The sequence below is a fragment of the Osmerus eperlanus genome, chromosome 8 (genome assembly GCF_963692335.1).
Source record: "Osmerus eperlanus chromosome 8, fOsmEpe2.1, whole genome shotgun sequence".
Classification (NCBI taxonomy): Eukaryota; Metazoa; Chordata; class Actinopteri; order Osmeriformes; family Osmeridae; genus Osmerus; species Osmerus eperlanus.
The window spans coordinates 5,579,603-5,720,418 of NC_085025.1; the positions used below are offsets into that span (position 1 = coordinate 5,579,603).

General features: G+C 43.7%; 11 protein-coding genes and 1 non-coding gene across 24 annotated transcripts in view; 7 read left to right on the plus strand and 5 right to left on the minus strand.

The window, feature by feature from the left end:
- The window catches only part of fam49a (family with sequence similarity 49 member A), a 17,700-nt gene extending 11,394 nt beyond the window's left edge, over positions 1-6,306 (minus strand). For 3 of the 6 annotated variants that reach the window (XM_062466886.1, XM_062466882.1, XM_062466884.1), the window contains exon 1: positions 6,153-6,306. The gene's annotated coding sequence lies outside the window, so the exon portion shown is untranslated. Of the gene's footprint in view, positions 1-6,135 lie in introns of all 6 variants that reach the window. The other 3 variants (XM_062466883.1, XM_062466885.1, XM_062466887.1) reach the window with 3 other exon arrangements.
- A 30,998-nt stretch (positions 6,307-37,304) lies between these two features.
- On the minus strand, positions 37,305-38,899 carry LOC134024922 (RAD51-associated protein 2-like). Of its 2 annotated transcripts, none has more exons than XM_062467666.1 (3): positions 38,498-38,899; positions 38,067-38,147; positions 37,305-37,682 (listed from the first exon to the last, which is right to left on the minus strand). In XM_062467666.1, the coding sequence occupies exons 1-3, from the start codon at positions 38,841-38,843 to the stop codon at positions 37,573-37,575; spliced, it is 537 nt and encodes a 178-aa protein (XP_062323650.1). In that variant the 5' UTR covers positions 38,844-38,899; the 3' UTR covers positions 37,305-37,572. The 2 variants fall into 2 exon arrangements, with proteins under 2 accessions (XP_062323650.1, XP_062323649.1); XM_062467665.1 differs by having other exon boundaries at positions 37,305-37,685.
- A 3,667-nt stretch (positions 38,900-42,566) lies between these two features.
- Positions 42,567-61,809, plus strand: vsnl1a (visinin-like 1a). Its single transcript, XM_062466901.1, has 5 exons — positions 42,567-42,806; positions 46,620-46,786; positions 58,543-58,758; positions 59,094-61,102; positions 61,358-61,809. Exons 2-4 carry the CDS (start codon positions 46,625-46,627, stop codon positions 59,289-59,291), a joined length of 576 nt encoding a protein of 191 aa, XP_062322885.1. The 5' UTR covers positions 42,567-42,806; positions 46,620-46,624; the 3' UTR covers positions 59,292-61,102; positions 61,358-61,809.
- Positions 61,810-62,353: 544 nt separating this feature from the next.
- On the minus strand, positions 62,354-64,122 carry sf3b6 (splicing factor 3b, subunit 6). Its single transcript, XM_062466903.1, has 4 exons — positions 63,985-64,122; positions 63,492-63,610; positions 63,159-63,297; positions 62,354-62,801 (listed from the first exon to the last, which is right to left on the minus strand). Exons 1-4 carry the CDS (start codon positions 64,012-64,014, stop codon positions 62,712-62,714), a joined length of 378 nt encoding a protein of 125 aa, XP_062322887.1. The 5' UTR covers positions 64,015-64,122; the 3' UTR covers positions 62,354-62,711.
- A 637-nt stretch (positions 64,123-64,759) lies between these two features.
- tdrd6 (tudor domain containing 6) lies at positions 64,760-75,688 on the plus strand. Of its 5 annotated transcripts, none has more exons than XM_062466890.1 (15): positions 64,760-65,135; positions 66,618-72,531; positions 72,613-72,758; positions 72,840-72,917; positions 73,000-73,063; positions 73,164-73,240; positions 73,364-73,438; positions 73,539-73,590; positions 73,716-73,783; positions 73,866-73,914; positions 74,196-74,356; positions 74,592-74,637; positions 74,834-74,889; positions 74,965-75,013; positions 75,186-75,688. In XM_062466890.1, the coding sequence occupies exons 2-15, from the start codon at positions 66,693-66,695 to the stop codon at positions 75,299-75,301; spliced, it is 6,876 nt and encodes a 2,291-aa protein (XP_062322874.1). In that variant the 5' UTR covers positions 64,760-65,135; positions 66,618-66,692; the 3' UTR covers positions 75,302-75,688. The 5 variants fall into 5 exon arrangements, with proteins under 5 accessions (XP_062322874.1, XP_062322877.1, XP_062322878.1 ...); XM_062466893.1 differs by having other exon boundaries at positions 74,232-74,356; XM_062466894.1 differs by having other exon boundaries at positions 74,250-74,356.
- On the minus strand, positions 75,415-81,925 carry pla2g7 (phospholipase A2, group VII (platelet-activating factor acetylhydrolase, plasma)). Of its 2 annotated transcripts, none has more exons than XM_062466898.1 (11): positions 81,519-81,925; positions 81,080-81,204; positions 80,712-80,862; positions 80,490-80,583; positions 80,218-80,286; positions 79,488-79,656; positions 78,998-79,111; positions 78,703-78,797; positions 78,408-78,578; positions 77,708-77,856; positions 75,415-76,950 (listed from the first exon to the last, which is right to left on the minus strand). In XM_062466898.1, the coding sequence occupies exons 1-11, from the start codon at positions 81,580-81,582 to the stop codon at positions 76,850-76,852; spliced, it is 1,302 nt and encodes a 433-aa protein (XP_062322882.1). In that variant the 5' UTR covers positions 81,583-81,925; the 3' UTR covers positions 75,415-76,849. The 2 variants fall into 2 exon arrangements, with proteins under 2 accessions (XP_062322882.1, XP_062322884.1); XM_062466900.1 differs by having other exon boundaries at positions 81,504-81,920.
- A 166-nt stretch (positions 81,926-82,091) lies between these two features.
- On the plus strand, positions 82,092-87,674 carry ints9 (integrator complex subunit 9). The gene is made up of 17 exons (XM_062466897.1): positions 82,092-82,235; positions 82,423-82,550; positions 82,679-82,739; positions 82,825-82,887; positions 83,240-83,379; positions 83,489-83,575; positions 83,665-83,785; positions 84,008-84,142; positions 84,309-84,420; positions 84,814-84,994; positions 85,251-85,311; positions 85,426-85,597; positions 85,839-85,963; positions 86,114-86,281; positions 86,548-86,646; positions 86,930-87,067; positions 87,227-87,674. Exons 1-17 carry the CDS (start codon positions 82,227-82,229, stop codon positions 87,401-87,403), a joined length of 1,977 nt encoding a protein of 658 aa, XP_062322881.1. The 5' UTR covers positions 82,092-82,226; the 3' UTR covers positions 87,404-87,674.
- Positions 87,675-88,143: 469 nt separating this feature from the next.
- glrx5 (glutaredoxin 5 homolog (S. cerevisiae)) lies at positions 88,144-90,010 on the minus strand. The gene is made up of 2 exons (XM_062466902.1): positions 89,580-90,010; positions 88,144-89,013 (listed from the first exon to the last, which is right to left on the minus strand). Exons 1-2 carry the CDS (start codon positions 89,872-89,874, stop codon positions 88,841-88,843), a joined length of 468 nt encoding a protein of 155 aa, XP_062322886.1. The 5' UTR covers positions 89,875-90,010; the 3' UTR covers positions 88,144-88,840.
- A 491-nt stretch (positions 90,011-90,501) lies between these two features.
- On the plus strand, positions 90,502-90,789 carry LOC134025792 (small Cajal body-specific RNA 13). Its single transcript, XR_009931299.1, has one exon. It is a non-coding gene; the product is annotated as a small Cajal body-specific RNA 13 (non-coding RNA).
- A 402-nt stretch (positions 90,790-91,191) lies between these two features.
- clmnb (calmin b) lies at positions 91,192-95,946 on the plus strand. Of its 2 annotated transcripts, XM_062466895.1 has the most exons (10): positions 91,497-91,624; positions 92,068-92,129; positions 92,271-92,360; positions 92,536-92,619; positions 92,744-92,836; positions 93,058-93,278; positions 93,351-93,544; positions 93,726-93,808; positions 94,071-95,314; positions 95,498-95,946. In XM_062466895.1, exons 1-10 carry the CDS (start codon positions 91,540-91,542, stop codon positions 95,610-95,612), a joined length of 2,271 nt encoding a protein of 756 aa, XP_062322879.1. In that variant the 5' UTR covers positions 91,497-91,539; the 3' UTR covers positions 95,613-95,946. The 2 variants fall into 2 exon arrangements, with proteins under 2 accessions (XP_062322880.1, XP_062322879.1); XM_062466896.1 differs by lacking the exon at positions 92,068-92,129 and having other exon boundaries at positions 91,192-91,624.
- Positions 95,947-104,092: 8,146 nt separating this feature from the next.
- Positions 104,093-107,274, plus strand: LOC134024594 (alpha-1-antitrypsin homolog). The gene is made up of 5 exons (XM_062467137.1): positions 104,093-104,239; positions 104,788-105,463; positions 105,671-105,941; positions 106,576-106,723; positions 106,936-107,274. Exons 2-5 carry the CDS (start codon positions 104,797-104,799, stop codon positions 107,125-107,127), a joined length of 1,278 nt encoding a protein of 425 aa, XP_062323121.1. The 5' UTR covers positions 104,093-104,239; positions 104,788-104,796; the 3' UTR covers positions 107,128-107,274.
- Positions 107,275-114,539: 7,265 nt separating this feature from the next.
- LOC134024596 (alpha-1-antitrypsin homolog) lies at positions 114,540-117,583 on the plus strand. Its single transcript, XM_062467138.1, has 5 exons — positions 114,540-114,696; positions 115,236-115,911; positions 116,119-116,389; positions 117,024-117,168; positions 117,381-117,583. The coding sequence occupies exons 2-5, from the start codon at positions 115,245-115,247 to the stop codon at positions 117,570-117,572; spliced, it is 1,275 nt and encodes a 424-aa protein (XP_062323122.1). The 5' UTR covers positions 114,540-114,696; positions 115,236-115,244; the 3' UTR covers positions 117,573-117,583.
- Positions 117,584-140,816: the final 23,233 nt, after the last annotated feature.

Consider the following 140,816-nt stretch of genomic DNA (forward strand, 5'->3'; position numbering starts at 1 on the left):
GAGGAGGGAAAAAGGATAAACAAACCCTTGCCAGAGAGAGGAAAGAGAAACATACATTTCCTGCTCATCTTTCTCCAACATTGCTTCTATATCTACCACAAACGTAGACCAACTGTCAGTTGATCTGCTCCTTTCCAACTATCAGCCAAGCACATCGCAACAACAACCAGCCTCCTGGTTAGAAAGAGAAATTAGAGAAAGAAATTCACAATCAATCAAGCGCCACATTACTCGTCTCGTATTGGTAATCTTCGGTGTTGCTGACTTGGTGAGGTCACGTAATGTAATTTTTCCGGCAGCTTTCCGGTATTCATTTCTGGGACAGGCATAGCTCAGTGGTAGAGTGTATGACTGAAGATCAAAAAGTTACAGGTTCAAATCCCTGTCTGTCTGTCGCTTTGGATAAAAGCCTCTGCTAAACAAATGACATTATAATTACCCTAAACGGCAATCATCTCCAATATTTCGACTGTAAAAATCCAGTTAGTCTTTTTGTGTACTGTACACTGAGCTAACTGACACCTAGACAAGTGTACGAGCTTGGCCGCAGTGTGGTCAATCTGGAACATCCCCTCTGAATCTCCCTCGACTGGACTCGTCATGCCACACTGCAGTTAGGAAATAACGTACATTCCCAAACGGCCGTGGACCTGGAACCACAACCCAACCAGAGGAACCAGCACTTCCCTGAGCTGACTGACTTGCTTCATCCCATCTGTGTGCTGATAACAGGGATGGTAGATGGAAGTGTAACAGGAAAAACAGACACACCCAGAGAATGAAGAAACCACCTGAACACTACTGAGGGAGCCTCACACTGGGCCCAGCCTCCAGGCTACATCTGTGCCTGCTGTAGGTACGCTAGACAAGAGCATGCTTATAACACAGAGACATCAAACTTAATTAAGACCTGCTAGGCTGAACTTGATAATGACACAAACCGTCACAGGCTTGAATTGGGGGCATAGTCTGACAATCCTGTTTCCGAAATATAAAAGCAAGCTTCAGTTTCGAAACATTCTACACAGGCTCAGATATCAATATTTTAAGGCCTCCACTGTTGACTGAGGAAAAACAGGCCTGAAATTGGGTTAGAAGAACTGTGACTCCCTCGGGCTGGGAGAAAATGTGACGAGAGAGAGGGGAGGGGGTAAATAAAAAATAATGAAAGAAAGAGAGAGAAGGGATAAAAAGAAAGGGGGGGGGGTGGAGAAAGAAATAGAAAGAGAGACAGACCGAGAGGGCAGGACGTGTTTTGCCCTTATATGGGCACGGGCCAGGGGGGTGAGGGGCTGGGTGGAGGGGACCTGACTGACTGCCCACCACCACAATGGCAGCCTTCTACTGCCTCTGCTGTATCACGCACACACACTCTGCCCTCAGCCCGTCACTAGACCCTGCACACAGCTGCTTACATGGTCGAACCTCACTTCCCCTCAGCCAGCCAGGCATGCTGCTACGCTTAGCTAACACACACACACACACACACACTGGGTGGTTGTCCCCACATCTGGGGTGTCCATGGGAGCAGAGGAAGGGTCAGATGAAGACATGGGGGGGGGGGGGGGGGGAAGAGTGTAAAAGAGGAGGGAGAGAGGGGTCAAGTGAATACGAGTGAGACAAGGAAAAGGGTGTCAGGCTGATCAAGGGGAACATTTTTCATTTAGACGCAGTACTGACTCCGTTTACAAAACCCTGTCTCACAGCCAATGAGGGCTGGAGGATGAGAGGAGGAGCAGAGGACAAGGGGTGTGAACAGAGGGCATAAAGAACACTTAGCTGGAGCTGGGAGGCAGGCCCGCTGCATGTGTGTGTGTGAGCGCATGTGTGTGTGAGAGAGAAAGAAAGGCCTGGTATTCAGAGAGCAGGAGAGCCCCAGTCCTCGCCTGGTTACTACCAGTTATGAACGCATGGCGTGGGACTCCAGGCGGAGAATTCCTCCTGCGTCTCTCCTTCTCCCTGCTCAATAGCACGTCTGTTCTGGGAGCTCTGCATGTCAAAAGCACAGGCGATACAAAGGGGGCCATGTCTGTAAGTCTGTGTGAGAAGGAGACACAGACATGCACAGATCCACCAAACCAGGCTGAGAGATTCGTTTCAGATCTCCAGATCGGGCCGGTCTGGCCCTATCCGTCATTGCCTCGGTCCACGTTCTTGTTGACCTCCTGACCCCTTACTGAGCTGTTCTAGTGTTGGGTAATAATGTCTCATAAAAACACATACATTTAGCAGACACTTTGATCCAAAGCAATGTACAGTACAGGGGGGATTTGAACTTGCGACATTGTGATCTGAAGTCTGGTGCTCTAGCCGCTGAGCTATACCCTCCTGTTAGGTGTGTCTCCAGACCCTGATCAACCTGCTGGTCACCGTGGTGACAGGGATGACGGAAGGATCACTGGAGCAAATTAAAAATCAACACACGTACAGGAACTAAGAAACAGGAAGTGGGGTTTTCCCCCCTTCATTATTCAACAAGTTTTTTTGTCTGTATTATACTACAAAACTGCCTTGGTTGTGATAATAGTCACTGGTCTAAATTAAGACGGTAGTAGTTTTTTTGGCGGGGGACGGTTCCCAGGGCAGTTGATTTTGGGTCAGTGTGGTGGATTGATGTTGCACACTAGATCTCTTTCAACACCCACTGGACCATGCAGTAGTGTGTAGCATGGTGCTTCTTCGTGATTCCACACGCCCATCACAAAAGGATAAATTATCTCTTTTTTTTGGTCAGATTTTCCCAGTGCCTAAGCATACTGTAACCATGGACAAAAACATAAATCAGCCAGGCTACGCTCTTCAAACAGCTGCTGAAAACAATGGGCATGCTGCTGAGGTGGGAACAGTCAGCCAGCCACCCAGTCAGCCAGCCAGTCAGTCAGTCACCCAGTCAGTCAGTCATCCAGCCAACATTGCAGTTAAGATCACACCAGCTGGAGAACAAGAAAAACAGGCATAGCTCCATGGCTCTATAGCTCAGCTGTATCAAATGTACTTTTCCTAACGCTGCAGGTTAGCTATGCGGATATCTCCAAGCTTCCTACCTGTGCATGCCAGACAGTAGGACTGGCTGGCTGACCTTTCAGCAGAAACAACAGAGCTCACACCTGAACTCTACAGTCGCAGAAGAAGCGGAACAGAAAGACAAGGGATCCAAGGTTTACGACAAACTATCTGGTTGGAATATGCTTCACCAAAACATTTGCTGACAGTGCTTGTTTGGGGTGCTCATGGTGGAAGAGAGACACCAACCAGGCACAGAATGTTCACAGATTACAGTGGTGATCAGAATGCCTACATCACACCTCTAGTCTGGTTATCTATTTATGCTCTAATCTCTTCTCTGTATTAGGCTATAGCCTATAAATGGAGCAAAGTTACATTTTATTTGCTCAGGATATAGACCTTGCTACCTCATCTCCCCTCTACTGAATGACAGTGTAATCTAGGTGTGTCTTTTCCCTTCACACGCCAGCCCTGTGTTGTGCACTGATATTGACAGGAAATGAGTGTAAAAGTGAAACATGAACAGGAAGTGGGCAGAGAAAGAAAGAATGTTAAAAAAAAAGGCTGAAAGACTTACATTCTCATGCTGTGTGAGAAGCTGCTGCAAAAATCAGTGGACTTGTTCTATTTCCACATCCTGCACTAGTGTCCTCATTCTATACTAGTGTCCCTCATTAAGTGTACACTTATTTGTCTCTTTTGCCATCACAATAATAGGAGGACAGAAATGTTGTTTGAGTGGTCTCCTACATCTAACACTTTTCTTTTTTATATGCATGACTGGCAGTGAACCATTTCACAAAGACAACGCTGGGTGAAACCAGAACTCCTGTCAGCTGATTTGCATAGAATTTCACTACAAACCGGCTCAGTTCCAATGAACAACCCATTTCCTGAAAACAATGGATTGAAAAAAGAAAATCCTGGAAGGATAGCGACAATACTGGTGAAAACTGTGGCCACAGTGAGCATGATCAAACATCGGAGGAGGTCAAATCAACCGGCAACATTTAGCCTCCTCTCACCTTCACCATTAACAAGATGAAGTTGACCAAGATACGAGCAAGCTAGGAAGGCAGAATGCAAAACAACACAACAAAGCCAAGCTTTAGCTAGCTCAATCTGGTGCTAACCAAGAAGACTGGCCACGAGCCACAGTGAACACTGTCCAAATGGCCGTTTCAACGGCTCGTTCCGTCATGCACCATGGACCATGGTCAACAGACTGGCAAACAGTCTCTCTGATAAGCTGAAAGGAAACTTGTACCCAAACACATGTCCCTAACCGTCAGTGAAAGTGGACTGTGGGGCTGGAACATCAACACCTCTGTCTACTAGCTTTAAACCCAGAAAACCTGTGGAGGGCTGTTGACAATGAAGAGGGTTTAAGCTCCTTACTCCTGTGAGTCGACTTCAGTCAGAATCAGGGTGGACATCTGGGGGAACCATATACCATAGTCTTAAAACAACACGCAACGTTGTTAAACATCAGGCGCTATATTCTCAATTTTCACAAACTCTTTCTGCCTTAAGACACAATACTAGAGAAATGCGGCAACAAGATCCAATGCATTCCTACCAAACGCATGCATGCACACACACACTGTTGAGGAGTGCAGCTGTCACTGTACGTCTGAAACAACAGGCACCATTTCACAAAGGAGGATCAGGAGCAACGGTAAATCAGTGCAGACACTGTAGCTGTCCTGACAGATACAGCCGGCTCCATAAGTCTGACAACACTTACGTCAAGATACTTCTATTTAGCATTTGTTCCGAATGTAACACAAGGAAAATCATTAGAAAGGACAATACGAGTTTAACAATTTGAAAGAAGAGTTGAATCTTTGAAAGATGTTTGTCAAAACCTGGTGAGCCATGTTATGCCAGCATGTCAGTGTTCCAAAGAGCTTCTTGTGATATCACAGAATGTTTGGCTTTCTCATTCTTCAATTCCCCCATTCAATGTGGTCTCAGTCTTTTAAACCCAACAGTATCTCAAGATGCCCAACATTCTGTGATCTGCTCTGTAAGTTTGAATCAAATAGTTATATATCTAGTTCTAAGGTTCTTAATATTGTTTGTCTCTGTCAGCAGTTGTGCTGGATATAATCAGCAGAGGTAGTATTGGCTTCCCCAAAGGGGAGAGAAATTATACCATTAACTTAAGTAGGTACATGAGGAATGAGGAACAACTGCTGCGGTCTAACGTTTCTCAGAAGTTAAACTAGCTTGATTGTGTTGTCGGTTTGACAAGTTGGGAAACCCTTCAAAAAGCACTGATTGCCTGCATGCGAAATAGATGTCCAAATCAGCTGAGGAGGGCTGAGTGGGTGACACTTCTTTCTGCCATGGGTTGACAATCCAATACAGACAGTCATGGGCTTTCTAGAGCACCTTAAGAGACCAACTGAAAGTGCAGGAGGCAATCGTTTTACTTACGCTAAATGCTACAGGTAGCTGTGGTCAGCGGGCGACTTTTTAGGCTTTCTTACTTCGACTACTCTCTCATACAGTATATAGACAGCCATCTAGCTAACATGTGATATTAGCTAACGTTCGACTACTGTATAGCCAGCACTCACTGTCCAACCCTAATTAGCTAGCATTATAGCTAGTGCTAGGTCAGCTAACGCCAGGAAAATCCAGTGATTTTTTTTATCGGAATTTAGGGAAATCCAATGGAAACGTTAAATTACATCTCAAAGAACGAAAACAGAATTTGAATGTTGTTAGTCTAGCTAAACCAAAGAACCCATTGATAATACAGCGACCTGAATCGGATTGCAGCTAGCTACCTTGCTAGTTAACACGAGTGACCAGTTCTTTATAGTATACCAATTGCCTGTTGCAACACAGTCCCGCGGTGACACATGTTTCCCTTGTCCTAAACTATTATGTCTCCGCCCGACATTAATCCAGTACGCACAAGAGTCACCCAAAACGAACAGACCTTCTAGTTAGGCAAGATAGCTAGCTAGCTAACATTAGAGCGCACACTTCCTGCGGCGAGTCCTAAATACCCATGTGAACTCGCCTGGCACCGACAAATTGAGTTAGTAACGTCACCATTGCTAACATTGAACACTAATTTCACACAGTTATATACAGAAAGAGCACAAAGTTCACCGATTATTTGCGCCTACCGGTATGTTGCTCCAAATCGTAGTTTTAAATGGGAGATCCGATGGTTCAACACTCCGATAGCGCCACTTTCCACAACCACTACAGTCAGCGGTCGCTACAACAACAACGCTTTTTCAGTTTAACCTACCCCTCCCTCCAGCACCATAAAAAGCACAGAAAAAAATCTCGCCTCAAACCCCGCCCTTATACAATTTTAATTGTAATTGGTTAACACTGACCATGACTGTAAATTTCAAACAATCTGATATTTTCTTTATTCTCGTAATGTCTGTATTCTTCATGTGAAAAAAATAAATAGGCCTAAAAAAAACTTTCAATAGGCCTAGCTACATGTAAAATGACACTGGTTACATTGAATTTAGTTTTTTAAAGTTTGTTACACGGTTTGGCATCATAGTGGCTTAACTCTCACTTTTATACCCTGAGGCTATTTGGAATCCACTGCATGGTGATGAACTTATTCTGGACACGTGCTGGTTTTTCACCGAGACAGTAACGTTGATTAATGCAACTACAGGCATGTTGGAACACACCGTTGGTGACATTTAGAAACTGCAGGCTGAGCTGCAATCCACAAGGCCTCAACTCAGAAATTGACTTTTTGTCCAGCTTGAAAGGAATGCTAAGCCAAGTCTCTAAAACGGTGTTGGTCTGTTTTATACATAGCTATGCGCTGGCTGCAAACTACACTGAGGTACAAAGATGCATTTATAAATGTGTCTATTATCTACGATACACTGGCACATGCTGTATGGTGAATCCAAAGTGACACCCAGTGTTGATGAAGGGTATAGCCTTCTTGTGTTACTGTTCATGCTAATAAAAAATACGGAGGGATGAATCTGGTTTTTAGAGGTGGTCCAAAACAAAATGTGAGTACTTGTCGTAATTTTTTGTATTATCTGCTAAGTGTGTCTGTATTGTTTATTATGATACATCGTGTCATGAATACATGACACGATGTACCACCAGGTGGCAGAAAACGACTAAAAACCTATTCTCCAATACTTTTATGAGATGTATGCATGTTGGGGATGTGGCTGAGGCATGTGTGCTTGTGCTCATACACTCACACACACACACACACACACACACACACACACACACACACACACACACACACACACACACACACACACACACACACACACACACACACACACACACACACACACACACACACGTTGGGCCTAAAAACCAGAGACGTTTATCTATGTAACTAAGACTAAGTCAGAAAGCAGGTAGGTTTTATTTACCTAGTGACCAATCAGAAACCAGGAGCGTTTTGTTTACATAATGACCAATCAGAAACCAGGGATGGTTTATCTACCTAATGACTAATCAGAACCCAGGGAAGTTTCATCTCCGTAATGACCAAAAAGCAGTGTACTGGACATTGACTTTTCTGGGTCATGGAAAAGCTTGCAAAGTAATCATTCTTATAATTCCAGAAGGCAAGACCCTGCGGCAAACCTTAGAAAATGCCACATCAGTGGACCTTGTATCTCAGTCTTGTGAGTGCAGCAGTCCACTGCTTTCTAGGTCCATAGGCTTTAGTGATTTATTCATATCATTACAATGGTAGCACTTGTAATGTTGAATATAATGTTCAATTCCCCTTTGTAGGCTGTTCATCTTAAGTTGTTTAGAAAATGACATTTCAATTTTATGGGTCAGTATCTAAAGGTAGTGATGCAAACTTAATTTCGGTCAAACAGTTCCTATAAAAAATTGCGACTTTTTCACAGTCGCTTCCAGCAACTAGATTTTGTTTGCAACATAAATGATGTATTATGGTCTAAATATCAGCCATGCCATTTCATGAAAAACCTTAGCGGTATTCACAGCACAGGTGTCCTGGTTCCTAGAACAACTTGGGAAACTATTGCAGTACCGCTGGGAGCAACATGACAGTTTGAGCAACGACCAAATTGTCAATGCCCCGAAAAGCTGCCTGCTAGCTGTTTTCACTTCTTCTGTGATCTACACCATTATCCGTTTTTCCATATTTCACCCAAACTGACAACCTTGCTATGTCACCGAATCTATATGATAGGTTACAATAACCCATAGCCCTACTGTGTGTCTACAATCGTTTGAAAATAGCATCTGTTAAATTATTGTGTTCGATAGCTGAGACCACTAGCTTCCGTTTGTATACCCTTAAACCCATAGGCCTACATTCTTGTCAGATTAATTAGTGCATGTTTCTACTTTGTTCTGCAGACGCAGCCCTAGCTACGCTGTTGCTTGACAGCAGACAGTCCTCTCAGATCTGCCTGGCCAATCAAAAGGTTATGTCCTCATTAGGGTCTTTCTGCCCATTTGATTGTATTCATATTAATATATCACCAGTTTCCCTTTGCAGCAAAAAAAAACACAAGCCAGGCAGCCTCTGACCAAAGCTCTGTAGGTTGTTTATTTTTCTATTTTGTTATAGCCTACTCTCTCCGTCTTTCTCTTCATTTTTATTTTGATTTAGCAAACCCCCTCTTTCTCTTCCTTCACAGAGTTCACTGTCTCTCTACTAACACAGAGATAGGCAATCATATATAATTGTGTGACGGAGAGGTGTGAGGGTGAAATTGCTTACTGCTGTAGAGCCTCAGACAACAGTCATAGAAATGGCCTTGGCTCCACTGAACAGGCCTGGGCTGGGCTGGCGGTGTTAACTGTGGGTGATTCAAGGGTTATTGATGGAAACGCAATCTCCTTTTGTGCCCTAATCAATGGCCAGCTTCACAGTGGAATTATTGGCTCATGTTGGAGATGAGAATAGCTGGAGCCAGAAGGACTAAGGCTAGTTCTCAATCTCTGGGTGAAAATAAAACACAATGTTCAAAACCCTTTTTTGCTTTCTGCAATCCAGTAAGATAATTGTGATAGACTGCAGCCTATAGTTCTGCACTTTCACCATTCACAGAGGACGGTAGATTTAACTTCTGTATGTGTTTGTCAATCTCATTAAAAGTGATTGGCTGAGTAGCTCATGGTGAGTTTTAGGAATGCACAAATCATAACCATAACCAGGGGTGCAACTAGGGTTTCTGGGCCCAATGGTTAATTGCCCAGTGTAGTATAGACAACTCTTCATGCAGCCCTCTGCTGTTACACAGTGCTGTGGCTGATGGCTTTTTTAGCACTGTGTGCATTTGCTTGTACCTGAAGCAATACTGTTAGTGTCTGATTCACCTACGTTACAAGTCTATCCCCGTTCCACGTAATACAATCGTCCCAGTACCAGGTAATATACTGGTCCTAGTCCTACCACCTCCCCTGGATATTTCGCTCATGTTTTCACAGGAAAAGTAAAGTCAGACATCAGCTACTGTAGGAGAGGGATGAATGCCGTGGTTACAGATGTTTATTGCAGTTATCTAGAATTTAAAAAACGGTTACAGTGTGTTCTTGGCAGACAGGCCTGTCCTGTTTGTCAATTGTCTAGGTAGTATTCCACCCGAGATAGACTTGTGATCATGGACCTGGTCTATTTATAGGCTCTGCTCTATGGCTTGCTATCAGACTGAGAAATGAGGGAAGGGGTGGGGAGAGCTGGGGGGAGTCTGACTCAGAATGTTGAGTTAAACTACTTCCTGTCCCTGAGGCTCCTCAAAGCACTGGTCCCTTTTATTATTATTTCTTGTGTGTGGGGGGTTGATTCCACTAGAGATACCTTAGTTAGGGGCTTGGCTTTAACAGTCTGTGTTTGTTCTTGAGCATTAAACTGCAAAAACAAGTAGAACATGGAAAATGCACAATGATTTTCCTAGTGTGTAAATGTAAAATGCAGATCACGTCTTGTAGGGAAAACTAAACACTTGCCAGACCTGAAATCGGTATAGATGCTGTCTGAACATGTTTATTATTCTTTGTGATAGCAAATCGTCAGCTAATAATGTTTATCTACAGTTTGACAACAATGTTTGTTTTAACTAAGTTTTTTCATTCCTATGCTCATGGCACAACTCCATTCTCATCAAAACAAGATGCTCATTATCTCTTTAACAGCTTGAAACACTGACACGCAGATTCTTCCCACCGGTAAATAATAAATGTCTTTATTCGCGATTAAATATACATGAAAGATTTGAGTCTTGTCTCGAGAGGAGCAGTTTGCATTATGTAACCTGTATTCTTGAGAACCGAAACATCTCTAATCACGCAGTATTCCTCTGAGTTTCAGTTGCATAATCGTCACGAAGACCAGGCACACACTCTGGTGATTAAAAATAAACAGTTCTCATGCCACAGAGATACACATCGTTATTCCTTTTCACCACAGCTGTTAACTGGACGGTTACATAAAGCCCAGACATGATAATTGCCATTTTATTTCTTCCAGTGTTCTGAGAGGATAAGGCAGTGTTGATTAGCTGTTTGGCACTGGGTCATTTACATTTTACATATGCTCATTTAGCAGATGCTTTTTTCCAGTGACATACAAATAGTGCTTATAGAAGGTACCACATTGTGCAACAACAATAATATCTCACAGTGCAGCAGTAACATCTCATCTACAGGATTACATTTAGCAGACGCTCTTATCCAGAACAACTTACAGTAAGTACAGGGACATTCCCCCGAGGCAAGTAGGGTGAAGTGCCTTGCCCAAGGACACAACATCATTTTGCACGGCCGGGGAATCGAACCAGCAACCTTCTGATTACTAGCCTGATTCTCTAACCACTCAGCCACCTGACTTCACTACTGGATTACAGGGTGAAGCAATACAATCCAGTTTGTGTTCAGAGATAGGGTTAGTCAGAGAGAGAATGGAAGAGGGAGAGGAAAACGTTGTTTTGTCTAATGACCTGCCATTGTGTAAAATACTTGGATAACTTATTATATTGGAATATTCTGGAGAGACTGTGGGGATATAATCAAACATCCGGCGCCTGTCACAATGCATTGCATGTTATAGTAAAATCCAAGGTTTTCTATCATTCAAAGGGATATGTTTTCTACAGCAATATTTATGTTGCCGGTCCCTTCCTAACTATTTAAATTATTTACTCTGTTGAAGCTGAAATGTTATTTGTAATTTTCATTGGCAGAAAGGTGCTTCTCATCTCAGTACATAGATAATTGAAATCATACTCCCTCATTGGAACCCAACCTATGATAAATGATTTATGTCTTGTCACCAGCTGACTGAAGGAAATGTTCTGTAACTCTGTGCTTCCCTGGCTCATTTCCCCTCCCTGTCACTGTGGTGGTGACGTATCTGAGAGGATAGCCCCGGATTTATTTGCCTCATTTCAAGGACGGGGAGCACGATTGGCTGAGAGACATCATGGGGGCTTGGCCTGGCAACAGCTTTTTGCATGAAGATAATGCAGAACAGAATAGCAATTTAGACATGTCCCCTGTCCTCCTCCATCTGTGTCTCTGTTCCAACCCCAAGTGCTTCTACTGGTCTTTGCTCAGCTACAGAATCAGCTCCAGTTCTAGCAATAACCCCAGCCCCAACCCCAGCCCACACCCCAGCCCACACCCCAGCCCCAGCCCCAGCCCACACCCCAGTTCTAGCCCCAGCCCCAGCCCACACCCCAGCCCCAGCCCACACCCCAGCCCCAGCCCCAGCCCACACCCCAGTTCTAGCCCCAGCCCCAGCCCACACCCCAGCCCCAGCCCACACCCCAGCCCCAGCCCACACCCCAGCCCCAGCCCCAGCCCCAGCCCAGCCCACACCCCAGCCCACACCCCAGCCCCAGCCCACACCCCAGCTCTAGCTCCAACCACAGCCCTAGCCCCAGCCCCAGCACCAACCCCATCTATATCCCCAGGCTCACTCCCTGCTTCTGCACCAGTCTCCCCATCTCTAATCAATGACTTTTCCATTTCTGGAAGGCAGTCAATAACCTTATCAAGAGAAGCAGGAGAGCCACTGCCACCTGAATGCGACGAGTCAGCTTCAATCTTCCAACAACAGTGTCTCTAACCCCCCACCCCCTCCCTCCTTCCCTACCTCCATTCCCCATCCTGTCTACAGGGGCAGCCTGTAAAGGAGAATCCCTTTGTATGAGAAATGTGGTGGTTTCTGCAATGACAGTTCTGCTGGGCTGGACTGATAGACTGCATTGATAGAAACAGGGGATAGCCCTCTCTCTCTCTCTCTCTCTCTCTCTCTCTCTCTCTCTCTCTCTCTCTCTCTGTCTGATTGGTATTCTGGAGCAGGCTCTCTGTTCTGCAGTGTGGGTTTGTGAATGCTGCTGCATGTCAGGGAGATGGGAATTGCACTGCAGTGGCAGGCGATGTGAAGGATAGGGGTCTGGAGGGGGAGGGAGGAGTGACAGGTCTGGAGTGAGAGAAAAGGAGGAAGGGAGGGGGGGAGGGAGGGGGGGAAGATAGTAGAGGGTTAGGGAAGCTCGGTAGGCAGATGGGACATAGACATCCAGACATGCACTCTTCACAGACTCTCTCTCTTCCTTTCTTTCTTTCTCTCTCTCTCTCTCTCTCTCTCTCTCTCTCTCTCTCTCTCTCTCTCTCTCTCTCTCTCTCTCTCTCTCTCTCTCTCTCTCTCTCTCTCTCTCTCTCTCTCTCTTTCTTTCTTTTTCTCTCTCTCTCTCTCTCTCTCTCTCTCTCTCTCTCTCTCTCTCTCTCTCTCTCTCTCACTCTCTCTCACACACACACACACACACACATACAGGCACTGCACCAGGAAACCCTCTATGGAATCACTTGCGTCATAGTTTTGTGTCAGGGCCTGGGGTTCATGTTAGAAAACACAATGAGAGATGAGATGTTTTCATGCAACCTATTTTTTCCCTAATGCTTTTCAATCCATAAGAAACCAGGCTTGGTTTCACCTACACATCCCTGCAAAACAGTTTGCATTATTGATTAGTATATTTTCATTAGATGATATGCCACAATATCTGTATACCTGACACAATGAGATGGAATGTCACTACTAATAGGACAGATTGTGCATGAACAAACGTGTGTCGTTTCACTATGCTGTTCCTATGCGCACCGCTGGTAGGTACTGATGACATCATATCTGGCACGTTATGGAGGAGAAACTGGAAACAGACACTTGAAGTGAAGAGAGAGCTTCACTTCTAAAACAAACATGTCCAGTTGATGACTGTGAAAGTAAAGAAACCTGTCTCTAACAATGTTAAGTTAACTAGCAATTATTATTTATAAGGAGCTACACATTGTGCCTGAGGGTTCAAAGGCCACAGGTGAGCCTTAGGGTCAGAATAGATTATATTTACTTTCCATTATGAAGTACTGGACATATTCAAGTGTGTAACCAGTATGTTAATTGTGTGTGTGTGAATATGTATGTGTGTGTATATATGTGTGTGTGTTGTTTGGTTTGTTGGTTAGCTTGCCTGTTCCTGTGCATAGTTTCACCATGCTGTAGAACCTGAGGAGTCAGAGCAAACAAAGCATTTCTCCACCTTCCAGCAGCAGACTTCAATGGATTTTCTCTGAGAGCTGGGCTTGAACCCAATTACACTTGAAGCAATAAATCCTTACCACTACAATTACCCTGCCAGGCATACTGGGTTCCCCCCTCTCTCTTTCTCTCTCTCTCCCTCTCTCTGTTGTAGCACTCTCTATTTTTCTCTCCCCATGACCTTCATCTCTCTTGTCCATCCCCTGCTTCCCTGTATTTCCTCTTCTCCCCTATCTGTTCTCCTCCTCTCAGTATCACTCTGTCAACCCCCATCACTCGGTCTCAGCATGTGTCATTCTCCCCTCTCCCTCTCTCTCTCTTTGTCTCTGTCTCTCTACCTCTTTCCTCCCCTCTCCCTCTCTCTCTCTTTATGTCTCTGTCTCTCTACCTCTTTCCTTCCCTCTCCCTCTCTCTCTCTTTATGTCTCTTTCTCTCTACCTCTTTCCTTCCCTCTCCCTCCCTATCTCTCTCTCCCTCTTTTACTCTTCCCCCTCAGGCACCGTGTTTTCTCATTTCAGTGACGCTTCTGTGCTGTGGGTCTTTCCCTGCCCTGTGTGTGTTTTGAACCACCTGTGGTCAGAATGGTCCGATGCACATTCAGGCACATCAAATATTAACACGGAGCCTTCAATGTGTCTGTCTGCCCTGAGGGTAGCCTGACTCTGAACTCACACCTCATGTCACTCAGAGACATGCACTCTCACACACACACATGTATACATACACGCACACACACACACACATGTATACACACACACACAGACACATAAGACACACGCACACACACTGGGTACAGTGATATAGTTAAAACAAAGTGGATATTCCCGGTTCAGTGAACGGTTGAATGAAGCATTCTGTATCCAGATATTTTGAATAAGGCTGATGCATGACTCATCCCCTCTCTTACAGTAATGACTCACCCTGGTCCCAGGGCTGACAGGAGGAGATTCATGCTAACTTATTGCTACATAATCAGGTCAGGATCTTAGCTCCCAGCAGTGTAGGTATGCCATAGAACAGATCACTCGGGGGTACAACAACAACAAGCTTTGACTATTTTATCAGTATTTTTTCAAGATATATTTTCATGACATTTCTGCTTTCTTGAGAGATAGTGACAAAGTTGAGTGATAGGGTGAGGGGGGAAGACATGCAGGAAATGGCTCGGGTCGGAATCAAACCCTGACCCCTGTGATAAGGGATTAGTCCACATGATACACTCTTACCCAGGGGCCACCAGGGCCACAAGGCCCCCTGCTTTATTGTGTTCTGTCTCTACAGTCTTACTGTAACATGATGACTCGTGGCGCATTCAGTACAGTCAAACATCTGTGACCATGTGATCAGTCAAACAAGAAGCACTAGTAACATAATAACATAGTTTATTATGTTAATCCTGACAAACATTAATCACAGGATCCCAGCATTAGAGGAAGCCGTGTCAGACATTAGAGGAATTGCACAGCGAGCCCCTCTCTCTCACTGCCATGAAACACTTAAGATGCACCACTCAATATTTAATAAGGCCTCTTTTGAACACCTATTTTTATCAGATGGGCTTAATAATTCAGAGAGTACTTCTCCTGTTCTTCTGTGCACTGTGTGAGAGAAAGAAGGGGGAGAGAGAGGGAGGGAGAGCAAGAAAGCAAAAGAGGAGATAGGAAGAAGGAAAAAAAGAGAGAGAAGAAAGACAGAGAGAGGGAGTGAGAGAGTTTTAGTCTCAATGCATTGAAAATATTTTGCTTGTTGCCAAAATACGAAATGTTTTTTGCTTTGCATTTTGATTGTTGCCAAAATAAAAAATATTTTTCGAAAATATTTTGCTTGTTGCACAAATATGAAATATATAGCGTAGATATTTGTCGAACTTTCTTTCAGAAAAAACTTTTGGAAAAAAAGTTGAAAGGCTTAAAAAATATTTTCAGTTATCAAAAGTTTGCCGTGAGATTACCATACCTGTTCATGATGAAGATTTAGGGAAAAAAAAAGTTTCATGAATTTTGTCAAAAGTGAACATGATCATAAACAAGTAAAACTTTTAAAAAGTAGAAAAAATTATAAAAAAAATAAATTTTAAAAAGTCTCCCAAGAACATTAATGATCACTTTTGGCAAAATGCATTTTTGGATATATTTTTTTTCAAATCTTCATCGCACTAAAGTGACATCAAGTGTGTACTCACACGTCCTCTGGACCACCTTCAGTGAATTTCCTTTTCTGAACCACGTTGTTCATCTTCCTGTAACACCGGGCGGCCCTCAATCATTCTCTCGAAGGTCAGTGTTTGAATAACAACCCCACAATCAACAGACAAAGGCAAGAAACACTTGAATCAAACATTCCCAGTCAAGGAGGTTCCTCTCTCTGCCAACTAGACCAGAACGTTGAGAGAAGGGTACCTGAGCTGCAGACTGTTGTCTAACAAAAGGTTTAAATTAAGCTGTTTGTGACAGGCCTGAGATTCTACAAGAAGCGAAGGAAAGTTTGCTGTCTCAGAAGGCTGGCCCGATGAATGATAGAAAGTACTTTAAGGACGTACGTTATTCACTTCCACTGTGGTGTTCTGCCATTTCAGCTGTGTGTTTTGTTTCTGGGGGAAGTTACTGTAATGTCAAGGAGCTTGGGGACATGGTGCTGTTATAACTAAGTACCTGTCAGCTCATTGTAATGAGGGGAGGCCCTGATGATCGTCTGTGTGTGCTTATATACGTGTGAGTGTTTGTGTATGTATGTGTGTATGTGTGTGTATACTGTATGTGCATGTGTTTATGTATGTGTGTACATGTGTGTGCTTATGACAGAGACAGATGGTAGAGGCACCCTCCTTTTCCGTACACGCTGGCAGGCTCTGTTCCTCTCCACGTGTGTGTGTTGTTGTGTTGCGCTCCTCCCTGCGTGTGTGTGTGGTGTGTGTGTGGTGTTCTTGTGTCGCTCTCTGCGTCTGCCTGGCTTGACGCTTGCCACCTGATGGTTGCAGGTGGAGTGCTAGAACAGCTGAGCGGCCGGGACACGGACGAAGGCAGCCCGGCGCCCAGGAGAAAGCCTCGGACTCGGCCCTGACCCTCCTGGCTTCACCACGGAGCTCTGAATAGTAATTCTTAGTCAGGACAAACAAGCTTCCTTCTCTAACAAGGTCATAGACTTTGTGATGTGACTAGTCAGTACTAAACACAGTCCGCTCCTCAACTCTGACCACTGAAATACTACGTCGCTTACAAAAAAAACCACTACGTTGCTTTGGATAAAAACGTCTGCTGAATGAATACAATTTACAATTTAATGTGGATAAAAACGTCTGCTGAATGAATAACATTTACAATTTAATCTAAAAATGTAGACGTGTTCTGGAAAGATTCAGGTAATTACCTGCAGCATACCAGTAGACAAATGATTACTAGCTTCACTCTGCATTTCAGTTTCATTGTTGGCAGCAAGCTACAGCCCCCAGAAGCAACCCTGCTGCCTCCCAATGCAGGGAGTGGAAAAGCGGTTACATAACTCAGATGGCGGGGAAGCACTAAAAACAACCGTACTCTCTGGAGCATGTCACCACCACGGCGCTGCAGTCAGGCCCTCACAGACGACGTTCACTGAGCTCAGGCTTGCTGTCGCTGGCATCGGCCTCTTCTGAAGATCCCCCTCCTGACGTGATCACAGCCGAGGAGCCCCCCAGGTGACGGACGGGGGCACTTTGTGTTTGAGTGTGTGTGTTCTGGCACGTGTCTGTGTGCGTTCTTGTATGTGCTTGGCCAGGCGTGTCATTCCCCCTCCATTATGAATGTGTTCTGGATCTTCCCGCTTTTCTGATACAGGAGGGACTGTAGGACCCTGGAGCTGGCCTCCTGGCAGAGGGACCCTCTTCCCTGACTCGCTGCAGAGCAGGGCTTACGTAAGAGACTCTGATCCCACAGCCTTCAGCAGGACCAACTCGGAGTATGGGGACCCATGTTATAGAAAGGGCTTCACACAGTCAAACTTTCTTGCTTTGTCTGTCTCTCCCTCTCTCTCTGTCTCCTTTTCTTTCTTTCTCTTTCTCTATTTCTCTTTTTCTGTCTCTTTCTCTCTCTCACTCCCTCTCTCTCAGTATGTGTTACAAGTGCTGACTAGGATGTATACACTAGCTAGCAAATGTAACTGTTTGCTTGTTGACAGGGGAGGGAACGAGCAAATGGTCCAGCTCTCTGAGGCGGGAGGGAGATGGAAGTTCTTATTTCTGCTTGGGGAAAACATTAGCCAGTCCCACAGGGACCCTTGTCATCACACATCATCAGTGTTTACCGATGTTATACCCTCTCAACTCCGGGGGTTTGAACTTCAGATCAATCTTTCTGGATTATCGACAGTATCATGACAGTATCATGTTGCAGCAGATTATGAGTTGTTTCAATAGCAGTCGAGACAGTAAGGCCAGACAGTCAAGAATATCTATAGTTTAAAAATAACCGTCTACTTTGAGTGATGCTTTTTCTACTAAGTTTCTTCAGTACATTTTCTCTGTCTGTTGCCTTTCAAAACAATTAATCCAAATGGAATAATGTTTTTGTGTCACACACCATTGTGGGGGTCTTACAACCTTTCCAATCATGTGAAGTCTGTGTTTGAAGTTCTGCGTTCAATAAAAAACAATAAATATACATCAGTCACACACCCATCGCTCCCACAACAATGAAACACAAATCTCTACTCTGCCTTGTCAATAGGTCGTATTGCTAAGCAACTGATGTATGGGCTGCCGCAGTCACATGAATATGGATCTATTTCCCTCAGACTGAATTCTGAGGCTGTAATTTATTCTCGTTTTGATTAATCGACCCCCGACACAACCCTTTTAGGGTAATGTACACGTCTGGTGAGGGCTTTCATCTACATGTCAGTTGGTCTGAGGGTCCTGGCAGTAACAAAGCAGTTGCTCAGCTATAACGGGGGATGTTACCGGAACGGTCTATATTGTCTTCTCGTTCTCTCACCATTCACAACCATTTTAAGTGCAATTTAATAACATTTTGTTGCTTTGTAAAAATAAAACGCATGCACAAGCAGACCCACACACACCCACATCCATCCACCTTTATCTTGAAAGACAACCTGTTCCTGTGGATTTATAGCTCTGCTGATTGCATGGCAGTTGGCTTGTAACTGGACCCACTGACAGACCGACACACACACACACACACACACACTTCTGCACTCTCAGCCCCAGAGCTTGTGAGGGGTAGAGAGAGTCTGGGGTGCCCAGGGAGTCAGAAAGAGCCTGCAGTCTTGCCAACTTCTGACTCAGGTCCAGGGAGTGAGCCTTGGCTGGCCGCCCAGGCAGGCTGTCACATGAAAGATAGTTTACCGAGTCCAAAATCTTCTTCACACCAGCCCTCCTCCAAATCAGCTTGGCCTCAGAGGAGAGCCGAGGGAGACATGTAGAGGAGAGGAGGGGGAGAGGAGAGGAGGAGATGGAGAGGAGTGGGAGAGATGGAGAGGAGAGGGAAAAATGAAGAGGAGAAATATAGAGAAGAGAGAAAAAGATGGAGTCGGAAGAGGAGAGGTGTGAATGTAGATCTTGGCCTCATGTTAAGGTCATGCCCCCGAGTATAGACACAGCTTTGCTACTAACCCAGGTATTGATTACAACATCCAATCTCATTACACAGACAGACATCTGTCCCCTGTAATGATTTGTTTGTACATTACCGTTGTTAACGTTGAGTGTGTGCATGAAGGAGACAGACAGAGAGGGGAGGCAGGTGAGGTGTGGGGAGGTAGGAGTGGGTAGAGGTGTGTGGGAGATTATGGAACTGTTGGTTGTGCTTGGGTGCCTTGGTTGTTACATGTGGCTCCAAAGATGCAGGGAACATAATTGATCCCCTGAACACACAGACATAAACACACTGCATACCTGACAGACATTGCAACATACAGACATAGTATATGACTCTCAGTTCTGAAAGGAATTTCAACAAGTGGTGAAACCAGGTGAAAGAAAATATGAAAATACAGTATACAACATAACAAGTAACAATGTAAAACAACAGTAACAACGTGTTACAGTGTGACTTTCAGTCATTTTCTACAATAACACACTGGGAATCCAGCTACATAAGCATGTGCAGCTCTGTGGTGACATCATCAGTCTTGGTGTGTTCAGCTGCTTCATGAGGGAGCAGACAGGATCAGACACACTGCAGCAGACACGCTGTTCTCAGCTGGCTGGCTAGCTGGCAGACTGCATAGCTGGCTAACTGGGCATGCTGGTTAGCTGCCTGGCTGGCTGTTTGGTTAAGTGACTAGTTGGCATGGCTGTCTGGCATAGCTGGGCTTGTTTGCTGGCTGGCTAACTCCATTGCTGGCTGACTGGGCTTGTTGGCTTGTTGTCTGGCTTGCTGTCTCTCTGTTTGGCATGGCTGGCTGGTTTGCCGACTGGGTAGCTGGCATGTCTGGCTGGCCTGACTGGCTGGATGGAGGGATGGAGGAATGGAGTGATGGAGGGATGGAGAGAGGGAGGGATGGAGAGAGGAGAGATGGAGAGAGGGATGGAAGGATGGAGGGATGGAGGGATGGAGAGAGGGAGGGATGGAGAGAGGAGGGATGGAGAGAGGAGGGATGGAGAGAGGAGGGATGGAGAGAGGGATGGAAGGATGGAGGGATGGAGGGAGGATGACTCTAGAGGCCTCTGCTGCATGTGTCCTCGTCACGTTAACTGCAGCTGTAATGAGATCTGGCACACAGGTGGATTGGCACTCTGCACTGCGGCTGTCAGAAGCACTCAGCCTGACGCCTCCTCACACAGGGCGCCACCACAGACACGACAAAACTGTGGTCAGGGGAGGGCTTGACCGGGCGTGTGTGTGTGTACGTGGGTACTGCACATTTGGGTGTGCGCACATGTGTGTTTGTGTGTCTGTTGCAAGAGGTGATTTGATTTGCCGGGAGAAATGACGAGTGGAACAGTGAGATGTTTATGTGTGCATTGTGTGTCTCTCTGAGCAGCACACAAAGTAGACTACAGACAGACTCAAAGAGAATCTTGTGTGCTGGATCAATGGGGAATACAAGCCTCTTCTCAGAACCCAATCAATCTGCTTCCACATTCCTCAAAATACCATCCTGGGACAGAACGGCTCTCTAGCAGGCACCATGGCTAGCTGCATGCAGCGTCCCAACACTCCCATAACCCCTAAACCCTGTCTGCTACAATGTTTTAATGCAATCTTCTTTAATGATATCATTTCTGATTCTTCTATATCAACCTGCCTGCCCGTCTGTCTCTCTGTTGGTGTGTGGTGGGTGAGTGGTGCAGCTCAGATGAGCTCATCCCCTCTGGCCTTTGGGGGCTCATCATACATCGCGCCGTCATTAATCATCTCACTGCACAGCCTCGCTTGTGTAATTGTGACACAGTGCATGATCTGTGTGTGTGTGTGTGTGAATGTGTGTGTGTGTTTGAGGTAGAACGAGAGAGCGAGACAGAGAGAGGGAAAAGACAGACCGGGAAAGAGAGAGAGAGACAAATGAACTGTAGTTTTTGTGTCAAGCGTATGTGTATGTATGTACGTGGGTGTGTGTGTATGAGAAACAATGTATTTCACTGTCACCAGCCTTCCTGCTTCCTATATTTCACCCTGGTGTAGAGCTCTACTGTCTGCAGAACTCCTCCACTCCTGTCCTTCACTCCTCTCCTTCCCTCCTCCTCTCCTTCACTCCTATCCTTCCCCCCTCCTTTCCTCTACTCCTCTCCTCTCCTTCCCTCCTCCTCTCCTCCACTCCTCTCCTTCCCTCTTCTTTTCCTCCCCTCCTTCCCTCCTCCTCTCCTCTCCTCCACTCCTCTCCTTCCCTCATCCTTTCCTCCACTCCTCTCCTATCCTTCCCTCCTCCTCTCCTCTCCTTCCCTCCTCCTCTCCTTCCCTCCTCCTCTCCTCTCCTTCCCTCCTCCTCTGCTGCAACCTCGTTTCAGAACACCCGGGAGCAGCTGTGCCTCTGCATCTCCTCACCCACCAGAGGCACTTTCCAAATGTCACCGGCTTGTTCTCTCAGCGTCTCAGGAACCGATCGAGACCCGGCTGACTGTGACAGAGAGCGACGTTAAACACACACTCGTGATGAGCAGGAGGAGGAGAGACTGAGGGAGAACACTGACTCCAGCTCCTCTTCTTTCTCTCATTTTAAACAGAGAAAGAACTTCAACCGTTTCTGAGTTCCTGTGAATATGTATTTATTTTGACACTAACAGACTCTGTCAGCATTGCTACACCTACCTTGGTAGAAGTGGGCCCTGCCCTCTTTAAAGTAGTTATTTAAGGAATAGTGTATAATATGATAAACATTATTTGTAATTCCCAGTGCTGTTATACTAAATCAGCACTCATGGCATGCCTCTTGTCAAATCAAATTACTTGGGTGGAACTGACTGTGCATAATTGTGTACATTACTGCTGTAAGAAGTGTGAACTTGGTCGAAACTCCAAAATACTTCCAATACTTCAAAATGGCAAAATATTCTCCAGGCAGCACTTTCTAATGCACTCTAAACAAAAACCCCTTGAAAGGGAAAATAAATTAATAAATAAACACTGACCTTTCCATTCAGTCTCAACACTTTGGGAGAGATGGCTGCTTCTTTGCCTGAAATAAAAAGCACTTTCGTGACATTTGTGTTTTTTTTTCATTTCTTCATGTAATTCTGTACAATCCATTTTCCATTCCAATAATAAGATGTGTTTTACTAATGCACTCTTTTAGGGAGGTAGCATCTGTGTCCTCTTGTTGTTCCTGGTAGGAGGTGAGTATTCTTTGCTTACAGGCCGAGCGAGAGTGTGTATGCGTGGGCAGTGTATGGGCAATGTGGGCAGTATGTGTGTGTGTGTATGTGTGTGTGTGTGTGTGTATGTGTGTGTGCGCAGCAGTGTGGGGTGAGAGGATGCTGATGTGAATGTAAATGACCTTCTAAAACAATAGCTCATGGAAAACCTTGAAGTATTCATCAACATACATTCAATTCAAACAGCAACAAAACAAACTGAAGGTTGGGTTGCTGTCCTAATCCCAGATTTGAAAACGAACATGATTGCACTTGCTGCTCCTGCTACTGAGAGACACTGTGTAGGATACAACAAGCAGTGTCTTGTCATTACTACTCCAAATTATTTCCACCCGAGTAAATAGCACCTTCTAATTCTCTGATTGGACATCCAAGATAAGGAAGATGAGGTTCTAAGCCTCTATGCCTCATAGCTGTGTATTCATGAGCAGTGTGATTTATTTGCTTGCTGAGTGAGTGATTTATATGACAGTCAAATCCCATCAGGGGGCCATGGTTTATGATAAGGATGGGGCAAAGTACAAATTGACAAGCAGGTTCCTTTATCAGTGCTACTGTGTGCAGAGAGCATCATGAAGAGGGATGTGCAGGCAATTATCTTGTGTGTGTGTGTTGGAAGTGCAGCAATAATTTCCAACTTAATCACAATATATTCTCTTCTACGGCTTCCCATAAAAGAAAAGACAACTTTGTAGTCAATGTTTTATATTTCCCTATCCTCATTTAATGACACGATTTAAGTGCTTAATAACCATCTACAAATTAACTCCCAATTCAGTCAATTAATTTAAAACATTTAATGTGGCTGGCTGTTGCTTTGTCTCTCTACTGCACTGGTACTGTGTTATAGGAACAATTAGCTAGTGTGTGTGTGTGTGTGTGTGTGTGTGCGCGTGTGTCATGATCCGTTAGTACACAATCCCACTTCTGAAAACCCAGGAGTCCTTTTACATGCGGAGGCCGAACAGTTTAAATTGAAGCATGAAGTGCTGTCAACACACAGACCTTTTTCTCTTCAGCATGACTAATTCAATTCAAACATTCTATCTATGTTGTTTAGAATGATACAGCTGAGAGAGAGAGAGAGAGAGAGAGAGAGAGAGAGAGAGAGAGAGAGAGAGAGAGGGAGAGTTGTCACTTTATTGTATCGTGTTTTCTGGAGCAGTAATGATGTAACGAGTTTAGCTTGGCCTTCCAGGGGTTCAGTATTTGTTGTGGGTTTAGCTCTCGATGGCCCGGAACTACCCAGAGAGGTATGTGAAAGTCATGAGCTCTCATTTTAACGCTCTGCCTCCTGTCAGTTCCTTATCAGGTAAGAGAGGAACACAGCCCAGGGATGAGCCAGGGGTCTGTGTATGTGTGTGAGTGCATCTATGTGTGTGTCTGTGTGTGTGTTGACTAAATGTAAATGTAATGTGTGTCTGTGTGTGTGTTACTGTTATCTGCCTGGAAACATAACTGGAAAACCAATTCCTGGTTCAGCCTCCTGCCTCACCACCTCTGCTGAAGCTCCTCTCTTAGAATCAGAATGAGGGGGGATGGGAGGGTGAGGGAGGGAGGTTGGGAGAAAGGAGGGGACAGGAGGAGGGGAGGGTAGGTGAGAGGTGGAAGGAGGTTGGGGGAGGCGAGGAGGGGACGAGGGAGTCAAAGGGTGAGGGAGGATTAGGGACAGGAGGGTGGGGGAGAGGATGCGGGAAAGGGGGGTCCATTTGAGGGTGACTGACTTTGGGAGAGAGGAGGAAGGGAGGGTGAGGAGGGTGGGGGTGTAGGATTGTAGGTGGACAGTTCTAACAGTATTTCAGTGGTTAGAGTGAAGAAACCATCTGTATTTGACCAGGCACAGACAGTGCTGAACAGCAACATCTCAACTAGAAGTCAGTTGAAAGACAGAGAACAACCGGTGTGGTCGAAAGAAAGAGAACATACATTTAAAGAACAGACGCTGCCTTTTCTATGTTAGGCTATTATTTACATTTAGTCATTTAGCAGACGCTCTTATCCAGAGCGACTTACAGTAAGTACAGGGACATTCCCCCTGAGGCAAGTAGGGTGAAGTGCCTTGCCCAAGGACACAACGTCATTTGACACAGCCAGGAATCGAACTGGCAACCTTCAGATTACTAGCCCGATTCCCTAACCGCTCAGCCACCTGACTCCCTATGTGGAAGCTAAAGAAGATTATCATCTGACTGGCATACACAGAGGAGAGGGAAGAGCCAAGCAATGGTTCCTTTTGTTGAGCTGGATTAATTATCTACTGGAAAAACTGATAAAAGGAAGACAAAGACTGAGTTACCCCCTGCTTGGTCACAGACTCAGCAAGCACATGGTTTTGAAATGCCACAGTCATAATACTGGATGGTAGGAATACTGACGAGGGCTTGGAGAGAGTGCGAGAGAGAGAGAGACAGCTCCTTACTTGATCAGGGAACAATCCTCGAAACAACATTCATCAGCAGCTAATGAACATCAAACGGTAGCTAATGTGAGCTGCGGTTATTAGCCTTTCACACAATGTTCGGTGCTGTTTTCATATAAAGCACTTATTCAGGCGTCATTAGTAAATCTAAAAGCTTGTTCCAGTAGGATGCTAGTGGTTATGTTATAGGAAATGTAAAATGCTGGTTCATTTGTTCACACATAATGAGTAAATCTGTCTGAGTTACAGTAGTAAATTCAACGCTTGGCTGGGAAGGCCAGATACAATGGGTGAGCAATAACGGTCCTCTTGACAATTCACATCTGCATGTACGTTTCTAAAGTCACTGCCTTCATCTGGTGGGAGCTTGAGGAGAAAGAGCACACTGAATATGCTTAAAATGTATATTAGAGGGGTATAGATATTAGAGGGTATGTTAGATATTCTTTAATGCTCCATTTCCGTGCTGGGATTAATTAACCAGTATAGGATAACGATTTTAATTAGTCCTTTCAGTTATGTGAGAAATATAACAGTTGTACACTGATAAGATGAGTGAGTTTCGGTACTCTTCTTCCTCCCATCTAACTCCTTCACCAAATCTGGTTGTTCTGAGTTTGGGTGGAGGTATTTACCATGACTTATGGAGCTGATAAACCACACGATTTCCAAGAACCGCTGACCCCCAAAAGAACATGGCATCGGTCCAGCAAGTCTTCAGCTCCAGTGTTCTGCCAAGAGAAACCCACACGCTCTCCACTTGCCAACCAGCAGGCAGCACTGACTGAGGATGGAGGTGGACAGGAGGAGTGGTTTTTGTTTTGAAAAGTGATCCGGCAAAGAACTATTCCTTTCTTGCTTTGACAGAGGCCTTGTTTATTTCAGAGTTCCCTCTGAGAGCAGAACTCCCCTGTAGTTGGTGTTGATACGTGCTGTGAGAGTAGCAGCAGTGTTCTGGGTCATTAGATGCTCTGGCAGAAGCACTGTACTGTGACAAGCATTCCTGATAGTGTTCCCTTATCTGATTCTCTGACCCTATTTTTGTCGTTGTGACATTTGATTAATCCAAAGGTTCCTTATCCAAAGCAAAATGTAAATGCGTGTAGTAGGTACAGTAGACAACCATGATGCTACACAGCAGATGCTGAATTGTGGTTCAGCTCCTATGTCTATATTGAATAACTAGACTCTTCCCACTGGACTCTTCCCAGGAAGCACCCTTCATCTGTCAGAGATAAGTGATGGCCTTTCTCATAAATTGAATTATATCATACAGTAAGAGCATTGACCTCTTACTTTATACGAAAGCCAGCAGTACTGTGATACTGGCACCGTCTCTGGGCTTTGGAAGGACACCTTGTGGAACCGGCCCCTGAGATTTGCTTTGATAACTGTCTTAATAAAACCAGTTTTATCTGTCCAACAGCTTGCCTTCATTTTACACGTGCTACTGTGGTCTTTATGCGTTTCATAAAACTATCATGAGGAAGGATAAAATAAGACAAGTTATCTCGCCCTCCGCAGAATCCAAGGCACATTTATGTCCCAACCCCCAATTATCTCTCACCGTCAGTGGAACAAAAAAGATGCCTGAGGATGGTACGAGCCTGACAAAGTCTACCTCCCTGAACCCATGGCAGATGTTGACAACCCTACTTAGTGCGATCTGTGACGCTCTTGTCACAGTGTGCATCATGAGAGAGAGAGAGAGAGAGAGAGAGAGAGAGAGAGAGAGAGAGAGAGAGAGAGGACAAGAACAACAGGGTGATGCCAGGTGAAAACCGTTCTCTCTATTCAGCGGAACACACACACACGAGCACACAGACACAAGCAGACACGCACACAGACACATGCACACGCACACACACAAAGACATGCATACACACAAGCACGCATACACAAGCACACGATCACACAAACGCAAGCAGATACACAGACACACACAAGGACAAGAAACATCGCGGGTGGAACACATCTGTGCTGCAAATTAAAACCTCCTCACTCCAACGCTCTCAGACCTCCAGCTGTGTCACAGAACATGGATTACATACAAGCCCACCCATGGGAGATACAGTACAAACTTACAATGTCATATTTTCCTTTCCTTTTCAACCTCCTCCTTCCAAGATCGAAAGGTAGATGTTGACAGCAGGGACTGCAGGTACATATAGATGCAATAGGACTGATGTCATCTGGACTGTCTGGGAGAGACATTGTGACAGCCCACTGAGGAACGCGTTTCTGCACTCCCTTGAACATCCATATTAAAATAGCAGCATGCTCATTTAGAAATGACAGGCTGGCAACACGGTAAAAACCTTTATGCTTTGTATTTCCAGAACTGAAATGAATATGTTATCAAAAGATGCTTTTCTGTATTCTGCACTTGATGTGCTTTGGGAGGACAGGAGAGAACTACTGCGGTGTATCATCGTTTTTTAGTCTTATTTAATGGTAGGAGGGTTGAACAGAGACAGGAAACCAGGCAGCGAGAGGGAGGAAGATATGCAGGAAATGGCCTGAGAGGAATTCAGAACCAAACCCAGGCCCCCTGCGTTATGCAGAACCTGGTCAGATACTGGGGCGCCTCCATAATGTATCATCCTGAGTCCTGTCTGCACTGCAGGCCTTAAACACAAAGATCACACAGCGCACAATTTATGGTAAATCTGGTGCACCGACGACAGGAATAAATCATCGTCCAGCCGCAAACCAGCTCCATTAATTTTAGATCACGCTCACGGAGAATCTGAGCAACTCCACAAATATATGCACCATTGTTTGATCGATGCAGCAGCACATCCACATCTGGGAACAGGGCCCTGCTGCTGACCACCAACCTCGCAGACAGACACCTGCTCAGATGAACTTCCACCCTCAACAAACTACAGCAGAGCATAAGCAAGGATTGTGTGCGTGAACAAGTGTCTTAATGTGAACAATTCGGATAAAGGCGTCTTCTAAATTAATTGAAATGTATGCGTGTGTTTCAAGGTAAAAGTAAAGGAACTTGTCTGATTGTTTCTTGCCCTCTCATTCCCCTTCCCTTCATGCCACTCTGAGACAATCGCTGTGCTCTCCCGTAATTCCCTCTCCTCTCTCCGTCTAATAGTCCCACACTTACCAGAATAGACAGCTAGAAGTGAGTCGTTAGCCAACGCTGGGATCGCAGCTCAGGCAGGCTCAGGGGACACTGTTGTTATCTAAGAACCAATCACATGGACCAATGGTGAGAGAAAAAGAGAGACCTTGGAGGGAGACTCCTTGGTGTTTCCAGTGCCATCATCCCAGGCTAAGCCCCTGTCAAGAGTGCGTCTCTAGAGATCTGAAGAAACTTTAGTGAAGCTGCAGATTCAGCAGCCCGAGATGCTAATGTGGTGATCCCAGAGCAGCTTGCTTTGGGCCAATCCAACTGCACCCCAGAGGGAGGAAGAAAGAAAGAAAAAAACATAACGGTGAGCCAGAGCTGTGTTGAGTACTGTAAAATGTACAACTAGGATCAGTCATTCATCCTGCTTTGGTTTGTTTTCAAACAGGATCAGGAACCAAAGGTGGCATGTCGGATCTGATCATCCCCTGGTGGGATTAAAGATTCAATGGCTTTCGTTGGATAAATGATTCACAGAGGAAAGCAAGGAGGGGGCATCCTTGGGACGTACACTGTTCGTGGCTGACTTTGACCTCTTCTGCGGAGGTGCAGTTCTGTCAGACTGGTGGCTAAGGGTTGGAGTCATAGAAGCTTAGAAGTATTAGCCTGGTTGAAGTAGCAACAGACTTCTGGGTCAGACGTACATACTTCTTCAAATACACTGAGGTGTTGAGGCATGCTTGATTTATCTCGCTGGGAGCCACAAAGCCTGTGGCCAACAAAATAGCCTCTAAAGGTCTAGCCCTGCAATCTAAATCACCTACACTTCAAGTGTTTGGGAAGGATGCTACAGATGTGTATCACCTAGGGAATGAACCGGATAGGCTCTCCTTCTGCCCTTTCAGGATGATGTCATCTACAACAAACAAGCTACTTGATGAGTAGCATTACCTCAGACGTTTAGACATGAGATCATCTTCGCTCCCCTGCGAACAGAGTGGCCTATTCCCTCATCTTCTTGCCCTAGAAACATTTAAATAATTCACTCACAGAGAAAATAAGCAGTAACTGGGTAATTTTGGCATAAAGGTCTCTACTGAATCAATCTCCTTTTCCCCTGTTTTTTTTTCAGTTATTTACTCTCATCTACTTTCCGTTTTTTGTTGTCCTCAAAGGTTGCTGTTTGATCTCATAACACCGTACACAGAAAATCGATACCCTCTTTCCATTTCTCTCTCTCAATATTCAAAGGATTGTTTCCTGAAGTTGAGCAAGTGTATTGCTCAAGTATTTCAATTCAGAGAAATCTCTGAGAGCAAAGTGAAGCAATATGGTTTTTTTCACATCAGGAAACTTTGACTCTGTTGGAAACCTTGATTTGATATACAGTTGGCAGTTCCTTGTGAGATAAATTGGGTTACAATTCGACTTTCCTTTTCTCTCTACAAGACTTCCTTCTTTCTAGAATTGGATGGACTCTAACAATCACATGGAACAACCTTCCATTAGTGTGATGATATAGCTGATGAAGATATCTCAAATATAGCTGGACAATAGCCTATCCACTACCACCCTAAAGAGTATGAATGAGACAGTTGGAGAGGTCTGAACCCTCAGCAGTCTGCCCACTGTCAGGTATAGGGTTGTCAACTTTCTCAACCCCAAATGAGGGACACTTTCTTCCAGGTGCGCACACGCACATGCGCGCGCACCAACAGCTGAAAAACAATAACGGAAATCGCAAGCTTTCATTAGCCATACCATAAACCTACTAATTTCAGTGTAATTTTGGCAAACCACTAATAGCTACTCGCTTGGATGTATTGTTCAAAGTAATAGTCAAGGCAATTATTACAAGTTTCTCCTTTTGACACACAATAACGCTCACCTCACCAGTGGCCAGTTCACACACACTGTCACCAACAAGCAACAACCGTGTCCCATAGCAACGTTTGCGTGAGTTTTGGCGCGTTTACAGTAGCCTATTATTGTCCGGTGAGGCTGTGATTGGAATACGGGACTGGAGCTGTCCCTGACGGAACAAATCAAAATTACCCATAATTCGAGATGTCCCGGACAATTCGGGACGGTTGGCAACCCTAGTCAGGTACATGATGTTTGAAGAACAGTAGATCATCACATCTACACACACATATAGTGCTGTAAGACAACTGTATCAAAGTTGTGAGCAGGAAAAACATTGTTAACACATCAGTGAGGTTAGCTTTGCTGTATTCATATCAACTTCCTGAATTTATAGGCTACATACCACATAAAACCCTTTTTGGAATGGTCATCTCCTCTAAACTTGGCTGCCTGTTGTTATGGGAGTGAAAGGATCCTCTGAGGTGTCTGGAGAAAATTACCTCCAAACCTACGATGTAGGCTTATTGTTCAACAGGACAACAAGTGGGCTGTGATGTTGAACCTGGGGGTGCCAGTTTGTTTTGGAGGGAGAAGGGGGAGAATTCTAATCACCCCAGAGACACGTTCAACAGGATGTTGCTGTCAGAAGGCTAAACTGTTGGTGACTGATGTCACCACATAAATATTCATCTGTAGACAGATAGTTCACAAACAGCGACAGGGCCAGAGTGGCAAAGACGGAGTCAGAAAATAAATAAGTTCCATTCTGAAGAATACAACAGTCGTGGCGGCGCCGATGGAAAGTGTGAGCCTTATAGCCCGTTTCCATAGCGATAGGTCTCTGGTCGGCCCACACGACATTATTTGATACAGCATTTGATACAGCGTACAACGTCGTCTTTTAATTCTTCCTTTTTTTGTTTTTCTCATCCGCTCAAGATTTAGGATGTCGAAAAAACAATACGTTTACAGCGTTGTTGCTTGCTAGGTGAAGCAAGAGCAGGATAACGCTGAGTCACCACACTCATTTATATTCTCATCTTTTAACTGTGCATACGGATCGACAGTGAATCATCTTCGGGGAGGGTGCCCATTACAGCTTTTAAGTGTGCTCACATTTAAATGTGCTCACACGACGGAGATAGTTGTGTAATGTTTTGACGCTGTGACTGTGATCTTGACTTTGATTGATGATGGGGACTGAATGAGTGATGGATTATGATGAAACATAGATGAATTCCTCCTTTTACCAGAGGGAGGTCAATTACTTGTCTTGCATGACATGTCATTCTGAGCCCACCAACTCGCCCATCAGAAATGTGATTGTGTGGCGAGACATCATGAGCGTGTGTATAAAGGGAGTGGGAGTCAGGTGGCTGAGTGGTTAGGGAATTGGGCTAGTAATCCAAAGGTTGCTGGTTCGATTCCTGGCTGTGCCACATGACGTTGTGTCCTTGGGCAAGGCACTTCACCCTACTTGCCTCCGGGAGAATGTCCCTGTACTTACTGTAAGTCGCTCTGGATAAGAGCGTCTGCTAAATGACTAAATGTAAATAAAAGGTCTTAGATTGGGTTTTACTTAACATATAAATACAACTTTGTTACTGTTTTATTATAATAAAAATACCCAGTAACCTGGACTGTCCAGGCTACAGCCTACGTCACGAGTATCATTATCCTACATTGGAATACAGAGCAGTACAAGTTATTAATTTAAGATTTAAAATACGAAAACAATTCATTCATTTTAAATGGCCTGGGGCCACAGTCAGTGAGCCTTGAGCAGGAGAGAAAGTCAACTATCCTATCTGTATGTGGCACCTCCCTGGGGTTACATGATTGCGATTTCAGCAACTCTCCTAACTCTACTCCCCACAAGTCTAAAAAGTTAGCTATGCTATTATAAGACAGTACAGTTAGCATTATTATCCTCATGGTCAGTCTACATTATGAGACAGGAAGTGAGTGGCCTTACACATTCACGGCGACAGAGGATCAACTTAGAGGCTGTTAACAAGGAGTTGTGGGTCAATTTTTTTTTTTACAGAAAAGTAATTTGTGTGTTTTCTAGATATTTTACATTGTGATATTTTTCAATAGATAAGTGTGTGAGGCAGAGCATTTCCATAGCCTATCCCTCAGCCAAGCAATCAGGGGCACTTAACTGATTCTCACGTTTTGTTTTGCTGCATTGCAGTAGTCCTTTCCTCTGAGCCCTCACAGTGGGAGGGAGGTAGAATAAGCTGTCCGACAGTTCCTTAAATTCATCACACACAGACATACAAATGTATAAATGATTCACTGTCTGGAATTTAAAGAGTGCAATTTGAGGAAATCCAGATAACCCCTTCTTATTCGTTCATCCACTTATTCCTCAGGCAAAATCAGTTCCATAATATCCATACAGCTCCCCTCCCCAATCTTTCATTTTGCTTCAGTTATGAGACGTGGTTGCTTTTATGACACACCATACATCCATCAGAAATATCAATATTAGGGTATGGGCTTTTATTGAAGTGATTTAGCCACATGTCTCAGTGTTCTGCAGTAATGGATGAAAGCATGTCAGTAGTGGTGGAGAAAGATGGCTTGGCTGAGAAGGTGTGGCCAAGATCACAGTATGGATCAGCCCTGTGGGGGTGGATCCAGTTTATCCATCCAGCTTCCTGAAGTCCTCTGGCCATACACTTAAGGTTTTTGGTAAGCATATATTATAAATCAAAATAGAGGCGTATCTGAGGCAATTACAGCTGCAGAAATTGTGAGATTTACATTTAGTCATTTAGTCATTTTACATTTAGTCATTTAGCAGACGCTCTTATCCAGAGCGACTTACAGTAAGTACAGGGACATTCCCCCGAGGCAAGTAGGGTGAAGTGCCTTGCCCAAGGACACAACGTCAATTGGCACGTCCAGGAATCGAACCTTCAGATTACAAGCCCGATTCCCTAACCGCTCAGCCACCTGACTCCCTGAGATCCTAGGTGGAAGAATACAGGGGCACATTCACTGCACACTTGGCCTCTTTCACTTAGCAAGGATTAATAGGATTTAGTTTCAGACTTAACATGAAGAGGATAGATGGTCATGGGGGAATACTTCCCGACACAGCAAACGACACAGCAAAGTCTTGCAATCAAGTAGACCACACGGCAGTTAATTTGTTTGGGCATTCCAAAACACTTGATCAGCTTCCTCACACAATTTATTTTGTTTGCCTCTGGGCTCTCAAATTGCCCAACTTTGTGCATCAATAACAGTCATTCATCTCTGTTGTTGCTGTAACATCAAATCTGATGTTTGTCAGGGTGGCCTACCCCTGCCAGAGCAACTGAGCGGCATGAATCGAAATATAGTTCATAATTTAGGTTGGAGTTGACTCGCTACAAAAATGTTAAGGGTTGCACCAGCTGAAATGTTACCTAGGTTTGGATAGCTAAACGTTACGTTAAACCAGGCTACGTTACAATTTACTCCAAAATTCAGTCAAATTCAACCCAGTCCTGGCCTTCATCGATGGTAAAATAATCACACAACAGAGTTTGTGTCGTTCCGCATGGTCAGTATGGTGAGAGGCTGTGTAGGACAAAATTCATTCTCCGCCTCTCACAAACCACCATTCTCTCTCACACTCCAAATCATACACATTTGCATCCTCAGCTGGAACCCTCCAGCAGCACAGTCCTGCTACCAAAGCCTCCTCGGGATGACAGAGAACATACGCCAAGCAGAAAGAGTGTCCGTAAATCTAATTTATATGTATTAAATGAGAGTTTAATATGTTTTCTTTACATTACATTTAGTCATTTAGCAGACCCTCTTATCCAGAGCGACTTACAGTAAGTACAGGGACATTCCCCCGAGGCAAGTAGGGTGAAGTGCCTTGCCCAAGGACACATCGTCATCTGGCACGGCCGGGAATCGAACTGGCAACCTTCTGATTACAAGCCCGCTTCCCTAACCGCTCAGCCACCTGACTCCCACAGTCAGACATACTTTTCTTATATTTTTCCTTCACATTGGACACAGTGGACTTCACATTTTTTCCTACTTATTGACGACTTTAATATATGTAGCCCTAATTATGTTTGTACTTTATACTTTGTAAGTATACTTCAAGTATAACATGTTTTCGCTTGGGCTGTCAGCCTGTTAATGTACTCAAGTCTGGTTTCTATCCTATGTTGTTTAGAAACAACTTTGCTCTTTCTTCTATATAACAGGAGCAAATTCCTGTCATCTGTAGATTAGTGCCACTGCTTGATTTCATTTCTGTTGAGAGATGACGGGCAAATTATAATTCCAGGCTGAAATTATGTCTATGGATGTGTTGCAGGTCATCCTCCAGTGACACTTTAAAAATATTTATATATGCAAAATATTTCCATGTGCAATATTTGTATGTCGCTTTGGATAAAAGCATCTGCTAAATGAATAAAATGTACGATAATTTAAATAATAAAGCACATATTACACTTTTCATGGTTAAACCTTTTAGTATAAGTATACAAACACCATGTGTTGATTTTGAGTTCCTCAGCTCCAGATGAGAATACTTTCCACATAGACTAAATACTAATATTAATAATGAGTGGTGTGTGGGAGGCTGAAAGATAATACTGTAATCTGTGCTGCAAATGGCTTTATGGGAGATTTCACACTTGTTGATGTGGGCCACGACTAAAGTCAACCCACGTCGCATTTAGACAGAGTTTTGGCCCTGATTCAGATTTCATTGGAGCTCATCTGGACAAGGCTTGGCAAAAAATTACAATCCATTTACACTGAAATTTATCCAAAAGTCCTCCACCCCTTTCAATGGACTGTATTGTTTTCCTGGCTCAGATCCTGTCCTGTTCAATCCTAAAGGCTGAATCAACGCCAAGCCAACCTCAAATGCAACATTATGATAACAACCTACAATACTATAAAAGCCTATCTGGTTGAAATCCTCTTACGTTTCATTTTACTCCACCTTGTGTCTTGTCAAAGCCCATGCTGCTTAACATCAAAATATGCCAAAGATTATTATGAATTATTCAGATACTGTTTGCCATCATGCTTGTGTTAAGACAGGCTGTGTGACAGTTTTTTTGTGGTTGTTTGGATTTTGAATAGTTTGGTATCGTGATAGTGCCTTAAAATCTCAGTAGGAATCAACACTGTTTGCTGAGCAGAAAGTGTAGGTTTTACTGCAGAGTCAAAGTGCTGATTCAGTGAGTTTGGATTAAAGATTACTATTGATAAAGACGGCATTGGTACCACCACATAATACCCTAAAGGTTTCCTATCTTTTCCTGCAGATACTAAAACATACTGTAATCTGCTCTTCACTGAACTTTAATCATAGAGACTGATCTGTTGCAACAGTTATTTGTCATGCTACATGATTTATCGATACCTAAACTGTTACAGAATCCATCATTCAGGACTGAACTGAAACACGATTGCCTGTTTTTGAGTGTGAGAAATGTTTTTACTGTCTGAGATGGGAAGAGAAGGTTGAGAAGAAAGAGCTGTTTTATGTTTTTTTCTTCTCCGTGTCGACAACAAGCTGGAGTCTTTGATGGGCATTTTGAGTCATTAAAGATCCGTGGCCACATCTTTTACTCTGACACGGCTGACATCTGTCTGCAGGGGGCTTTGCTTGGAGCAACAGAAATCCCTTTCATGTACAGAATTAAATCTATGTGATGGTGGGCTGTAAGTCAAAGGGGTTGAAATATGAATCAGTAGACCTATACTGCATGAGTGTATGATTAAAAAACTGTGTTCTAAGTAACATACGTGATGGTGCACTTCTACACAGCCATCATTGAGTCCATCATCACCCCTTTCATCTGGTACGCTGCTGCCACTGCCAAGGACAAGAGAAGACTGCAGCGTATCATCCGCACTGCTGAGAAGGTGATCGACTGCAATCTGCCTACCCTCGAGGACCTGCACACCTCGAGGACCCTGAGGTGAGCGAGGAAGATTTTGGCCAACCCCTCCCACCCTGGCCACTCCCTGCTCCAGCTACTCCCCTCAGGCAGAAGGCTGCGGTCCATCAGGAACAAAACCTCACGCCATAAGAACAGTTTCTTTCCATCTTCTACTGGCCTCTTCAACAAGGCCAAGGACTCCCATTGACATTCATTCATTATTTAACCCAGTATCTGATTGCACTATTGCACTATGTTGACCACTCATGCTGCTTATCCTTATTCTTATATTTATTTTATTTTTAAATTGTTTTATTCTTGGATTGTTTAGTTCTTGGGAATAGTTAAAATGTACCTTTACTTAACTTAAGATTCGTATATGTTTAGTGTTTGCACCTCCCTGCCACAGTAAATTCTGTGTTTGTATAACATACATGGCGAATAAACCGAATTCTGATTCTGAATTCTGTTTTTTTTCTTTACTGTCAATTCCCTCACGTTTCTGTAATTATTTTGCAGACAGGTTCAGCACACAGTGTTGTAATGTACTCACTAAGAATTAAACTCCAGCTCTTTCCAGCCCAAGCCCATGAGTGTTACCATTTGATCTTTGAAGTCTGTGAGCAGAATGTGGGTATAAAAACCCCTCAATCGGAACCTCTTCATCACAGAAGCATGGCTCCAAATGACCTCTACACTTCAAGGTTTTTTCCCCTTGGATTTTGCTCCAGTTCCAATTATTAAAAAAACAAACTGTGTATTTTGTAATCCTGACAATGTTTTGGAATTGAAGCATATAAAACCTCAGAGGGGGATTTAGTCAGTTCTGTTCAACATCTGAGAGCCACGGATCAAGAATTATTGTAGTTCATAATGGTTGTAACTGAATTACATGAAGGAACATCTGTGAGGATTGAAAACACAAATTTTATAAGAACTTCAAAAGATAGACTCCTCCTTCTGGCTCTACGTCTTTGAAGTCTACTCGCTCCTTTCCAGAGCGCTTGTATCCTCCTCGTGTCACGCTGAGCCCAGCTATGGTTTTAACACAGCCAGACCTGCCCATGTCTGTTGTCAGAACTGCATGGAAAACAGCCAGCCAGTAATCTTCATGCAGAAACAAAACACTAAAGTTGAGTCATACAGAATTGGCTAATTAGAGAATGATTTGTAGGGTCTTCCAATGCATCTAAATTCACAGTGGAGTTGTTAGTATCTCACTGGGTTTTAATTGGGATATAACATAATTAGTTGTCTGGCGAGTGTCAGATTAATTCCAACATGTGTTTTATGCTTGTGCTTCAGCAGAGGAGTGCGATGCCATCATTAGCATACATGAGATGTCTCAGATTTCACTGCCAGGAGAAGTTGTGTTGGTGATGTACACATGTTCTAACAGTGTGCTTCTCCAACAACAGATTCCATCAATTTCCAGAACAAGGGAAAGAAAGTCTGTGGGAGAGATTTTTTTTACAAATGTTAAAACTCCAAACAAACTAAATATTTGGATGTAAACTGTCACTCTTGCAGAGGAATTTATTACCTTTTGAATGAAATGTGTATGACAAGATTATTGAAAAGTAGTTACTCACAGAATGTAATAACAACAACATTTAACATGGGAAGTTCAGCCTACAGAAAGTGTCGTTTTTATTGCCAAGGTGTAATATTAAATTCATATTTAATCTTCTGGGAAACAGGTTTTTTAAACAACTCAAGATGCTCCCAAAGCAATAGTACTGTGTATATTTTCTAAAACAGTATTGCAGTGAACAAGCAATGAAAACAAATATGATGCTAAACTAAGATAATCAACTGCCATTATATATTCTAATTGCCATGCATATAATATGTTTAAATATAAATAGTAACAAGTAGGATTTTGGTAGTAAACTATTAAAAAGTTTATTTGTAGGGATGCAGCTGTTTGGTTTTGGCCTTCTTTGAGAGACCCACCCTGATTGGACGAGAGCAAGTTTTTAAAGGCTCCAGTCTCTGGTTCTGTTCAGGCTTTCCTGCTGACAGGAAGACAACCACACACAACACTTGATTACTCTCTCTCTCTGTAATACATTCTGTATACTGGTTCTAGGTTTCAGACCGGACTAGTAAGTTGGTGGCTCCAAATCATCACTGCTACATTAGCTTTGATCGCAGCTACGGTAAGACTTACATCTGGACAACTCCACCACACAATTATGGACCCCACTCATCATCCACAACATAAACACACTGACCAGCCAGCAGCCAGTCTACAACACTGCTACATTTCCAGACCATTGGTTTAAATGTGGTCACGTAAACTGGGAGTCACATCATGAACCTTTGAAGAAAATCGATCTTCTCATAGTGTGTGCTAGTCCTTATTTCTCCAGCCTGTGGTACTGGACGTGACTTACTTGTGTTGAACTGATCGAGGCAGGAGAGAAACATGAAGGCTGGGTCCCAGGATCGTCCTCTCTGCTCAGCCTCCCTGGGCTCTGTAGGGACAATATCGACACACCAACATCAACAGGCTGAGAGAGATCCTCTCCTAAATTGCACACATAAATTGTTGTGATAGTTTTGTTGATACTGCCATGACAGTGATCTTTTTCTGGAGATCATTTAGGGATTTTATGATTTATGTAAGATAACTTTCTTTTTATCTTCCATAAATCTTCTTAAATAATATTATGAATTGATTGATCTAATCTTGTTATCTTAGTCGTAGGCTAAAACATCAACCATAACTTCTACCACATACGGTAACTACTATGTCAAAACACAGAATAACCATGACTTAGCAATAACAACACTAAACCCAGTCTACCTAAGATCTCTTCCCCACCTTTCTGCTTGACTGAAGAGTACATGAGCTCCTCTCCCTCTGAGAGCAGGCTGCAGTCAACTGGCACCTCCTGCTCACTGTCCAGGCCCTCAGCAGCACATGCCTTCTCTGGTTCAGCACGACTGGTTTTCAGAGTGCCCTCATCATCTCCCATGGACGTGTCTCTGGGTGGCCCTGCAGCTGGGCTGCGCGGACGGTCACTGAAGCGTGAAGCAGAAACGTACTCTTCGCTGGGGCTAAGCTCTTTCCCAACGCATAGCTCAATGACTGCAGCTTCTCCTGAGTCATGGCTGATCTCAAAGTATAAACTCAGCTCTTCAATGACCAGATCGAATTTCTCCTTCATCTCGAATCTGGGGTAGTCATTGTCATCGTCGCCCGTATTGATAGAGGACAGTTTAAGCTTGGAGTTTCCGTAAACCATACAGCCAGACGACTCAGGGTGCTCTGTGCTCATTAGAGAAGGGACTTTGTGAGAGGTATAGTCTGGAACTGCATTGGATATAATCTCACAGCAAAAGTCTGCGATAGATTCCTTTAGACATTCTTCCTTTTCTTCATCCTGAGGTTTCCCGTTGTATGTGTTTCTCTCTGCTTCAGGGAAGCCATTGTGAATGTGGAGCCCAGGGTTAAACGCCTGCTTGGGTGAGCTGTGGAGGAGAGGGCTGTGTTCCAGTCCTTCGACCTCGTCATTGTCGAGAGAAAACCGGATCTTTTCGAATGTGTCAAAAGCCACAGGCGCCCAGTTTGAGGGTAAAAGTGGAGCAGATGGTCCAGAGGATGTGTCTCCCTGATGGGCCAAGGTGTCATGATCATCCTTCTCTGGGTGTGAATAAAGAGCTGGTACCACAGCATCACCAGGGAACACAGGAGTTAAGAAGGAAATTTCCTCATTTTCAATCACAAGTGGCCCTATTTTGTCTCGGTAACCTGCGGACAGGTGTTCCCTGGCGGCCTTTTCTCCAGGTGTAGCTTCAACAGGTAGTGCTGGTGTAGACTTTCTCTCTGCCCAGTCGTTGATCCAAATACTTGTTAAGGTTTCTGTGATCTCTTGGTGTCCGTGGGGCGTACTGCCCTCTTGGGCTATCCTGCCAACCTCTAAATCCACTGACTTAACATGGAACTCAGTCTTAATCACTTTCCTTTCAGCTACATCTGTTGTCCTCCTGAACACAGCATGCTCAGATGGTGAAGGTGAACCAAGGCCTGCGTCCAGCAGGTCTGAGCTGGTAGGAACCTCACCAGCTGGAGTGGGTTCCTCACACAGGCGTCCGACTGTGTCCAAATATGCTTTAACTTCCTGTGTAGCATCGAACCCCTCCGTAGGCCCAGGTACACTGTTGCTAGGAGCCAGTTCTTGATGAGTGATCCCCTGGATGTTGGTGTCAGGTTCCACAGTGGTGGAACAATGGCGCTCCATAGTTGAATGACAAGTGTCTTGACTTTCAGATCCCCCCTGTTCTCCATTCAGTTCCTCTAAATGACCCGGCAGTGCAGAGGTAATATTCTCACATTGGACAGGCTCAGACAACCTCGGCGAAGAATATTCCGGAAACGGATAGGATACAACAAAATCTCTTCTCTCTAAGAAGGATTCGACTCCTGATATCCAATCAAAATGACAGTGTTCCTCTTCTTCAGCCTCACTGTCGACATTAGAGGAAACTGTAGGAACAATTATAGAGGCAGGGTCCAGGTCTGTCGTGTCTCCTCCTTCAGCTGGCTCTTGACTTGAGAACAGTTTCTCTGTTGCGTGCTGATCATCCAGTTTGCTCTGAGTTTCAATTGTCCTCTCACAGACAGAAAAATCCCATGTCACATTGTGGAGATGATCATTCATAAGGCCCTCATTGATCTCAGCCCCGTTACTGTCTGAATCACTGTCTAATTCACCATCATCAGTCACAACAGAGCGGTCCTCACATGCAACTGTCTCAGCTGTTGGGGTATTATTCTCATTAATGTAATGGCTGTAAACATGGGCTTCTGTTTCTCCATTACAGATACTTGCATTTGCTTCCACATCTCTCTCCCCTCTGACTACACTTTCATTTTTCTCTCCAGCTTCTGAATACCTCCCACAAGAGCTTAATTTGGAGCTGGATGATTCACAGTCTCTACAATCACTAGGTGAAATGCAATTCCCTGCCTTACTCTCATTGCAGACATTTTGACAGAATCCCACCTCATTCTCATTTAGATTATTCTCTCTACCTTCCAGAAACACTTTGGTCCCACTGTAAGCGGCAACATCCTCAAACACATTTTCACGAGCAGAGCCTGGTAGAGTATCAGGTCCACCCTCTGCTGAGCTGCAGGTTGTGAGTGGGATTGGACTGTCTTCACTCTGCTCTGAGGGTGCAAAGTCATTTGCAGAGGGGTTACCGGCTAAAGTGCATTCGAGTGATTTCCCAGGATGACAGAACTCATGACTCGGGGTGGCGTCACTTACTGAGTCATCAGAGATGTGACACTCTGGTGATGTATCCTCTGCAACATCCTCCACAATGTGAAACATTTTTCTTTCACCGATAAGAGGAATTTGCCTGTCTTTTTCCTGTAGCGGGTCACCTTCTGTACTGTTAAAACAGATTGCATGGGTTCCAGCACTTGGCTGAGACTCTTCATTTCTCTTTGAAGTTGCTTCAGTGTGTTCTTCATGCTGATAGCCTGTGTGTCTGACATATTCATGGTCAGCTTCAACGCACTTTGTTTGGAAAGTCATCGGTTTGGGAAATTCAAAACTGATTTGATCAGTTTTGTTGTTTGTTATTGTGTAATCTGTCCTTGGCCGTTTGGGCGATAACAAGGCTTCACCTTGTTCCATTGCAGAGCAGCTGGGTCTATTTTGTATATTATCCATTTCCATTTCACTTTCATACACTAAACCTACAAAAACATATACACGGTTAACTGAACTATGTTTTAAAACTTGTTTCTGTGACACATGGATAGTTGTTATAAGCATAGTTTAGTGGTAATTCATAGGTAAAAGTGTGAGACTTTGACTTCTGCTGTTAAATTCAGTTATGTGTTTTGCAATGAATTCTGTATAAACTGTAATAGTTTTGTTATCTTGTAACAGTTTACTCTCTCCTATCCCTGTACCAACTTAACTGGCAGCAACAATCTAAACTTCATAACATTTAGCTCGATCCACCCAAGCACCTGTTCATCCCAGTTGTCTAGTAACTCACCTTTCAGCTGAAGCAAATCCCACACATTAAAGGAATCCAAAGGTAGGATACACCTTCAAACGAAAACACATGATTTGTAATAGTGGTGTTAACTGAATTTCTACACGTTAATCCAGATAGGGCCACAGTTAGGTGGACACGTAGAACACGTAGAACAAGCTAAGCTAGCTAGACTAATGCACGAGTAGCCTAGGCTGATACCTGAAACACGTCAGCACTAATTGCGGAGCTCCAGAAATCACACTATTACATCCAATCAAGTTATTCTTAATGGCACTTATTTTATGACTTACCATATAGGCCCAGATTTGGATTTAGATAATTCTCACAAGTTTCAAACTAGCCAGCTACGTAGTTTATTGTAGGCCTAGACATACAGCTTGAACTGATGCCAGCTCGTTGCCAGAATCGACACTGAAGTGTGGCGCGAAATAGTGATCCACGCGCACTCATTTATGTGGTCAAAATCAGTAATTACGAATTGGACAATGTGCTGGTTTTAAACTTTACAGGTGACAGGACTTAATAGATTCAATATGCTACTATTGAAATTAGGCTAACAATGAGCCTAGACAGGTCTCCCTACATTGGGCATCATCAGCTAATGCTTTATAGCCTATAGCTGGCCAAATCAATGAAAATCAATCAAATAAGAATTAGGAATTCGCGACTTTACCCCTCAATATGTTACAACTTAATTTAATTGTTGACTTGGCCATGTCACTTATCCAGTATCTCAATAAATGTTTGCTAATACAAAAGTGCAAAGGCGGCGTAGCCATATTCTCTGTATAGACGTAGGATATATTGCGCAAACTCGAAAGGCACTACCACGCCAAAACAGTAGCCTAGCTATTGTTGTGCGTCCACTAACCGCTGAGAGACGGAGAGGGGTGGTGATGCACACTGACTGACGCTGCCCTTGTATCTTCAACAGCGTGCGTGGACGGTCGTCCTTGCAGCCTCTTCGGAACTGCATCAGTGTATTTCGACGAGGCTAATTTCTTCTCGAAAAAAACTCGACAAAGTGGTCTCTAGAAGAGGACGTCTTTTCCCGCTGATAAGCACCCCACAAAGACACAAAACCTCCTTTAACTTCCAACTCCTGCAAGGTAGGATTCTTTCTTTGTGACTCTTTCAGATATAAACCATATACAGTCTACCTGGTTACATTTTGATTATTAACCCAGTTACAAACCACTGGGCCAAATAAAGAAAGTAAAATAGTTAAAGGATCATTGTTCGTTTACCCTCATATTATGACAATATTATTAGAGGTTTATCAGCTGGAGAACAAGGTAATAAGATAATCAATGTATTTTGTTATGCATCCTGGTATTTTAATGCAGGATGCATGGCTGTAATAACTGGTCGTTTAAAGAGGCGCAACTGTTCCACCGGCACATTTTCAGAAACAAAAGTAGGCTTTTACGAAAACGAACAAGAAATACTTTGAGAAGATATCAGACTTGTGAGAAGTGTTTTATTATATAAGCAGTCCATAGTAATTGTCGCGAGTCTGTCTATTTCATATTGCAGATGTGATGTGGCATTTCCTCGTGCAGCTTTCCACTGTTGTGGTGCTGATGTAGTGCTACTGCCGTCTCGCGCAAGCATGTCGGTATGCGCTCGCACTGCACGCATGGAACCATTTGTGTGGTGATGTCAATTTAGGAAACATTTGAAATATTAGGATTTTGCGGGAATTCTAAAACAATCACCTAGAGTTGAGTATAAAAATATATTTTTGAATACCACTGTTTCGTGTTTTGCTGCGTGCATAAGAGCCTTTCTTTAGGGTTAGACTAGACATAAACTAGACACTATCACACAATCCAGGCCCTTTCTGGATACATCCCCAGATTACAATGGTCCTGAGAGAGCTTGATAACAGTTCATTACATCATGACATTTTATGTAATCAGAAGTCATTTATAAACATGTAGGCTATTATTGTATTAAATGGTTTGTGCTGGGCAGGGGGTTGGCTCTCAAGGTCATTCCCTATTGGAAATTAAAGGAAAAGGAACATGCTGAACTTACGTAATACGTCCAACCAGCAGAAAGCGATGCTTTATGTTCAACAAGGCTAATAGGATTATATGTACATGTTTTCTTCATGTATGAGGCAACAATATTAAGAAATGTCAACAGTGAAGGCTCTAGGGATCATTTAGATTATGTTGTTTTTTAACAAAATACTGTCTTAGGTTTCAAGTCATCATGCCTCTCTGCAGTAGGACTGCAGTCGGACTCAAATGTGACAGCCATATTATCTTGGTCTCAGAAGCCTAAATGAGCTGGTCAATATTAGCATGGATCGCCTGAAAATTAGTGTTAAATAGCTGGTCATAGGGGCTGCAACACTAATGCAGAACATAATGGTCCGAAACTGGCTTGTTTCTTTGTCCCCTACTCTTTTCTTACCAACATTTCTGTTCTCTCCATTCAGAGTGTATATACATTACTCTCTGAATCTGGAATAGACTGTAACCTCCAGTAGTGGTGCTGCAGATACAGTATCAACAGATACAGTATCGTTAACGTAGTCCGACCACAGCTCTTGGCAGTGGTGCTGTGTTTGAGATAGCTGTTGTTGTAAGTAAGTAAGACTTTATTTATATAGCACATTTCATACAAGAATTGCAGCTCAAGGTGCTTTACATAAAATCAATAAAAACAATAATACAAGTGATAAACAATTCAAACAAAAATAAAAATCCCAATAAGATCTCTGTTCAAGAGAGAAACCAACTTTAAACATGCATCTTAAAAGTAACAATAATATAATTTATAAAAGTAGGAAAACCCTTTTGAGATAAAATTACTTAAATGCTTCGGTAAAAAGGTAGGTTTTAAGTTGTGAGAAGTTCGTTCAATTTTTACTGGAAAGGAGGTGAGGTGAGTGAAACTCTTACCCTTATGGTCCTATGTTCAGCCCCCACCCTCACCCTCCCACACACTGTCTGGTGACTGTGAGACTCACATTATGGGACATATCACCTGCCGTAGTCTTAAGGCCTGCTTCATTGTGAGTGACGGCGACTGTTGTGACAGAGCAGAGGAACCAACTTGCTGTGTCAGAATGCAGTGCTTGGTACGACAGACACAGCCTTTTTCCTCGCTCTTGTTTGTCACACCACACAGAGCTCTGTGTCTGTGTTGTCACGATACAGATGGGTCAGAGGGATGGAGGAGGCCCATCTTCAGAGCATGGGCACAGAGGCGTTTGCTCGGACAATCAAACTTGAGACGAAAAACACTGAGAGGAAAAAGGTTCTTTTTAAGAAATTATAGATTTCAAACTGGTTATGTGTCAGGGCCACTTTACAGAGATTACAGTTTACGAGAATCATTTTGACTCATGAATTCTGTTATCCTCTTTGATCCAGCTTCAACAACACACCTCCTTAAAAAAGGACAAAAACATTTACAAGAGAGACCATTGGACTGTTGGACATTGTAAGCTGCTTCCTGTGGCACATTGAGAGCCATGTATCAGAATCAAGCAGGTCAGGGGGAAGTTGTTCGAAAGCCACTACAATTGTAACAAAGGTTTGACATCAGTCTTGTTTTGTCACCGTGGGGTGCCTGGGATTGCAAACTGTGCAGTCACACCCTGCGGACTAAGCCGTTTATACTGAGGTCCAATCTCCAAGGATAGATGTATGGCTGCCTCTGCAGTCCATACATCAGAGGAGCTGACATCCACACAGTGTATCTGGCCATCTGAGAAGCCTGGACGACGTCCAGGTGCTGGTGATCCACCACTGTTACACAGTCCAGTGGCTGGTGCTTAGTATTCATGGCTTGGTCATGGGGTGTGTAAATCTCTGTCTGTCTGGTCATAGAATGGGTTTCCTAAGCCGTGAAATGGATTGAAATCATCGTCTGGATTTGGAGTGTTATTGGTGTATGTGTTGGAAGAATAATTGCTTAACCCTCGGCAGAGGCAAAATGAAAATGCATCTAATTAAAACATTAGCAATTCATCAACCAGAGAATTCACTTTGTGATAATGCTGATTGAAATAATGAAATTTACCTTGAAGCTGATTATTTGTTTGCTGCAGCTGAAACAATCAAACTAATGGAAATGACCCCTCGAATTGTTTTGTGCAAGCATACATTTCATGTCCGTTTCCATATACGTAATATATGGAACCATTGCACATAAAAATACAAAAATTATCTGCAAAATGAATCTCTTTCCTCAAGTTCTTGTAATCAGATCTTTTCATGACTCAAAGAACAACCGTGAACAGGACGTCTTTTCTAAAAGTCACATCTGTTTTGGATCTGGCTTTTGGATCTGTTGGCCTTTGGGTAATTATGCTAATGACAGGCTGCCTAATGAACTAATCTTGCTGCCAGAGAACAGTGGTTACAGAGAGCAGGGGCGGGTGTGTGTGTGTGTTGGCGGGGCTGTCTGGGGTGTGGGGATGGGGGTTGGGAGGTGTGTGTGTGTTTGCGGCTCTGTGTGAGGATGGCGGTGGGAGGTGTGTGTGTGCTAAACAGCTGCAGGGTGTTGAAAAAGGAACAAACAGGAGAGAATGGCACATAAGAAACAGCACTTGTTTCTCATGTATTCATTCTCGTATGATCGTATTTATAGAATCGCAGACAGGAGGGGTTAACGTTTTCCTGTGGGACTTGGGTGTTTGTTTGTTGTTCAGTGATTGTGTAGGAGCAGTGCGAAAGTACAGTACGGCCTATTTTATGTGCAGGATAAAAGCTTGTCATAAAACAACATCGTCTAGAGCTGTGCGTCAACTTCTCAAGAACGTTCTCCCTTTCAAGGCCAGATGTCTGAATACCAACCTCCAGTTGAGACACTGTGCGATTCTCTCTTTAAAGAGAGTCTGCCACGGTAAGACTTTGCAATAGTCTGAAATGCTTGTGTCAATGTCGGTCTCTCTCTTCCAGACGAAATGGGGAAACAGAACAGCAAGCTGACCCCTGAAGCCATGGAGGATCTGGTGAAGAGCACAGAGTTCAATGAGCACGAGCTGAAACAGTGGTACAAAGGCTTTCTCAAGGACTGCCCCACTGGCAGACTCAACTTGGACGAGTTCCAGCAGCTCTATGTCAAGGTAGGTACGCTCCACTGACCCAGCCTCCCTCTCTCTGCCAAGCTCACTACACACTCTGTCAGTAGCTATATCAATAGGTCACCGGTTCAAATCCCTACCCCCTCCCTGTAAGTCGCTTTGGATAAAAACGTCTGCTAAATGAATACATTATTACTATTGGTAACATTATGTTTCCCCATAGCTAGATAGACAGTTTTGTTCAGTTGAGTAGAACAGCAGGCTTGACAACCGGGCTTTTGCAGAATTTTGCTATTTAGGGATATTGTTCAATATATCTATATTTTTTTTACTGTTTCATTGTGAATCAGTTTTTAAGTCAAAACAGTGCTAATAATTGATGATCTAATCTTGATCATCCTTTTTTGAGTGAACGGGTGCCTTGAGGTCTTACTCTAAGGACGACTTTGCGTGACACAAAGATTTTGACCGTTACGAAGTGTGTCAGTGTTGTGACAAGTCAATAAATAGCCACTTATCAGTTGCTGAGTCCTCTCCCAAGAGAATGCAACAGCAGGGGAGCTGTTATGTAAGACTGGCTAAAAGGTTTTGGGGCATCCTAATGAATGTCACATGAGCTACGCTGAGCTGCAGTGTAGTCTCAAAATACTAGATTCAGAATCCAGGCATAAATATTTAAATATCCGTACAGTACTTTTCAGACGCTCCATTTTGACGCGGCCAATACAGTGCAAATCGGGGTGAAAAATCAGTTTTGTTCTGAGCTGGCTTCTAAAGGGGTCTTATTGGCTGGTGCTGGGGGCTTAACCCAGTTATGTGGAAATCCTATTGTGTATCCCAGCAACAGAATATAACTGATATGGTTTTATCCACAGGCTCTGATTGTGAGCGTATAGATGACCTCGCATTAGCAGGACAGATTGTTCCTGTGAAAATGCGCCTGTGTGTGTGAGTGTGAGTGTGTGTGTGTGTGTGAATGCTACATGATGAGAGGCAGAGGAACGAGTGGGTGCTTTCTAACATGTGTACCATGTGTGTGTGTGTATATAAGTGTGTGTGTGTATGTGTGAACCTCAACTAGCTGAGCTCATACAGTACAGAGGGAGGAGAGACAGATATTAATGTTTCTGTATCTTCAGATGTGAGTGAAGGCTGCCTCACACATTAAATATGGTTAGAAACAGTGTGTGTGTGTGTTTGTTTGTGTGCATGTATTGTGTACACGTGAGTATGTGTGCCCAAGCATGTGTGTGAGTGCATGAACATTGTGTTCCTTTCACTTGTTCAGTGACCGCAAAGTGGGGGATGGAGGAATGGGTAGGGGTAAAGGGATGGGTAGAGGGATGTATATAGATAGAGGAATGGGTAGATGGATAGATGGACAGATGGATGGGTAGAATAACACACCTTTGGTTGTTCCAAACACCCTCCATTTGTCCAGGTGACACTTTTCTCATTTGGCAGGATGCAGGATATTCTGCCTCAGTCCCAGTAGTGAAAGTATGTTCAAATAAGGGAATGACAGATAACCGTTCATTATTCATATCTGGTTTTTCATCTCACAGCTTTTGAAGACGCAGCCATCCTTCAGGCCTTGAGAGAAGACAAGTCCTCACTGAGGAGTGCTGGAAGATAGCAGTTTGTCTTCAAGGGGGCATCTCTTTGGTTTTGATTTTGGCTGTTGTGATGCAGTGGTATATTTAGACGTACTTTGTTAGCTCTCCGACCGCCATGCGTTCCAATGATTTCCTGTGATAGTTTTCCAGACGAAACCCCTTCTAGTCGATCAGTTGTATGGATTGGCCGCGAGCACAGTGAGCTGCAAAACTTGTTTGTTTTTCAAGCAAGCTAATGACAGCCAATACAATAGAGTGGACGAGATGAGAAACAAGAATCAAACGCTGTATTGTTAGTGTCAGTTAGGTAACTAGTCTGACAGATGATGTTTAGCCCTGCTGTGATGAGCAAGCAGTGTTTCTCTGTCAGTGATAGAAGGCAGTATAATGGACACAGCTATGGTTTCTGCTGAATTCAGCAGCTTCCAGCAGCAGATCATTTTGTAATTGGCCTTGAAGGAGACTGATGAGGGGTAGACTATTTGGTTTTATGATGGTTAACAATGTTTTATTTGGAGCTGTTTTTCATTGTGGGATGGAGGATTGATTCAGTTTGATAATGATGGTCACAATGAAGGCTGAGGGGATGAGGGTGATGATGAGGGTGAGGATGACGTGCTTTCCTTCTCACCTCACCGTGGAAATATTCCAATGCGTAGAACACCTGAACACATCCACGCTGCTAAACCGTCTCTACCCACGCGTCTCTGTGTTGCTGAAAGACGTGTTGTGCAGTAGACATCAGTGTGTTGGCAGCTGGCCTTGGCTCCTTCTAAATGGAAGCTTTGTGGTGACATCACCCACACAACAGCCGACCAACTCCTTGGGGTTTCAGTACAGTAGCCTATCACACTGATGGGAATCTTCACACACTCTGATTCTGCACTAGCCGCCCGCCGCACCGATCACAAACTGACACACACTCCAGAGCGCTAGACCGAACACACACTGAACACACACCCCAGCAACACACTGAGCTGACCTGGATAGATGGGATAGATCTGGTACGATGATTCTCGTTTTCATGGCTATAGGGCATCAGTGGAGAAGTGGAGAGGTGTCTGTGTGTGTACGTGTGTGTGTACATGTGTGTGTTGTGTGTGTGTGTGTCTAGGTGCTAGAGTGACACTGCTGGACAAACATTATCCAGTTGACGTGTGTTCAACGTGTGACAATATGTTGTGGCATATTTTGCACTTTGGCATTCAGCAACAGACGTGAGTGTTTGTATGTGTGTGTGTGTCTGTGTATTTGTGGAGGCCAGGGCCATGTGCAAAGCAATCTGGTTTGCACCCTGTTGCTCCCATAATGGCATATATATAACTAGTACCTTGCCCCCCCTCTCCCTCTCCCTCTCTCTCTCTCTCTCTCTCTCCCTCTCTCTCTCTCTCTCTCTCTCTCTCTCTCTCTCTCTCTCTCTCTCTCTCTCTCTCTCTCTCTCTCTCTCTCTCTCTCTCTCTCTCTCACTCTCTCTCTGTATCTCCCTGTCTCTATCTCATAATTATGGCATACAGCAGCACTCTAAAAATAGTGTCTTGTCATCTTCAGAGGCTCCCCACACTGTCACAACACAGGAGAAGCAACCGAAAAACACTCCTGTGTTGTTCAGTTCAACCGTCTGGGTTCATCGCTTGCTTCACATTGCCCTGAACCCCACTGCAAGTGTGAGGCGCAAGTTCAGAGGAAGTCTACAGAGTAAAAGTACAGAGACATCATCAAATATTAGTATTGTTATTAAGTGTTACTTCGAGATGGTCAGTATGTCTTCTTCTACATACATGAGGAGATGGTAGAAATAGTAGAAATTAGCCCCACTATGGGGGGGCTCATTTCTGAAGCTAGCATGGAATTAGTCAGTCACAATTAAATCATTAAAAAGGCGAGTTATTCAAAACCTCAAAAATTCATTTTCCTTGTATTGCAAATGCATCTGCACCAACTTCAGTCAAATAGGTGAACTCGTCATAATTCGTTTTACATAGAAGTGGATGGATTTGAAATAATGGAGGCTTCTGCTCTTGTTGCTGTCCTTTCCTTCACTCACCTCTCCATACAGCCTCACCTAGCGATGTGCGTAACTGCCTAATTAACTAATGCTGGGAAGGTAGATATACCGGTACGTCCGTCCTGCTTTGAACATATTGGCAGGAGAGCCATCTCCGGCTCATCAGAAAAAGCTTGTGGAATAACTTGGTTCCCCGGCACCCCCCTAATTTAATTAAAGTATCTATCCGTTAAACGCAACCTGCAGTTGTGCCGCTGCTTAGCAAAGAGCAACTCAATGTCACTACAAGGTTGTCGTTTTTCAAAGGACATAAATCGGTCTTCCGCATCAATAGGGGGCCATCTCATTCCTAGCCGATAGCTCTTTGGAGTTAACCTTTATTAGATTATGACTCAGAGTAGATAGTGCTGCCGAGGCTTCTCTCTCTCTCTCTCTCTCTCTCTCTCTCTCTCTCTCTCTCTCTCTCTCTCTCTCTCTCTCTCTCTTCTCTCTCTCTCTCTCTTTCCCTCTCCTTTCCCTCTCCCTATCTCTCTCCTTCTCTGTCTCTCTCTCTCTCCCTCTCTTTCTCTCTCTCCCTCTCTCTCTCTCCCTCTATCTCTCTTCCTTTCTCCCTCTCTCTCTCTCTCTCTCTCTCTCTCTCTCTCTCTCTCTCTCTCTCTCTCTCTCTCTCTCTCTCCCACTCTCTCCCTCTTTCTCTCTCGGTGTCCCCTCCCCCTTCCCCCTCCTTTCTCTCGCTCCCTCTCTTTCTCCCCCCCTGGTTATTACTAATAGATGTGTGTTTCCTCTGATAGGAGAGGGGAACAGTAAGTCTAAATGATCAGCCTCCCCTAGACATTCAGTGTTGGAAATGCCCCCTAGGAACAGGCTCTCAAGGAACAAACTACAAAACTGTTAATGTTGCAACACAAGAAGATTCTTGCTTTGGGCCATGAATGTTATCAGCTGATGTTTCACATCTGTGAGACTACTGGAGATGGGAATATGGCTAGATAATACAGTGTTGTTGGGGCTGGAGATGCAGAGGAGGGATCAAACCAGCCTTGGAGGGTGGGAGTTGTTGAAACCAGTGGTCAGAGCTTGGACTGGAGCTACTGAAGCTTTGGCTGTGTGGTTCAGGGAGGGATTTTCTATGAAGGTTAAGGGCTTTTGATGTTTAGTATATTTCATCAAACATTAGACTGTCAAAAACTGTTGGATTGCACACAGTGGAGAACCTTCTAGAAAAGGATTTCCACCTTCAGAGTTTTATGATTCAGCTTTATTTGACATTTGCTGTGTCCAGAGATTAGCACTGGGATTGAATCAATCAAAACGAATACCCAGAATGGTTCTATACTTTAAACTCTCCTGAGGATTGGTAGGTATACTGTGTAACCTTTCATATTTCAGCCTGTAAAATATTTCTATTTAGCTATTCATTTTATTACCTGTCAAAGTGTGTTTAGCTATGGCCACTTGAGACATGCTAGAAAAGCATTTATATAACTGAGTCTGGGGTGGTAGTGAGGGAGAGCGGGGGTAGTGCCAGGCAGGCACAATCACCCTCAGGCAGACTGCCCATCTAATTCAATCATTGGGTAAAAGGGCAACATACGCATTGCCCTGGCGAGAGAGAGATAGAGAAAGAGAGGAAGAAAGAGAGAGAGACACTGTGCTTCTGTCAACAGAAGCACATTGTAGGGTTTTAACAAAAATTGGAAACACCAGGCAATACTGGGAGGAACCAACATCCTTAACACTTATGCATGGAAGGTTTTTTTGTTTCTCTTATGGAAAAGCTGTTGACGAACGAAGGGATCTTAGGGGGGACTGAAGATACATGCAGACACACACATACACTCCTGCATAAGCCATTACCATTACTGCTCTTCCATAAGAAGGCTACGATAGATGCTGTTGGCTGAGGTGTGAAAAAGAGCTCTGGGGAAGCCCTCAGGTACCCGTAAACCAGTCACACAGCTAGCCACAGACAAAGAGCTAGCCAGCCTGCCAGCCAGCCAGCCACAAAGCCAGTCAGACCAAACAACCAACCAGCCAGCAAACCAGTCACACAGCTAGCCAGCTAGCCACACAGCTAGCCAGCCAGCCAGTCCTCTAACCAACCAGTCAGAAAGCCAATCAGCCAGACTGTCTGCCAGTCAGCCAGCCAGTCAGTCAGTCAGACAGTAAGTCCACAGTTGTGCCGCTAAATCAGAGCCTATCATGGCTTGCTGGTCACTGTTCTTCAAATCACCTCTCAATACTGCCCTCTATTGGCAGGGAGATTAGATCTACAATCAATTTCAAGTTTGCCATTTGTAACAAGGAGCGGTACATTGAATTTCTTAGATAGAGATATCACTCACTTTTCTCCATTCCACTGGAAATCCTCCATTTCTGTAGAAGTATATTCCTCATCTGGAATGTTTCCAATAATCAACTACCCCTTCATCCAAAGTGTCTAAAGCAGGGGCGTAGCCATGGGTAGGCCTGGGTAGGCACGGGCCTACCCAATTTGTTCTAAGGCCTACCCAAAGACGAAAATATCTCAGAAAAATTATGCACCGAGTGCACATCGCAAAGTAAATAAGTTAAAAAAAAACTGAAAAGATGCCTATCCATATTTTTCTAGGCCTACCCAAAAATATTTTTCTGGCTACGCCCCTGGTCTAAAGTAGGCTGTGTATGTGTGTGTGTGTGTGAGGACTGCTTTACTCTCTGCCTGTAGCCATAAGCTGTAGAAGCAGTGGGCCTACTGTAAGCCGTTTATTTTGACATTAGGCGATGCATGTCGCTTGAACACTTCTAAGGGTAATTACAGAATGATTTAAAAATGCAATTTGCTGCTGAGATGAATGGCTAGAGACATATTGCGTGTGTGTGCGCGTGTGTATGTGTGTGCCTTTGTATTTTATAACCCTGTTAGTGCTAGTCGAACATTGTGCTGGCTGGCAGCTTGCTCTCTGCCTTGCATGTCTCTGAGACTTCACATACAGATCACAGGGCTCTCTTTCTTTCGGTCTCTCTCTGTCTCTCTTTCAGTCTCTCTCAGTCTCTCTGTCCATCCCCCCTCTCTTTCTCAGCTTCACTCTCCCTGTCTGAGTGCCCGCTTGGCCACCCTGACTTGAAACAAACAAGTGATGGATCACGCATGTGCTCTCTCAGTCTTTTCTTCTCTCTGCTTGATGAGCTAGTGTCTGAGGAGCAAGCCGTGGCAGTAGAAGGTAAATAGTTACTTGCACACGTAAGTCTAACCCCAACTCTTTCTCGTGTAGACATTTATGAGTCTCAAAATAGTCTGGCTGCATTTGGAGTTGGAAAGGTTGCAAAAACCAGAACGCCTCATTATTCATACATGAATGAGGTCACAGGGCTGCCGAGCACACAGAACAGCAGCAACCTCTTTCATTCTGGTCACGTTGCTGCTGCTTGTTCAGGGAGCTGGTTTATAAAACGTTCAGGCGTGTACAAAACAAATCGCTACCCAATTCAATGTCACACTACGATGAGGATATTTTCCATTGAGGCGTATTAGAGGCAGGAGATTTCTTTTCACATTTCCCATGTGGGGAAAGAGTTAGATGGGTAGTGATACAGTCTCTACCCTTCATACCAGTCATCTGGATGACATGGATTGACCTGGCAGTGTCATGGAAACAGCCGTGTCATGGCTGCTGGTTGAAACAACAACATTCACACGGTCGTGTCATATTGAACCATCCACACAGGCTGCTACACAGAGCAAGCCGATGTCGTGACCTATTCTGCGCCTTCATACAAAGTGGATGCAACAGTTTGGCACGTGGTGTGTGTGCATGTGTGAGGACGTTTGTGTGTGCGTTCAAGTATGCGTGTGTGTTTGTGCGAGTGTGTTTTTGAACGTCTGCGAGTGCGGAGCAGGAATTGTCTGTTGCTGTGAGTATTATCACTTTATCACTCAGAGCAGTGTTGGCCTATGCAGGGCGGGGCCGGTGGACAGATGCCATGGATGTCAGTGGGACTGCCTGGGAGAACACCAGGGACAGACCTGAACGTAGACTGTAAGGCCAATGAATACCTCTGCTTATTCGGTTACGCCCCCTCCAATTTATATTTGGATACTGATTATATTTTCATGGGTGCAATGTTCACAGCACCAAAGAACGATGATGGGTAAAAGTGAACAGCCATAAACACAGCACATCCAAGTGTCTCCGTATGGAGGGGTTCAGTGTACAACCCATTGTCTTGTTTGGGGAAACATTTCACTATATCACCATGTGACTGTTTAGGTTTAACAGCATACGATAGCTTTGATGAGTTTCCCTCTAGGACGTTGGTTATGGGCTGTGTTGTAAAGCTCTCTCTCTCTCTCTCTCTCTCTCTCTCTCTCTCTCTCTCTCTCTCTCTCTCTCTCTCTCTCTCTCTCTCTCTCTCTCTCTCTCTCTCTCTCTCTCTCTCTCTCTCTCTCTCTCTCTCTCTCTCTCTCTCTCTCTCTCTCTCTCTCTCTCTCTCTCTCTCTCTCTCTCTCTCTCTCTCTCTCTCTCTCTCTCTCTCTCTCTCTCTCTCTCTCTCTCTCTCTCTCTCTCTCTCTCTCTCTCTCTCTCTGTGTTCCTTCCACTTGCATAAGCCCACATCCAGAGACTGGTCTTCGACGTTGCTGTTATGATAGTGTGAAATGGCCTGCAATAAAAGTGTGTCTGCATAGTTTATGTGTCCACGGAGAGGTCCTGTGGCTCTCCCCCTCTGTTCCTCCTCCTTCGACTGGGTGAGCTAGCTGCTTGACGACTGATTACGAGGCCACTTAGCATTGGTGATTTGGGGCAGGGTCCTTATAGCCACCGGCTTCAGTCTATCTCCTTCTGTCTCTCTCTCATTCTCTCTCTTTTCTTTCCCTCCACTCTCTCCCCCTTTCTCTGCCTCTCCTTCTCTCTCCCCGTCTCTCTTATTCTTTCTCCCCTGTCTCTCTGTCATCCCCCCCCCTTCCTCCAGCGCTGCGCTCCTCTCTCTAACATCAGCATTCATCCTCCCAGCTGTGCCGGACTGAGCCAGCCTGGCCAGCTCAGCCCAGCTTGGTCTCCTCTGGGCGGGCACGACCGGAGACCAGCTGGCCTCCAGCCTGGTTCTGGCTCTGCTCGTCATATGCATCCACATTAAGATACAAATGTTCACCACCCTCCCCTGAAGTTTGAAACGTTTGTTGAATTCAAACATAAAAACCTCTTGTCATCTAACCATTAAGAGAGGAAACGGCAGCCGATGTCGTAAAGGCAATTTCTTTGTCAAGCAATAATCATGCATCGTAGAATATGACAGTTTTATATTCATGAGGAACCATGATGACTGTGCTCTTGTCTGGCTCCTCTTTTTAATGGATTTCCACATTTTCTGCACTTTTACTGACAGTATTATCTTCCTCCCTTCCACACACACAGGGGGATCAGATAACAGGAAAAAAGCTTGAAAAAAGGAATTTCACAGTCTCATGTCCCTGTCCCACTTTTCCTGTCGCCACTTTTACATAACAAAGTGTTTCATAACCTGCCAGATTGTCACAGAGGAGCAAGCAGGGGAAGAGCAGCAGTCTCTCTGCTCCTCTGCTCTGCACGGGCTCCATCCTGTCTTTCCTGCCTCATCCTTTGTCTCTCTCCCTCTTTTCAAATGTCACCCCTTTACTCCTCTGCTCTTCTCTTCTCCCCCCCCCCCCCCCCCTCCACACTGTGTACTTTTCGGTGACGAGGTAGTTCTTTCTCTTCATTCCCTCCTCTCCCCCCTTTCTCTATCCTTCTCTCCCTTCCTCTTCTCTTTCCCCCTCTCCCCCTGTCCAGAACTGTGTTGAGGTGCTAGGGCAGGGCCATATGGAGCAGCAGGGGGCCTCCCTGTGAGAGTCACTTTGCATTAGTGCATGCCGCCTCCCTGTGTGCCTCACTTCCTGGCATGGTCGCAGAGCGCTGGCCTGGCCCGTGGCTCTGCCACGTGCAAAATGAGTCTGGCTCTGTAAAAACAGATGGACTGGAAATGGTATGTTCTCCCTTTCATCATCACAGGCTTTTCTTTTCTCTGTGTCTCTGTCTTTCAATGTTTCAGTCTTTCTGCATTTCTCTTTTTCAGTCTCCTGTCTTTCACTCCCTCTCTCCATTCCTCTCTCTTTCTCTTCCTCTCTTCAGTCTGTCCATCTCCTAACCCTCCTCCCCCCACCCTGTAACTTCTAACTGCAGTCTGATCAGTTTGCCACTGCAGCAAAATGTGAAGGGAGGGTCTTTACTGCAGATGAACTGGATCAGTCTGAGTCCTCAGTCTTTAGAATTCCTCTCTCACCTAACACTTTCCAAACCTAGACAGAAGAGTATCAAGTATTCACTGATGTTACGCCTTTAGCCAAAGCACCCTACAGTACAGGGGGGATTTAGACCTGTAATCTTTGGATCTGTAGTCACATTCTCTAACCACTGAGCTATACCCTCATCCCTACATGTTTGCTGGGTACTTGGTTAGTGTCATTTCTTTGCACACCACAAAAGAAAGATACATTTTCTGGAACATTTCACACAGTACACTGCTTGCCTGTTTTTCTTGGAGAGCTCCAGCATCAGTTGAAACCCACACATGGCCGCAATTAGAACTGCAATTAATTATTTGGTGTTTGCGGGTTGTGTTCGCAATCTTGGGAGAGCAGACAAGGTTGCGTGTCAACCACCACCTTTACCCGGTCTATCAGGAAGGTCAAGTGGAAGGGTCACCTCTAATGAATCTCTCCGGTTTTCCTGGGGGCCCTGGATCTCCCAGCCAGATCACAGCTGCAGAAGGAGCACATCTCCTCTTGCTTCTGTCATTGGTTGCGTTCACTGCCTGGTTTGGGCCAATGAACTTGACCTCGTTTGTTGGAAAAAGACTGTTGGTTTATTCACTACTGGAAGATAAATCACCTATTTTTAGTAGTAAAGTGAGAGGAATCTGGTTTTTATATAGTATATAGTAACAGAATCTGAATTTATTAAAAAAAATTCTGTAGCAGGTTGTGCCACACGCTGCATTAAGTCTATGTGTCTCAGAATCCTGGTGGGCTTATGCTCTGCTTTACATAAAGGCATATCTTTTACTGTTATTTGAAGGTTGCCAGTTCGATTCCCGGTCATGCCAACTGACGTTGTGTCCTTGGGCAAGGCACTTCACCCTACTTGCCTCGGGGGAATGTCCCTGTACTTACTGTAAGTCGCTCTGGATAAGAGCGTCTGCTAAATGACTAAATGTAAATGTAAATGTTATTTGATCGATGGACTAGGTCATGTCTTCTGACGTCTATGAGTATTGTGGGTGGCTGTAAAGCAGTTGGATATGAGATTTACTAATGACATTAAGTGTATCAGGTTTGCTGTTGCCTAGTGTTGTGTGTGTTTGTTGCTGCTCTGAGCCCAGAGCGAGTGGGGTGAAGGGGGTGTATCCTCTTGAGTGGCCAAGCATGGTTAAATGGGTGGAAATGGCGCTCTGTGCGTTTCTGAGAGCTTAATCACGTTCCGCCTCCTTGACGTTCCCCCTGAAGAGGAATGAAGCTATCCACTTGCTGCTCCTCTCTCTCTCTCTCTCTCTCTCTCTCTCTCTCTCTCTCTCCTTCTCTGTCTCTCTCTCTGTCTCTCTCTCTCTCCCTCTCTCTTTCTCTCTATCCCTCTATCTCTCTCTCCCTCTATCTCTCTTCCTTTCTCCCTCTATCTCCCTTCCTTTCTCCCTCTCTCTCTCTCTCTCTCTCTCTCCTCACTCTTTCTCTGTCTCTCTTTTTCTCTCCCCCCAAAACTTCACACCCCTACACACACACAAACAGGTGCACATATAGCTCTTCCCTTTTTTAGACTACATGCACACACATTGCTACGACAGACACACTCCGCTCTCCTCTTACTGAGTCCACAGAGTACAAAGCTCTTGTCCGCATTGCAGCCCACTGCTGGATCCCTGCAGTGTTCAGCGATGTGGGCTGGTGTCACACACCATGAGTGCCAGACACATGGACCCTGGGATGTATACACACACAAACACACTTGCACGCACACACACACACACTCGCAGGAACTTGCACACACAAAATCCACCCACTCGCACACACTCAAAGGAAAAATCTCAGGCCTGGACTAGTTCACTTCATGCCTTTACCGTGACACAACCTTTAGACAGGGCGAATACTTATTTTTAAGTTACGCAATGTCTCTCTCACCCTCTCTCCTCAGTTTTTCCCCTACGGAGACGCCTCCAAGTTTGCCCAGCACGCCTTCAGAACCTTCGACAAGAACGGAGACGGGACCATCGACTTCAGAGAGTTCATCTGCGCCCTGTCCATCACCTCCAGGGGCAGCTTCGAGCAGAAGCTCAACTGGGCCTTCAACATGTACGACCTGGACGGGGACGGCAAAATCACACGAGTGGAGATGCTGGAGATCATCGAGGTACGGACTTAGAAGTTTGCTTGTTAGAGGTTTCGCAAAACAGCATCCCCTAACCAGTGATACGAACATATAGCCTTGTAATAATATAGGAATGAGAGAAAAGATATTTAACAACTCATCATTTTAAGCTTGTTCCATATGTAAGGGTACATCAGGGTACAACTGTCAGACAAATCCCCCAATGCTGTAGATTCACATGCATTTATCATGGAGAAATCATTTGAATCCTTCCAGCGCAAAGAAGGTTTCCAGTGCATGTGATAAACCCGACTAGTCTGAGGCGTTGTAATGTAACTGATCGTTGCTGTCTCGTGTGTGTGTGTGTGTGTCTGAAGGCCATCTACAAGATGGTGGGGACTGTGATCATGATGAAGATGAACGAGGATGGCCTGACACCCGAGCAGCGCGTTGACAAGATCTTCAGCAAGATGGATAAGAACAACGACGACCAGATATCCTTGGAGGAGTTCAAAGAGGCGGCCAAGAGCGACCCCTCCATCGTCCTGCTGCTCCAGTGTGACCTCCAGAAATAGGTGGCCTCTTCAAACGCCTGTATGGACTGCACAGAAGATTAATGTTCCATTCAGTTTGCAGCTATTTACACTGAAGAAAAATATATATGCTTGGACTACCTTTCAATGGATCCGCTTCTTGTGTTTGAAACACTTGTGTGCATGAGAATGTTATTTGCTATAATAAAAGATTTACACATAATTACATAGAGGACACACAGAAATACAGTACTTATAACTGAAATGAGGCACACACAAACGACCACACACACACAGACACATATACACAGACTGTCTTACTACAATTTCACACCATGCACAACTATATATAGATATATAAATATGAATATATATTTAAATTATTTAAATTCAACTGCCAAAATGTGAAGTGTGCAAAGTATTTTCCATAGTCTCATTCCATCGGAGCTTGCGCATCTGTGATGTGCTATGTTGAATTTACGCAACTATTTATTGTTCCAAGTTTGCTGATTGCTAGCTATATGTGTTTCATACATCGAGTAATGTCAACCAAACCAAATTCCTATGGTAACGTACCTATCTCTGCATAAACACTTATCCATTCTGATAAAAGATTAGATCTGGATGGATCAAGAGATGGACTAGCATTCATCAGAATTTTCCTTCCAAACGTGCTTGTACTGTTGGTTAATATAAATGTAGTTAATTTGCATGCCGTTTATTTATTTATTTTGTCTTAAAGGTAATCTCCTCGTTTTGCATCCTATAAGAATAACAAAGACAAAGAAATGCAGTCACGGTTAAAACAGTTAAAGACATAGAATAGGTAACTGAAAAGAAAAATTATACAACAGTAGGTTATACAAGTTTTGTCAAATGGGATGTAATTCTGTGATTTGGCAAAACTATTATTTTGACTGATGCACCTGTAGGTGTCATGTTTCTTTGTAGATAAAGGTTTATGTTGCTACAAAGTCCCTTTCGCACTCCGTAGTTCAGATATATTTTCAAGGAGGTAGATACTGAATATGGCACATAGACACTTAAAAAAATCTACTGAAAAAAGTATTCGGCCCCACAGATGAATAATACAGGAATAATCATGCAATGGTCAATTACAAATCAAACACATCATTGAATATAAAGGCATAATTTTACCTGGAGGTTTAGAGAGTGAGACATTTTGATAATTTCCACCCACTCACCTATTGAGAAAGTGCATGTTGTCCGACCTTTATTGCCCACTTAGTCATGGCTAAGTTAATTATGTCATTTATTCAATACAGCTACAGGTTGCTTATCAATGTGCTGAATTCAATGACGTTTCCACATGCCAGTGGTGTAAAGGATACATGGAATGAGGCCACTGCAACACTGTGTGAAACATTAATTGTTATGTCACTTTCTCTGTTCGTCTCTCAGTTAAAAGAATAAGTGTTGACCTGTGTCAAAGGAACAAGTGAATGCCATTCCTTATGAATTGTAACGATAACAACGCTTGAAGACATGTTTGGTATTTGGTAGGCTATACAGTTTTCCCCAAAGTGAACCTCGCTCCTCCTAACTAACTTTTTGTACTTTTTTATTACCCTCTCTCATATTGAAGCATACAGACTGTATAGAAGCTAGCTCTTCGCCCCCATACAGGTGCCACATCTTAGCTCATCGTCTTTCCCCAAGATAGGAAATAACCTATGATCCCACCGGTCTTGACTGGCGCCAAGGGCCTAGGTTTGTTTTCAAATGTGGGTGGAACAGCTTGTTTTTTTTTTACTGAGTATGCGGCCGTTAAATACAATTTCATACTAAAAAAGTGAGGGACAGATCTGCCGGTTTGAAGAAGTGGGTGGCATGTTTAACCCTTGTGTTATCTTCGGGTCATTCTGACCCATCAGTCATTGTGACCCACTGTCGTATTGCGACAAATTTACCTCATACAAAAACAAAGTGAAGCATTTTCTTTTAACTGTCGGGCTGTCTCAGACCCCCCACATTGCAATGGTTAAAAGAAAATTATTTTTATTTGTTTTTGTATTGGGTGAAATTGGGTAAACACAACGATGGTTCGTTGTGAACCTTTGGGTCATGTGACCCGAAGGCAGCACGAGGGTTAATGAAACCTACGCCTTGACTGGCACACATAAAACTTCTCTATATGCCAGTATGTTAAAGACTGCGGAATAGATACAGATTGTTTCCTACCTGCATAAATATTATACTGCAGTGTGGTAAAGACAACATTTCTTTTATGTGTATGTGTATCTGTGCATATTCTCTGATTCATGTTTATATTCCCAATACACTTAAATGCAAAGACCCAAACACAAAACCTTGTTTCCCTATATTATTCAGTTTCTAATCTGAATTTTACATAAACATATTTGCCCAGAAATGTTTATACCTAAATATGTATTATTATTGCAATTAGGATACCAAATGCAAGCACGGCAACTGTGTAAAATGATTATTTTGTACATGTAGCATGTATTGTGTCCCCAATTACATGGCTGCACTACTTCCTATTGTGTTGTGATTTAAACGAATAAAAGATTATATGGGCTGACGTCTCAAGTGTAAATTGGAGTCACGTAATCAAGGTGAGTTTATGTTAAAACAGAGCCGTTCTCTGCATGGAGTGGACATATGTATTTCCATGTCCTCTTCAAATACAGGTGCAGGCTGGTAGCTCCTCCCTTAGAGCTAATTGATGAACCTGACCATATAGGTAAATATTTTGAAGGCTGGAATTCTGCATTAATCTTGCATGCCTCTTGACATTTGGCTTAACTTCTGATGTGACATGGCTAAACACACTATGTGGAGAGGCACAAGCTCTACTTTAGCCAATGGTACATTACTAACAACGTCAACAAATGTAAAGGAAGGAAATATTTACCTGTATGTGGTAAATAACGTTCCAGTCAGAAGTGTAAAATTACTGCTGCACTGCATGCTACCACTAAACGTTGCTGACACCTTCAAAATGTGTGAGTATTTTGCAGTGACTTTTAGCAAGTGTCTGACTTGGACATGACTACGATTCATGTGCTTGTAACATGCACATGAATCGTGGTCATGTAACATGAACTGTATTTATGCAAGTATTATGGTCAGAGGTTTTAATAAAATGACATTTTATTACACAAAAAAATCTAAACAACACAATAAAACAGGACTAAGTAATACAAATCTACCAGAATGCATTAAAATAAAAAAGAGGTTCAATGGGAATTCCCCACAGGATAATTATCAATAATTACCTTCATGACAAAAATTGATCCAAAAGCAAAAAATTGGTAAATGCAAAGATGTTCACTAATGATGAGTGTGCAACATGTGTTTACTGTACCTTGTGACAAGGACAATGTTCTTGAGTGTGTAAGTAATAATTGATGTGTGAATTTGTACATGTGTGTAATTGTTTTTTTCTTATCAAAGAGGGATGAAAAGTTTTCAAGGTAGCTACTTTGGTGGGTCTGTGTTGATGCCATATTTCTCTTTCAGCAGCTTCAACTGCTCCTCCTTCTTCTTTGTGTCCATTTTCTGGAAAGCCTGCAACAGTTCAAAAGATATTTGTGTGTTACTTACATCAATCTTATACATTATATAGAACAGATAACTACATATAGGGGGTCAGATGGCTGAGCGGTTAGGGAGTCGGGCTATTAATCAGAAGGTTGTTGGTTTGATTCCCCGGCTATGCCAAAGGACGTTGTGTTCTTGGGCAAGGCACTTCACCCTACTTGCCTCAGGGGAATGTCCCTGTACTTACTGTAAGTTGCTCTGGGTAAGAGCGTCTGCTAAATGACTAAATGTAAATGTAATATGACATTGACAACCTTTGGGATGAAGTAGGACAAATACCCACATTGCAACTAAAGTTATGAAAAACTGATAAGTGATAATTACCCGGTTAGCGTTGTAGTACAAAACCACCAAGTATCTGTTGCAGACGTTGAATCCTGACAAGTGATCACACGCGTTCTTGGCATCAAATATGTCTTCATAGACGACATATGCTGTGCCTCTTGATTCTGGTGTATTCCCCCTGGAAAACATAACATTACATTTAAGAAGACATTTCTGTAGGGAAACAGAAAAAATATGAATCTGCTTGTATGTGCTTTAGTTTTCTATTTCAATCAATTTATTAGGTCCGCAGTATCAGACAATGCAATATAATTGATAAGTATTGACCACAGTTCAATACCACGTGTATTTTAACTTTACAAATATACATACACTCGAATCTGACGAATTGGTCCATATTTTCCAAAGATGTCGTACATCTCTTCAGCTGTGATCTTGTATGGCAGGTTTCTTATGTACAGGATTCTGTTAACTTCTGGAGGTAATCGTATCTGTGGAGACAGGAAACATCCAATGTTGGTACTGTACTAAAGTCTGTAGCTAGCTATGCTAGCTAGCTGTTAATACATGGAGCAACACCCACAAATAAAGATTTCCTCATAAATGATTCGTCAATTATAGTACAGCACAACATTTCCATTCAGTAGTTTTGAAATATTTTGTGTTCCATTTCATTTGGATCTGTGATTAGATTACATTAGTAAAGGAAGCTAGCCTGTATGGCTTTGCCCCCGTAACACTAACTTACTAACGTGCTACTAGCTAGCTTGTGAGCATATTATTAGTATGGGGCTAAGCCATTTCGTTTGCTCGAACATCGAATAATCAGCTAATATACTAATGTTCAACTAATATATTAACTTACGTTTGCTCGTTTTGCTGCTTGCATAGCCATGACTAGATATACTCAAACTATCACGCCACAAAAGGCCTTGAAAAATGTTTTTGTGATCTGTTTGATAGGCGCAGTATACTGACGTAGTCAATGACCTACATCCGTTTATAGACGGAACTGCTACACGCCTGGTTAGAGACAGAGCCCCGAGCCCTTGAAAGTGTATGGCTCCGTTTCTATTTTCATTCGCTTTGCTTTTGCCCTTCTTGAAAAACTTACCAAGACGAAAGCATCTTTTCTATGTAAAGCACTAACAAATAATCAGCATAAATAAGAGGTAGAGAAGTGACCATAATAAACACGTCTCTAAAGTGTTCAAACAGGGCACTGGAGCCCATCCCTCTAGTCACACCATAGATATAGGATTATAGAATGTAGGCCTAAATTTACGTTTTTCAATGTCAGAAACTGTTACTAGACTATTCTTGTCTCACGCAACATCAAAACAATAAAACACATGATTATCATAGTGAGTTTTCGCCGAAAAGATGGAATGGAATGTATCTTCAAATCGGATGACATTGACAAACGTTAAATGTCAAAATCAAAGACAGAAAATATCAAATTTTCTCATGTTCTATTTATAACTTAACAACAAAATCAAAACAACAAAAAACAGCCCGTTTTTTGTTTTCTGATTTGGGGTTTGAAAACCAATAATAAAGCATTTTAATTGTTGGATTCTTAATCGGATGCGAAATTATTGAACTGACTGAAAGGTCAGCCATCCTGTGCCCCGGATGAGAGGGAAAAAACCCCGATTGAATTTAATTTACAGCCAAACGTGACAAACACACATCGTGCAGAAAAAGCCAGCCAACATACTGTTTCACTTTCAGTTAAATTTGTGAATACGTTGCCGGTTAATAAGTGTGGGTATTTGTTTAAGAATCCACCGCACAAACTTTAAATACTTTCTCTAGTTAGATTAATTGGGCAATTAAACTCCCGCCGTGGCGCAACGGCTAAGAGGGTCTGTGCCAGCTACTAGCAATTGTGGAATCTCATTGGAACGAGATGGCAAGCTAGCTGTCAAATCCAGCGTGGGGACGGACCAAAATCTCGGAAAACTTCGTCGATCAGTAATTATTTCAGAATTGGACCACTTAAGAGGAACCGAGGTGAGTAAATATAGCTAACTTCTACTAGCCAAATTTATGTTTTTACTTTAGCCTCGTTATGCATCACAGAAATAGCTTACTGCAGTAGCTAGCTAGTGCAAGCAAGCTAACAATACAGAGTTAGCTAACTAAGTTACAGTTAGCTCTTATCGCTTTTTCTTTCTGGTTAGACTAGCAAACCAGACCGAAGGTCAGGCAGATATGGTTTATAATGTGATTGTCGAGTGGATTAAAATATGTGTCACATAATTGGCTTCAGATATTTAGCTAGTCACTATTCATCACTTAACCACCCAACAAACGGCGTAAAGAGGAATATATGCAATCACACTTTCAAACCATTGAGAAACAACGTAGCTCGTGGTTATCAGGACTGGTGGTAAATCCCAGCAAAGTCTCTAGTTCGAATGCTGTTTTTGGCAATATAACTCAATTACAGGGCTGCCAATTTTTCAAAAACCTTGGAGTGAGATTTGGTGGGGCCAAACAAAATATTGCTGCATGCAAAGCAGCACCCCCCCGGGACGACATTTCACGTGTGTTTGCAGCCCCCCCACATCCCGAGACGAGCTTTCAGGGGTGTTCACGCGTCTATGTTGCTTCACTCAGTGTATCTATCTGATTTGCGCCTCGTCCATTACTGTTTACAACGTTAGTAGAAGAAGTACTTGGTTGGCGTTGCCTTCTCAGCGTGAGAAATACAAAGTGTGGCGCGAGAAGTGTGAACTGGTTGAAATGCGTGTCTCACGACGTATGCGTGAGTTGGCAGCCCTGTGACTAAAGCTAAATTATTTTGTTTGTCCATACTTGGCGTTTTCTGGCAATTACACCCAGTTAATTTATACACATTTAGCCAGACGGTTTGGTTTTGCCTTACCACTTCTTGGAAGTAACCTCGTTCGCTAACGATACGTTATTTTTGAGTCTTGAATTAAAGTGAACGAAATGAACTTAATCCTCTTCCAAACAGATTAGTTTGAGTCTGTTGGTCTAATCTAATTGAAGGAATTAAAAAGAGTAAACAATTTTTGTTAAAAATGATAATTAAAAAAACACTTGTGAAAGATTGTGAAACAACCCCGCATGTAATACATTCCTACATAGCAAACATTGTCGAGTGGCAAATAACATTATCCATTATCCACATTAATCCATACTGTTACAATACTTTATATTGTAATTTTTTCACACTTGGTTTTTCCAATTCATTGGTCAGTGTTGTAACTCAATTCTATATCAGAATAAAATTCATAGTCATGATGTTTTGAGTGTAGCCTCTGATAGTCAGTATTCAGTTAAGTTTATATTTCTTAAATAATATTATGTAGCCTATACGGTAGACCATAATTGATTTGGGTAGGCAAACACTGGTGTCAAACTTAATTTCAGTATATTACATTAACAGTACAATATTAGAACCTACTGTGGTGATAACATTGAAGTGATTGTTTCCTATATGGGTGTTTTATTTTTGTTTTACAGATTAGTCTGGCATTAAAGCAGTGTGCTATGGGAACTGAGAATTGATGGAAGGCCGTATTGTTTAAACGAATCAAGATGTGTTCAATTCCTGAACTCCCAACACCTGGTTCAAATGTATCAGTTCTCATCAAGAGAGTGAATTTGAATCCTCTCTGTGTTCTCGTAGAGTTTTGGTGTAACTTTGATCAAGAGAGGAAAATCGCCCATCAATGTTTACGAAAAGACATTCAGTGTCCCAGAGAAGCCTTTCGGGAGCTGGAGGGAAATCCAGGGGACCAGTGCTTGGTCAGTGTATTTGAAACATGGTACCGGGCACGCATAGTATCCAAAAATGGCTCCAACTACAATGTGTTTCTCATTGATGAGGGCAGAAGCTTAAGTGCCACCACTGGCATGTTGGCATGGGGTCACAGTGAGTTCTTTCGTCTACCACCAGAGGTCGAATTCTGTGTTCTCTCCAACGTGTTACCGCTGTCTACAGAAAACAGGTGGTCTCCAGTGGCATTGGAGTTCCTGAAATCTCTCTGTGGACAACAAGCCACTGCTTCTATCCAAGATGTCCTGGTGCCCCACAGAACCTTCCTCCTGGATATCCCCAGCATATCCAGGCAGATGTACGAAATGGGATTCGCCAAGAAGCTTCCAACTGAAAGATTCAGGCTTTTTGTTTCAAGGTCATTGCAGGCACACAGTGGAGCAGCTACGTCAAACAAACCTCAGCAGATGTCAATGAAAAATGATCCGCTGGACCGACACGAACTGATGGAAAAGCAACAACAGTACATGTATCCTGAGCTTCAAACGGAAACCGTGGAGACCGTTATCATCACCGAAGTCACAAACCCCCTGCGTCTTTTCTGTCAGCTTAAGGTCTTCTCGCAAGAGCTGAGGAAGCTAACAGAGCAGATCACCCAGTACTACGAGGGCCGAGTTCAAACAGGCCTCAGCAGACCTCAAACCCTTGGCTCCCCATGTGCCTCACGAGGAAGTGACGGGAAGTGGTACAGGTCGGTTCTACAGCAGCTCTTCCCAGCCAACAGTGTAGTGGAGGTACTGCAGGTGGATAACGGGAAGAAACAGTTTGTTCAAATGGAAAACATTCGATTCCTGGCTGCAGAGTTTTTCAGGATGCCTGTTGTGACATACGTCTGTTCCCTCCATGGCATTATTGACAAAGGAGTCGGATGGACAGTCCCTCAGATCGATTATCTTAAAACCCTTCTCCTGAACAGGACTGTGATTGCCAAATTTGAGTACCAGAGTCTCTCTGAGGGCGTGCACTATGTGACACTCTACGGAGATGAAAACATGTGCATCAACACAATGTTTGGCTCTAAGGAGAAATGTATTCTTGAGTGTGACGGATCTCATGGAGATTATGCTGTGTGTAGCAAACTTGCACCAAAACCTAAACACCTCGGTGGAATGGAAACTCGAGTAAGTCCTCCCAGTGGCGATGCCACTGAAACACGGGTGAAGTTCACAGCAGAAGATCTCCAGCTCCAGTCCTCCCATGTGGCAGTGGTGCAGCATGTGAGCAACCCATCAGAGTTCTGGATTCAAACACAGAGGTATGCTGTCGAGTTTGATCAGCTGATGAATGACTTGTCTGACATGTACAGCAACCCAGAGGGTGCAGACATGATCAAACATCCAACAGTCGGTCTTTATTGTGCCGCCAAGTCTGAAGATGATGCTTTTTACAGAGCAACTGTGTCTGGCATCACTGGCCACCAGTGTGAGGTATTTTTTGTTGACTATGGAAACACAGAGATTGTTGAGTGTGGCAATCTCCGGGTGCTTCCGGACTGTTTGAAAGAGTTACCTCCGCTCGCCTTGAAATGTAGCCTAGCAGGCATCAGACCAAAAGATCAAAAATGGAGTCAAGATGCCTCTGACTTTTTCACAACAGTAGTGGTAGACAAGATTGTTGACATCCATATAACTGCCAAATGGGATGGCGGTTATGTTGTTAATCTTACAAATTCATCAAGTGATGGAGAGAGCGATCTCAGCAAGCTGATGTGCACAGCTGGATATGCAGTACAGGATGAGAAAACAACATCAAAAGTTGTCAGTGGGCCTACCGCTCTCCCCACGGCACTGAACCCAGGAGACATTCCATATGATGCATACAAGACAAGTTTCACAGCTTTATCCACTGAGGATTCAACTGGAAAAGAAAGCAGAACTGCCTTCAAGGAGCATTTATTCCCAATAGGAAGCTCATTTGAAGTCAACGTGTCCTTCATTGAAAGTCCAAATGACTTTTGGTGTCAACTGACAAAGAATATGGGCCACCTTAAACTGCTCATGCAAGACATCCAAAACTTCTACACAGACAGCCAGTTTCTGCCCCCTGTGGAGACGGCTTGTGTCGCCCGTCACCCAGGCAATGGAATGTGGTACAGGGCCTTGGTCATCCAAAAGCATGCTACACCTCATGTCGATGTACTGTTTATAGACTATGGTCAAACTAAGACTGTCTCCATTCAAGACTTGAGAAATATAAACCCTTCCTTCCTGAAACTCCGAGGTCAAGCTTTCCGATGCAGCCTGTACAACCTCATTCACCCCACTTCCCATAATACTGTCGAATGGACCGAAGATGCCATCGCCCAGTTTCAGGACTTTGTTGATACTGCAGCAGACAACCACGTGGCACTGAAGTGCACCATCTATGCAGTCATGTTTGATGCCCAAAAAGTGGTCTTTAACGTGGTGGATCTGGAAACACCCTTTGTGAGTGTCTGCAGCCTAATGGTTCAGAAAGGACTTGCCAACCGTGCTCCGTCTAAGAAAGCACCTCCTTCCCCTTTCAGGTTGGACACGTACTACTACTCCACCCACGGCATCAAAACAGGAACGGAGGAGTTGGTGACAGTGACTAGTGTGAAAAGTGTTAATCACTTCTACTGCCAGCTAAAAAGGAATGCCACAATCATCGAAGGACTGGCGGAGAGTGTCAATACCATGTGTCATCAGCTGGAGAGTTCAAACTGCCCCCAAACATTCGGAACAGTTTGCTTTGCCAAGTATACAGATGGACAATGGTACAGAGGACAGATCAAGGCTACACAGCCCACTGTCCTTGTTCACTTTGTGGATTACGGAGACACCATTAAAGTGGACAAATCGAACTTGCTTCCGATCCCTATTGAAGCTAGTGAGATCATGTCCGTCCCTGTGCAAGCTGTGGAATGTGGGCTGTCGGATATCCAAGGTGAGGTTTCCGATGAGGTCAACAGCTGGTTTGAAACTCACATGACAGACTGTACATGCAGGGCTCTTGTGGTGGCAAAAGAGCCAAGTGGAAAACTGCTTGTTGAGCTTTATGATGGGAAAACACAAGTTAATGCCAAGACTAAGGAGAAACTTCGCATCAAAGAGCACAGGATTGAAAACCAGGGACACAATGAAAAGGTCACCAACCAGTGTTGTGCTCCTAAAGCAGCTGGACCAGCAGAAGAAATCCCTAAAAAGAGAAGGATTCCCTATCAAGCACCCTACACAACACCACATCAGAGGCAGACGACTGTCAGGAATGGGAATGTCCGAAATGGTGCAGAGCTAAGAGAAGTCGGTGTCATTGAGATGAAAACCGTTCCCCAGATCGAGACAAAGCGTTTCCCAACTCCCAAGTCACCTCTCAGCCCAGCTCAACAGACTAACTATGTAGCGCCAAAAGCCAAAGTGCAAACTCTACCAAAGTTATCAGACTTGCCCTCAAAATGCATCGAGGCTGGTTTGGAGACAGATGTCTTTATTTCGCACTGCAACAGCCCGTGGAGCTTCTTTGTACAGTTGACCAAGGAGGAAGATGACATATTTTCCTTTGTAGAAAAACTCAATGAAGAACAACAGATGACTGAGACTGTAGATGTCAGAGACTTGCATCAAGGTGACTTGGTCAAAGCAGTGTTTCCAGATGATTCCTCATGGTACCGTGCGGTGGTACAGGAGGTATCAAGGAGTGGGACAGCTTCTGTGGAGTTCATAGACTTCGGGAACACAGCCACTACTTTAGTCTCCAAGATGTGTAGACTAGACACATGTTCCATAGAATGTCCCAGGTTTAGCATTCACTGCCTGCTAAGTGGAACACCAGCTCAGGATGAAAAAGATGAACTGAACCAAGAAATCTTGTCCAAATTCAAAGAAGAAATTGGAGCAGGCGGTGATAAAGAGCTGAAATGCAAGTTTGTGAAACAGTCTGGATCTGTGTGGGAAGTCAGCCTTTGGGACAGTGGCAGACAGGTCACATGTGGCATCCCTCTTAAACATCCAGGAACCTTATCTGATGCGACACCAGAGAGCTCCATGGGACCCAGTCAAGTAAAAGAAAATCCCCCAAAAAGCTGTTCTGTACAAGAGTTGGCACCAGAGAAATTCCCATTGAACAACAATGAATCTGTGTGTTTTTGCAAAGCAGACATTGCAGTTGGACAGACCATGGAAGCCTATGTCTCAACCATCATTGGCCCTCAGTCTTTCTGGTGTCAGTCGGCTAATTCAGATGAACTTGACAAGATCACAAAAATGGTCAGTGAAGCTGGCAGTGAGGTGCAGTGCAAACCAGTTGAGATTGACACCCTTTCCACTGGAAGTCCATGCATTGCTATTTTTACAGATGACGAGCAGTTGTATCGTGCAGAAGTCAGAAGCATAGAAGGAGATTACCTGTCCATTCTCTTTATTGATTATGGAAATGAGTCCCGAGTTAACATAAAAGATGTACGAGCATTGCCTCCTCTGCTGTTAAACATTCCTCCACAAGCTTTCCTCTGCCAGCTCGAAGGGTTTGATGCATCTCAAGGCACCTGGGATGACAAGGCAGCAGACCAGTTGTCAGAGCTGATAACGGACAAGCCTCTTCACCTGACTTTTTTGACAGTGTCCAGTGATGAAGCGGGCCGGACTACATGTTTTGTCCACGTGGAACTTGAAGGCCAAGTGGTAAATGAGGTGATGAAGGCTTACTGGAAGAGCTATACAGTGGACGAACCAGATAGCACTGGCGAGTCAACTCCATGTGCCAATCCATCATTGCCATGTGAATCAGTGCAGATTGGGGAACAAACAGCTGTGATGGATCCCTGTCCACAAGAACCATCTAAAACCACCACAAAACAAACATTTGACACTTTAGTTCCAAGTACAGTTCAAGAAGAACTTGACGATGGGTTCCATGAGGGCCACAAGGATTGTCCAACAATCTTTCCAGGTACAAGTCAGAAGCATGCTGACGAGGACCCATACTTGAAGAGCACACTTGAAAATACAGATTTTGACATTGGCCAGAAAGATGAGACTGAGTCAACCACAGACCTCCTGGATAAAGACAGAGAACCAACTGAGAAGGAGGAGTTTGAAGTACTGCAGACAGTTGAAGAGAGGACAGATTTGCCTGCAGCGTTATCCAACATGGTGGAAGATGATACAAAGACGGTAACCGTGATTGAGATATGTAAAGAGCAACTCAATGAAGCAGAACAGACGGATTGTTTGTCAGACAGTTGTGTTTCCAGTGGTGATAAACTTACACTGGCCTTGGTTGCCAACCAGAACGTGCTCAAAGAAGACTGTGTGGATCAAGATAGGTTGCAGGTTTTATTGTTGGACCAAGCCTCAAGTGTGGTTGACTCAGAATCTGCCCGGTTATTAGAAGAGGTCCCTAAAGAGACAACTTTGCCACATGGTGACCAGAGCCAAGATAATATGTACACAGACGTCTTCAAACTGCATGTAGAGAACACCTTGGAGAGCCCAGAGCCCAGTCACACTGCCCCAGAGGATCTTAAAAGCAAAGATAAGGACTCTTGCGTCACATCTGAAGAGCTCAAAAATCTGCGCAAAGAACTTGAGTCCATAGACCTGAATGAAGAGAGCATCTCTGACACTGTTCTTGAGACTGGTGAGTGACACCCTTAAAATTATAATCACATTTCAAGTGCTTATGACACCTGAATTGATGCACATGACTAAATGTTGTTAGGTTGGGTCAATTGTCTTTCAGAGTTTGGTCGACTTCAGAGGGCCGGGGAGAACATTGCTGTTGGATCCAATTATGTAATCTGGTCCATAGCCAGGAAGACCTGGTGCAAAGTAAAGGTTTTGAAAGTCTTTGAAGACTCAGTCAAGGTAAGATGATGCCCTAATTATTTCTGATTTATTTACATAAATTGTAGTGACAATTAATTATGAATTTTTATTTTATTTTAGGTTCTTCTGGTTGAGCATGATTCTGAAATGGTGGTAGATCCACAGAATATCTTATGCACGTCTTCAGAGTCTGAGCAAGTGTGTATTGCAGCATTGAAATAGGTTTTTAAATATGTTTGCCAACCTTAAGCTCATTCATCCATATTGTGAATGTTTACAGAGTGAACCGGACGAGAGTGAACATCAGTTTGACACTGCCTCGTCAAATGAAGGGTCCCAGTATTGTGAGTTGGTCAACTTGGGGATTTCATGTCTTTGTAAGATTTGTCAGTGCAAGAATGAATTCAGTTGAGTTTCTTTGTTTTATATGTTGATATTTACCAGACTTGGATGAGGATACTGACGACAGCGACAACACAATCTCAGGAGATGACCCCAACAATACAACTTCAGAGAAATTGGTTAAGTATTTAATAATTTGTAATTTAGTTTTTTAAACATTCAGTGTCAAGATGTTGGGTACCTGACTCAACATTGTATGCTTGATTGTGAGAGATTAATGAAATACATTTTGTTTCCCTCAGGCTGTTTTGGATGAGGTGGTTGGTCCAGACCAAGCGGTTGAGGTGCCACCTGAAGACCCAGATCAACTGTGCAGTGTAGCGTCCCTTTAGATTTGAACTATACACATATTGTCAATTTACATACATTTGCATTATATGCTACTTTTAGAAACACAACAATTCTGACTCATCCCAGGTCCGGGACATTTTCGATCTCTCTCCTTCGGCACCATTGGAGGACTGTTGTGGTAGGTGCTCTTCATTAACCTCTGAAATACAACTCTGCAGATATGTTGACCCTTCCTATCTTCATGACCTGTGGTGTGTTAAAAATGTCACATTTGAATGTGTACATTTTCATACCTATGTGCAGAGGAGAGAGTTGAGAGTTCAGATGCGACCACAGCGGATGCCCTATCCTGTATCCCTGCACAGGACAAGGTAAAGTATTGATGGCGGTCACACAGTTTCGATTGATTTAACACATCTGTCCTACATATCATTGCTTTATTTTTTGTTATAGTTGAGGGTGGATGTAAAAGAGGTGCAGCTTTCTTCTGAACCAAATACAGGTACTCAGTTTGGATGTGAAATATGTGTCACACTTGCAGATCTATTTAGCTATATGTATATTAGGGATGTATGAGAATAAACCAAAAATTGAAACAAAAAACTATTTTAAAAGGTGATTTGTATAATTGTATGAATATAAGACTTTTTAAATTGACACAGTAAACCTTCTTGAGGTTTCTGCTGAAACGAGTGTCCTTATCAGACTGAAAATGCGATTTTCCACCAACATTTTTGGCGGCAGAAGTTTGGTGCAGCCCTAGTGTGTATATGTGCCATTTAGAGAATCCAATGCGAAGAGTAACAAAACAACATGAAGTTGACTTTTCAATATCAGCTTACGATACACCCGTGTCCGAGACGGAAGCGGCTGTGTCCGAGACGAAAGCGGCTGTGTCCGCTGATGTGGAGAACGAGTCCAGGGTTATCATCCAAGAAGACAAGGTAACAGAACTATTTAGAGTTTACATTTACATTTAGTCATTTAGCAGACGCTCTTATCCAGAGCGACTTACAGTAAGTACAGGGACATTCCCCCCGAGGCAAGTAGGGTGAAGTGCCTTGCCCAAGGACACAACGTCATTTGGCACGGCCGGGAATCGAGTTTACGAAACCATGACTTCATTTACCACAAAAAAAGTTTAAAATCGAAACTTGGCTTTTTTCTGTTGTTCTTCAGGATGTCCTTGTTTCAGAAGCCTCTTGTCCTGAACAATGTAGATACGGTATGTATGTAACTTGTGACAAGACTGGACCTGCTTGGAATGTCAGTCTGTTAATCTCTTTTTTTATTTATTGGCCTTCTTCAAGATCAATCTTAACCTGTTTGCTTAACCCTAAGTACTATATTCTGTATTGGAAAAAGTCTGATTTGCCATCTGCTAATGGTTTATTTACTGTCTTCAACATTTGCGCTGAAAGAGTTTGAAGAAGGGACCGAGGCAGAAGTTGTGGCCAGTGCTGTCTCACAGGATGGGGTAAATGCAAACATATCGGTTACTAGTTCAGTATTATGTCACAATTATTCTAACAATACTGTTGTCTTTTAAAAGGATATTGTGGTAGCTGATTATGTGAAGGCTTCCAATCTTGATGCTTTTGGTGAGTGATCTTGTCGGTCTATCACAACATTCATGTGCATTAGATGAGTGACTTCTTGGTAATTTGTAGATCTTTTGGTTCACAATCAGTTTAAAATCTTGTTAAGAGTTGGATTGAACCAATGTAACTGCATTGTAAGGTAGTTAGTTCTCTCTTTCTAATGTGTGTTCAGAGCATCAGATGAACTCTGTGACCCACCTCACCTTGAAAGTTGAGGACTGCTCTGACGAGGACAGTGTTATCTTTGTGAGTGAGACTCTCCCTGCCAATCAGCAGTTGAGGGACTAAAGAATGGACTTCTCATCAGATTTTTTTTTTGTGTGGAGATTTTCAAGTTGGGTTTGCCAGTTCATTAAGCTGCTTTCTGTCATCATACACGGCTGTAGCAGAACATTCTTTAAAGAGATGAGCAATTTGTTTCATTGCAGTTACTTCATTTAAACACATTTATTTTCCAGGTGGATTGGCCTTATGCCTCACTCATGTTGATTTGTGTTGATACCATCAGTAAAGTTATACTAACAAGTGGGAAAGTTATTGGGAAAACCTTTGTCCCCACTTTTAACAGCTTTTGTTTGAGTAGAATCTGCAACATTGCGTCTGTTTAAACTAAGTTAGACATTTATTTTGTACAATTGTTAATGTTTCATTGCTGTTGAATGCACATTTAACTGAATTAAGTTTCTGTTCACATCTGAAGTGAAACACGAAAGTGTTTGTTTCAGCAGACAGATATATATATGTCTGCTGATAAATAAATAAATAAATGTGCAGTGTCATCTAAGTCATTTGTTTAAACAATAAATATCCTGATGTTTCAAAACTGACTCATTCTAGTTGAAACTGAAAAGTAGCTCAGAGGTTAGGCAAGTGAAACCATTACTACATCGTCATTTCTCCAGGCCCATTGTTTCTCAAGTTTTCTTTTCTCATATTAAGTGTTTTTTTAGGATGTTAAAGTAGGGTGAGTTTCAGTCACCTAAAAGTTGGAGAAATATTGAAAGTACAGAAATGGCATGGCATAATAATACAGGAATCTCAGGAATCTGCTGAGCCTAAAACTGCTGTAACAGTGTAGTTATTTAATAAGTACTTTTATTTTGGTTTGGTGTATACATATACAAGTTATTGCAGTACAGTGGTGTACAAAGTACATTTCAGACAGCATGATGGATTGAAAAACATGTAAAAGATGGGTAGAAAATGTTACATTTTGATCCAGCCAGGGACATGGTTCTTTAAGGCAGATGATGTATGGAGCTAGTAATCTTCAAGAAACAACTTTTCAGTCATTGCTCAACAAACCTTTAGTGTTTAAAAATGTTTGGTTTGTCTATCAATTCATCGTCTTGTAATTAAGTAATCTGTGCAATCATGCTTGATAAATACATATTAGTTAAACAATATGAGGTCATATTCACAATCTACAAAATGTATAAATCATCCAGGTGCCTTGGGCAATTATCTACAATCACACTGCAACCATAGTTAACATGTTAAAAGAACACAAGCTAAAATATGTTCAAAGACGATGACAACTGATGCATACAATCAAGTATTTGTATGTATTGTATACATCTATGTATATAAACACATCCTAGGAATCAAACTCATCCTAATCAGAAAAACATTTCTCCCAAGAAGTTACTTGCCCAGGCATGGTTCAAATTAACAAAAGTTTTTGAATGATTGTTTTACATTGGACCGTCCATCACTCACATCATACAAGGCTGAGAGTGGCACGCAGGTAAAGTGAGTGAGTGAGCTTGTATTGACTTGCTAATAAACCTCCACTGACAACTAATCCCACTGGTTGATGAGTAAAGGTAGGGTGGGTCAGATGGAAGACTGGAGCAGAGTGATGTTGGTTCCTGGTATGAGGTTCTCATCCTTCCCATCAATTAGATGATCCCACTGGTTGAAGTCTTTCTGAAGACCTGCAAAACAATTCCGTTTTTGATAATCAGCATTTGCTGACATGAGTAATCCTGTTTCTAATCAAATTATATGTCTGGTGACAGACAGGTTTTGCTTTATTAACCAAATGTACTTTTTAATTGAACAGATGCTTTTATCCAAATGACAAAATATTTGATGGGCGACAGGATGTTTTTTTTTACGTTTCTAAAGGTTAAAATATATATTTTCAAAGTTTAGAAAAAAGGCTCTAATGGTCTAACAAATATTTTCCAAAAAATTGTTTTGAAAGGCTGAAAATATTTTCCATATTTTTCCTAAACAAGTTTATGTCATTGATGAGTACTTTATGAGGACTACTGTACTCTGCTTTACTCTACTCTGTTTTAGGTTTCTGTTATCTCCTTTCACTGTGTGTGTGTGTGTGTGGGGGGAAGTTTGACATGACTTAGAATAGAGACATTCCTGATCACCCATGGCCATATATGAGGGAGATGTTCTAAATTGTCGTCATCAAAAAGGATTTCCTGTCTAAAGTGTCATTTTTGTATTAATATGATGTGAGGTCCAGTTTCCTGCATGATACCAAAACAGGTGTAGTAATTGCTACTTTTTACTTTAGTATATGTCAGAGCCCACACTTATCTACTTTAATGAGTGAAAAGGTGTAGTCACTACTTCAACTTAATAAGACCAGAGTCTTATTAAACATGAGTATCTGTACTTCTGCTTGAGTGAAGGATGTGTGTACTTTTGCCATCTCTGCTTCCTTCTCACCCAAGTGTCTTTGCAGGAAGGCTAGACAGGCTTTGTTACAGAGGTCCATGGCAATCAGGGGGTCGATCTCTCCTTTCAGTTTAAGGATCTTTCCGATCCAGTTTCCTGTTAGAAAGGTGAAATCTGGGAAGCTCTGATGGACTGTCCCCCTGCAGAGGAAGCATAGAGATGTGATCCAAAAGCAAACATGATAGACATTTACAAAAAATATATGTATTAAAATAAATGACTTTCTTAAATGATTTCTAAATTGTGTTAATATCATGATCCTAAGCCAATAAAGGTGCCATTCTAACTTGGTTGCTCAGTGAATAAACGGGAGAGGGATCTGCATGCTCGAGTAACCAAGAAAAACAGAGGCCTGTCCTTGACCCACGAATCGAAACTTGTAGGCCAAACTCCTACATTTAGGCTTTTCTGTGTAACTGGAGCAAGCCATTTCCAAGAAGTTGTCTTTACATCGTAGCAGCACATCAAACTTTTGTGAGGTTCATATCGACATTTAAAAGGTTAAATCATATAAGGTTTCGTTTTTAGCGAAATATAGTTTCTGGTTTTCGTTTTCATTCCTTCAACCAGTTCAAGCCTTGCTGGCATGAAAACAACGTTTTTCTTTTCTCCAATGGGCTTGGTCCGTTGGAGAGAATTGTCAGTATGTTTTGGACAGTGTGCCGTACCATGTACAGTATGAGTATGCTACCTTATAGTAATCATTTTCCTCTGAATGACAGCAGAGTCCAGCTTTCTCATTCGGCTGATGTTACCCGCCCACTGGAACTTCTCAGAGTTTATGAAGAAGATGGGCTGCTTCACTCTGGGGTAGATCTCATCATCCAGGGGAAACATCCACGCATCCAAAGCAATTCCGCACCTGCACAGGTCAAAGGGCAAATATTAAGAGCAAGATATGTGGTATGTTTAGTTGAACAATGTCCATGGACTGACCGTGCACAGACCCTATACACAGCAAGCCTAATGTTTCCACTTAAACATACCTGAATTTGACATCCCCCTTGCAAAGAGCTTCAACTACAGTTGCTCCCCCAAAAGAATGCCCCATCACTGCTATCCGACAGAGGTCCATGGAGTTCTGAGGGAGAGGAGGGGAAGAGAAGAGAGGGAGGTGGAAAAGAGGAGGAAGTCAGTTGGTCAGGACAAACAAAACTAACTTCACACTGGAGGAAGTAGTTCATGAGGTTTCAACACAACTATGCTGATGATTGCAAGAACTTATGCTGACACATTTTGGAATCTGTAAGGACCAACCGATTCATGACACTCGAGGTTTACCTCTAAAGTTGTCCAGTCGAACTCTGTCTGCAGCACGTTCTCCACTGAGTTTCCTGAGTGAATTTCAATAAGTCTGTCTAATGCCTGGATGCATTCCTCTGCACGATGTTTCACCTGAAAGAAAATAATGAAGAAAAAAAATCAGGCCAGGTGATTGTTTATGAATTTTATGTATTTTTCAGAATATCAACAAACTCTTCAGGCTGAGATACAGGGATGTGTATGAGCTCAGTGGTAGAGCATTTCAATTAAAGACCAAGATGTCCAAGGTTCAAATTCCCTCCTGTACGCCTCTTTGGAGACAAGTTTGACTGGACTACTTTAGAAGTAAATGTCCAAGTGTGGATAAATTATCAGATAAATCAATCCGTTATTCATAATCAAGACAAGCTGAATACTTTACAATACGAATCATGCTCTTGAGGGTTTAGGTTGGGCTAGGTGGAGTACTATCTATCGTATGTGAAGCAAAAAGTTTGATTTGATGAACCTGTTTATTCCTGAGAGGGAATTCCAACTCCCCAGGCTTCAGGGATCTGTAGTACATCCACTCCTCCACCAGGTTCTCAGGCATGTGTGGAGGGCCTTTCGGAGAAGTCTTGCCCTTATCAGAATCAGGCTTCTCATGGTAGAAGTATGTAGCGGACGCTGATTCATCCCTTGATTAAAACAAGATGACAAAACACACCTCTATACCTGTATGCCTTCATATTTGTTTTCAAGTTTTTTATTGGCAGGTGCACAGAACAACACAAGGTTAGACTGGGCACTGAAATTCTTGGGACAAGAATGAAAGACATGAAAAATACGCACATGCTTAAATGTTTTATTTTATATTTTTATGTTGAACTGGGTCAAACTGGAGCAAGATGAGGCTTAACCTAAACTATAGTGTGCGGCTTTAGGCTGGACTACCATCCCCCATGCAGGTCATTGCTACATGGTCTCTGTAGTCCATACCGGTAAAAATGTGATGACTTGGTATGTACCATTGTCCATGCAACCTTTCCACCCATAGCCTAAAATAAACAATAAACGTCCTGTGGGGAAGGGAGGGGTGTACCTATTGTAAATGTTTTGTTATTGTTAACATGAGTACACCGACCGTCTAATGCAATCTCTTCCATGTCTGTTTAATAGGCTCATACCAATGTATTGTATTGTGAAATAGCCTTGAATGAAGAGGTGACGGGTAGCAGAGACAAAGGACAACAGCCTACCTGTGCTCCACGGATGCCACTATGAATCCATGGGACGCCAATTCGGCACATATGGCTGAATATAAGGTTCTGTAACGCAGAAAACAGACAAAGCTCATGTAATTGCAGCCTTCTGAATGTACTATTTGCAATAATGATAAGACGTGTCTGGTACTGAAGCTATAGCTATAGCAAGGCAACGATTACATGATTACAAATTGGAGAATAACCGATATAAAGTGTGTGCGTACATTGTGTTGCAAAAAAACGATTAAATAGATATGTAAATGTACCTGAAAGCTCCGAGGCCATGGGAAAAGACTACTACTGGGCATTTCTCATTTGACTTAAATGGAGCATTCAAGGCTGCAGGTATTTTGTAGGAACCTTTCGAATAAATCAAAATGAGTTTGTCAATGAAACTCTCAAATCGGTAAAAAAAAAAGATAATATAATATATATATATATATATTTATATAAGAAATATGGCAAAAGTTTATAAACAAATGTTTTACCAAAGAGGTAATTGAAAATCCTGTCACTTATGGTTCTATTGATTTTCATGAAGTCCGCCAGCCCATCGAAATACTCGTGTCTTGGGATCCAGTCAGGCGTGTCTGGATTCTCTGTCTCGACACAGGGATAATACAGACGAAAAAACGTGCCCTATCGACAACAGTTGATTATTTAATTTTAGATTGACGCATTTCATCTGTTAATTATTAGGCTGTTTGTCTTCATCTGATTCATAAACCGGCAATGTAGCTACATAGTGGCTGCCAAGGATGGGTCTTACTGCGCTGACATTATGTTAGGCAAGAGTAGGCTACTTATCTTTTCTCTGAACATTGTCACTTGTAAACAACATAAAACAATGTGTTACCTGCACAGTGTGATCCATCATGAAATCAGTGCATCCAACTGGATTAGGCCCTTTCGCTCGGGGGATTCCCAGGTTATTGCTGCAGGTATTTCCCATTGCTAATAAACTTAGTTTACACCTGTGATCTGTGAAAGGGAGACGATATGGGATTGTCAATTGAGAGGATATCTTCTAGCAGTCCCTAACTTTTAGTGCCATGACAAATGTGTCACAATCTTAAATGTTATTAGCAAGTCAGGAAAAGTAACCTGCTTCCTGTAGTTACAGTACTGTAGTTGTACGATCTGTCAGTTAAAGTGTCATCTCAGTAGTATTAAGTCATATCTGAAGCGAAGCTAGCTAAAGCCATCACTGTCTCGAAATCACCTCAAGTGAACTAGCTAATGATACGACGTTAACGAATCACGAAGTAACTATCATACACACTAGCGATCCATACCTGTCCTTGACCACTCGTAAAACTTCTTTGCTACCGATTGTATGAGTCCTCCATTAACGAACATGAACTTCTGTAGGTGTAGCTTAGCTACCTGTTAGCTATCCTGGTTAGCTAACGCCTTCTAAAAAACAAGACAACCCCCTATAGAGTGGCACAACGGGTGTTTCGCAACATTTGGCCAATCTTATGCGGGAGTGGCTTGGCAGGTAGCTGGCATAGATCCTTCCTGTTAGGTAGAACCAAGGATGCTGTAATATCGCTCCGACAGAACAAATAACCCACAAACAAAATAGCTGGTAATGTCATGACGTTAGCTAGGCAGGGTAGGGTCTGCCTGTCAGTGGCCACGTGCCTTTGTTGATTTGTCTTGTGGTCGGCTGCTGCAGTCTGGGTCGGCCGCTGCTATAAAGTAATGCATGTTGGAAAAATAATAGCAAAACATGTTGATGTCTATATAGCTCAAACCAACTGTCTTCTTTATTTTCACTAAATCTACTTTGACATGTGAACATGTTGTATTCCAATGCTGTAGGGGGCAGTATATGTAAAAATGACTATTTACACAATGTGGGACAAAACAAGAAACGTAGCAGCCTACATGAAATTGACGCTACATCAGAGCCTGTTTTTTCTATATTAGACATTCTCTGGCTACATGATCGAATTGAAGATACTGTAGTGGAAGCTAGCTAGCAAACAGCTTCTACGATGAAACTGGTGAGTGGAGCTACAGCTGGGGCAATTTTCATACCGTTTTATTTGGATGCTACAAACCAAGACCAAACTATCTTTCAACTTGGTAGCTAGACTGCCAGCTAACTAGCTAGCGTTCTCGCGTTGTTGTTTGCATTTATGCTTTCTTAGATAGCATGTGTCTAATTGTATATTTGTTGTCTGCTGTTAGTACTGCCTATCTGGACACCCTACATTGCCATGCAATGTTCTCAAATTTAAATCCACCACCATCATGTTGGACTGTGGGCTGGATACCACGTCTGTCCTCAACTTCCTTCCCCTTCCTCTGGTGCACAGGTGAGTGTGGGTCTATCGGCAGGCCATACAAAGCAGTATTCGCCATATCCATTAACACGACGCTACATTCGTGCTGTACTTTTCCTCTGTAACTATTCCTACTGCCTATGCTTTCTCCTTTCTTTCAGTCCAAGGCTCTCCAAACTACCTGGGTGGATTTCCAAAGATGGCACGGTTAACCTGCAGAAGGTATCACGACATTGTGTACCCAAGTTATCCACGTTTTGATTACTATGTATTCAACTGATGTTGTACCTACCTGTCGGTCTTTCAGGAACTCAAGGAGTGTGCAGGTCGTGTTTTTGTGGACTCACAACCAGAGTTCTGTCTCCCAGAGGTAAAAAATAAAGTTGTACAGCCTTTACCTTCTGAATAAATAGTAGATGTTATGCTATATACAAAATTGTTATCATATGTAATTTACCAGTTTGTGAAGCTACCAAATGGGGCATGGGGGATTATATTAGAATTGTCTTAGTCGTGAAGCACCAAACCAGCTGTAAGACAAACTACACAGCACTATACACACTGTTTGTTTCACCACCTATGTGCAGATTGATTGTACATGTTTTCATTACAGACAGTTAGCCATATTTTGACTATTCCACTTAAGTTCAGATCATCATTACAGGTCTCTGATAACAGCTGTTTACTTTTTTCACTTTCTCTCTTCTCTCTGTCTTCCTCAGAAAGAGCTGCTTGACTTATCCACCATTGATGTCATATTGATTTCTAACTATCACTGTATGATGGCCCTCCCCTACATCACTGAACACACCGGTTTCACTGGAACGGTGTACGCCACAGAGCCAACTCTCCAGATAGGCAGGTGAGGGGAATTACATCATCACAGTAACAGCTCTGGGGAATATGTATCATCAAACAGAGTTTGAGTGAGAGTTTGAACTTAAGAGATCACTTGACTTCAACATTTTCAGATTGCTAATGGAGGAGCTGGTGAATTTCATGGAAAGGGTACCCAAGGCTCAGTCTGCCGTCTGCTGGAAGAATAAGGAAATACAAAGGTATGCAAATCTTAAAATATGCTAAGATTGTCTCCTGGGTGGGGTCTACCACCTGTTTTGGGTCATTCTGTGTCATTTTGTGTTTGTAGGCTGCTACCTGGACCACTAAAAGATGTTGCTCATGTGTGGGCATGGAAGCGAAGCTACAGCATTCAAGAGGTCAACTCTGCTCTCAGCAAAGTCCAGCTTGTGGGCTACTCCCAGAAAGTGGTGAGAGTTTCCTCCTGAAAACATTCAGCATAACATCCACACTAACCATAGAGATGCTTATTTTATTGTGTTGCTTTGTGTAATAATAATGCAGTACGTTAAGCATAAGCAGACACTTTTATTCAATGCAACATACAGGAGGGGGATTTGAACCTGCAACCTCTTGATCTGCAGTCAAAAGCTGTACTGACTTAAAACATATCCAATATCTTTGCTGTCCAGGAACTGTTTGGCGCTGTGCAGGTCACGCCCCTCAGCTCCGGCTACTCATTGGGCAGCTCAAACTGGATCATCCAATCCCATTATGAGAAAGTGTCCTATGTGTCTGGATCCTCCCTTCTCACCACTCATCCTCAGGTGAGTCTCACACGCTCAGTACATTTGGCTAAATCTTGAACTTCGTTCAGGATCAAAGAGGGAAATATATGAATTTGAATAAAGCATAAACTGTATTTTCACAACTGGAAAAGTGTTGTTGTACAGGATGTTAACTTGAATATACCTCAACATATCCCTTTTCCAGCCAATGGATCAGAGCTCACTGAAGAACAGTGATGTTCTCATCCTGACTGGCCTCACTCAAATGCCAACTGCCAACCCAGATGGCATGCTGGGAGATTTCTGCAGTAACCTGGGTAAGTTGGCTTTAAACTGAATATTTGTCCTAGCTACCCAACAATGGGACCCTGAAGATTTCTTAAAATCTCTTGTTTTATTTGTGTTGTGTGATTCTAGGAAATAATTTTTAAATGTTAATTTTCATTTATTGGGAACTTTTATCCAGAGTGACATACAGAGGGGGATTTGAACCTGTGATCTCTTGATCTGCAGTCAAATGTTCTTCTGCTGATCTATACCCATCCTTAAACACAAACATACAGTCGTATAGAATGAGCGAGTTTGCAAACAAAGACACAGGAGTCTGCAAAAACTCCACTGAGGAACTAACTGAACCAGAACGAGGCTAAAGTGTCTCCACTGGCCAGTCTTTCACTTGGTGTGACCGAACTGTCCACTGTTGTTTGCAGCCATGACTATTCGCGCAGGGGGCAACGTGCTGGTGCCTTGCTACTCCTCTGGAGTGATCTACGATCTTCTGGAGTGCCTGTACCAGTTCATAGAGAACGCCAACCTCGGAAACACACCTTTCTACTTCATATCCCCCGTGGCCAACAGCTCCCTGGAGTTCTCACAAATCTTTGCTGAGTGGTCAGCATATCTACATTTTAAAATGTCATTTGATTAGTTTGGCAGATGCTTTTATCCAAAGCTACATATACATGACCTGAGCTTTGGAAGAACGTAAGATAGAATATGTGAACAGATAATAAGGCAGTAGCTAATTTACTTATTGTGACTAACATACTCACACAGGAAATCCTTGATTTCTTCTTGTGTACAGTGTTTGTGTGCTAGCTTTGGCAAACTTTCCCTTCTTTACCAGCTTGTCTTCTCTTTATTTCAGGCTCTGTCACAACAAACAGTCAAAGGTCTATCTTCCAGAACCTCCTTTTCCTCATGCAGAGGTAAGACTAGAAACAGTTTCATTATTATGATTATTAGTATTCAGTTACTAGAGCCCTTTGGTCCCCAATTTGGGCAAACTCTAATAGTTCAATCTCTTTAACCGGTCTGTTTAGCTGATCCAGACCAACAAGCTGAAGCACTACCCCACCATCCATGGCAGCTTCAGCAGCGAGTTCCGTCAGCCATGCGTGGTGTTTACCGGTCACCCTTCCCTACGTTTCGGTGATGTGGTTCACTTCTTGGAGCTGTGGGGGAAGTCCAGCCTCAACACCATCATCTTCACTGGTGAGATTAATAAACCTGTGTTGCAGGAAAGACATCTCTCACACACACAATGGCCTTTGTGTTTTAGTTTGACCTGCACCAATTAAAATGTGTGTATGCTCGGGATTGAAGATTTAATTGGAAAAGGCTAATCAAAGGGGATTGTGCACTGAATTTGCCAGTTATAATTGTCAAACCATCAGTACACTTTATTCACTGTAGTTACAAGACTGTGTGTGACCCTGTTTTCCTACCTCCCCAGAGCCCGACTTCTCCTACCTAGAAGCCCTGTCCCCCTACCAGCCTCTGGCCATGAAGTGTGTCTACTGCCCCATCGACACACGCCTCAACTTCCACCAGGTGTCCAAGCTCCTCAAGGAGGTCCAGGTATCCACCGCACACCTCTAATACCCTCATTTTATCCATATCAGATTGGAATTGATTCAGAAAGTAGTTGGGGTGAGTTTGTTTTGAAAAAAAAGATGGTTGCAGCACTACAGGCCCATGCATGTGCTCTCTCATTTGTGCTCCACACAGCCCCTCCATGTGGTGTGCCCAGAGCAGTACACCCAGCCTCCCCTGGCCCAGCCTCACCGCTCAGACCTGATGCTAGAGCTGCAGCCTGCTCCCATGCCGTACCGGCGCTGTTCCGTCCTGAGCCTGCCCTTCAGACGGCACTACGAACGCATCCAACTGCTGCCTGAGGTGGGGACTAGCGTTGATCAATACTTATTTATTAACGGTATACATTTATACTATTTATGCCCTCAATAAATGTATTGAGGGTATAAAGGCTCTTGTTCTGCAGTCAAATACTGAGTTAATACCACTGAGTTATGCTCACCCAAAAAAGAGGATGTTACTGGTTGAATGGTGCTGCAGACCTTTGTGTCAAAGGGAGACTAGGCCCAAATAGCCTCAGGTTGTGTGTGTCCTGTGTTCTGTAATGAGTTGAAGGTGTAATTCTACAGTTGGCCCGGTCCCTTGTCCCCTCTGAGATCAAGCCTGGCATCTCTGTTGCAACAGTGTCGGCTGTCCTACAGTCCAAGGACAACAAACACATGCTCCAGGTAATACAAGATTGGGGTACGCATTATGAAAGGAAAATAATTCAGACCGAGTACATTTAAGTCATTTCATTTGTTATATACATAATAAATGCAGTTTAGCTGCATGTAAATTGATTTATCATGAATACAAAAAATATAATAGTTGTCTTGGAATTCACTTGAATTTTAGACTTTCATCATAAACTGATATGCGATCAGTTGTGTGTGTGTGTGTGTGTGTGTGTGTGTGTGTGTGTGTGTGTGTGTGTACAACTGATTGTCTTTGATCTCTGTGCATGGCCAGTCGGTGCCCAAGCCCCCTCCCGTGGCCCCTAGTAAGAAGAGGAAGAGGGTGATGGAGGATCCCCCAGAGCTGCTGGCCCCCAAACCTCTCCTCAGTGGAGCAATCCCCCTGGAGGCCTTCCTGACCGCCCTCCACAAGGTGAGTCTTGTCCAAGCTTTCTGACTGCTGTATTTCCTATTCTTTTATTCCATTCTCCTAATCAGTGTACGTATTACTAGGCTTCCTAGTGGGAAGCCTAGTAATACGGGGGGGACCACTGATCTACAACCATTTGGTTTGCTTCTGTGCTCTCTGCAGCACGGCATCACGGAGGTGAAGGTGGAGGAGACGGCAGACGGCCACATGCTCCACCTGCAGACCGAGGACACTCTGATCCAGCTGGAGGAGGACGGGACGCACATTGTGTGCGACAACAACGAGACGCTGCGCACCACCCTGCGAGACCTGGTGCTGAGGTTCTTACAGAAGCTCTGAACCCTGACATCAACATCCCCTTCTCCCTCCCCTGTCTGTACCTCCCTCATCCTCCAGGACTGAGTAACAGCTGGTCCTTGATATTTCCTCCATGCTCTATTAATACCTAGGACCCATTATAAGAGAAGTTTGGACTTGGGAGGGTTTAGGAAGTCAACCCATATCGTTGTGTGTTTAAAAGGGGTGTGTTACCATTATCTTACAGTTAATATTTGTAAAATAGCTTTTTTGTAATAAAATTCCAATTTGGAATATGTATTTTTAGACTTAACTAGAACCTCAGCTTTGGTCTTTCTTATGTGAACATGGAACATTGTTAGAATTCTATTTGGGGGTTTGGCAGGTAACACTAGATGAAAGCAAATGGTGCCTTAGAGATTAAATCCAAAAGTTGGTTGATCTGATAATCCTCAATACAGAAGCTTTTTTTTTAAGGACACATTGTATCTTTCTGTGCTATTGTGCAGGTGGACAGAAAAGGCTTGTTACATTTACATTGTCATTTAGCAGACGCTCTTATCCAGTGACTTACAGTAAGTACAGGGACATTCCCCCGAGGTAACTAGGGTGAAGTTCCTTGCCCAAGGCCCGATTCCCTAACCGTTCAGCCATCTGACCCCCCTTATAGGAGTTATAACACCGTGACTGAGCACTATTTACAAGCTTAGCAAAACACGTAATTTGAAGTAAACTGTTTTTTCAGGATGAAGGTATCAAATTAAAAGGTAACTTCCAGGATAATCATTGCAAAATATTTAATTCCATAATTAATCAGTTTACATGCTGCTAAAATACATAATATATTTTCAATGTACATTGACTTAAATATACAGCGTTCTACACAAGGGTAGCTTGGATAACACAGATGTACTATATGCAGAAGATGGAAAGGGTGTTGTGTAGGAAATAAGTGGTTGTGAAGTTAGTGTGAGCAATTTAACCCATCTCTTCCCTTCATTTGTCACGTTAACAGATACTACAGAAAAAACTGCTTCCCTTACATTGGGAGCTATCTGTTTAAGCAGGAATAGAAGTTTGTGAAGTGTTTTAACCAGTTTAAAAGAGCTACAGGTGGCAGTGCGTCTGAGAGGAGACTGGTGCTCATCCACCACATCTCCTTGGTAACCTGAGGGCAGTTTGGTCTTCAGCAGGTCACATGACGCACCTTCAGACACGGAGGTTTATGTGAACTTCAAGTCAACGTCAGCTGTTTCTCTAACCTATAGGCACTTGTAGATCTGAGGGGTCGGAGCAGGTACAAGCAACATTCTTCCAGACTTGTAAACCTTTAAACTGAAATCAAACAAAACAACATCGCTTGAGAAGGGGTTTTCGCCAGATCGATCTACAGAAGTGTCTAACAGGTCAGTGTCCATGTGGGTTCGATTGGTGACGAGTAGTTACAGTCAACCTCCGGATTTGTATTGGTGCCCATTTCTACTTGGACTGCTTCTCTGCGTCCATCAGTGCAGAGCGGATACCAAGCTTCTGAAGTTCCTCCACCAAGTCTCCACTCTGGTGCATCTGTAACAGGATATCACAACCCCCGACAAACTCCCCATTGAAGTACACCTGAGGGATGGTGGGCCAGTTAGAGAAGCTCTTCACGCCTGTGGGAGACAAGGTTTACTGTGAATTACACTTATTGTTGCGTATAAATGCTCATACATTGGTCATAAAATTACCTTGATTCATTGACCAATATTTCAACATTTGAGTGAGTTGTAAAATGAATATCATATCAAATGACAAGTCTGGTACAGTGTAAATGACACTGTTCAGCAAGCAAAGCGTTTGTCATAGCTTCCTTGTTTTTTGCAGAGTTTACGCAAGTACAATGACACCGGCATTATTCTTGGTATTGTCAACGTTGTAACTAGTCAGGCACGTCATGTCCAGCTTTCTACATGTAGGCCCACCACGCCCAGGGTCCGGCTGCAGAATACTGATAAAACGTTAGGAATAAAAACCTACCACTACTTTAAAGTCAAGGGCCAAAAACGAACACACAAAAATGGCTTGAAATAAACGTTTTGTAAACGTTGTCGTTAAGCTAAGGCTAGTCTTGGCTAAGAAGTCAAAAACGTCATGAGTTTTAGCATGAATTCATAAAGACATCAAAACCCAACGAGCAAAACAACAAGCTAACGTTAGTACAACAACTTGTCACACTGACCTTGTCTCAGATCCTGGTCGTCCAACACGTTGTAAGCTGCATAGTCATCCACTCCATGCATCCGGAGGATTTGAACTACGGCATTGCTGAAGCCACACATCGGCTGTGCGGGTGTACCTTTCATAAACACGACAACTTTGTCTTTCTTTATCATGTCACCAAGGTCTTTATGTTGGTCTGCCGCACACATTAGTCGGGCGGACACAAACGAGACATGTCCATCAGCTTGCTTTGGCAGATACGCCAACGAATTCGCCCGCAGACAACGAACAGTCGACCTAAGGAGGTTGTTCATGTTTTCAGTCGACGTCAAACGAGAAATTGAATCACAAATTAAGAGATAGGCTATATTAACTGTCGCACTTTAACACAATTTACAGTCGCGACACAAACATTCTACTCCTCAGTAAGTCAAGGATGGAAGGAAGTAATATGTAAGAACGATCATTCATTGGACTTTACAAAGTCAGGCTCGCGTGTCATTGGTTAAATATTACGTCAATCACTTCGCTTACGCAAGTTTTAAAATGGATTAAACAGAAGTTAAATTATTAGTTTAAAACAAAAATCGTACAAATGATATGAATAAATGTATCTATATCATAGGAAAAATAAACATATATAACAATGACGCAAGTTAAAATAACATGTCATTATCAAACGGTATGTTAGGTGTGTTTCCGGGGTGATATGCATATATACGCGTGTCTAAACCAGAAAGTAAGAAGTCGTTGTTGACGCATTCAATCTGAATTCAACTGAAGGAAGCTGCATGTAAGTATTTCAGGTTTTGCCGTAGAACATAATTGTTAGTCTTTCTTGCCATATAATGGAAATTCCCGCTAATGCTTTAGTGCTATATGTCTAAACATGAAGAACGTTTTTCTAGTAAGCACGACTATCACAGTCCCACAGTCCCTCAATTGCTATCTTGTGATGTAGCTTCAAACAAAGAAAGTTGTTGGCAGCTGAACAAGGTAGCATAAAGTAAAGTCAAAGAAGCTAAGGCGTGACTTCTGGAGTCTCAGGAGTTTCACGTGCGATGTTCCTAGTACATTTCTCCTTAGGGAGTCCCTGCTTTCCACGGTGGTGACAGTGCCGTTTAGTAACCGTCACCTTTCTTGAAGCAGGCAGAGAAAGCATTGCGCGGGGGGCAGATATTGATTGACAGGAAGAGCTGTACCTGACAAACAGTTCGGCCTCCACATCGTCTATCTGACCAGGGCCACCACACCTGTTCAGAATTTCAATTATTGCATTATCCTCAATCATTCGAAAATAATGTATCTACCATTTCTTTTAACAGGTTAGACCCACTTTTCCCAAAGTAGAAAATTATAACGGGTAATTAATTAGCCGAGCAAGAAATTGCCCAATATTAAATGTTTTAATGGGTCACCTAATATTTCTGTATGGGTGTGCTTCTTTTCCAGGAAATGCTGAACCTCTCCGGGCTTCAACTGACCAGATATCCTATAGTAAAAGGCCTCTTTGTACACCAATTGCCTGTAAATTTGTTTCAAAATAAAGTTGCTTTCAATCGGTCACAGGTGTCTGCAACGTTATCCTTGAATGTTAATGCCTTAACGTAATTTTCCATCAAAATACATGTTTCAGATGCAATGAGAAACCCACTTGACGAAGCATCAGGATCACTCCAAGCATCTGACATGTGCTTGTGACATGACGAAAACAAAAGTATAACTGTTCATCCACTAAATAATTGGGTGGATGGTGAGCTGTAGTAGGAGGAGGTTTGGGCGTGTTGAGGCAAGGTACTTAGCTGCTTATCACTGTTTCACAATCTCGTTCACTGAGCTCCATCTCACCTTACCGTCATCCTCCAACGTCTTGGGAGTTTTGTCACACAGGTTCTAGGGAAACATTTAATTGTTCTGGGAAGTCTTGCAGTACTAGTTCAGCTAAGGCTGCTGCCTTTTTGTGACGCGCTTGTCATGAGATGTCTTTAATGGCAAGGCACCTGGATAAGAGCCTATATGATCAGGGGGAATCTACTGGACAGACTAATGTTGGCGTACTCAAAGGTAATTGCATTGACCAGAAATGGGATGTTGAAGTGACGGTGTTAACTTTGTTACTGATGTCAGACGTTGTCTAATCTTGCAGTGTTTTTTGAACAATGTAATTATTTACAACTTTTATTACATGTAAATACTTTTTAGACACTGTCCTTGGCTTGATGACATCTCTTTACAAAATCACAAAATACCATTCAAGCTCATTAACAAAGAAAAAGCTGCATTGAAACCAAATAAAGGCTTATTAGTAACCCAGGGTCATATTAAAATTCAGCTTTCTGGATGAACATATTTGCAGTACCGCTCAGGTCTCATCATGTTCCCTTAGTCATCTACTTGGGCCTTTTACAGTCACAGTTATGTTCACTTTAACATATGTAAAGTTTCTTCAACCAATGTGTAGAGTTGAGTTGTGCAAGTCAAGACAAAGCACCTTCTTCCTCTGCCAGGTGAGAGGGAAGCTATTCAGAAAAGAACTTTCACCAGGTGGATAAACGCACACTTGGAAAAAGTAAGGCACACTGAAAGTTGTCTGAACACTTATCTTACTTGTTGCCATGTTTTGACTTTGAATAGTCACTGGCATTGATTCACATAACTTGAAAGTATGATATGTCAAGTATCAGTCCAGCCAACTAAGTATCTCCCCCAGTTTCCAATAAAGGTTGAAGACCTCTTCACAGATATACAAGATGGCAGAGTGCTCCTGGCGTTACTGGAGGAGCTGTCTGGATGCAGACTGGTGAGGAATAACAGTGCTATAGGTGGACTGACTAACTTGAAATCGACAATGTTTCTACCCAGAGTCAATGATTATGTATGAACATCTATCAAATTGTCAGTGTAACTGACGTGACCATTCTGTTCATAACATATCTACTGCTTAAGTAACCTTCTACTCTTGTGTTCTTTTGCAGTACCACAGATTCAGACCATCCTCATACCGCATCTTCCGACTCAACAACATCGCAAAGGCGTTGGCTTTCCTTGACGACAGACATGTAAGTGACAACTCTGTATTTCCTTGAGCAATAGAGGGCCAGACTGGCATATTTGGCAATATATCCTTGTAGATCAAGATGTAGTTGTACTTTTTATGTTTATTAGTTTTGTTTTTTTTTACAGGTGAAGCTACCGAGCATTGACGTTGTCACTATTGCTGATGGCGTTCCCTCTGCTGTCCTGGGCTTGATCTGGAATATTATCCTATTTTTTCAAGTGAAAAACACTTTCTCTCTTCCTCTTTCACTCCCCCTTTCTCCCCCATGCCTCCCATCTCTCTGACTTGTCTCACTCTCTCCCTCTTTCTCTCTCCCCTCACATTTTCTTTCCTTTCTCAACACTGTCTCTCCTTTTCACTCACTCTCTCTCTAACACACATACATTCAAAATCAGTTAAGGTACCTTTATGTTATGGTATGTCATCTTTTTCCTCTCAGATAAAAGAGGTCACAAGTGGCCTCCAGAAACATCTCTCGTCCAGCCTCTCATCATTACCCATCAGCTGTTACCCTTCACCCTGTGACCTTTCACCTGTCACTGATGACTTCAACCACTCTAACACACTGCCATCCAAGGGCAGGAAGGCTGCCAGCAACCGACAGCATCATGGAAAAGCTATCAAGACACTTCTGCACTGGGTACACAGACGCACATCAAAGTAAGTTAGGAGATATACGAGAGAGTTATAAATGTGTTTCCTTGTATGATTGACTGCTTCTTGTTTACCCAGGTTTGGCGTAAGCGTACTTGACTTTGGAACGAGCTGGAGCAGTGGTCTGGCTTTCCTGGCTCTGGTTAAATCCGTAGCCCCTGGCCTGGTGGACCTGAGAAACAGCCTATCCAGAGACCACAGAGACAATGTGAGGGAGGCCTTCATGATAGCTCAGAGCAGCCTGGGAATCCCAACTCTCCTGGACCCGGATGGTGGGACAACGGCTTCCTGTTATGAGCATCGTCGCAAAATTTGCGTCAAAGAAATATAATAAACCAATATGGATTTATATACATCAAATCAAATAGTAGTTGTATAGCTCTTTTTTAGAAGCAATGTCACATAGGGATTTATTACTGGTTTGACTCTGCTGTGTCTTCTGTTTTGTCATAGATGTGACCCGCTGTGCCCCAGATGAGCGGTCCATCATAACATATGTGTCACAGTTTCCCGAACATTACCCTGGCCCTGATGAAGTAAGCAAATCAAAGTTTGTTTGCAGGAGGAATACTTTGCAATGAAATGCTTACTTTGCAGCTTCTTCAACAATGAAACTAAAGTAAATTAACGTATGAAAACAGCACACTATGAACATCAGTAAAATAGGAAAAAACACAGACATGCAATAGCCTGGGTCAGAGCACTGGCTTTGGGCTGGTGGTACAAAATACTTTAGGTTTCTCTACATTATGTCCAGTGTGTTCTCTCGAACACACTAATATTTTATTTCCATTACAGGACCTTCGCCCTGATTTTGAATCAAGGAAAACTTTATTAACAGGGAGAGATGTCCAACTAACACCAAAGCCCCATGGCCTAACCCCGGTGAAGTCAGTTAGCTTTGGGCCCACGTCCCCCTCTTGTGAAGAAGCACAGACCTTGTCCATAAGCCAGGAGATGACCAATGAGCAGCTACCAAGGATGAAACAGACCAATGGTCCTTCAGATGAGCCTTGGCTAACCCCCGCCCACCTGCCTGAAATTACTTTTTCTAAAGTCCTTCGTGTCCCGTCCCTTCATCAGTCCAAAAGTCCAACACCAGGAAGCAATTCCGCCACTGAAATCAACATTGACAGCCCTGTTTCCTTGAAGTACACTGTGTCCACTAGCCCATTGGGTCTGAGTGCGGAGAGTGCTGATGCAGGAGTGTGGTTCTGGATGGAGACGGCTCCTGAGGAGATCTCCAGCGAGCGCTGCGTAGACGAGGGGATCTTCTCCCAGAGTTCGGAGGAGGGCGTCTACATGCTATCCACGTTGGACTCAGATGAGGAAGAAGCGTACAACTACATCCTTGGTTTGAACAGGGAGGTGTGTGATGTCTTAGGGCCGTCCGATCAAGACTATGGTGAATTGCTAACTTCAGGACTAACTCCCAAGCTTGCTCCAGAGCAAACTCCAGGACTAACTTCTGGGATAACTCCAGGATCAACTCCGGGACTAACTCCAGGACTAACTCCAGTGCTAGATCAGATGGTGGCAGACATGGAGGCTGTCCACCAGAAGGATGAACATTCAGTTCCTGAGCAGGAGATAAACAAGGCTGAAAAAGAGCAAGATGGAGGGATGAATCCGGTTAGCAATGTTAGTAAAGCTACGGTGAGGAGGATGTTTGCTATGAGGATGGAGGAAGAAGACAGAAGGGGCGAGGAAAGCAAAGGGGAGGAAGACCTGAAGGAAGATGGAGGGAGAACAGAGGAGGAGGAGGAAAAAAAGGAACATGCATGTCTGCAATCATATTTTGAAGTGAGGGAGGAAAAGAGGGAGATGAGAGAGGTGGTGGAGGTAGAAACTGTGAGCGCAGACCTAGAGGAGGAAGAGGTTTTGAGAGGAGGGCAAGGGTCTTCTGTGAAAGACATGGTTAGAATTCGATGGAGGTTTAGAGGAGGGGAGGAAAGAACCGTGGAGGAACAAGTGGGAAGTAGCTGGCATGAACGTGAGCCTGAGAAAGAAGAGTTGGAGGAGGACACAACAGAACTAAAACGGTAAAGTAATTCTTTAAAAACATTTACCGTAGAATACAAAATGTAATGGGTCTCTATTTTCCATTCACATTCATTTGCACATGCTCTTATTCAAACTGGCATTCAGCTATCTTTCTAACGGGTTCATGTTTGATGTCTCAACCTTTCAAATTTTTTTCTGACTTTTGTAATTCAATTTTGCAGCATTGGGAGAGTGTATTTCCAGGATGTGCCCTCTAGTGGTGAGCTGGAGGTACTGTTCATCTTGTGGATCCTGTTCTACTGTTGTCTTCTCTTCCCACGACTGGACCTTCGATAGCCTTCTCAGGCACCAGTAATAAGATGTCACAGAACTATTCACAACTCACAGTTCATTTAAAAGCAGTACCTATATTTTATTTGAAAGACAATTCGGAAGAAGAATGTATGCGAACAATTGTTCCACCGTGCCTGGTAGATGAATGGTGACTTTACACTGTGTGCCTGGTACAGACCGTTTCTTGACTCTGACCACCAAAATACGGTTAGAACGATGCACTTCTGACCCTTGATCTTCTGCTGTACTTTCCATATGCAGTTCATGTTGCTTGGATAAACGTTAGCTGCTTTTAAAGACTCCTTCATATACACACTGAAAACTACCAAGTAATTATTTTATCATTCACACAGATACACACTAATCAGTCAAAGCAATATTGAAAAGCTTTATCATATTAAATGTTATATTTTATGTATAGTGCATTGTGTCTACTTTTAATGTAATTAAATGTGTCAATTAGTTTTGTTGTTGATTGATGGTTTGATTACAAACTATTTGAACATGCAGTGTATGGCAAATGTAAAAGTGAACAGTACAGTTTTACCAAGCCAGATGTTACATCACAAATACACAACATGTTTGTGTGTATAATTGTGTGTGGTGTGTGTGTGGTGTATGTGTGTGAGTACTGAGTGTGTTCTGTCAGCCCACACCACACATTCAGGGCCTCTAACAACCACAAACCAAGGCTGTTTGTCTGGAGTTTGCCCCCTCAGGTCAACAGCACTAGCAAGCAGAGATCTATATTCTTTCAACACCCTTGTGTTGGAGTTTGGACAGAGCTGTGTGAGAGTGTGCGCTGAGCTAGCCAGGCAGAGGGAACAAGGAGCTGGGAAAGGATCACAAGAGGATGATGAAGATGAGGACAGAGAAAATGAGCAGCAGGTCATAGCTGCTGTGAATTTTCTGTACAAACTTTGTAGGTCACAAGAGAAGACAGACATTCCCCATGGCCTCGCTGCTGGTTTGACCTTTGACCTGTGGTCAGTCCTGACTAGAAACAAGCCCTATAAAAATATACCCACCCCCCTTTACCCACCCCAGGCTCCTTCAAACATGCCTGACCCTCTCCAACCCCCACTGGGTTATTTTATGAATTTGTTTGTGAATTAAAACCAAATGACAGGCAATTACAAAATGCAGCTGCAAGGATTTGGCTTGTTCGATCTCCATGATTTAATGTCGAATTTTCAGAAGATGATGCTGTAACAAATTTTCATTAACGGAGTCTTCAGGTTTTTTAACTGCAAAAACACTATTAAAGAGGTATTTCTCCTGTCTGAACCCGCACTGCTGATATTTGTTACAATTATGAATCAAATTGGACATAACATTTGTCATGGAGTGCAAAATATGTAACCTGGATAACATTTTCATACTCAGCAATGCTGAGTGCAATCGTCATCCAATCAGGATGCTAATATTGAGGCTGTTTTGGGAGCCTACAGAGGAATCACAGCTCATATACCAGGAAACAAAGGCTGTAAAATGTTTACTTCATTTACTCTGTCTAACAATGATACATTTAATTATGTTTACTGGGAATGTGCCACCTCCCAACCCACATCACAAGAGGAGGCATTGTGAGACTGGTGCTGTTGTGCTGGTTGCATCACTGGATGTTGTTCTGCAGCAAAATCTTTAGATACTCTAAGGTCAGAGGATGGTTGGTCTGGGTTAATAATTAGCCAGGTGTGGTTAGCTGACTCTCACAGGGGCATATATACACTCAGCTCTGCCCACAAACGCTCTCCGGCATTTACGTTTAGTCATTTAGCAGACGCTCTTATCCAGAGCGACTTACAGTAAGTACAGGGACATTCTCCCCGAGGCAAGTAGGGTGAAGTGCCTTGCCCAAGGACACAACGTCATTTGACACGGCCGGGAATCGAACTGGCAACCTTCAGATTACTAGCCCGATTCCCTAACCGCTCAGCCACCTGACTCCCGGCAACAAAGATATTGACGGTAAGGACTGGCTCTCTTGACTAAGGCCTTTCTTTGAGCATTATATATTTATATATACATCCAGTACATTCAGGGCCAACATTCTTTATTTTAAAGAATGGGCTCAGATGGGGAGAAATTGTATTTCAAGTTAAAGAAGCTAAAGGGATGAAAAAAGGCACTGACAAGTTTGATGTTTACAAAATTGTGTGCAAGGTGAACATTTTAATAGGCCTCTGAAGAATAGTATTACAATGTTTTCCCTGAAACAGTTCAATAACTGCAATTGACACTGTGCAGTTAAACTGCATCCTTACGAAGGATATAACAGACCTCTTGGTTGGCCCCGCTGTAAGAAAGAGGTATTCCAGTTATGTACCTCATTCACACTAGATTGTGAGTTCAAATCCCGCTCAGCCCAAGGAAGTAAAGTTACACCCTGTGCTGCTGCGCAGCTTGTACACTGTATCGTGTCCCACACCTCTTCCATGCACGGTTCCATGCAAAGTCCCTTTATATGAAAGTGTCTGCTGAGTGAGTAAATGTAGCTGTGTGTGTGCCTGCTCTAGGACCTGAACATGTGGGGAAAAGCTATCTGTAGTGTGATCGCGGCCGTGCTGCTGTCCGTGGTGTGTGCCGCCCCTCACGAGGGGGATCATGGGGGCCACAGCGAGGACCACCACCATCACCTCCACCACGGCCCCAACGAGCCCCACCACTCCCATGGACAAGGGGAGGATGCCTGCCACAAGCTCGCCCCCCACAACGCGGACTTCGCCATGGCGCTCTACAGATCCCTGAGTGCCAAGCCTGACGCCACACACTAGGATACTCCGCGCTGACCCCGGAGCAGGTCAACAAAGCCTACGAACACCTCCTCCACATGCTGAGTCACGCTAAGGACACCATGCTGCTGGACATGGGGAACGCCCTGGCCGTGAGGGATGGGCATGGGCATGGTGAATGTCTTTGCAGGCACAGAGGACTTCTCTGGCATCTCCGAGGAGACCAAACTGAAGGTGTCCAAGGTACAGTACCATCCAGTACACACCCCCTGTGTATGGGGTCTAAATTATGCAGTGATTTAGGCATTCATTTTCTCTGTACAGAATATAATTTTTTTTTCTGGCACTTACACTTTGAACCCTTTTGGATGGTTTATTTAGTTACTTCTAAATCAGTAACCAGTCTAATCGTACCCCTCACAAAACACAACAAATCGACTTCCTGTCCCCTCCAGATTTCCCACAAGGCCGTGCTGACTGTTGACGAAACCGGCACTGACGCAGCCGCTGCCACCACCATCGAAATCATGCCCATGTCGCTGCCCGACACCATGAACCTGAATAGGCCCTTCCTGGTCCTGATTGTTGAAGACTCCACCAAGAGCATCCTGTTCATGGGGAAGATATCTGACCCCACACCTGACCAGTCACCTGGGGAGGCCACCTGACCACAGACAACCACCAGACAAGACGTCCAGCTGTGGTGTTGTAGTACAGAACACATCTGTAACTTTTATACTGTAACTTTTGTTTTTGTAACATCTGACTTCTACAGTATTGGAAAGTTAAGAATCTATTTACATCAAGGAGTGGTGTGTATTTACTCCCTGAAGTTGAGAGAATAGTGTGTGTACACCACACATGAATCCCTGAACCAATGATGGGAACATGTAATTACTCTTCCTTCAGATAGTTTGGCTTAACCTTAATACTAACATCCTGTACTAGTTTGTTGATGAAGAGGAGGATGTGTTATCCTTCAGTACTTCTGCCGCCTGCATACCGGTACAGTGTAGGAACTGTAATGCTCCTCTTCTGTGAACATTTTTGTTGGATGATAAAAGTAAAAAACTCAAATGAAGTGACTATATTGTTCTTTGTGCTTTCACAGTTATTGTATACTAAAGGTAATTATACCATGGTCTGGGTGAATACTCAATTCTGATTGGCTGCAGGGGTGTCCATTATCAGGTGATATTGTACACCTTGTTGGGCATTATCCCTTACTTAATGTTTGCTATACCACCGGCACCGTGTGTACAGTCAAAATCAACGTCTGAAGAAATGTTTTAGAATAATGAACCCCTACCTGATTTTTTGGGATAAATCAAACATATCCAAACACGTGTTTTCATCAAAAAAAATGTACACTGGTGGTTCCAGGGGAGGGGGGGGGGTCTTTTAGGGAGGGGTTTTGGGGGGGTTCCTCCAGAACTCAACAGGGGTCGATATGTCTGGGCCCTCCATGCTTCAGCATGAAACAACATGTCTGATGTCCAGCATAAAAGAAGGAGCACTTGATTAGTTTTGAGATTGCTTTGAGGATAGATGAAGAAGACAGAAGGGGGGAGACCAGCAAAGGGGAGGAAGACCACAAGGAAGATGGAGGGAGAACAGAGGAGGAGGAGGAGGACAAAAAGGAGCATGCATGTCTGCAATCATATTTTGAAGTGAGGGAGGAAAAGAGGGAGATGAGAGAGGTGGTGGAGGTAGAAACTGTGAGCGCAGACCTAGAGGAGGAAGAGGTTTTGAGAGGAGGGCAAGGGTCTTCTGTGAAAGACATGGTTAGAATTCGATGGAGGTTTAGAGAAGGGGAGGAGGAGGAACAAGTGGGAAGTAGCCAGCATGAACATGAGCCTGAGAAAGAAGAGTTGGAGGAGGACACAACAGAACTAAAACGGTAAATCTTCAAAAACATTTACCTTAGAATGCAAAACGTCATGGGTCTCTATTTTACATTCACGTTAATTTGCACATGCTCTTATTCAAACTGGCATTAATCTAACGGTTTCATGCTTGATGTCTCATATTTAAGAAATGTTTCTGACTTTTGTAATCAATTTGCAGCATTGGGTGTGTATTTACATGATGTGGCCCTCTAGTGGTGAGCTGGAGGTACTGTTCACCTTGTGCATCCTGTTCTACTGTGGTCTTCTCTTCCCGCGACTGGACCTTCGACAGCCTTCTCAGGCACCAGTAATAAGATGTCACAGAACTGTTCACAACTCACAGTTCATTTAAAAGCATAAAAGTATATTTTATTTGAAAGAGATCTCGGAAGAAGAATGTATCAGAACTATTGTTCCACCGTGCTTGGTAGCTGAATGGTGACTTAACACTGTGTTCCTGGTACAGACCGTTTCTTGACTCACCAAAATACAGTTAGAACGATGCACTTCTGATCCTTGATCTTCTGCTGTGCTTTCCATATGCAGTTAATGTCGCTTGGATAAAAGCGTTTGCTAAGTGAATCAAATGTTAACTGTAAATGTAAGTGTAAATCACACAAAGTTGTATTTTTCCAAATGAGTTTAGTTTCATACGAAAACCCACCAGATGGCAGTGTAACAGTGCGTTCACACTGCAGCGGAGCGGGCGGCGCAGGGCGTGATCGGCTTCCAATTCATTTTCAATGAAACCAGGCGTTGACGCTCGCGTAGGGCATTGTGGGAAGGCGAGCGGAGCGAAGCGTTGCAAGTTGGATTTTCTCAACTTTATGTAAACGAGGAGCGTGAAAACGCTAGCGTTGGCCAATCGGATTGGTTTCTTGTTTCTTGTAACGTAGCAACCGTTGGTCATGATAAACATTTCTAGGTTTCACAATTTCAAGATGGAGGAGAAACGTTTCGTATGTGTCTGCACACCCAGTTCTGTTCAGAACAAAATTACTAATGTGACGAGCCTGAATTTAAAGATTACATTAAACTAATAATGCATGGTGCATGGTTGCCGATGTCGTCATTGTTCCTGCTGTGTTTTTATAGCCTACTTTTAAATTCAGTCTCGTCACATTACGTGACTGTTCTGTGCCACTGCTAGCTCGCTAGCCCAGCCTACAAACGACTGGTTGAGTGACCGGTGGCGTAACATGTATTCTACTTTAATCTTGCACTAGTAAAATCTTGCACTTACATAAATGTTGTGTAAAAGTGGTATTTTGATCGATATTGTGAGTACATGAACCCAAATCTGCACGCTTGGCCATGACTACAACAGTGACCTTAGAGAACTACAACTCTGTATTAACTTGTCTAACACGCCCCCGAGCGTGGTGTACTGTGGGAAGGCAAGCGATGCAGAGCGTTAAAAAACGCTGCAGTGTGAACGCAGCGTAACAGTGCGTTCACACTGCAGCGGAGCGGGCGGCGCGCGGCGTCGGCTTCCAATTCATTTTCAATGAAACCAGCCGTTGACGCTCGCGTAGGGCATTGTGGGAAGGCGAGCGGAGCGGAGCGTTGCAAGTTGGATTTTCTCAACTTTATGTAAATGAGGAGCGTGAAAACGCTAGCGTTGGCCAATCGGATTGGTTTCTTGTTTCTTGTAACGTAGCAACCGTTGGTCATGATAAACATTTCTAGGTTTCACAATTTCAAGATGGAGGAGAAACGTTTCGTATGTGTCTGCACACCCAGTTCTGTTCAGAACAAAGTTACTAATGTGACGAGCCTGAATTTAAAGATTACATTAAACTACTAATGCATGGTGCATGGTTGCCGATGTCGTCATTGTTCCTACTGTGTTTTTATAGCCTACTTTTAAATTCAGTCTCGTCACATTACGTGACTGTTCTGTGCCACTGCTAGCTCGCTTTTGTTGTTGATTGATGGTTTGATTACAAACAGTTTGAATATGCAGTGTATGGCAAATGTAACAGTGAACAGTACAGTTTTACCAAGCCAGATGTTACACAACATGTTTTTCGTGTAGTTGTGTGTGGTGTGTGTGTGTGGTGTATGTGTTTAAGAGTACTGAGTGTGTTCTGTCAGACCACACCACATATTCAGATCTTCTGAGAACCACAAACCAAGGCTGTTTGTCTGGAGTTTGCCCCCTCAGGTCAACAGCACTAGCAAGCAGAGATCTATATTCTTTCAACACCCTTGTGTTGGAGTTTGGACAGAGCTGTGTGAGAGTGTGCGCTGAGCTAGCCAGGCAGAGGGAACATGGAGCTGGGAAAGGATCAGAAGAAGATGATGAAGATGAGGACAGAGAAAATGAGCAGCAGGTCATAGCTGCTGTGACCTTTCTGTACAAACTTTGTAGGTGGTCACAAGAGAAGACTGATATTCCCTATGGCCTCATTGCTGGTTTGACCTTTGACCTGTGGTCAGAGTCCTGACTAGAAACAAGTCCTATCAAATTCTATCCACCCCCCTCTACCCACCCCTGGCTCCCTCAAACACTCCTGACCCCCTCCACCATCCGCCAGGTCCCCTCCCATGGGCCCCTCCACCACCGCTGACCCCCTCCACCACAACTTCCACTCGAACCTGGGTACACTGGCCTCAAGCTAACTCAGACTGTGTGGTGTGTGTGTGTGTGTGTGTGTGGGGGGGGGGGGGGGGCGAGGTGAAAGTGTATAAATGTGTGCTTCTGTACTTTTGTTTTAGTATGTGTGGGCGTGTATTGATTGATTGCAACTGTGTTGAAATCCCTCTCTCACTCTGTCCCTTTCTGTTGTGATATCTGTTTAGCACAATGATGAATGATCCTGGGCTGATTCCTATTCAGCAATAATTACAGCTTTCATGCAGATTCAAGCCATAACAAGACAGCTGCTTAAACAGAATCCATCTCCTCTCCTCCTCTGTTGTTCCTTGCAGTCTCCTCAGGCTGATAACAGGTCTCAAGAGAGGAGGATCTCCCGGCCTATTTACTTTGACAGGCCTCACATGCTCATTGTTTACTCTACGTTTTCATGTTTCATCATTCACATGCTACTTTAGTGTTTCCACCATCCCCACTTGAGAATTCAAGAATGTACGCTGTTGACCTTGGAACTTCTACAATTCCAGATTACCCATGCCAGCCACATCTCTGTGTCTGCTTTTGAAAATGTGGTTGGTGGTTTATGTTAAATTATTTTATGTATTGGTTTGTGAATTAAGATTTGCAAGGATTTGACTTGTTTGAAATTACATTTAATGTGGAATTTTCAGAAGACGATGCTGTAACACATTTTCATTAACTGAAACTTCAGGTTGTTGTTTTTTTTTTTTTACAGCAAATACACTATTAAAGAGGGATTTCCCCTGTCTGAACCCACACTGCTTCAGGCTGGATTTTACATGACGTCACTCAGGTCATTTTGCTCGAAAACCAATTTAAGCTACACAACCACAGCACCATAACACATGTTCAGAATCAGCAGTTATTGGGTTCAACTAGGTTTAGTCTCCCCACAGACCTCCCACTGTGGCAGCATGTGACTGACATGCTGATATTTGTTGAAATTATGACTTGAATTGGACACAGTATTTGTCATGGAGTGCAAAATATGTCACCTGAATACAATTGTCCTACTGATTGCATTCAGCAACGCTGATTGCAAATATCATCCAATCAGGATGCTAATATTAGGGCTGTTTTGGGGGCCTACAGAGGAATCACAGATATTACCAGGAATCAAAGGCTGTAAAAGCTTTACTTCATTTACTTTTTCTAACACTGATACATTTAATTGGCGGCATTCAATTGGAGGCATTGTGAGACTGGTGCTGTTGTGCTGGTTGCATCACTGGCTGTTGTTCTGCAGCCACATCTTTAGATACTCTAAGGTCAGAGGATGGTTGGTCTGGGTTAATAATTAGCCAGGTGTGGTCAGCTGACTCTCACAGGGGCATATATACACTCAGCTCTGCCCACAAACGCTCTCCGGCAACAAAGATATTGACGGTAAGGACTGGCTCTCTCTTGACTAAGGCCTTTCTTTGAGCATTATATATTTATATATACATCCAGTACATTTAGGGCCAACATTCTTTATTTAAAAGAATGGGCTCAGATGGGGAGAAATGGTATTTCAAGTTAAAGAAGCTAAAGGGATGAAAAAAGGCACTGACAAATTTGATGTTTACAAAATTGTGTGCAAGGTGAACATTTTAATAGGCCTCTGAAGAATAGTATTACAATGTTTTCCCTGAAACCGTTCAATAACTGCAATTGACACTGTGCAGTTAAACTGCATCCTTACGAAGGATATAACAGACCTCTTGGTTGGCCCCGCTGTAAGAAAGAGGTATTCCAGTTATGTACCTCATTCACACTAGATTGTGAGTTCAAATCCCGCTCAGCCCAAGGAAGTAAAGTTACACCCTGTGCTGCTGCGCAGCTTGTACACTGTATCGTGTCCCACACCTCTTCCATGCACGGTTCCATGCAAAGTCCCTTTATATGAAAGTGTCTGCTGAGTGAGTAAATGTAGCTGTGTGTGCCTGCTCTAGGACCTGAACATGTGGGGAAAAGCTATCTGTAGTGTGATCGCGGCTGTGCTGCTGTCCGTGGTGTGTGCCGCCCCTCACGAGGGGGATCATGGGGGCCACAGCGAGGACCACCACCATCACCTCCACCACGGCCCCAACGAGCCCCACCACTCCCATGGACAAGGGGAGGATGCCTGCCACAAGCTCGCCCCCCACAACGCGGACTTCGCCATGGCGCTCTACAGATCCCTGAGTGCCAAGGCTGACGGCAAAAATGTATTCTTCTCCCCCCTGGGCATCGCCACCGCACTCTCCATGCTGTCGCTGGGAGCCAAGGGCGAGAGCCACAGCCAGATCTTCTCCACACTGGGATACTCCGCGCTGACCCCGGAGCAGGTCAACAAAGCCTACGAACACCTCCTCCACATGCTGAGTCACGCTAAGGACACCATGCTGCTGGACATGGGGAACGCCCTGGCCGTGAGGGACGGCTTCAAGCCCCAGGAGAAGTTCCTGAACGACGCCAAGCACTTTTACTCCAGCGAGGCCTTCAATGTCGATTTCAAGAACACGGAGCAGGCTGCGGCTCAGATCAACAAGTTCATCGCTCAGAAGACGCAGGACAAGATCACGGACCTGGTGAAAGAGCTGGACCCTGACACCGCCATGGTGCTGATCAACTACGTCCTCTTCAGAGGTAGGACGCGTGATGTTCCCCTCAAACGGTAGCAGTATGTTTGAGGGTTCGGGAGGGTGTGTTCTGTGAACGTGGATCGGGAGTTTGATATCGATTCATTCAGTTCTTTATAATTGAGATTACATCTCAAATGTCTCTATCCCCCAAAATCAGAAAAAAGGTCAACAAATATACATACAATTTAAAAAAATGTTTTATTTTCTGTAGGAAAGTGGGAGAAGCCGTTTGAAGCTAAACTGACAAAGAAGGCCTCCTTCCAGGTGGACCAGAACACCAAGGTTGAGGTGGACATGATGAAGAAGACGGGCCGCTATGACTTCTTCCAAGATCCAGACAACTTCACCAGCGTCATCATGCTGCCCTACAAAGGCAACACCTCCATGATGGTCATCCTGCCCGATGAAGGCAAGATGAAGACTGTGGAGTCGTACCTCAACAAGGACTACATCAAGCACTGGCACAACTCAATGTTCAGAAGGTTGGACTCTTACAAATTAATGTATTTTGATGAATGAATCAAGGCCTCAGGTTTGTTTTCAAAGCTGGGTGGGACAGCTTTTTTTTTTTTTTTACTGAGGATGCGGCTTTTGAATGTAATTTTCTTAATACAGAGGGAGACAGATTTGCCGTTTTCAAAAAGTGGACGGGACATTTTCATGTATAGTGAAACCTACACGCCTGGAATGAATGAGTGATTTTTCTCTTTTGAAGACATGAGTTACTGACAAAAAACTATAGCTTGTAGATCAGGGGTGGTTAACTGTAGTTTTGGGGACCTGGGTTGTGTGCAGTCCTACTTTGTGTTTACTTACCAGATTCTGATTCAGGTCTTAATGTTTACTTTTGCACACAAAGGGACAGGTTGGATTTAACCAGAAATGCGGTTTTTATGTTCTTTTAAAATATTTATATATTTTACAGATTCATTTATTCTATGTTACATTCCAAGGCAGAATCATTTGCTTCCTTTATTCAGATACTTTAGTACTGCAGTTGTGTGTATCCTAATCGTTTTTTAACTTATGTCATCTTAATGTTACCTGAACACATGAATTTCCCTGGGGATCAAGGAATTTAAACAATTTAAATTTAAACTTGTGTCTGTTTTTCAGCTCTGTGGATTTGTTCATGCCTAAGATCTCCATCTCTGCCTCCTCCTCGCTGGGCGAAATTCTAAAGAACATGGGCATGGTGAATGTCTTCGCAGACACAGCGGACTTCTCTGGCATCTCCGAGGAGACCAAACTGAAGGTGTCCAAGGTACAGTACCATCCAGTACACACCCCCTGTGTATGGGGTCTAAATTATGCAGTGATTTAGGCATTCATTTTCTCTGTACAGAATTTTAAAAACAATTCTGGCACTTACACTTTGAACCCTTTTGGATGGTTTATTTAGTTACTTCTAAATCAGTAACCAGTCTAATTGTACCCCTCACAAAACACAACAAATCGACTTCCTGTCCCCTCCAGATTTCACACAAGGCCGTGCTGACTGTTGACGAAACCGGCACTGACGCAGCCGCTGCCACCACCATCGAAATCATGCCCATGTCGCTGCCCGACACCATGAACCTAAACAGGCCCTTCCTGGTCCTGATTGTTGAAGACTCCACCAAGAGCATCCTGTTCATGGGGAAGATATCTGACCCCACAGCTAACTAACCTGACCAGTCACCTGGGGAGGCCACCTGACCACAGACAACCACCAGACAAGATGTCCAGCTGTGGTGTTGTAGTACAGAACACATCTGTAACTTTATAACTTTTGTTTTTGTAACATCTTCTATAGTATTGGAAAGTCAAGAATATAAGTACTTGCTCCCTGAAGTTGAGAGAATAGTGTGTGTACACCACACATGAATCCCTGAACCAATGATGGGAACATGTAATTACTCTTCCTTCAGATAGTTTGGCTTAACCTTAATACTAACATCGTGTACTAGTTTGTTGATGAAGAGGAGGATGTGTTATTCTTCAGTACTTCTGCTGCCTGCATACCGGTACAGTGTAGGAACTGTAATGATTCTCCTCTGAACATTTTTGTTGGATGATAAAAGTAAAAAACTCAAATGAAGTGATTGTATTGTTCTTTGTGCTTTCAGTTAGTGTACACTAAAGGTAATTATACCATGGTCTGGGTGAATGCTCGATTCTGATTGGCTGCAGGGGTGTCCATTATCAGGTGATATTGTACACCTTGTCGGGCATTATCCCTTACTTAATGTTTGCTATACCACCGGCACCGTGTGTACAGTCAAAATCAACGTCTGAAGAAATGTTTTAGAATAATGAACCCCTACCTGATTTTTTGGGACAAATCAAACATATGTTTTCATCAAAGAAAATGTACACTTTGGTGGTTCCAGAGATGATCTTTTGGGGAGGGGGGGGGTCTTTTAGGGAGGGGTTTTGGGGGGGTTCCTCCAGAACTCAACAGGGGTCGATATTTCTGGGCCCTCCATGCTTCAGCATGAAACAACATGTCTGATGTCCAGCATAAAAGAAGGAGCACTTGATTAGTTTTGAGATTGCTTTGAGGATAGATGAAGACAGAAGGGGGGAGACCAGCAAAGGGGAGGAAGACCTGAAGGAAGATGGAGGGAGAACAGAGGAGGAGGAGGAAAAAAAGGAGCATGCATGTCTGCAATCATATTTTTAAGTGAGGGAGGAAAAGAGGGAGATGAGTGTGATGGCATTTTTTGATATAGTTACTAAGAGTGTATTTTTAATAGACTGAGGTCGTGTTTAAACAAATGGATGTTGCAGTTGGTCTTAAGGTATTTATGGTGTTGGTTTATGATGCCTGATTGAGAAGCTAGGGGCACGGAGGTTGGGGGATGTTTGAGTTCTGTGGCCTAAAGGGAGAAGGGTAGATGGATCAGTTGATCTAGCAGCTCTGACCTTTTGGCCAAGGAGATTGTGTCCTGTGTCCTGTTTGTGTTTCATTAAGGGTATCCTTACTGTCCTCATTTAGAGAAAGAGCCGTGACATCAAAAGACTTTGGTATCTTGACCTGGGGGGTTATATTGTCTTAACTGTCACTGACCAGTGTTAACCAATCACAGAGACCACTGCATTGATGAATTGATCATTTATTAGGGCATCTGTTGAAAGTGTATAAAAGCACAAGCTTTATGAGTGTTCTTCATCACTCTTGCGAACAACCTGTGGCTAGCACCTCCTTCGTTAGACTGATCACAAAGTACTTTGTTAATTCTTAAATTGTACAAGCTAAATAAATTTTATTGAAACCGCCATCCCTTGACTATTCAAATCTACACAGTGCCACTAGAATTTTTCCTTCACATGAGAGAGGTGGTAGAGGTAGAAACTGTGAGCGCAGACCTAGAGGAGGAAGAGGTTTTGAGAGGAGGGCAAGGGTCTTCTGTGAAAGACATGGTTAGAATTCGATGGAGGTTTAGAGGAGGGGAGGAAAGAACCGTGGAGGAACAAGTGGGAAGTAGCTGGCATGAACGTGAGCCTGAGAAAGAAGAGTTGGAGGAGGACACAGCAGAACTAAAACGGTAAAGTAATTCTTCAAAAACATTTACCGTAGAATGCAAAACGTAATGGGTCTCTATTTTACATTCACGTTAATTTGCACATGCTCTTATTCAAACTGGCATTCAGCTATCTTTCTAACGGGTTCATGTCTGATGTCTCAACCTTTCAATGTTTTTGGGGACTTTTGTACTTCAATTTTGCAGCATTGGGAGAGTGTATTTCCAGGATGTGCCCTCTAGTGGTGAGCTGGAGGTACTGTTCATCTTGTTGATCCTGTTCTACTGTTGTCTTCTATTCCCGCGACTGGACCTTCGACAGCCTTCTCAGGCACCAGTAATAAGATGTCACAGAACTGTTCACAACTCACAGTTCATTTAAAAGCAGTACCTATATTTTATTTGAAAGAGATCTCGGAAGAAGAATGTATCAGAACTATTGTTCCACCGTGCCTGGTAGCTGAATGGTGACTTTACACTGTGTGCCTGGTACAGACCGTTTCTTGACTCACCAAAATACAGTTAGAACGATGCACTTCTGATCCTTGATCTTCTGCTGTGCTTTCCATATGCATTTAATGTCGCTTGTATAAAAGCGTTTGCTAAGTGAATCAAATGTTAACTGTAAATGTAAGTGTAAATCACACAAAGTTGTATTTTTCCAAATGAGTTTAGTTTCATACGAAACCCCACCAGATGGCAGTGTGAAGGCTTGCTTGACAGCCATCTGAGTATAACGAATTAGCTTTCATTGCTAAAACCCGCATGTGTTAACCCTTGTGTTATCTTCGGGTCATTCTGACCCATCAGTCATTGTGACCCACCGTCGTATTGCGACAAATTTACCTCATACAAAAACAAAGTGAAGCATTTTCTTTTAACTGTCGGGCTGTCTCAGACCCCCCACATTGGAATGGTTAAAAGAAAATTATTTTTATTTGTTTTTGTATTGGGTAAAATTGGGTAAACACAACAATGGTTCGTTATGAACCTTTGGGTCATGTGACCCGAAGGCAGCACGAGGGTTAAGTCATTAGTATCCCTGCTTTATTTACTAAAGCTAGTTGCTTTTAAAGACTCCTCACTGCTTCATATACACACTGAAAACTACCAAGTAATTATTTTATCATTCCCACAGACTACAATAATCAGTCAAAGCAAGATTGAAAAGTTTATATTAAATGTCATATTTTATGTACAGTGCATTGTGTTCAATTTTAACGTAATTACATGTGACAATTCATTTTGTTGTTGATTGATGGTTTGATTACAAACAGTTTGAATATGCAGTGTATGGCAAATGTAACAGTGAACAGTACAGTTTTACCAAGCCAGATGTTACACAACATGTTTTTCGTGTAGTTGTGTGTGATGTGTGTGTGGTGTATGTGTGTAAGAGTACTGAGTGTGTTCTGTCAGACCACACCACATATTCAGATCTTCTGAGAACCACAAACCAAGGCTGTTTGTCTGGAGTTTGCCCCCTCAGGTCAACAGCACTAGCAAGCAGAGATCTATATTCTTTCAACACCCTTGTGTTGGAGTTTGGACAGAGCTGTGTGAGAGTGTGCGCTGAGCTAGCCAGGCAGAGGGAACATGGAGCTGGGAAAGGATCAGAAGAGGATGACGAAGATGAGGACAGAGAAAATGAGCAGCAGGTCATAGCTGCTGTGACCTTTCTGTACAAACTTTGTAGGTGGTCACAAGAGAAGACTGATATTCCCTATGGCCTCATTGCTGGTTTGACCTTTGACCTGTGGTCAGAGTCCTGACTAGAAACAAGCCCTATCAAATTCTATCCACCCCCCCCTGGCTCCCTCAAACACTCCTGACCCCCTCCACCATCCGCCAGGTCCCCTCCCATGGGCCCCTCCACCACCGCTGACCCCCTCCACCACAACTTCCACTCGAACCTGGGTACACTGGCCTCAAGCTAACTCAGACTGTGTGGTGTGTGTGTGTGTGTGTGTGTGTGTGTGTGTGGGGGGGGGGGGGGCGAGGTGAAAGTGTATAAATGTGTGCTTCTGTACTTTTGTTTTAGTATGTGTGGGCGTGTATTGATTGATTGCCACTGTGTTGAAATCCCTCTCACTCTGTCCCTTTCTGTTGTGGTATCTGTTTAACACAATGATGAATGATCCTGGGCTGATTCCTATTCAGCAATAATTACAGCTTTGTGCTTCAGTAAGCGGCAGCCAGCATGCAGATTCAAGCCATAACAAGACAGCTGCTTAAACAGAATCCATAAACACATTGATTGTTGATTTCCCTGGGCCGGGACCCTCTCTATCCCTCCCTCCTCTCCCTCCCTCCCCCTCTCTCTCCCCTTCCTTCTGCCTCTCCTCCTCTGTTGTTCCTTGCAGTCTCCTCAGGCTGATAACAGGTCTCAAGAGAGGATCTCCCGGCCTATTTACTTTGACAGGCCTCACATGCTCATTGTTTACTCTACGTTTTCATGTTTCATCATTCACATGCTACTTTAGTGTTTCCACCATCCCCACTTGAGAATTCAAGAATGTACGCTGTTGACCTTGGAACAATTCCAGATTACCCATGCCAGCCACATCTGTGTCTGCTTTTGAAAATGTGGTTGGTGGTTTGTTAAATTATTTTATGTATTGGTTTGTGAATTAAGACCAAATTATAGGCAATTACAAAATGCAGCTTCAAGGATTTGACTTGTTTGAAATTACATGATTTAATGTGGAATTTTCAGAAGATGATGCTGTAACACATTTTCATTAACTGAAACTTCAGGTTGTTTTTGTTTTTTTTACTGATGTTCAGTTCCCACTTGAGGTCCTGGGAGAGGATGGTGCCCAGGAAGCGGAAGGACTCCAGTGTTGACTGGGGAGTCACACAGGGTGATGGGGGGTGAGTGGGGCTGTGTTCCTCCTGAAGTCCACCACCATCTCCACTGTCTTAAGAGCATTGAGCTCTAAGTTGTTCTGGCTGCACCAGGTCACCAGGTTGGCCGCTTCCCACCTATAATCAGACTCGTCTCCACCAGAGATGAGCCCAATAAGGGTGGTGTCGTCCGCAAACTTCAGGAGTTTGACGGATGACTGGAGGTGCAACTGTTGGTGTACAGGGAGAAGAGCAGAGGAGAAAGGACGCAGCCCTGAGGTGATCCGGTGCTGATGGACCGGGAGTCAGAGACTTGTGTTCCCAGCTTAACGCACTGCTTCCTGTCAGACAGGAAGTCTGTGATCCACCTGCAGGTGGAATCAGGCACGTTCAGCTGGGAGAGCTTGTCCTGAAGCAGGGCGGGGATGATGGTATTGAAGGCAGAGCTGAAGTCCACAAACAGGATCCTGGCATAGGATGCTGGGGAGTCCAGGTGCTGTAGGGTGAAGTGGAGGGCCATGTTAACTGCATCGTCCACAGACCTGTTGGCTCTGTAGGCAAACTGCAGGGGGTCCAGTAGAGGGTCAGTGATGGATTTAAGGTGTGCCAGCACCAGGCGCTCGAAAGACTTCATTACCACAGAGGTCAGGGCGACGTGTCTGTAGTCCTTATGTCCTGTTGGCCTTGGCTTTTTGGGCACAGGGATGATGGTGGAGGACTTGAGACAGGCTGGCACATGGCATGTCTCAAGGGAGGTGTTAAAGATGTAGGTAAACACCGGAGACAGCTGGTCAGCGCAGTGCTTGAGGGTGGCTGGAGAGACAAGAGTCCGGCCCAGCTGCTTTGCGGGGATTCTGCCTCTTGAAAAGTCTGTTAACTTCACCCTCCTGAATGGAGAGTCGTCACTGTAGAGGGGGGAGGTGGGAGGCCTCCTGGGTGGGAAGGGGTAGTTCAGGACTGTCCAATTGTCTTTCAAATCTGCAGTAGAACTCATTCAGGTCGTTGGCCAGGCGGGAGTCGTTAGTGGAGTGGGGGGCTCTGGGCTTGTAGTTGGTAATCTGCCTGAGCCCTCTCCAGACAGAAGCAGAGTCGTTTGCAGAGAATTGGTGTTTTAGTCTCTCTGAGTAGTCGTTTAGCCTCCCTCACCGCCTTGCTAAACCTGTTCTTTGAGTCCTTGAAACTGTCTTTGTCCCCACTCCTAAACTCGGCCTCTTTCCCTGACCTCAACCTTCTGAGTTTAGCTGTAAACCAGGGTTTGTCATTGTTGTAGCTTACCCTGGTGCGTGTTGGTATACAGCAGTCCTCACAGAAGCTGATGTATGATGTCACAGCCTCTGTGAGCTCATCCAGACTATTGGTAGCAGTCGTGAACATGTCCCAGTCAGTGCAGTCCAAGCACGCCCGCAGATCCTCCATAGCTTCACTGGTCCACTGTTTTGATGTCCTCACAGCAGGCTTACAGCGCTTTAGCTTCTGCCTGTATGCAGGAATCAGGTGGACCATGGCGTGGTCAGAGTGACCCAGTGCTGCTCGGGGGACCGCATGGTATGCTTTGCTAATTGTAGAGTAGCAGTGATCCAAGGTGTTTCCTTCTCTGGTAGGGCATTTGATGAATTGTCTATATTTTGGGAGTTCTTGAGTGAGATTGCCTTTGTTAAAGTCGCCTAGCACAATAACCAAGGAATCCGGATTGTCATGCTCCACACTCAGTATCTGGCTGGCGAGCACACGTTGAGCCTCGTTGACGCTAGCCTGCGGAGGCATGTAGACGCCAACCAGAATGAATGATGCAAACTCTCGTGGCGAGTAAAAAGACCTACAGTTAATAAAAAATGATTCCAGATCAGGAGAACAGTGCTGCAGAATCACTGTCACATCTTCACACCAGCCACTGTTAATGTAAAAACAAATACCACCACCTTTCGTTTTCCCAGAGAGCACAGGGTCACGATCCGCTCTCAGCAGTTTGAAACCTGCTAGCTGTAGCGCAGTCTGGGATCAGTTCACTCAGCCATGTCTCCGTAAAGCACAAAACGGAAGATGAATGAAAGTCTCTGTTTTTCCACACCAGTAGCTGAAGTTCATCCAGCTTGTTGCTCAGTGAACGCAAGTTGGAGAGAAATATCCCCGGTAACGCTGTGCGTGCCCCACGCCAACGGAGTCGCACCAGAGCACCGGCTCGTTTGCCTCTCCTACGGCGCTTCGCTGCTAGGACAAAGCCGAGGGCGGCTTTGACTATAATTCCCACTAATTCTGCCGCTGGAAGCAGAAAAGTGGGAAATAAATCCACAGGAGTTGTAGTCCTGATGTTTAGAAGTACTTCTCTAGTTAGAGAACCCCGGAAATCTTGGCAGAACACTGAATTAACAGACAAAACAAGACAAAAAAGAGCGCACCTAACGACCGAGGCAGCCATCATCGGCGCCATCTTGGATCAGAAGATTATGACTTGAATTGGACACAGTATTTGTCATGGAGTGCAAAATATGTCACCTGAATACAATTGTCCTACTGATTGCATTCAGCAACGCTGATTGCAAATATCATCCAATCAGGATGCTAATATTAGGGCTGTTTTGGGGGCCTACAGAGGAATCACAGATATTACCAGGAATCAAAGGCTGTAAAAGCTTTACTTCATTTACTTTTTCTAACACTGATACATTTAATTGGTGGCATTCAATTGGAGGCATTGTGAGACTGGTGCTGTTGTGCTGGTTGCATCACTGGATGTTGTTCTGCAGCCAAATCTTTAGATACTCTAAGGTCAGAGGATGGTTGGTCTGGGTTAATAATTAGCCAGGTGTGGTCAGCTGACTCTCACAGGGGCATATATACACTCAGCTCTGCCCACAAACGCTCTCCGGCAACAAAGATATTGACGGTAAGGACTGGCTCTCTCTTGACTAAGGCCTTTCTTTGAGCATTATATATTTATATGTACATTCAGGGCCAACATTCTTTATTTAAAAGAATGGGCTCAGATGGGGAGAAATGGTATTTCAAGTTAAAGAAGCTAAAGGGATGAAAAAAGGCACTGACAAATTTGATGTTTACAAAATTGTGTGCAAGGTGAACATTTTAATAGGCCTCTGAAGAATAGTATTACAATGTTTTCCCTGAAACCGTTCAATAACTGCAATTGACACTGTGCAGTTAAACTGCATCCTTACGAAGGATATAACAGACCTCTTGGTTGGCCCCGCTGTAAGAAAGAGATATTCCAGTTATGTACCTCATTCACACTAGATTGTGAGTTCAAATCCCGCTCAGCCCAAGGAAGTAAAGTTACACCCTGTGCTGCTGCGCAGCTTGTACACTGTATCGTGTCCCACACCTCTTCCATGCACGGTTCCATGCAAAGTCCCTTTATATGAAAGTGTCTGCTGAGTGAGTAAATGTAGCTGTGTGTGCCTGCTCTAGGACCTGAACATGTGGGGAAAAGCTATCTGTAGTGTGATCGCGGCTGTGCTGCTGTCCGTGGTGTGTGCCGCCCCTCACGAGGGGGATCATGGGGGCCACAGCGAGGACCACCACCATCACCTCCACCACGGCCCCAACGAGCCCCACCACTCCCATGGACAAGGGGAGGATGCCTGCCACAAGCTCGCCCCCCACAACGCGGACTTCGCCATGGCGCTCTACAGATCCCTGAGTGCCAAGGCTGACGGCAAAAATGTATTCTTCTCCCCCCTGGGCATCGCCACCGCACTCTCCATGCTGTCGCTGGGAGCCAAGGGCGAGAGCCACAGCCAGATCTTCTCCACACTGGGATACTCCGCGCTGACCCCGGAGCAGGTCAACGAAGCCTACGAACACCTCCTCCACATGCTGAGTCACGCTAAGGACACCATGCTGCTGGACATGGGGAACGCCCTGGCCGTGAGGGACGGCTTCAAGCCCCAGGAGAAGTTCCTGAACGACGCCAAGCACTTTTACTCCAGCGAGGCCTTCAATGTCGATTTCAAGAACACGGAGCAGGCTGCGGCTCAGATCAACAAGTTCATCGCTCAGAAGACGCAGGACAAGATCACGGACCTGGTGAAAGAGCTGGACCCTGACACCGCCATGGTGCTGATCAACTACGTCCTCTTCAGAGGTAGGACGCGTGATGTTCCCCTCAAACGGTAGCAGTATGTTTGAGGGTTCGGGAGGGTGTGTTCTGTGAACGTGGATCGGGAGTTTGATATCGATTCATTCAGTTCTTTATAATTGAGATTACATCTCAAATGTCTCTATCCCCCAAAATCAGAAAAAAGGTCAACAAATATACATACAATTTAAAAAAATGTTTTATTTTCTGTAGGAAAGTGGGAGAAGCCGTTTGAAGCTAAACTGACGAAGAAGGCCTCCTTCCAGGTGGACCAGAACACCAAGGTTGAGGTGGACATGATGAAGAAGACGGGCCGCTATGACTTCTTCCAAGATCCAGACAACTTCACCAGCGTCATCATGCTGCCCTACAAAGGCAACACCTCCATGATGGTCATCCTGCCCGATGAAGGCAAGATGAAGACTGTGGAGTCGTACCTCAACAAGGACTACATCAAGCACTGGCACAACTCAATGTTCAGAAGGTTGGACTCTTACAAATTAATGTATTTTGATGAATGAATCAAGGCCTCAGGTTTGTTTTCAAAGCTGGGTGGGACAGCTTTTTTTTTTTTTTTACTGAGGATGCGGCTTTTGAATGTAATTTTCTTAATACAGAGGGAGACAGATTTGCCGTTTTCAAAAAGTGGACGGGACATTTTCATGTATAGTGAAACCTACACGCCTGGAATGAATGAGTGATTTTTCTCTTTTGAAGACATGAGTTACTGACAAAAAACTATAGCTTGTAGATCAGGGGTGGTTAACTGTAGTTTTGGGGACCTGGGTTGTGTGCAGTCCTACTTTGTGTTTACTTACCAGATTCTGATTCAGGTCTTAATGTTTACTTTTGCACACAAAGGGACAGGTTGGATTTAACCAGAAATGCGGTTTTTATGTTCTTTTAAAATATTTATATATTTTACAGATTCATTTATTCTATGTTACATTCCAAGGCAGAATCATTTGCTTCCTTTATTCAGATACTTTAGTACTGCAGTTGTGTGTATCCTAATCGTTTTTTAACTTATGTCATCTTAATGTTACCTGAACACATGAATTTCCCTGGGGATCAAGGAAACTAAACAATTTACATTTAAACTTGTGTCTGTTTTTCAGCTCTGTGGATTTGTTCATGCCTAAGATCTCCATCTCTGCCTCCTCCTCGCTGAACGAAATTCTAAAGAACATGGGCATGGTGAATGTCTTCGCAGACACAGCGGACTTCTCTGGCATCTCCGAGGCCAAACTGAAGGTGTCCAAGGTACAGTACCATCCAGTACACACCCCCTGTGTATGGGGTCTAAATTATGCAGTGATTTAGGCATTCATTTTCTCTGTACAGAATATAATTTTTTTTTCTGACACTTACACTTTGAACCCTTTTGGATGGTTTATTTAGTTACTTCTAAATCAGTAACCAGTCTAATCGTACCCCTCACAAAACACAACAAATCGACTTCCTGTCCCCTCCAGATTTCCCACAAGGCCGTGCTGACTGTTGACGAAACCGGCACTGACGCAGCCGCTGCCACCACCATCGAAATCATGCCCACGTCGCTGCCCGACACCATGAACCTAAACAGGCCCTTCCTGGTCCTGATTGTTGAAGACTCAACCAAGAGCATCCTGTTCATGGGGAAGATATCTGACCCCACAGCTAACTAACCTGACCAGTGATATGGAAAAATTCTAGCGGCACTGTGTAGATTTGAATAGTCAAGAGATGGCGGTTACAATAAATTTATTTTGCTTATACAGATCATGATTTAACAAAGTACTTTGTGATCAGTCATAACGAAGGAGGTGCTAGCCACAGGTCGTTCGCCAGAGTGATACAGAACAACCCCAAAACCCTGCCTTATATAAACTTTAGATCAAATGGTTATTCTGAACTCTGTGATTGGTCAGCACTGCTCAGTGACAGTGACTTCATATCAAGTTCCCACGGTTCTTTATTGTGGCCTCTCTCCCCAAACCAGTAGATAGTAAAACCACAGGGGTTCACCAGTCAAATGGTCAACTGTCCTTTGTGTGGGCCACTTCAAACAAGTCTACAGGAAGGGTCAGAGCAGCAGATCACAATAACAATACAGTTGAATCCACATTTGTCTCCAGACCAACTGTCTCTTCCTCCCCAGGTGACAAGAACTCTCTCAGGTCACCCAGACTTCCCGTCTCCTAGTTATAAAACTGCAAATGGCATCTCTACCAAATGTAATTGACTCTTAATCAACTTTAGACTTCCGTTAAAACACATTCCTCATATATGAAACACACACATTATAACTGTATTCCAAAATTTCCATGACACCAGTCACCTGGGGAGGCCACCTGACCACAGACAACCACCAGACAAGACGTCCAGCTGTGGTGTTGTAGTACAGAACACATCTGTAACTTTATAACTTTTGTTTTTGTAACATCTTCTATAGTATTGGAAAGTCAAGAATATAAGTACTTGCTCCCTGAAGTTGAGAGAATAGTGTGTGTACACCACACATGAATCCCTGAACCAATGATGGGAACATGTAATTACTCTTCCTTAAGATAGTTTGGCTTAACCTTAACCCTCGTGCTGCCTTCGGGTCACATGACACAAAGGTTCATAACGAACCATCGTTGTGTTTACCCAATTTTACCCAATACAAAAACAAATTAAAATAATTTTCTTTTAACCTTTGCAATGTGGGGGGTCTGAGACAGCCCAACGGTTAAAAGAAAATGCTTCACTTTGTCTTTGTATGCGGTAAATCTGTCGCAATACGACGGTGGGTCACAATGACTGATGGGTCAGAATGACCCGAAGATAACACAAGGGTTAATACTAACATCCTGTACTAGTTTGTTGATGAAGAGGAGGATGTGTTATCCTTCAGTACTTCTGCCGCCTGCATACCGGTACAGTGTAGGAACTGTAATGCTTCTCCTCTGTGAACATTTTTTTTTTGTTGGATGATAAAAGTTTAAAACTCAAATGAAGTGACTGTATTGTTCTTTGTGCTTTCACAGTTATTGTATATCTTGTGTAACATTGTAAGATGTCTATAGTATCTAAGTACGTTTACCTGAATTCATGATTTAAAAAAGTGTCACCTGTACCGAAAATACAGCAAATTCCATCAAAGAAAAAAAAAGAGGTTTAACTGTGTAACAGACGTGGTCTTGCAAGCTCCGTCAGAGGTATCGGGCAAATCGTCCCGCACTGGGTTCGAACTTACCACCTCTGGCTTCCCAAGCGCCACCACTACCAATTACGCCAACGAAAAGCTAGCTCTTCGTTGATGCGGGTGGCCTGTTACATACCTGAGGAGTGAGTTTCACCGATACACACCGGCTACATTCACCCCTCAAACTCACTCCGGCCGGTTAGCTGATGCTAACCTAGCGATCCGGGTCACGGCACCAGTGTAACAGACGTGGTCTTGCAAGCTCCGTCAGAGGTATCGGGCAAATCGTCCCGCACTGGGTTCGAACTTACCACCTCTGGCTTCCCAAGCGCCACCACTACCAACTACGCCAACGAAAAGCTAGCTATTCGTTGATGCGGGTGGCCTGTTACATACCTGAGGAGTGAGTTTCACCGATACACATCGGCTACAACTGCATATTCAGGCGTCAGGTGGCTGAGTGGTGAGGGAAGCGGGCTAGTAATATGAAGGTTGCCAGTTCGATTCCCGGCCGTGCTAAATGACGTTGTGTCCTTGGGCAAGGCACTTCACCCTACTTGCCTTGGGAGAATGTCCCTGTACTTACTGTAAGTCGCTCTGGATAAGAGCGTCTGCTAAATGACTAAATGTAAATATTCAGGAACAAACATTCTAGCTTTGGCTTCAGGACAGGGATGACCCAGAACCAGAGCGGTTGCTCCAGCAGCAGTTGCTCAGTGGACTCTAGAGAGAGAGAGAACGGCTCTGCTGACAACAGCAACCACCCCCAGGTCAGACGACCCTCGGACATCGACCCCAGCCAGCCCCTGGTCAGCCCCCGTCCTCATGTGTTTCCACACAATCGATTAGTGGCTCCTGCCCCCCCTTCCCCCGTGGCCTCTGGTGCCCTCTCTCCTGTGCCTTTTTTAATATAACTTTTCGTTTTGAGCACTACTGAAGTAAGAATAGTAGCTTTCATGTATTAAAGGGAAAATGACGTCCCTGCACTTGAGGTAGATAAATAATTTTTGCTATACCACGGCACAGCTTGTACAGTCAAAATCAACGTCTGAAAAAGTGTATTAGAACAACGAACCCCTACCAGATTTTTTGGACAAATCAAACATCCGAACACATGCTTTCATCATAGAAAAAGTACACTTTAGTGGTTCCAGAGACGATCTTTTAGGGAGGGGGTGAGGGGGGGGGGATGAGGGGTGTGTGTGTGTGTGGGGGGGGGGGGGGGTTGGGGTTCCTCCAGAACTCAACAGGGGTCCTTATGTCTGGGCCCTCCATGCTACAGCATGAAACAGACAAAATGTCTGATGTCTAGGATAAAAGAAGGAGCACTTGATTAGTGGTGTGGAAGCTCCTCCACCCAGCCCCAGTCACTTCTACGCTCGCTGCTTCTTATCTGGGTTTACAGATCAAACGCGCACACATACATCAGTACTTGCCGATTGAACAGAGTGAAGTTACCATCTATAATGCATCGTAAAGGGCTGGAACAGGGTGTCAAGCACGACTGTGGTTCTGACATACAGTTGTGTGAGAGCTCATCATCTTCGGGGTGATCACAGAGACTAAAGAAGCAGATGAGACTACTGCTGGGTGGGGATAGGGTGGAGAGAAATTGATGAATAGTTACGATCAAAGTTGAATGAAAATAAAACTTTGTCTTCTTTCAAGCCGACAATCACTTCATGTTCAGATCGGATCGAGCGTCCGTTAGGCTAGATGTAACGAATCTCAAAATTCTTTAGTCGCTTAATAACAGGCCGATCAAAATCACTTCTGCATTGTGTAGGCCTTTCGCACACACACGCACACGACACACATCTACGCGTACACACACTTACGCGCTCACGCAGACAGCACTACCCCCTTCAGTCACTAGATGGCACTGTTGCGTCTCTATAGTGGCAGTTGACGTTCTGCCCATTTGAGTTTGCAATTTACAGTCAAATTACAGCGCATCCTCCTAATTCATTAGTCTGCTTTACACATCAGAGTCAAATGAGTTAGGAAGGTCACGGAATTGTTCTTTCTCATCATCCCCAATTAATGTGTGTCGCTTGAACTACAAAGAGACAACCTAGACAGGGAACAAACATTAAAGGCCTGTCTTCTTTTTCTTTCTTTTACTCTGGAGAGGGTTAAACTTGGAGGTGCCTATAAAGAGCGTTTCGCGACAAGGGTATTGGCATTACAATCAGGTGGACCTTTTGAGCTCGATGGGGGCACATCTGGCACATCCTAAATGAAGCAGCACGATTGCCTGCACATGTAGCCTACCTGCTGCCTAGATCAAGCCAACGCGGCTTCAGGTGGCCAAAGCGGAAGAGATCAGACACCAGAACACACTGTTCCAGGGCTCTCAAGTTTTCTCAAAACTTTGGCGTTAGATTACCATAGGCTACCTGTTAACGTTTGGGTAAACATGTATGTGTGTGTGTGTGTGTGTGTGTGTGTGTGTGTGTGGGGGGGGGGGGGGGGGTTAACTCTGTATAACTCGAGTATGCGCATCGTCCATTAATTGTATGTAGCGGGACAAGTTATCCCTTCTTTAGCGTGAGAAATGCTTGAAATGCTTGAGAAATACAAGGTATTGCGTGAGAGCGTGAGAAATAGCTGAAATGCGTGAGACTGGAGAGCCCTGTGTTTAGTACCATATATCACCAACTGATGGTACAGTACACAGTATACAGAGTTTCTAGTTTTTGATAAAATGCAACAGGCTATGCAAAGATAGAGTAGCCTATGTAGGCTCTGGATTTTCCTGCATTGTTGTTTGATATTTTATGACACTGACACCTAGGCCTATATGAAACCAATAAATAATACAAAAACAAATTATCTCTATTATTTCAATTTTTTCTAGAGGGAACTCTGAAGAGGAGGCTTACATAATCAAGCAGGCGTAAAAATAACCACGGAAGTTCCCAATTCCACAGGTGAATTGGCCACAACTGATGATGCCATACAACCCATAATTAATATAGGCCTACTGTAGGCTACATGTGACTTCTAGTAAAGCTATATTAGTTTTACTGCCATTCTGATAGTCTTCTGTTCATCTCACACATCCAGACTACTGCTCTGTAAGGACATGGTTTTTCCAATACTGATCTGAAACAATGTTTGGGTTGCAGCAACATCGACCCTTAAAACCTGTTCGTCAATGCTGTTGACTAAAGGGATTAAACATAATCTGTTTGGACAGACACCTCATTGTGCAACAGAATACACAGACGCAATAACGAAACACATACAAAAGGTATTTTGGAACATGGGAAAACATGGAAAGAAAAGACGTTTGAATAGTGTTCACTAATAATTATAAAATGTTCGATGAAATAAAAACCAGGAGTTATTATTTATACTACCACTGACAGATTTCAATAAAATACAGTCACAGCGCTCATTCTCGAAGGACATTATGCCAACACACAAACACACACACTAGCACACAAACACACACACTAGCACACAAACACACACACTAGCACACAAACACACACACTAGCACACAAACACACACACTAGCACACAAACACACACACTAGCACACAAACACACACACTAGCACACAAACACACACACAAACACACACACTAGCACACAAACACACACACTAGCACACAAACACACACACTAGCACACAAACACACAAACTAGCACACAAACACACACACTAGCACACAAACACACACACTAGCACACAAACACACACACTAGCACACAAACACACACACTAGCACACAAACACACACACTAGCACACAAACACACACACTAGCACACAAACCCTTGTGGATCCTCAACAGCTCATTAAGGCATGTTCCATGCCACACATGCACTGCTAATTCCTGTGGACCTTGTTGTTGGTGACAGTCGGATCATCCATCTTCCAGAACAGTGGCACGTCACACCGTGGACGACTCTCAGCTGACAGCTACAAACAGTTACGATACATTTATGAGATCATAACCCCTGAAAAACACCATGTTCTGGAGCCAAGCCTGCTCCTATCAACCAGAAGCTTGAAACATGGTACCTGATATACTAATGCCCACCTCCCCACCTACACACCAACATAAGATCCTTCACTTGGTAAGAGGGCTTGAGCTTTCAACATCTGCCTGTTTGCCAACGTGGACAATGCAGAGTTTCCGGTCTCTTCCTGTGCTTCCCAGTCCTGTGGCTAACCACTGCCTGAACTGAGGGGTGCACATGCAGAGAGCTGCGGATGCCCTACTGATTCAGAACTCTGGATATCTGTGTTTTGAAAAAACGAATCTCTACTATTACAGCATAATTATGTTCAGCCTATGGTCTGCATCTCCCTGTGCGCCTGACCGTCTCTGGAGGAAGGGAATCCTTTACTGAATGACTCCTCCCAAGGTTTCTTTCATTATTTTCCAAGGAGATTTTCCTTCTTTGAAGGTTTAGGTTTGTTTACTGCAGTTCTATCGATGTGTGTGAAACCCTCTGTGATGATGCTTGTAAAAAGGGCTATACAAATACAATTGTAATCGATCATGTAGTCACACAAATTATTCATTGTATGGATAGATGACTATTTTAAATGACAAAAAACTAAGACTAAATGTAGATATTTACATAAACGTAAATGACTGGACATTTTTGTGTCTGTATATATTACAGTCATGGCATGATATGCAGATGCCTATAGCTTTGTGCAACTTAAATGTATCTTTTAGACTTGATAACGCCACATAAAGCAGATCTGATTTACACAGGACAGGAAGTGACTGACGTCCATGGAGTAGCTTGTTCCTGTAGGTGAGAGTGGACTGATATCATGATGGATGCCCCAACTCTTCAATCCCATCTAGTCTTCTGGTAGGATCAATGCATCATCTGTTATGTTCCAGGCTAACAAAATGACTACTGATGTCTATGGGGTTGCCAAATGGAAGCCAGATGGTTTCCTGCTTTTGAGTTGATGTCACAGCGAATTAAGCTCTTGCTCTCTCCAACCCTGCTGTTGATGACTGTGGCTGTGAGAATCATAAACACAATAAGCACTTGATTTATGTAATGATCGCACCTTATGCAACAATCTTCTTTCACACAAAACTGGGGTCCACTGAAATTTTTATGACTGTCCTGCATCTGCAAACACATTTACATAGTGATCATAAAACTCATAAATCAGTAATTTAGTTATGGCCTCATTTCTTCTCACACAGAAGACGAATAAAGCCTCTCTTATGCATCATAAGCTTGTTAAAACGATACTGCCTCCAGGTTTAAATCTATCTTTGCCCTGGCATTACACCCCTCTCCTGGGCTGTGGGGACTGTCGACTGTGGGGTGTAAAATTATCCGTTAACAGGCCGTTTTACAAGCCGGATGTTTGTACATGTAAAACCCTCAGGTTTATGATACTGAGTGGTGGAGAATACTTCATGGTGGAAGCCAAGATAAGTGTCATGTCTATGACTGAGTGTGTAGGAAAAATAGGAGAGAGATAGATCAAGAGGAAAAACAAACTGTAAATATTACTTGGAGAAATAGACAGAGAGAAGTGGAGAGAGACAGAGTAAAAGATAGAAAGAGATAGAAAGATAGACAGAAAGAGAGAGGTCGGGAGTGAGAGAGAAGTGGAGAAAAAGAGAGAGAGAAAGAGGCACAAAAAGAAACAGATAGAAAGGGAGAGCAAAAGACATAGAAAGAGAGAAAGAGACAGAGGAATATGTCAGGAGCATCTGGCAACTGTCACCGTCAGACAGAAACTCAGCAAACAGAATGAAATATTCATTTGACATACCAGTATTGTTTCTCCCTCTAATTGTTCTTCCGTCACATCCTTCCCTTCATCCTCACTCATTTATGAAAGCTGTTGCGCTGCAAATCTGCAATCAATAAATGATGAAAACCTGGCTGAGGACTGTCACCCCTGCATGGTGGGAAAAGTTCTGTGGTTTGGGTTATTAATTAGATGTAGAGTGATGTGGGGATCCTAGGCACTGGAGAAGTATGGGAACTACGACTGAGTGTGAGACAGAGAGACAGTTGATCTACGCTGGGATCCAGAACGCAGAGGTAGAGGGGGAGCAGGAGGAGAAAGAGGAGGAGGAGGAGGAGGAGAAAGAGGAAGAGGAGGAGGAGAAAGACGAGGAGGAGGAGGAGAAAGACGAGGAGATGGAGGAGAAAGAGGAAGAGGAGAAAGACGAGGAGGAGGAGAAAGACGAGGAGGAGGAGGAGGAGGAGGAGGAGAAAGAAGAGGATAGGAAGTAAGAGACGAGTAGGGTCGAGTGTGATGAATGAGAAAAAGAAGAGAAGAGTTTTTCCCTGCTCCAATCCCAACAGGTTTCTACATCAAAGCCCGATCTCTTCTTCTTGCTGTGACAGCGACCGGAGCAGATGTTCAAACGCTCTCGCACACTTTAACACTTTTCTAAGTTTCATAATTCATATCCTAGCAGAACAAGATCATCAAAGCAAACAAGGAAGCTTCCACTTTTCTCTCTGGAATGCCCAGTAGCTCGTTTGCATCATAGGTAAGGCATGTTTCGGCCAGTATTTTACTTTCAATTAAGCATCTTTGTATTAGTGGAGCATCTTTGTTCTCTTGACGTAGTATCATTTGTAATAACTATCATTAGTTATTTCATGCTTCCGTGTTAAACAGTATGTGAGGCAAATGTAGCTTATCGAAAGAGATCTCAAATTTGGAGGTTGGTCACCGAAAACAGGAAACTATTCCCTTTGAAGAGGTTAAGGAGGTTTAGAAGGTAATTTCGGACTTTTAGATAGACATATAGATAATTATACACAAAAAATAGGGTTGTTCTTATTTTGTCTGTGAGAGGACAGATTGATCTCAGCGTCACGTCAACAGAGAGTGGAAGCAGAGCTGATGAGCGACATGGCAACACCTAGGCTACTCCAACCTTGGCGTGTATTTATGGTATATCATATCAACAGCTCAACAATAAAACCGTAACCACAATCAAACCGTGTCAAACTAAGAACCAGAATTCTAAAAGCACGTGGATCTTTTGATACTTTTTACTCCATGAACCTGTGCCAACAGGTCCTGTATAGTGTAGCTCTGTGATGCATCTTGACGAGGGGAGCGGAGCATATCATAGCAGCAGGGAGTAGAGCAGAGGGGAGTAGAGAGCAGGGAGCGGGGAGCAAGGGTGAGATAAATAGGGTCTGAAGTCTCTATTTGAGGTTAGACTGATCCTCTCTCCCAGGGCCTCTCTCTGTGATTGCCACCGGCATTCCGTGTTCTATTTGATGCAAAACTTTTGTCAACTGACAGTATAAAAAAAGGAATGTTCAGTTTTTTTTGTGGGTTCTCAGAGAATTTTTTCAAGCAAGCAAACTTCAGTAAGCAACATGTAAACTGGCGGAGATATATATATATATATTTTTAATAGTAAGGTTTCATTTTCAGGTGCCGGGATCATGAATTAAAGATGAGTAGGCCTATGGCATTTTATAGTGTTTGACGGTAATGCATATTGAGTTTGATTAAATTCTCGTTGTATTTTTGTATCCCTTGACTATGTGTGATACCATGGGAACACAACAAATACTGTTGCTCATATATATCACTGCTGTCATGTAGTCATGGTAACAATGACCTAAAGAAACTTTGGATTCACTCCACACAGGAAGTCCCTCCCTCAATAGAAACAGACCAGGCAACTCATTAAAAGCAAATAATAGAAAGGCCAAAAAATCAAAGGGAGATAAGACAGAAAATTTGTTTGAGAAAGCGGCTAGCTTTTGAGTTCTTCTGCACACCCTGGGGAAGGAAAAAAACATACGAAGGAAGGAAGGAAGATGTGTGTGATGTCCTCCAAAAAAGTGTGTGTCATCACAAGATGTGTGTGGATTAGAGATGATTGTGTTGACTCGTGTTTGCAATGTCATCAGGGGAAGAAATGAGGACAACTCTGAGATGAAAACAAACAATCGTAGGCTTAACCAGCTCTCTCTAGGACCTCACATCAAGGTAATTAGCTGCTGGTATTTGAACCTTTTGAACTTTTCAGGAAAATTTGAATTTTGAATCTTGTTCAACAGTAAGCTGTTTCACTGGAATGTTGTGGCCTGTGCAAAAGTGACACAGGCTTGTGTCACTGCATGTGTACTATTTGTGTTGATCATAAGATTTCTCAAAGATTTTAGGTATGCCTCTGTATTGTTTGTTAGATATCAACACTAGGTCTGTGAATACAAATGAATAACAAGTGATGACTTCTAGTGCTGACACTGAATTGGAGAAAGAGATTAAGCTTGGCTGATAGATAAAGAGAGAAAGACAGATAGCGATAGAAAGAGAGATACAGAAGAGAGATAGAGAGGAGGGCACAGAGATGAACAAGGCAAAAGGATAGGGATGCAGAGAGGAAGTAAGAGTGAGAGAGAGAAAGACAGAGATTGAAGTGGATTTTTCCTGGATTTAAAAGCAAGGTCTTGCAAACAAGCAGAGGGGTTCCCAGTTCAAAGAAAACTCAATTTTCACACAGAGAGGGGGTGCACTGCCTCTCTGTCTCCCATCCATAGGCTCCACACCTCCAGTCAGAATGAAGGGGGTAATTTCCCAAAGTGCCACTGTCCAATCCCAACACTCCTCTCAGACAGAAGCCAACGATCTCAGATGAGTGCGAAACTGTCAGAGGATCCACCTGACTCTGGGGGAATAATAAAGCAATTTCTTCCTGTCAGGAGCCCGGAGGATAAGACACAGCAGGGGAAAGATATAAATCGCTCACTGGAAAGCTGACATTTTAGGGGAGCAATGTGTGACAGTTTAAAATGAAATGACACACAAAAAGAAAAGCTCCCTCCGGAAGGTTGTTTATCGTTGGGCTGGAACAAGTTAGGATCAGTGGAACAGTGTGTATGCAAATGTGTGGTTGTCCGTAGCAGACCTGGGTTTGACACCCATGTCATAGTGACATACATCACAAACTGTCCAAGACATCGGTAAAAGAAAGTTCCCTAACTTTTGAAAAATGACCGATTGTGGAACGATTGCAACAATCAATCATATTAACTTCCCAGGTCACTTGACATGCAAAACAAAACAGGTTAGGAGACATGTGTACAGGTCCTCACAAATCATACACCATAATCCGATGACCATAAAATGTATCCCTTCAATACATTTCTGCATCCCGCCACCAGCAGTCCAGCGGTTAAAAAGCTCCTACAGCCACCAAAGCGATCACAGATGGCAACTGCACATACATGAGTGTCCTTTCACCCTAGTAAATCCCAGGGAAATAACAAATAACAGGGCAACTGCTTCAGTCTGAGAGCCATTCACCTCCGCCTGGCTCTCCCCTCCTCCTCTCCACACAACGCCTACATCAACAGCTGTGGTGCAGGGGTGAACTCTCCTTTAAAACCTATAATGGTCTTAAAGTGCTCTTTTACCATAATGACAGCTTTTTTAAAAAGTATTTAGAACGTAACCTTTGCACTGGCCCACTCTGGGTTTCTTTGAAAAGTTCACGAGAATGACGAGAGGAATGTATAATTTACCGCAGGTTAGCATTTTTAAAACATGAAAATGTTTGCAAAATTGGGTTAATTTTCTGTCCCCCCAATTAGAGGTAAGTGGCAGAGAATGTATAGGGTTGATGGTGTTAGCTCCTGTTTGGCCTGGGTCTTATGGTACCACCATGTAGCCATGCTACCTGCATCCAGAGAGCCTCCATACTACCTTCATCCATGCAACCTGCAACCAGAGAGCTACTGTACCAGGTTACCTGCAACCAGAGAGCTACTGTACCAGGTTACCCGCAACCAGAGAGCTACTGTACCAGGCTACCTGCAACCAGAGAGCTACTGTACCAAGATACCTGCAACCAGAGAGCTAACAAGCTACCTGCAACCAGATAGCTACTGTACCAACATACCTGCAACCAGAGAGCTACTGTACCAAGCTACCTGCAACCAGAGAGCTACTGTACCAAGATACCTGCAACCAGAGAGCTACTGTACCAAGATACCTGCAACCAGATAGCTAACAAGCTACCTGCAACCAGAGAGTTACCATGCTAACTTATGGATCAGCATGACTGCATCTTGCTGTCTGTGCTATGCTACTCTGTTCTTAAAGATCGAAGCTCACAAGGGAATAAATGGGGTTTGATTAAGAATAATGATTTTCACACACACATGCACACCCACACACAAATTAACATGCACACCTGCATGCACACACACCTACACACACACACACACACACACACACACACACACACACACACGCACGCACGCACGCACACACACACACACACACACACACACACACACACACACACACACACACACACACACACACACACACACACACACACACACAGGCAGACACAGAAATACGGTGTTGCTGCCCCCCAAGAGGGTGTCCCTCAGCTCTTCATGCCTGAGCAGAGGCCCTCTCTGTGGGGAGACCGAGGCAGAAGAGGCTCTGGAAGCCATTGGAAACTCATTATTACAGTACTAAATGATGGATCATTTCCAAACGATCTCTGCGTACACCTTAACAATTAACCCAAAGGCAATTAAAGATCGGCAGAGGAGGGAGGAAGCAGATAAATCACTGGGCTTTAACCTTTGGGCTGTCAGACAGATTACAGTTATTAAAGTGGAACATATTGGACCAATCAAAAGTTCTTCAGTTGAGAGTCCAGCCCCTGTAGGATACATGCGGAAAGTTTCCATCCCCACTAATTGGATTCAATGGGATGTTCAAGTAGAGGTGGACACACTGGTGATGGCTCATGAGGGATGTAGAAGCAGACTATTTCATGTGTGAATCGAAGACTTAAATATCAGTGAAATTCAACTACAGTAATAATTAACCTACAGTATTTATTTAGCAGACGCTCTCATCCAATACTAGGTGTCAAGTACAGTTGCGTGAATCCAGCTCTACGCTGGTCTTTTGAAATGAACATTCCAGAGAGGATCATTTAAAAAAACACACAGATCATTTCATAAAACCCTGCAGATCTGCAAACGCCTAAATACAGCAATCATCCTCCAGAGCAACTAATGAGACCAGAGGCAGAAATAAAACAGGTGTGAGTTAAAAGGCCATTATGACAGTCCCTGTGGAGATCAGAACCCAGGGAGGAAGTTGTATAAGATAGCCGTTGTTGGCCTGAAAGCCCTTCAAGCCGACAGCAACGAGTCTGGATCAGAACGCAGCCGTCTGAGGTAATGAGGGTGCCTAATTAGCTGACTGCTAAGCTTAATGAGTTGTGACTGTGCTTTAAGATTCCCGGTCATTCTGTTGTTAGAAGCAATGTGATTGATCCCTCTTGACAACCCCCCCAGAATCACACACACGTGTGTTTTGCCCTGACAGCTGCTGCTGCAGCCTCACAGTGCTGCCTGTGTGTTTGGTTAATGCATCTGGGATCAGGTGACAGTGATTGGATGCCTATTTGAACTAACAGTCAACCAGATTCCTGTTGCTTTAATGTTTTCATCTGACAGAATGGTTGTGGTGCCAGGTGCTTTTTTATCATTTTTAACGTGCCTTTAGTACACATTCATGTAACTGCCCCCCCCCCCCCCACACACACACACACACAAACACACACATGCGGACACGCAACCACACACACACACACAACCACACACACCTCTCAACGGTATAAAGGTATAGGCAGAGCCTGACATTGATTGAAAGCGTGTGGGACCTGTGTGATTTGCTCTTTGGCTTGTTTCTCCAGTCACACACTCCTGGAACTGTCACACAGGCCCCAACGTTAAGTGACTCCTCCCCCCCTTTCTCTCTGCGCCAACCTTCCCGCCAAAGAAATCGATTAATGCTCTGATTGAAATGCAGTCTTCATGATGTGGCCAGCACAGCTTATTGCATGTGGGCCACAGATCCAACTCCACCCTGCCTCTAACCCCACAACCTAGCTGTTTGGCTATTCCACCCTGCGCTCACTAAACCACCCGTGTGAATGTAACATGGGACATGGGAGGGTGCAGCGCAAGCGGCTACTCCTGTTGAAAAGTTCAGACCTCTCATTCTTGTCGTTCTTTCGCTGAACACTCCGTTGAACACTGTCTCCCAACCCTGCGTTGACACACACTGGGATCAATATGGCAAGGATGATCGCCATGGTTACCGCAGGAAGAAGTAATACATCAGTAACTTGCCGACACGCCCTGCCGATCCTCCAGGGAGGGCGTGGACGTTTTGCTGTGTAGATAGATTGGGATTTTTCTGACTCCATGGACCACCTCCTTGGAGGTGAGATGAGGTGGCAGGGTGTGTGTGTCTGGGGTTCATCTGGCTGTGGGGATTGTCCTTGTGCTGTCCTGTCAGCCAGACTGACAAAGACAGGCGGGGAGGGAGATTGCACTCTCCCGCTGATATTTCCATTATGTGTGTGTCATACACAAGGCCGCCAGTGGACAAGGCTGACTGCCATCAAAAAATCCTCATGTGACTACCCGTGGAACACACACACACACGGACAGATACACGTGCACACATGGACACATGCACGTATACACACTCACATACAGACACACACACAGACACACACACACACTCACCCACACATGGACACACATATACATACACAGACACACACACTCACAGATACACGTACACACACAGGCAAACTACAATTCATACCCACATGTGTGGATGTGTGCGTGTGTGGTGTGTGTGAAAGCGAGAGAGAGCACCTATAATTTCATGGTTAATTTCCTTTACGTAAATTGCAATTGATGTAACCTGGTGACAGAAGAAATTGTTATAATACCACCCTTTCAGTTTTTTCCACTCAGGTCACTATTTTAAATGAATCGGATCAGTTATCTAATACTAATAATAATATTTTACAGTACTAACAGCTTTGCCACACTGAGGTGTCTCTGGATACTTTTACAAGTGAGCCCTGCATGAATGTGAATGATAGCCATAGTTGTAAACACACATGTTCTGCTCCTGTGTTTGTGAAGTCAGTGAAAGGCCTGGTGGAAGTGTTGTTGCGTGAGACGGTCGGGTGAGGGGACAGATGGTGTGTGCGTGTCCGTGTGCGTTGGTGTATTTGTATGTGTGTGTATGCGTGTGTGTGTGTGTGGGTGTGTGTGCATGTGTCTGTGTGCGCTTGTGAAGTTGTGTGCTTCCGTGTATGCGTGTTCTTTATACGTCCTCATCCCATCAAGAGATTCATTAAGATTCAGCTTGGCTGTTTCTACATCAACACCTCTGACACAACTTCAATTACTGACTGGAGCATGCACACATTCAGGAGATTCACATCTGTCTGAAATCTCACACAGACTCCTCCTCTCCTCTCCTCTCCCCTCCCCTCCCCTCCCCTCCCCTCCCCTCCCCTCCCCTCCCCTCCCCTCCCCTCCCCTCCCCTGCCCTCCCCCACAGTGATAAATGTTAGGGTACATGATTACAGAAGATCTGTGGGCGTTTATCATTGGCAGAGCAGAGACTGACCAGGGTTGTGCACATGGACGTTCACCTTCCTGTAAATATACTCTTGGTCATTACTTCTGTCTTATAGCTGCAGTCGGATGTGACCCATTACTCTTTTCTTACAGTACCCATCCCATTCCTCAGGCAGCATGTTAACAAGACCAACGTTTGCTGTAATTAATGTGGCTCATAGTTTTTGGGGCGGTGATTGGAGAATTTCAAGATGGATGATTCTAACTCCTTCAATTTGTTCTGGAAGCCCGACGTTAAGTGTTGGAGCGCGGGGAGATTTATGGATGAATAGCGTCTCTCTCCCGCCTTCTCCCCAAGGCGTTTATGATTCATTTATTCCACAGTTCGACATTCCTCGATTTGACTAACGTAATCCAATTCTGTTAAACCTGTGCCACTGTGTGCGTGTGCGTAAATGTTTGTGCTTGTGTTTGTGTTTATGTGTGTGTATATATGTCTGTGCATGTATGTGTGTTGGCATGTACGTGTGTGTATATGTGTGTGTTTGCATGTATATATGTGTGTGTACAGGAGTTTATGTATGCTGCTCCTTTCATTGGCCACTGTGAATCAGCCTTATGTCTGTGCCGGAGCTGTTGTGCCCTCATATAAACTGTGAGGCCAGACATCCACTTGTGTTTGCTGCCAGTACTGTCAAGCTCAGTCTTCTGGTGTACCACTTAAAGTCTTGTGTGGTCAAAATGTTCTGTGTACCCCCTTGTCCTTAGGGTCAAAAATGACCTGCTAGCACTAAAACCCTAAAATAAAGCAGCCTAATTGAATTTTAAACCCCAAATCTATTTTGCATGAAGAAACAACCTGACATGCGTCACATATGTTGTGGATATCTGAGTTTTCTCTCTTCACAGTGCAGAAAGACTGCATTTAATACGTGGACACTACTTGTTTTTACCACAACACTGAAACTTGCAGTCATGGCTTCAGCAAAGAGAGTACTGGAGGTATTGTCACCTGCAACACCTTTATAGACTCTGTAACTGAACTCAGTGGCACACATAATATGAATTTCTCATTGTGTGTGAGTATGTACAGTACCAGTTGATGAAGAAAGTGTTTTGTCCGTCTCTTCATAAACGGAGTGACTAAGTTCAGTTGAGTTCTGGATTTTAATAAATATTATCAATCTGCAGATTGGGAGAGAAAACCAGACCTCTGACAATAAATGACAACACAACACCAGGCTTAGGTCTCAATCATGTCTGTCTCGGCTCTGAAGGCCGGAGGACCATCTTTTATAGGGCACAGGAATGTAAACATAGATAGTGACAGTCAGGCAGTAATGACGTTACAACAGTCTCAGAGGAAGATATTCACAGCTCCCAACACATGACCACTCAGACTAGAGAGATCATAGTTGGCGCTCTCCTTGTAGTCATGACAAAGGACGTTTACCCAGTACTTTCTCCTGATCCCGAACATCTATTAACCCTGACACATAGACACAATCTACTCTTATTAATAGCAAGCTTACATGAGAACATACTAACTAGTATCCAATGACTAGTTCTATTGATTAGTGAATAATGTAAGCACACCAGAAATCGCAATTTCTTCCACACAGTCAAAAGTCTGGACACGTTGTCCCATTCAATTGAATGGGAAGGTGTGTCCAATCTTTTGACTGTTACTGTATGTCTTTGAAGTTTTCATGGTGTGCAAATGATTTTGTATAACTGCAGGGCCAAAAATAAATCTCAATCAATCTTGTCACTGTTTTAATGTCAAATTTGCCACTTGAAAAATTCCTAACATTTCAAATTGAAAAGAAATAACGAAGATTTCTCTCCTGCTGTTAAACACTTCTAGTGCTGTTGCTTTCTGAATGTGAACATAAATCACAATGTGTGCATTGACAGGAGAGCTTGACCAAAGAAACAAGGACAGTTTGGAACACACACCGATTAAGAAAATAACTGACTGCATCAAAAGATGAATTCAAATGCTTTTCCACATCCCTTTCTATATCTTTCAGACACAGCAATTCAATTATAAGTTTGTACTGAACATCAGTTTGGCAGTTTCATTGCAGCTCTATAGCCGTAAGAAGCACTTGAAAGACATAGCTCTTTACTGGGAGTTGCCAGAGCGTCCATGTGAAGACTATTTCCCAGGGTCCACCCCGTTTCCTCCGCCTCACCTCTCTGTTCGGAGATGCAGGGACACGTAGAGCTCTAGACTCACGCCAAGTGTGCCAGAACTAATCCTGAATATCGGAAAACTGGGAAGCGAACCCTAATCCTCTTACTGAGAAATAAAAATGCATGGGGGTGAATTTTATTAGCCCATTGTCATAGGGGCTATTTTCCCATAATGACTTCCAGTATACGGCACGCTGCAGTCATTTCCATTTTCATCTCAGTTTTGAGGCTGTGAGCAGAAAAAGGAAGACATTTGCAGAAAAGGTTGCATGGACAACATGTATTTTTTACTGTAGAGGTACCTGGCAATCAGACGTTAGAGTTGAGTAATGACAGTAATTCAAAGATGATGGTGTGGGTGTGGACACAGAGCCTAGTGAGAATAATGTATGATAACTGACAGGAAGGCTGGAGGATAGCAGAGAGAGAGAGAGAGAGAGAGAGAGAGAGAGAGAGAGAGAGAGAGAGAGAGAGAGAGAGAGAGAGAGAGAGAGAGAGAGAGAGAGAGAGAGAGAGGAGGGGGGAGGGGGCACACAGACAGACCTGACGCACACAGAGAAAAATGGATTAAGGATTGCAAGAGAAAATGAGAAAGGGATTGAGAGAGGGAGAGAGGTAGGGAGAGTGAAAGAGGGAGACAGAGAGGGAGAGAAAGAGGGAGGGGGTGAGAGAAAGAAAAAGAAAGTGAGAGAGTGAAATAGAGAAATGGAGGGCGAGAGAGAGAGAGAGAGAGAGAGAGAGAGAGAGAGAGAGAGAGAGAGAGAGAGAGAGAGAGAGAGAGAGAGAGAGAGAGGGATGGAGGGAGGGAGGGAGGGAGAGAATGCACCCAGGGAAGGAAGCAGTCATAGCAGTGAGAGGGATGGAGGTTTAATTGGCTCTATCAGCATGAGAGGACTTGCAGCACTTCAGTAGAGGAAATGATGGGAACACACCCACAACGCTTGTGTTTCTAACAGAAGGGGCTCCATCATGACTCATAATAACCCACACTATGCTTCCACACTCAACACTATAGGCTTGCCAACACTACCTCGTCTTACTACAGTTCACTAACTAGCCACCACAGTAATTCAGTCCTACCTGGTACCTACATTCCATCCAATTCACTCCACTGAGCCATTGTGTGAGTTGATGATTGTGAATGCGGGTTGGAAGGGAGGTAGGGTGCTGAATCAGTCCTAGCTCTTAGTGTGTAAGTCAGGACTGGACAGCTGTCTGCTGGTTGGCAGAGTGACTATGCAGTGCCCAGGGAGAGGAGGGAGATGAGGGGAGGTGTGAGACTTGCATCTGACAAACGGCAGATCACAATCACGCTGTTAAAGATTGAGTGGACAGAAATACCCTGGTGATCCCCATGAGGCCAACATACTAAGCTGCTCAAAATAACTAAAGGAACTGTTTTCTTTTATCAGGGTATGGCATATCAGTAGCTATAGATATCCGCCATAATATTTATTCACATTGACATCTGATGTGTTTTCAAAGTGTTCCTTAAATTTTTTTTGAGCAGTGTATAATACACTACATACTATGTTAAATAAACTGCATTCTCTGAAACTGCATAGTTCAACAGGGAGGTCATGATTGATTACATGCTCTGAAACTCTTGTTCACTTGCTCTAACCTGGAGGATGTTGAGTGACAGATGTTGAGTGGAGCGCTGAGTGTCTCTGTACACAACAACAGTTTCCAAGCCATCGTCAGGAACTGCAAGTGTTCAGAGATCAGACAGGCTTCCCCTGCCCAACATACCACCCTGTTTCCAAAGTGTATTGTGCATTGTCAGTACAAACACAGAAAACAACAGACTCCTCCCTAAGTATTTCCATTTTGCCAATAGCATTTCAAATCTCAGGTATATGTGAATGACAGTATTTATCTAGCAGACTCTGATGCATGCTAGATTAGGACAGAGGTGGTACTTGGGGACCTGGCATTATGGAGTCACACCGGGGATGTGCACCATCAAGGAATTAGTTCCTCTTTTTTATTTATTCATTTCCCTGAAAGAGGCAATTTAACGCTTGGGTTCATTCATCTTTTTGATTTCGCTAGAGCCTCTGTGCCCTGTGTGACACAAGGCCGGTGACATGGACATGAGAGAGAGACAGAGGGAGGGAGGGACAGAGAAAGGGAGGGAGAGAGGAGGGAAGGAGAGAGAGAGAGTGAGATAGGGAGAGAGAAGGAGGGGGAGGCAGAGAAAGAGAGAGAAAGTGAGAGAAAAGGAGATAGGGATAGGGATAGAAAAGGAAGGAGAGAGAGAAAGATGCGAGGGTGAGTGATAGGGAAAAAGGGGAGGAAGATAGGGAGAGAGGAACAGAGAGAAACAGAGAAAGGAAGACAGGGAGAGAGAGAAAGAGAGGGAGACAGAGAGTGAGGGAGAAAGAAAGAGAGAAATATACATTTCCATGACAGAAATATCGGGTACAGCTGAAAGAGGGTGAGAGCAGAGGAAGGGAGTGAGAGGAGAAGCAGAAGGAGGGCAGGAAGGCGGACGCACATACAGAGACCGGCAATCTCTGTTTCAATCTGCCGCCATGTATTGGCCACTTTAAAGACAACCCCTTCACACTGGCACCAACCAAGACTCTGTAATGAGAAAATATAAGTGGGTTTGAAGGGAGGAGGGGGAGAAAGGGAGGATGAGGGATGAGAGTGAGGGGGGGAAAGAGAACAAAGCTTTATGTGCACTTGACCTGAGGAGATTCACTTGAGGAGGGGCGACCATCATCCTGGCTCCAGCAGCCGTGGGCTCACAGCTCATCAGGCCAGCAGTCTTCAGAATCAACTGTGGGAGGTCTTATCGGCGCTGTTACATTGGCTGGAAACATATCTAACCTTGAATGACCAAGGACATCCTGCAATTATGTCGAATGTGGTCCCTTAGTAGGCAATTTGAAATGAGTGAAACCGTTCTGCAGCCGGGCAGTATTCCCTGACTGATGTTCATATTATATTGTTGTTTGCAAATTGCATAATGTTGATATCTTGAAAGGCAAAACAGTTACACGTGTTTGAATAGGGACACATTGCGTGAAAAGATTGGGATGCTCGTACACACACATGCATGTACACACATCTCTGTCGGACCCCCCCCCCACCCCCCCTCCCGCATTTCCCACACCCACGGACTAGAGGGATGGTGGTATTTTGTTCAAGTTTTGTCTGAACATCCGTATTAATGGTAAATAAAATGTTTGTGTGCTTGTGCTGTGCGCTGTGGGGCTGCTTGTCAACAAAACCCCAGATCAAGGCTGTTTTACTGCTTAGGTGACCCAATTATGCAAGGTGTGGGATTGTTCGCTTCTGCAGATCTCCAATGACAGACTAGGTTTATGCGCATTAAGATGCAATAGCCTTTGTTCTCCTTTGCCTCATTATTTTTCCCCGGCTTGGTTTTTGCTTTAAAAAACAAAACAAAGATTATAGGACATAAAAGTTTCTGTGTTTGCTGTTCATTACGGTCTGGGTGTTTGCATTTAATTAGACATGCCTGTCAAAAGTAGAGTCAGACGTTGAATGGGGGAGATGCTGGAGATGCTGAAACTCATGGGTTTCAGAACACAGTTGCTTGACTTAACAATGATTAAGTCAAGTCTAATTATGAAACCAATGTATTTTTTGGGGAATGATACATCATTGCTGTAAAGACAAACTTGTTGGTATTTTTGTTTGAGGAGTCATGCCAACTGACGTTGTGTCCTTGGGCAAGGCACTTCACCCTACTTGCCTCAGGGGAATGTCCCTGTACTTACTGTAAGTCGCTCTGGATAAGAGCGTCTGCTAAATGACTACATGTAAATGTAAATGTGGTATCATTCAGATTAGACACTCCTAAACTCATTTCACTATATTTAAACCTAGCCTTCACCCCTGTTCCACAAACTGAAATGCATATTAAATGCATGAATCAACACTAACTGGCAGTACAAGAGAACACCTCTACACTGCATAGGTATAACTAATTATATGCTTATTTCTCTTTGAAGTAGCGATATCTGAATCCAGAACACAGGCTTCCAAACCTCCCAGCAGACCAATAAAAATGAGTGATGAGTCAGCAAATCACACTGCAATCAGCCTGCCTCAACAATAGACGTAAATGGCTCTGTGGAGACTCATTTCAAAGAGGGTGAGGAAGGATATGAAATGTAAGCATGTGTGTGATCAGGCTCCACTGGCTCTGCCTCTTAGGAGATTTTCCACCTTGAACAAACACATCTAATATCCTCTCCTTGTCGTCCTAGCTTTAAGTGCATTCTGCATGCTTCTCTGCAATCACTGTGAGACGATATTGTGTTTGTGAGTTGCAGTGGGATCTTATTCTAGCAAATGATCTAACTAACATGACATACAGTAATTGTCTTTTTCCACAGGCATTCTGAGTATCTGCATGTGATCAGTTAGACAGGCCTTACCCTGCCCAACACACCACCATGTTTCCAAAGTGTATTGTATATGGTCAACACATACACCGAAGACAACCCTTAGTATTTCCATTCCGGCAACAGCATTTATAAGTCTCAGCAGGCTTATGTGAAGTCTTTCTCTGAGTCGTAACCCTGATTTGGATGAAAAGAAAAGCTTGTGTTCCTTCTCTCCTCTCATCTGTGTGATTCAGGTTCCTGACAGGGAACCTCAGCTATAGCACAGCTATTGACATTCAACAAGGATCTGGCGTTGCCATTAACATACAGGCATTGTCCGAAGAACAATAGGTGTTTATATAATATCCTCCAGTATCAGCTGGAAGAGTAAACTGACAGACTCACCACTGGGAAATACATGTGTGTTAGGATGAGATTTCGGTGAGACTTGACATATCTCTTTCCCAGGTCAGCAGATCACTGGGTGACCTTCAAACAGCTCTCTCTATATATTACTTGGCCTCTCGCTCGAGACAGTAGCTCACAGGACCTTGAGTTGAGTTACGATATTGTTACATCTCCCGTAGGATAGAAACTGGATTACCCCGTGTTGTGCCCTAAAAGGAAATAGAAACAATATGTGTACTTGTTTACTCCAATGTATATGTCCTCAGTAGCATCCCTGCTCATTAGAATCACAATTCACTAGGATGGAATGGTTTAGAAGAGAAGTAGAGGGGGATTTGAACCTGCAACCTCTTGACCTGCAGACAAAACCACTGAGCTGTAAACCCATCACCCCTCACCTTTGGTTCTGAAAACCATCGCTTCTATCAGATACAGAACCTGTGAATTTAGCGTTTCTAAGCAACCTTTTCTGACCCCAGATGTATCTTTACCCTAACCCTACTCTTAAAAGGATTTACGTGGATTTAACCTTTGGTTCACTTGCCTAACTGAAATAATATTGCTATCAATGCTCAGCATTGTCCTGCAACATATCAACACCAGCATCTGCATATTCCTGTTTCGTTTCTGTATTTAGAGTGTAGAGTGTGTGTGTGCGTGTGAGTGTGTGCGCATCTGTCACTGCATGCATGTATAATAGACCTGGAAATAATGAAGTAGAACCCCCTCAAAAAGTAATGGTTAAGACTCAAGTGCCTATTTTCAGCATGATCATTGTGCAACGGTGATGTGATTAATAAGTCGTTCTCCAAGCTTTGTTGATTGCTTGTCGATTCCTCATCATTTCTCAGTCAGACGGATGTCTCTGGGGACAAACTCGGGTGTTTACGAAGCACTCTTCTCTTTTGTTAAGCTGTGAATTTGCATGCAAACCGCTAAGAGAGAGTTGTCTATTTTATTCTCTAACCAACAGCATAACAATGCAAAAAGATACAGCAGCAAACCCCATGTGCTTGAAAGGAAAACAGCCATACAAACCCCATCCATTAGTCTTTCACAAAAGGCAAGAGAAAAGCATTAAAAAGGTTCAACCAGACTGGGGAATCACTGCAGAACATTTATACTGTATATACACACTGCACACTGGAGTAATCTAGAAATGAGGACTGTCCAACTGATTAACCAACAAACTAACCCACTACCCAATATTAGCTTCCTGAAGCCTTTTGGATGAATTATACTACTACTAAGTAGTACAATTAAATCAAATGTGCATGGGATACAAAATAGACAAGATCAAAAATTACATTAATGGCTACATAAACCTATACAAAAGACAGGAACTGTATGCAA

What these genes read in the sequence shown, in the direction of transcription:
- clmnb (XM_062466895.1), top strand. Translation starts at nt 91,540, where the DNA reads ATGTCTTTAATGGCAAGGCACCTGGATAAGAGCCTATATGATCAGGGG. An exon ending in CTTTCCTTGACGACAGACAT is followed by an intron (nt 92,620 to 92,743) that starts GTAAGTGACAAC and finishes TTTTTTTTACAG; the next exon opens with GTGAAGCTACCGAGCATTGA. An exon ending in ATTACCCTGGCCCTGATGAA is followed by an intron (nt 93,809 to 94,070) that starts GTAAGCAAATCA and finishes TTTCCATTACAG; the next exon opens with GACCTTCGCCCTGATTTTGA.
- LOC134024922 (XM_062467665.1), bottom strand. Translation starts at nt 38,843, where the DNA reads ATGAAGGAGAAATTCGATCTGGTCATTGAAGAGCTGAGTTTATACTTT. An exon ending in CTCTTCAGTCAAGCAGAAAG is followed by an intron (nt 38,148 to 38,497) that starts GTGGGGAAGAGA and finishes TTGTCCCTACAG; the next exon opens with AGCCCAGGGAGGCTGAGCAG. An exon ending in CCTCGATCAGTTCAACACAA is followed by an intron (nt 37,686 to 38,066) that starts GTAAGTCACGTC and finishes TCTTCCTGTCAG; the next exon opens with CAGGAAAGCCTGAACAGAAC.
- glrx5 (XM_062466902.1), bottom strand. Translation starts at nt 89,874, where the DNA reads ATGAACAACCTCCTTAGGTCGACTGTTCGTTGTCTGCGGGCGAATTCG. An exon ending in CGACCAGGATCTGAGACAAG is followed by an intron (nt 89,014 to 89,579) that starts GTCAGTGTGACA and finishes TGTCTCCCACAG; the next exon opens with GCGTGAAGAGCTTCTCTAAC.
- LOC134024594 (XM_062467137.1), top strand. Translation starts at nt 104,797, where the DNA reads ATGTGGGGAAAAGCTATCTGTAGTGTGATCGCGGCTGTGCTGCTGTCC. An exon ending in CAACTACGTCCTCTTCAGAG is followed by an intron (nt 105,464 to 105,670) that starts GTAGGACGCGTG and finishes TATTTTCTGTAG; the next exon opens with GAAAGTGGGAGAAGCCGTTT. An exon ending in CACAACTCAATGTTCAGAAG is followed by an intron (nt 105,942 to 106,575) that starts GTTGGACTCTTA and finishes TCTGTTTTTCAG; the next exon opens with CTCTGTGGATTTGTTCATGC.
- tdrd6 (XM_062466890.1), top strand. Translation starts at nt 66,693, where the DNA reads ATGTGTTCAATTCCTGAACTCCCAACACCTGGTTCAAATGTATCAGTT. An exon ending in ACCCAGATCAACTGTGCAGT is followed by an intron (nt 73,439 to 73,538) that starts GTAGCGTCCCTT and finishes GACTCATCCCAG; the next exon opens with GTCCGGGACATTTTCGATCT. An exon ending in ACCATTGGAGGACTGTTGTG is followed by an intron (nt 73,591 to 73,715) that starts GTAGGTGCTCTT and finishes ACCTATGTGCAG; the next exon opens with AGGAGAGAGTTGAGAGTTCA.
- LOC134024596 (XM_062467138.1), top strand. Translation starts at nt 115,245, where the DNA reads ATGTGGGGAAAAGCTATCTGTAGTGTGATCGCGGCTGTGCTGCTGTCC. An exon ending in CACAACTCAATGTTCAGAAG is followed by an intron (nt 116,390 to 117,023) that starts GTTGGACTCTTA and finishes TCTGTTTTTCAG; the next exon opens with CTCTGTGGATTTGTTCATGC. An exon ending in CCAAACTGAAGGTGTCCAAG is followed by an intron (nt 117,169 to 117,380) that starts GTACAGTACCAT and finishes TGTCCCCTCCAG; the next exon opens with ATTTCCCACAAGGCCGTGCT.
- vsnl1a (XM_062466901.1), top strand. Translation starts at nt 46,625, where the DNA reads ATGGGGAAACAGAACAGCAAGCTGACCCCTGAAGCCATGGAGGATCTG. An exon ending in TCCAGCAGCTCTATGTCAAG is followed by an intron (nt 46,787 to 58,542) that starts GTAGGTACGCTC and finishes CTCTCTCCTCAG; the next exon opens with TTTTTCCCCTACGGAGACGC. An exon ending in AGATGCTGGAGATCATCGAG is followed by an intron (nt 58,759 to 59,093) that starts GTACGGACTTAG and finishes GTGTGTCTGAAG; the next exon opens with GCCATCTACAAGATGGTGGG.
- pla2g7 (XM_062466898.1), bottom strand. Translation starts at nt 81,582, where the DNA reads ATGTTCGTTAATGGAGGACTCATACAATCGGTAGCAAAGAAGTTTTAC. An exon ending in TCCCTCTCAGGAATAAACAG is followed by an intron (nt 79,112 to 79,487) that starts GTTCATCAAATC and finishes ATTTTCTTTCAG; the next exon opens with GTGAAACATCGTGCAGAGGA. An exon ending in CTTCCTGCAAAGACACTTGG is followed by an intron (nt 76,951 to 77,707) that starts GTGAGAAGGAAG and finishes ATTGTTTTGCAG; the next exon opens with GTCTTCAGAAAGACTTCAAC.
- ints9 (XM_062466897.1), top strand. An exon ending in ACAACAAACACATGCTCCAG is followed by an intron (nt 86,647 to 86,929) that starts GTAATACAAGAT and finishes GTGCATGGCCAG; the next exon opens with TCGGTGCCCAAGCCCCCTCC. An exon ending in TCCTGACCGCCCTCCACAAG is followed by an intron (nt 87,068 to 87,226) that starts GTGAGTCTTGTC and finishes TGCTCTCTGCAG; the next exon opens with CACGGCATCACGGAGGTGAA.
- sf3b6 (XM_062466903.1), bottom strand. Translation starts at nt 64,014, where the DNA reads ATGGCTATGCAAGCAGCAAAACGAGCAAAC. An exon ending in AAGCAGCAAAACGAGCAAAC is followed by an intron (nt 63,611 to 63,984) that starts GTAAGTTAATAT and finishes CTGTCTCCACAG; the next exon opens with ATACGATTACCTCCAGAAGT. An exon ending in TGTACTACAACGCTAACCGG is followed by an intron (nt 62,802 to 63,158) that starts GTAATTATCACT and finishes GAACTGTTGCAG; the next exon opens with GCTTTCCAGAAAATGGACAC.